This window comes from Alosa pseudoharengus, unplaced genomic scaffold (assembly GCF_046254945.1).
Source record: "Alosa pseudoharengus isolate Yale_2024_CS ecotype anadromous, Long Island Sound unplaced genomic scaffold, YU_APseudo_1.1 YU_APseudo_1.1_scf_13, whole genome shotgun sequence".
In the NCBI taxonomy this organism is placed as follows: domain Eukaryota; kingdom Metazoa; phylum Chordata; class Actinopteri; order Clupeiformes; family Clupeidae; genus Alosa; species Alosa pseudoharengus.
Window position 1 is genome coordinate 16778541 of NW_027468598.1, and position 144179 is coordinate 16922719.

The 144179-nt window shown below is 40.7% G+C and overlaps 9 protein-coding genes, 1 long non-coding RNA gene and 1 pseudogene across 11 annotated transcripts in view; 1 reads left to right on the plus strand and 10 right to left on the minus strand.

Annotated features, from left to right (window-relative positions):
* Positions 1 to 8002, minus strand: part of usp16 (ubiquitin specific peptidase 16) — a 16283-nt gene extending 8281 nt beyond the window's left edge. Inside the window, exons 1-15 of the mRNA XM_076282299.1 lie at positions 7796 to 8002; positions 7132 to 7220; positions 6860 to 7035; positions 5815 to 5918; positions 5602 to 5717; positions 5181 to 5401; positions 3879 to 3974; positions 3115 to 3245; positions 2836 to 2923; positions 2609 to 2690; positions 2276 to 2367; positions 2117 to 2170; positions 1849 to 2016; positions 439 to 1189; positions 1 to 81 (exon numbers count right to left, since the gene is read on the minus strand). The exon at positions 1 to 81 is cut by the window's left edge and continues 14 nt beyond it. Coding sequence (XP_076138414.1) covers positions 1 to 81; positions 439 to 1189; positions 1849 to 2016; positions 2117 to 2170; positions 2276 to 2367; positions 2609 to 2690; positions 2836 to 2923; positions 3115 to 3245; positions 3879 to 3974; positions 5181 to 5401; positions 5602 to 5717; positions 5815 to 5918; positions 6860 to 7035; positions 7132 to 7192 — 2221 coding nt within the window. The 5' untranslated portion in view covers positions 7193 to 7220; positions 7796 to 8002. The remainder of the gene's footprint in view (positions 82 to 438; positions 1190 to 1848; positions 2017 to 2116; positions 2171 to 2275; positions 2368 to 2608; positions 2691 to 2835; positions 2924 to 3114; positions 3246 to 3878; positions 3975 to 5180; positions 5402 to 5601; positions 5718 to 5814; positions 5919 to 6859; positions 7036 to 7131; positions 7221 to 7795) is intronic.
* A 167-nt stretch (positions 8003 to 8169) lies between these two features.
* On the plus strand, positions 8170 to 10086 carry rwdd2b (RWD domain containing 2B). The gene is made up of 4 exons (XM_076282300.1): positions 8170 to 8702; positions 8812 to 8879; positions 9013 to 9378; positions 9716 to 10086. Exons 1-4 carry the CDS (start codon positions 8499 to 8501, stop codon positions 9960 to 9962), a joined length of 885 nt encoding a protein of 294 aa, XP_076138415.1. The 5' UTR covers positions 8170 to 8498; the 3' UTR covers positions 9963 to 10086.
* A 12186-nt stretch (positions 10087 to 22272) lies between these two features.
* On the minus strand, positions 22273 to 55197 carry LOC143121737 (glutamate receptor ionotropic, kainate 1). 2 transcript variants are annotated; one of them, XM_076282302.1, is made up of 16 exons: positions 53792 to 55197; positions 40134 to 40301; positions 39180 to 39437; positions 37543 to 37724; positions 35828 to 35881; positions 34798 to 34971; positions 34312 to 34455; positions 29211 to 29318; positions 28952 to 28996; positions 27807 to 27920; positions 27508 to 27711; positions 26762 to 26985; positions 25782 to 25900; positions 25259 to 25476; positions 23914 to 24139; positions 22273 to 23380 (listed from the first exon to the last, which is right to left on the minus strand). In XM_076282302.1, exons 1-16 carry the CDS (start codon positions 53874 to 53876, stop codon positions 23091 to 23093), a joined length of 2613 nt encoding a protein of 870 aa, XP_076138417.1. In that variant the 5' UTR covers positions 53877 to 55197; the 3' UTR covers positions 22273 to 23090. The 2 variants fall into 2 exon arrangements, with proteins under 2 accessions (XP_076138417.1, XP_076138416.1); XM_076282301.1 differs by lacking the exon at positions 28952 to 28996.
* Positions 55198 to 55274: 77 nt separating this feature from the next.
* LOC143121739 (claudin-8-like) lies at positions 55275 to 57387 on the minus strand. The gene has a single exon (XM_076282303.1). It carries the CDS (start codon positions 57077 to 57079, stop codon positions 56021 to 56023), a length of 1059 nt encoding a protein of 352 aa, XP_076138418.1. The 5' UTR covers positions 57080 to 57387; the 3' UTR covers positions 55275 to 56020.
* Positions 57388 to 59936: 2549 nt separating this feature from the next.
* cldn8.1 (claudin 8.1) lies at positions 59937 to 62573 on the minus strand. Its single transcript, XM_076282304.1, has one exon. The coding sequence runs from the start codon at positions 62057 to 62059 to the stop codon at positions 61193 to 61195; it is 867 nt and encodes a 288-aa protein (XP_076138419.1). The 5' UTR covers positions 62060 to 62573; the 3' UTR covers positions 59937 to 61192.
* A 2660-nt stretch (positions 62574 to 65233) lies between these two features.
* On the minus strand, positions 65234 to 66904 carry cldn8.2 (claudin 8.2). Its single transcript, XM_076282306.1, has one exon. It carries the CDS (start codon positions 66792 to 66794, stop codon positions 65865 to 65867), a length of 930 nt encoding a protein of 309 aa, XP_076138421.1. The 5' UTR covers positions 66795 to 66904; the 3' UTR covers positions 65234 to 65864.
* Positions 66905 to 67029: 125 nt separating this feature from the next.
* On the minus strand, positions 67030 to 69456 carry LOC143121743 (claudin-4-like). The gene has a single exon (XM_076282308.1). The coding sequence runs from the start codon at positions 69092 to 69094 to the stop codon at positions 68414 to 68416; it is 681 nt and encodes a 226-aa protein (XP_076138423.1). The 5' UTR covers positions 69095 to 69456; the 3' UTR covers positions 67030 to 68413.
* A 7736-nt stretch (positions 69457 to 77192) lies between these two features.
* Positions 77193 to 97099, minus strand: LOC143121328 (uncharacterized; the record flags this gene model as incomplete). The annotated part of the gene is made up of 4 exons (XM_076281686.1): positions 77193 to 77817; positions 89811 to 90293; positions 96007 to 96018; positions 96886 to 97099. Coding segments are annotated over 4 exons (1191 nt in total), but the record flags the coding sequence as incomplete, so codon positions are not given.
* Positions 97100 to 98619: 1520 nt separating this feature from the next.
* Positions 98620 to 100628, minus strand: LOC143121742 (uncharacterized). The gene is made up of 2 exons (XM_076282307.1): positions 100519 to 100628; positions 98620 to 100166 (listed from the first exon to the last, which is right to left on the minus strand). The coding sequence occupies exon 2, from the start codon at positions 100147 to 100149 to the stop codon at positions 99244 to 99246; it is 906 nt and encodes a 301-aa protein (XP_076138422.1). The 5' UTR covers positions 100150 to 100166; positions 100519 to 100628; the 3' UTR covers positions 98620 to 99243.
* A 5330-nt stretch (positions 100629 to 105958) lies between these two features.
* LOC143121744 (uncharacterized) lies at positions 105959 to 114026 on the minus strand. The gene is made up of 2 exons (XR_012986533.1): positions 113935 to 114026; positions 105959 to 106553 (listed from the first exon to the last, which is right to left on the minus strand). It is a non-coding gene; the product is annotated as an uncharacterized LOC143121744 (long non-coding RNA).
* Positions 114027 to 137954: 23928 nt separating this feature from the next.
* LOC143121329 (uncharacterized) overlaps positions 137955 to 144179 on the minus strand; it is a 27887-nt pseudogene continuing 21662 nt past the window's right edge.

A 144179-nucleotide genomic window follows, 5' to 3' on the forward strand; every position in this document is an offset into this window, starting at 1 on the left:
TCAGGTGAAGAGTCAGCACAGGCGGCGGAGACGAGATGAGCATCTGCTTCAGCGCATCCCTGTACACACTCTTCTTGGAGCCTACGGAGCGCAACAGAACACCACATCTTACTGGCGCCCCCCCCAGGCTCACACATTAGGAACAGATCATCTCACAATGGCTTTCTATTATTGCTGATAACGCTATAGAGGTGCATGCTTATGGAAACATCAATACAAGGCCCGGGTACTTTCCCTAAGTGTTTAGAAAATAGCTAAAAAGAAAGCCTGTGGCGCTAACAATGGCAAAGTAATGGGTTTAGTTCCCAAGGGGAGATGAGCAGTGATAAAGTTCTTGCATTCAGTCTAGACTGTCAAAACAAAGTTATCGGCTGAGTCGTTACATTTCAGTCACGACTTTCTGAGAAACTTGAGTCATATCATTTTGACATCCTCTACCTTCTGTGGCCTTAGACCCAGACTGGCGTTTTGTGCAGGTGAGACACAGCAAGCTGTTACTCTGAGTGAGGTGCTCCACTTCGGTGAACTGGAAGAGGCAGGAGTCCACGGAGCACTCCTGCTTGTCTGGCGCCGCCCTGGTGGCTAAGGTGTGGAAGGCCTTCTCAGGGTCCTGGTTCACCACTGTGTACTCTGGGCTCTCATCATCGTGCCCATTCTCAGTGGCAGCCTCGCACGGCTCTGAAGTCCCATTTAGGGACAAGTGGTCCAGCTTTTCAGCCAAATTCTCTTCCTCCTGCTCCTCCTCGTCCTCGGCGGAAGGCACCTGTGTGGCATCCTTCACCACTTCCTCGTCTTTCTCCTTGGTCCTGCCATCATCAGTCTGCGATTTGGAACTCTGGTCCTCTGCCAGCGCCATGAATCGATTACTGACTGTGGACTCGTCTGCGGCCTCCTCCTCCTCCTCATCCTCCTCCTCCTCATCCTTCTCCTCTCCATCATGCTGCTGATGCTGCTGACCTTCATTACCCTTGGGAGACTCATCCATCTTCCCCTGTCCCTGCTCAGAGTGATCTACCTCTGACGGCTGCTCCGTGTCCATCTGGGTGTTCTCGTCCGTCTCGCCGCCCGCCTCAGGCTCGGTGGCCGCGCTCGGCGAGGCCGCCTCAGCATCACCGCCGCCCATCTCGTCCTCGTTCCCAATTGTGTCCAGTGAGACTTTCACTTCCTGTTTTGGCTGCCGCCTTTGGTTCTATAAATACACACATTTACCAGTAAAGCAGATTTGCCATTGTGATGGATTTGAGTAGACATGAATATATTCAAGCTAGCTTCAATCATGCAACAATGATTCCCAAGCAGTACACACATTCATAAAATATATACACCTATGCTGTTACGACTCATACACACAGTTGCGTGCGTTGCAGTGTTGGAGACGCATCCCGTTCACTTTACATGGGCTTACGTCATCTGTTGCCGAACTGAATTGTGGGTCCGTTGCGTCGCGTTGCTCCCGTCGCTCGCGTTGAGAAGTTCAGCTGTTGCTGCACTGACGGACGGCACCAGCCAATCAAATTACGAACAAGCGAACAACAGACGGCACCAGCCAATCAAATTCCCGTTATACCTTAAGTCATTTGCATAGCTACCACCGGGAACACCCACTGGCATGCGTTGACGGAACGCAACTGTGTGTATGAGCCGTAAGTTACCATGAATTGAAGTGTCTAGTAAATGTGTACAGCTACAGTGATCTGAATTTATGACAGGGCGACAAGTTAGATCTATCATGGAAGTGGAAGATGATGAAACGGACATTTTCAATCAAGTAGTTCACTTCGGTGTAAGTATTAACATATGAATTACTTTGAATGCTACATGATGAGGATGTGTTGTGCATAGGTTTACCTTATTTTGTTTCTTGGCCTGCTTCTTTGCCTTCTTCTGCTGGTACTTACTGCCCGCCCCCGTTGGCATATCTTCTTTCCCATTGGTCACCGGAGTAGGACTGTCCCATCCATCATCACTCACGCTGCTCCTCTGCACAACTTTCTTTTGATTCTTTTTCCTGTATGCCTAAGGGGAACAGCGCAATATTAATACCTTTATGCAGCTTAATGAGCATTTTAACTATGCATAATATCTACTGCTGAGAAAAGGCCATGGGTTACAATACCTCATCTGAAACAGGAAGTGACAAGTCAAGGAACATTTCTGTCACGACAGACACCTGGGGGAGAACAATAAGTACAGAGAGTGAGAACCTTCATGGCCTAATATCCTCTCTGTGGATATTCAGTGAGCGCTTCAAAATGCTGATTCTTTTACTACATACCGTCTTGCATTCTTTGCACATCACCGTGCTGGTCATCTCTCCCCCAAAGACCTGGTCAACAAAGTTTTTGAGTGTTCCATTTTTCTCATAGTCTGTAAACAAAGCATTGGACAATTAGGAAACAAACATAAATTAAATAGATGTACAATATAGTATCTTCAATTCTAGGGAGTTTTTCCTCGCCCCTGTTACCCATGGGCCTTCTTTTCTTTTCTCTGATTGTCTAACACTCTGTAAAGAGCCATGAGACATGTGTAATGTCGCTCTATAAGTAAAATTAAATTGAAATTGAAAATTGACAATACACACATATGACTTGTGAATGCTGCTTACTTTTCATCAATGTCTTGGATTCTTCTGAATCTGCATTCTTTCCTGAGCTTTTCAGAGCCTCCGATATTCCAGCTTTAAATCTCTGTGAACAAAGACAAATTCAAAAACTACTGCTGGAATCTTTAACCGCACCATTGGAACATTTCTGTGGTCCAAACCCTCCATTAAAAATCAGTCAATCCATTCCTCTTACATCTCAATTATCTAAACAGCGGCAGGTCTCTTACTTTGATTTCCTCAGCCCTCATCCCGTCCAGCAAATAGCGCAGAAGCTCCTGGCTGTCTTGCTGCTGGAAGCCTTTGAACCTGGCAGCCCTGGAGTAGTGATCAGGAGTATTGGTCAGTGGCCTTTACAGCACAGTTTAATTTCCTCCTCTGCTATAAGAATCCACAACGGTTCCTGTAACAGTTACTATCCAGCGTTGAGGAGAGAACCGAGGGTGTGTGTGTGTGTGTGTGGGCGGGGGGGGGGGGGAATCAATCCAATGTTGTTTAGTCAGACTTACTTTTTACACACTTGAGTGAACAGCTCCCTGGGAGTGACAACCCCTTTCTTGGTTTCCTGGATCTCGTTAAGCAGCTGCCACATGGAGAGGGTAAGGGATCCAGGCTGATCTAGCTGCACCTTAATAGGATCCTGAGGAGGAGGGGGGGGGGGGGGTAGTCAATTAATAAAATTGAACAGCAACTGAAGATGGAGTTCTTGGACCACTTTCCAAAAACTGTGTCTGATGGAAGGCAATTATCTAACTATTACATACAAACATAAAATAGGAAGAGACGAGTGTACTTTTAGAAAACATTTTGCCCTGTGAAACCATCCTATGAAATTCACTTTGTGTGTGTGTGTGTGTGTGTGTGTGTGTGTGTGTGTGTGTGTGTGTGTGTGTGTGTGTGTGTGTGTGTGGTTGCATTGCATTTTCATTTGCGGTTGCAAGTATTTTTTAGTGATTAGATTAAGTCACCTCATTACAAAAAGCTGAGGGTTAAATTGGCACCACTAGTATCTACCCAGATCTAACTAATCAATCCCCTTAAGGAGAGAGTCCTCAAAATAGCTTACAGGCTTAGCTAGATTTTAAATAACTTTTGGACATGATTTAATTTGAGAGATATCCTAAAATACAACATCTACTACATATGTTATCACATTTATCTGGATTATTTCAGCCCTTAAAAATAACATGAGTACCGGATGTATATCATAAAGTCAACATTCCATAACACTGATGAAAACTATCTAATGTAACACTGCTTCAAGTTTACTCACCAGTTCTGAGGAGACGCTAGGTGTCAAAGTGACGGTGATCTTCTCATGTGTAACATCACTGAGGACCTGCCTCAAAAACTGGGTCTGGGACAGGTTCTATAGGAAGAGAGGATTGGTTAGAAAAAATGAACATCCATTTGGAGTCATGGATTCATGACTCCAGTGTCCACATAAGATAAAAAAAAAAAAAAAACTTTAAGGACCTAATTCGAGGATGCAAACAAAGCATTAATATGCTGATACCACCTGCATGTATCCCTATAATCTACTGCATTATGTTGGCAAGTTAAAGGGATATTCCACCATTTGGGGAATTACGCTCATTTTCCACCTCCCCTCGAGTTAAACAATGTATTTTTACCAGATTGATTTCTCCAGTTCATCCAGCCGTTCTGCGATACCACTTTTAGCTCCAGCCTAGCAATCAGTAGATCATTGAATCGGATTAGACCATTAGAATCTATACTATACTCTCTATACTCTCATTCCGGTGTAAATCAAGAAACGTTGTGAACATACCATGGGTGCACGAGCACAATGATATCATGCAGCACCTGAAAGTAATCCCCGTAGGCTGTAACTTCCAGCAACAAGTTTGAGCTGTAGCAGTTTATTGCGCCGGAATAAGAGTATAGTTCTATGTCAAATCAGCCTAGAAAATCGCCAAGTTTCATTTTCCGTTAGTCTTATTACACTTTCTAACTTGAGAAGACACAAGTTTTAAATAGGAAAATTACCAGAAATCTTAGTCACTTTTAAGCGTGATGCTAGCAGGCGAGATGCTAATGGTCTAATCCGATTCAATGATCTATGCTAGGCTGGAGCTAAAAGTGGTATCGCCAGACTCACAGAACAGCTGGATGAACTGGAGAAAGGTAAAAATCAATTGTTTAACTCAAGGGGAGGTGGAAAATTCCCCAAAAGGTAGAACATCCCTTTAAATGCATAATTTGTTATTTCAGTGCTTCCTAGAGACACCCCAGTGACAGGTCAATTAATGCCTAATTATTACCTTGTAGAACCCCTTAACCTGTCTTAATAATGTGTAACAACACCGCAGATCACATTCAGGTTTCTAGTACATGCAAAGTACATGAAGTATCTGAACTTGAACCACAATCTAAAATGATAGATTTATTCACAGCTTACAGATTTCTTTAGCAGGTTGCGATGTTGTGTTGTGTGTGATACAGATTTTTCCCAAGTACAGAAATACTACAAAGTACACACAAATACTATCTGAGAACTGTACTGCTAGAGGACTAGGTTGTTTTCTCAAATAAAAGACTTCTCCGCGCTCACCTGTACAACAGCATTGAAGAAACAGGTGTTCCCAAGATTGCTTAGCCCCCTGACTAAAAGTGCACCACTGTTTTCCACTGCCTCAGTCTTCATTCCTTTTGGGCTGGTGTCTTTCTTAACGTTCCTCTTTTGTCTGCCTTTGTTCTCCTTCTCCTCCTTCTCTTCCTCCAAATCATTGCTTTCCTCTTCCTGCAAGTCATTATGGCTGATGCTGGGTTCTTCTAAAAGCGCCACAGAAAAACAAGGAATTACGGTCATTTCATTCCATCTTTTCTAGCAATTGCTAAAAGTAAGCATAATCATGACACATCTTACATAATTATGCCACAAGAAACCTGAACCCATGGTTAATGGTTAATTCACAGCAATGTGCTACAACTTTTATGACGTACGTGTTGTAATAAGGCATTACGGTACTCACTTGTTTTTGGCTTTTTACTGGCATAGTCTGATAGTGCAAGCTTTTTTATATTGGTCACCAACTGAGCCAGCTGTCCTGTGCTTGAATACTGAACATCATCATCACAGATGTAACACCTGAAAGATAGAGAACATTTCATGCATCCACTCGTACAGGAAGAATTCATGAGTGAGAGTGAGAGAGTGAGAGAGAGAGAGAGAGAGAGAGACTAACCATACACTCCAGTTGTCCAGATTCAGTACCAGACAATGAGGATCTGAACGTGGCTTCTCATAGTGCCTCACAGCATGTTGATCTTCTGAGTATCTCCCACAGCCCTTTCAAATAAGGAGCACTTTGTTTGCATTTTGCAGAGGAGACAGATCATGGCTCAAATTGCACATAATATGATGACAACATCTCAATGCACTTAGTCATGCACACAACTTACATCACATAAGCATACTTATCGATTCATACATACTTATCACAGTAGCCTAAAACGTATCTTCTATCTTTATCTATCTTATCTATCTATATTTTCCCTTTGTTTATTGATTGATTTATTTATTTATCTACATTAATATAAATACTGAACAGTCATTTAAGTCAGAGGACTAAGCATTTCACTACATGTTGTACTTTGTACAGGGTTCCACTCTAAGTCAAATGTAAAATTCTGTGACTTTTCCCAGCAAAAAACCTGAATTTCCATGACTTACTATATAATTAATTGTACAATACCGACCAATGATTTCAGAGCAGCCACACAGCGTTCAAGAATCAAGAATCATTGAATAAATACATTTTGGCTACTCAAAAAGCAGTAAAGCCAATAACCATATATACTCCAATTCTTTGTGGAAATATTTGAATTAATGTATTATTTTTGGCAAGTAAATTTTAAACTGCTACAACAAAATTCCCTGATATTCTATGACTGTCCCAAAAATGATAACATTCCCTGACTTTCCATGTCTAGAATGGACTTTCCAAAATTCTATGATATTCTAGAAATTCCATGACCTGTGGGAACCCTGTTTGTATATGTATGTGAAAAATTAAATAACTTCAACTTGAACTTGAAATGTTGTCAACCAGGGGTTTTAAACTTATTGTGACCCAGGGACCTCTGATTTGACTGGAAGGAAGTAGCCATATAGTTGCAAAAGCTTAAGTATTAGTTTTGTTTAAAAGATAATAACAATATTATAGTAGCATGGAATGAATCCCTAAAGAGAATAAAACTTAGGAACTGCTGCAACACAACTCTACTTACCCTGTGTCCACATTTCAGGCACATCCATATAACCTGTGGCTCTTGATTCATTTCATCCTCAGATTTTGTGTTGGGTCCCTCCTGACAGTCCTGACACAAGTTCCAATCGACATCTGGAGCAGTCTTCTTAAACAAGATGTGGTCTATTCCCTTGCGAATGTGGGAACAGGAAGGGCCTTGAAAGAGAGAGATTGAGAGACTCTTTAATGTTAGAGCAGATTGAATCATTCACCCATTCTTCATTCCTCCAGGGATTCAATTAGGCACTATACCTGTCAAGTCCACGCAGTTCTCCTCTTTGGAACTTCTGTCCTTCCCTTTCTTCTTACCCATCGCGAGTGGCAGAGGATTACGAGAAAATCTAGCATTGATTAATACAGACAATTGACAACAATTAGTGTCAGTGGATATGACCCCATTGGTTCACTCATTTCCACCTTTATGGCATCCTCTGTCAGATACACAAGTGCAAATGGGCAAATAGTTGAACGAATAGCTCCATTCAAGTTATCTAGAGCTGTCTCTAGCAGCCGATTGTATCGATACGAATCATCACTGAGAAAACAAGCTTTTATTGTTTAACACAATTGTACTTATTATCTTAGTAATGACTCATGTTTGTACTGTTAACTAAGATAGTAGATAAGCACACAAGCTATCTTAAATGAACAGATGTAGTCATTGATAGCTAGTGAATGCTAGGATGCATCTTAGGAAAAATGTCCACATAGCTTTACCAAATTGATGGTAAAATGCCCAATCTCTGTTTACATATAACATTAACATTACAAACCACCATATGTAGAGGAACTCTTTTTTTAAAGAAACAAGCCTTAACATAAAAACAGCTTGATAACATCAACATGGCTGCAGATAATTAGCAGGCTAGTTTTGTTTATGATAATGCATCGTCAACGTTCTTTCATTCAATGCTACCTGAAGTTAAAAGCGTAGATTTGAGTGATCTTTAAGCTGAACAAAAATCAAAGTGGCGCGTTGTCGACGCATCATCTTCATTCTAATGAAAAATTAGGTCCATAAAAACGCAATTTTATAATCTAAAGAATAACATGGTGTATAACGCAAGCGTTATTAAATGTCTACACATTTTTGAGGAAAACTGAGTTCGAAACGTGGAATCACCAGATGCTCTCCGGAACACAATTCACTTCCTTTTGCACCGGAACTGTTTTGCCTACGGATAAACTGTTTGGCAGATATCAATGCAAAGTGGATAGATCGACGTTATGTTATGAATTGCTGTTTTAAAAATGCCGATTGTTTATATATCACCACTTCCCGCTGCAGTTTGGAGTCATGCTTCACACCCGTTTTTAATGAACCAGAGCGTTGAAGTGTGTACAGTCAGAGAATGTCTGGTACAGTGTAGCCTACAGTAGCTTAGTGTAGCTTTCTGTTCAGTGCCAAAACAAAATGTGGCACGTTATTTAAGTTGGAAATTGAGCTATATTATTTACAGATCCGTAATTATCTGCGATGGTAACGATAATAGAACAGAAGTGAGCTGTCAACGCATGATACCGGTTAGCATTACAAGGCATGCAGTCGTGGCAAATCATTGTACTTTGAACACTTCGATGCATGTTGTATCTTCTTGAGAGAAGGGTACTCTGCAGACATGTCTTTAGAAGAAGCTGAGGCTCAGCTCGCTGAGCTTGAGCTCCTTTCAAGCATGTTCCCAAGTGAAGAGGAGTTTGTCGTCACTGACCAGCTGGCTTTTGCTGAGTTGAGAGACTACGTTGAGGGGGTCTCGAACACACTTCCACATTCTAGACCTGACTTTTTGATAAAACATAAAATGGACACTATCAACTTCAAAGAGGTTAATACCATAGCCATGTGTATGAATGTATTTTTTTTTTTCATAAAGGTGTCTTGGTCAATGTATTTGTTCTTGAAATTATAATCTAATGGTGGTATCTTTACCACAGGTGGACATCACAATCTCCTGCACATATGTGTCTGACTACCCAAAAGTCCTACCAGAGATTTCTGTCAGGTAGGTACAATTTTAATTAAACACAAAATGATACATATTTGGTTTTATTTTACAATAATATAAATTATTGGTGGTTATTGACATTTTTTGTCTTAATTGGTTCGTTCCAATGCATATTATTTTCATCTGACAGGTGTGCTCAACTCAGCAGAGCTCAGCAAGCCCAACTGCACAGCGACCTCATCTCGTACCTGCTGGAGAACTGCTCTGGGGAGGTTTGCTTGTTATCAGCATTCGAGTGGGTAAAAGATAATGCAGCTCAGTACATTGACAAGAGTGTGTCAGCGGTTGTCCCGAAGAAAGATACCTCGTCAGGTCCCACCCAGGAGGCTTTCACTCGGCTCTGGATCTACAGCCATCACATCTACAATAAGAGTAAAAGAAAGAACATTCTGGAATGGTCCAAGGAACTCAACCTCACTGGCTTCAGCATGCCTGGCAAGCCTGGGGTTGTTTGTGTGGAGGGGCTTAGGACCCCATGTGATGAGTTTTGGAGCAGGTATGAATAAAATAATATGCATTTTGATATGTTAAAAAGTATAAATAGGACAGTTTCAATCAGTTTATTGTGAAATTTAATTGTTAATCAACCTACAACCTATGTGAATTGTATTGTTAAAACACATAAAAAGCATGAAAGCAGTGAAAAGGATGTGATTGAGATCTATGGGAGAGCTTGGTCTAATGAGAAATGCCTTTAACTTGCACTTTAGCCTAAGCTATGGGTGGGGAAATAGAGAGCCCAAAGAAAAACTGTAATGCTTCTTTCCATTATGTTAAATCTTATTTGAAGTGCAGACTCAATATATCTTTCACATCACTCCTTATTTCCTCAGAGTAAAGTGTCTGACATGGAAGAGGATCATGATTCGCCATCGAGAGGATATTCCATTGGACAGCGAGGATGGCACCATAGATGAAAGAGTGGCCTCGCACCGCAAGTTCACTGGGTTCGACGAGGCTATTTTTGATCCCCATGGAAACCGAGGAAATCACATGGACCTTGGGCAGCTGTACCAGTTCCTCAGTGAGAAGGGTTGTGGGGAGATTTTCCAGTTGTACTTTGGGATTGAGGGGAAATAGCAGTGGTCCCACAGAGAAGATAAGAGACTCTATAATCCTCTGTGCCTTCAGAATGCAGCACTCTGCTGATGGATATTGTGCCCCGCAAAGGGAGACATGAAATAAAACACATTACACCCCACCACACAGACACACCTCCCAGCCCCGAGTGCTGTTTTTGTACCAAACAAACCAACACAATGTCACTGTGCCTTTTAAAAGGTTTTAAACAGCCGGTAGAATTAACCCTGATATCTGATGCATTACCGTGGTTGTGTTGGACTAAGGTTTATGTCTAGTGCAAAAGTAGAGGAGACACATATAGCAATCTATTGGCACTGGGTCTATGGTTGGTTTATATTATTATTCCACTTAAATACAGTTCAGCCATGGCATTGGATTGAAAATGTCATTGTAGATGACAGATTGCCGGCTGTTGCATATTGACACTTTGAGAGATATAGGGTTTGATATGACTGAGTACATTAAGCCTTATGTCACTCATGCACTTATGTCTTAGTAGAGTAGAGAGTTTACAAATTAAATATGGTCTCTCTAGATTACTGTGACATTGTAGTAACACTTCCAGTGACACTGCCCTGTCAAATCAGTTACTTCATAGCCATGAAAACAATGGGAATTATATACAGCGGGGAAAATAAGTATTGAACACGTCAACATTTTTTTCAGTAAGTATACTTCCAGTGAGGCTATTTGCATGACATTTTTACCAGACATTTGTATTAACTTAGGTAATCCACACATATAAAAAATCCAAACATTAATGTTCATAAGTAGAGTTATGAGTAAAAAAGTGGAATGGCACAGGGAAAAAGTATTGAACACGCTAAGAAAAAGCAGTACACAAAGGCAAGGAATGGCAAGTAACGAGCTGGAATCTATACATAGTTAGAGAGTAATTATCCCTCCTATCTGTGCAAATTAATGTAAGCTGGGTTAGTACATATTGATGAGCTATAAAAAGGTTTTTCATTACCAAGTTGTCACACAAGAAACATTTCATGATGGGTAAAAGCAAAGAGCTCTTCCAAGACCTTTGCAACATTATTGTTGCAAAACATATCAATGGAACTGGTTACAGATGCATTTCAAAACTTCAGAATCATCCAGTAAGCAGTATTGGAGCCATTATCTGCAAGTGGAAGGAACATCACTGCATCATCAATCGGCCATGCACAGGATCTCCTCACAAGATTTCTGACCAGGAAGTCAGAAGGATAGTCAGAAGTGTAGCCTAAGAGCCAAGGACCACTCCAGAAAGACTTGGAGGCAGCAGGTTCAGTTGTTACAGAGAAAATCATAGGTAATGCACTCCACCGCCATGGCCTCTATGCACGCTCACCCCACATGACTCTATTACTGAAGAAAAACATGTCGAAGCTCACTGAAAGTTTGCTACACAACATTTGGACAAGCCTATGAAATACTGAGAGAATGTATTCTGGTCAGGTGAGAGCACAATTTAACTCTTTGGATGTCATACTACACACCATATTTGGAGGAGAAATGGCACTGTGCATCACCCTAAAAATACCATACCAACAGTGAAGTTTGGAGGTGGAGGCATCACAGTGTGGGGCTGTTTTTCATCTCATGGTACTGGCAGACTTTATACAGTTGAAGAAATGATGAATGGAGACATTTTTTCTGGGAGAATCTTGCCATCCACCAGGACAATGAGGATGAGACATGGCTAGACCTTCCAGCAGGACAATGATCCAAATCATTCAGCAAAGAAAACTCTCAATTGGTTTCAGAGAAAGGAAATCAAGGCCCTGACTTAAATCCAATTGAACAGTTTTGGAAGTTACCTAAAGATCAGGATTTACAAGAGGGACCCCTGGAATCTTCAATATTAAAAGACTATCTGTTTAAAAGAATGGGCCAAAATCACACCTGAATACTGCGACTGATTAGTTTCGTCATACAGGAAATGCCTTGAAGCTCTCATTACAAATAAAGGGTTTTCCACAAAGTATTTAAGAAATTTCAGTAGGCGTGTTCAATACTTTTTTCTTGTGGCATTCCACTTTTTTACTCATAACTCTACTTAGGGACATTAATGTTTGGATTTTTTAATATGTGTGGATTACCTAAATTAATACTAATGTCTGTAGAAAATTTCATGAGAATAGCCTCACTGGAAGTATACTTACTGAAAAAAATGTTGACGTGTTCAATACTTATTTTCCCCGCTGTATTTTGACGAGTGTAGACCCATGAAATGTATCATCAGTACATAGGCACAGAATTCTGTCTCTTCTCTCTGTGTGTGAATGAAACAATGTCTAACAAAAGCAATGACTGGGTAGATTATCTTACTTTATGACAGATTCTGCACGTGATACTGGTTACAGATGCCTTTTTTGTTGCACACTAAATCTAGTCAAGCTTAATTGCTTTCTCTTAATATATATATATATATATATATATATATATATATAATATATGTATCACTATGACGTGCAGTAGTTGCTTTAGGTTTTTAGCTATATATCAACCTCTCTCGTACTATGTTACAAACCCTGCCATCTTACTCCTATCTACTCACTCATGATCAGTGATCAGTTGTCATGTCCTGGAAGGACCACAAGAGGGCAGTGATTTCCTAGGAATTTTCTTTCACATCACTGGATCAGCTCATTTACAAATTAGCAAAGAACTTCAGGGTCTTGGTGGCATGTTGGATGTTAAATGGATGTTCAAATAACTAAAGTTTGGAATTAGCATTCTGGCTGATGCATTGAAGAATCTAACCGTCCTTGAAAAATATGTTGAAGACAGAATTGTGAATTTGAATGCTGTTGGTAAATCAGGCACTGAGATATATATTTAGATCATATGCTATCATGAAGCTGCATATGCTTTAGTGGAGCTGTATAACAATTCTCCACAAATCTGTGATCAGGAAAATGCAAGGGGCATATACCTTTATATGGCTCTGGGCAGAGCCAGAGATACGGCTCTGGCAATGGGAGGGCTGTTGCTCCCTCTAGTGGCCATTGATATGTACAGTATGTGTGAATTGCACATAGAGTGTGCCAGTTATCATTTTCTGATACTTCCCTATTTTCAGTTGTAATGTCATTCTGAAATGTAATCTTGCCCTATAGAACCACTCTCTGAATGAGGGTAAAGGTCATCTACTCCAGTCCTATTTCAGATCTGGGTACAGAGAGCCAGGGTGAGAAGAGAGGTATAAGATATAATCTCGTTTAGATGGACCTCCAACATTATCACTCGACTTCTGTGTGCAGGCCAGTATCTGAGAATATCAGTGATAAGGCTGTTTATCGTCAGATATTTCTGATTTCATCTTAATGAATCCTCACTACTATATGCTGAGGAAGTTTACATTGGCTCCAAGGTTACATTACTCTGGAGCCAATACAAATACATTATATTTGTATAATACATACATATATATACAGTATATATAGTATATTATTATATTATACATGTGTATAATACATACATATATATACAGTGTATATACACATATACTGTATACAGTATATATAGTATATTATTATATTATAATACATTTTGTGTACAGAAGCAGTTCACAGGGAGAAAACAGTAATGGCCATAATAAAATGGGAATGAATGGGTATAAGTTGTCAGAGTTAGGCTGAATAATAAGCAACAATGTAATTAAAGTATTGAATGAAATTTTCTTGTGGTGATTTATTTCCAAATACCATGACTTGTCCTTGAAACTTTTGATGGGTTCACATTAGAATAAATATGCATGAAAATTCCTTTTGTTGCTTACCCCATGATAAATACACAATATAATTTAAGCATTACCATTACATTATATTTTAATTTAAGGAGATTGGCTAAAAACCAACCTGAACTTGTGAATTAATTATCGGATCTAAAAAAGCCGTGCTATTTCTCCCCAACAGTTTATGGGAATTATGTCATATGTTTGCAGCTCAAAATACTGAAGATAAGTAATAATTTTCAGCTGTGATTTTGCAGGGAGAAGCAGAACTGTGAGCGCATGTAATGATGAATTACTTATGGTCTTGTTTTGAAGTCCAAATTAATTAAATGGGCACTACTTTTACAGCACTGTGGTCAGTCTTGGCTGTTATAAATTTCCTTTCTAAACTGAACTTGACTCGACCTCACTTGTTGCGCAGTGTCTTTAAACAAGGAGAGAACTAGGTCTCTAAAGACCGTTGTGAAATTTAATTGTATGTATTTTCAATTTCATATTATAATTTACATTTTATTCTAATATATTTAGTTGGGGTGACTTTAGATATGGTCAAGAGTCTAAACAGACTGACAGCAGGAATAAACGTGGAAACATCCATATTAGACATGATTGACGTCTTCTCTCTGTGGTCTGTAATGGCTTTAGAGATTCCACCATCTCAGTAATCATTCTTTGAAGGAGCATTTCTTCCATCTCTGAGCAGTTTTCCACTCAAGCCCTCCCATTGTTGAGATAATGGCTCGAGTAGTGGTCAGGGTTTAGAGGGGTAAGTAAAAATAAAGCTCCTCAGCCGTGCTAAATATCAATCGCCGTCACAAGACTATCACTGACCTCATGTGATCTGCATGATGTGATCTGTGAAGATTCTCCACTTGAAGGCTGAAGGTCTTTAACATCTACTGTACACTACACTTCAGTTCCAAAAAATCCAGTGTCAGTAATAGGCCTATGGATCACATGATACAGTGCATCTTTCTGTATTGGTGTATACATGCTATTTGAGTAGATTTTGTCCCCCACCCATCACCAACCTCAAAGGGCACTGTTAATATGGACCTGTGCAAGACGCAAAACACACCCACATACATCCTCTCTCTTTCTCTCTCTCTCTCTCTGTCTGTCTGTCTGTCTCTCACACACATTCTCTCTGTCTCTCACACACACACACAGGATGAGAGGACTGATTTGAGGCCGAGGCAGCTGTGCAGCATGGCAAGGTCAAAGGCGCGTAATCCGCAGCCTCATTCATGCGAGATTAAAAACCTGCTCCCGAGTTTTGATTAAGAACCAGGGCTAGAAGATTAAAGACCAGCAAACAAAATGAAAGCAGTTTTAAGCCCAATCCCGGAATTCATCAAAATACCAAAACCTTAAACTGTCATTACAACGTGAGATTAATGCAAAGCCAACACACACACACAGACATAGACTCTCACACACACACTTCCACCCCCATCCTCACTACCCTGCAACCAGTAGTTTGTCTTCTAACTGTCCTTCTGGAGACTGGTCAGATTCTTTCAAACACCGAGACTGTTTCTGTCTCTCCTTTTCATCGTCTTTCCCATTTTTCACTGCATGCTTTGATGCCTGAAACTGCCTGCGGCATTTAAGGCATCCCTGTCTCTCTTTTTCTCAATCTGTTTTATGTCCTTGCGATTTTCTGTTTGTATGCAAATTTGTTTAAATTATCAATGCTGCCGTCAATGACAATCTATTTGGTCTAAAATAGCACTACAAGCAAGAGAAGAGAAGCCTGATTTGTGTTCTATGTGAGTGACCCATGGCAGTGGATCTGACCATCCATTCAACCATGCATCCATGCAGGCATTTTGGCAGCTAGAGAGCTTGCCAGTCAGACACCCAGCTGGACTTACTCCTCACAACCCTCCAGAATTTTATTTCAGTTTACCACTCTCTCTTGCCCTGGCTCAGCTGTCTTGCAATCAATTAGCAGAGCCATTCTATTTGGAGGAACAGAATTAATTGGGGGAAAAAAAGCTTTACAATAAATATAGAGTTGCCAACTTGCATTTAAGACTTTTAAGACACAAATAGACACATACATATGCATTGGAAAGCACTGCTGTGGTGACTAGGTTGAAAATGCGAACATAATGTTGTCTGGGCTCTCGAGTCTCCAACTGATCCATTTATGTTTTGTCGTGCAGGGCAGGGGGAAGAATTGCTTACTCATGATTTTACTGCCGTGACTCATAACTCACTAGTGCACATCACATTCCAATTATATTGGTTTATTTTTGTTATTTCACAAAACATTGAAAATGTCTTCTTTTAGACAGGTCATATGGAAAAGTCCACCATGCACAGTGACTACCCATGTATATTCATCCGCTGCTGAAGCATCCAAAAAATACACACTCGTAAAGTAATCTACGAGGACAGGAGATGTACCGTTAGCTTCGCCTGTCTGTGTCTTCCTGTTTTTCTCTGCACTATGAGACGGGTCAGCACCAGGACACAGGTGCACGGGGGAAACAGATGAGGATTAAGGCCTGAAGAGGAAGAGAAGCAGTCTGCAATGGAATGATTGCCTCCGTGATTTAGGACAGTTACATACCCCGGTTCTCCGATTCCTTTTTCGGAAAAATGACCTCATTCCAAGGTACAACAACATTCATCTCGGAAGGAGTAGTTAGCTAGGGAGCATCTGCTGTGATGCCTTTGTGCTGTGAGCCATTTATCATGGGCTGCTATCAATTTTTGGATGGATAAGAGTTTGCTCGAAGGTCCATTCCGTTTTTGTGTTTTCCACTTTTCTTTTTTCTTTTCAGCTTCTGCCTTTTCACTTTTCACCTTGAGGGAAGTTATGTATCAGAAAAGTACAAACACACACACACACACACACACACACACACACACACACACACACACACACACACACATATACACACAGAGACACAAAGACACACACACAGAGACACAAAGACACACACACACACACACACACACACACACACACACACACACACACACACACACACATATATACACTGAGACACAAAGACACACACACACACACACACACAGAGACACAAAGACACACACACACACACACACACACACACACACAGACTTGAACACTCACACATCAGTCTATCTATTTTAAACTGATGGTTATTATTATTATATCTCTCCAAACCCCTCCACCCCGCCTCTCTCTTCCTCTCTCCCTCCACTGATAAATGCTGTTATCTCACACTTCACGCATCCCTCTTGAGGGCAGAGAATGAGCCTCCCTCTGGGACGGCCCATCTTACTCTCGCCACGTTTGCCCTGCTACTCGGAGATAGCCAGAAGATGTGCCATCATTCCCACCCCTCCCGGCGCCGATTGTATCGCCGCCATCTTCAGCCCCGCCAAATCATAAGCTCTCGTGGGGGAGGAAGGAGGGACTCCATAGGGAGAAAACAACTGCTGTAGGAAAGCCGACAACACACTGGCTGACTGCATCAGACAGGCCAGAGGAAGCGTGGAATCAAACAGTGACTAGTGGGAGAGAGCGAGAGAAAGGAGGAAGTATTCAACTCTCTCTTCCTTTCTCTCTCTCTCTCTCTCCCTCTCTCTCTCTCTCCTTGTTTTCACTCTTTCATGGGCGTGCCTGAAGCCATAGTGAAAGTCAGTGCGAACTGTTAAGCTATCCGTCCAGATTACAGTCGGCACATCAGCATGCAGTTGATTATAGGGGCAATGCATAGAGAAGGGGGCTGGATCCCATTGACAGGATTAGGGGAAGTGCGCCATAATACCATAATCTCCCAGCGCAATAAGAGACAGAGAGAGAGAGAGGAGAGAGAGAGGGAGAGAGAGAGAAAGTGTATGTGAGAGAGAGAGAGAGAGAGGGAGGGAGAGAGATGGTGGCTGTACCGAGGCACAGTGAACAGGGACACAGGCACCACCAGACCGCCCGGAGTCTTGGCTCCGTGTCAGAGGAAATGCGGGCAGAGGAGGCTAAGGCAGACGGAGACGGAGAGCAAATCAGCCCACTGCCACACACACAAACACACACACACACACACACACACACACACACACTTACCTCCGCTGTCCATGGTCCTGAAGTCAGAGGAGTGCAGCTGGGAAACTCAAAGAAACACAATCAAAACAAATCTCATAGTGGGCATCAAAGATGACATTATATATAGATGTTTGAAGAGGAAAGACTCCACTTACTGATTTTAGTTCTTTGAAGACTTCAGTTGGGGGGAGGGGGGGGTGGGGGGCACTGCCCAATCCATAAATCAGAATACTGACACTTTTATTTGCATTTTAAATAGGGCTTTGATGGGGACAGGGGTAACGTTTGACAGTATAGATTGACAGCCTCATAATAATGAAATTAAAAAGCATACACTATTTATATATATACTATACTATTTTGGATTATTGTATAATCAAGCAATATGCCAGCGAGCGAGAGTGGGGTCGGTAAAGGATATACTCATGTTTGTGCTTCAGCCATAGGCACTATTCCAGAGGAAGTGAAGAAATCGCTTCCATTAGAAAATCCAGTCTAAAAATGGTAACTGCATGTAAATTATGAAAGATTCAATATAAACACTGTAGTTCTTATTACAGAGACGGCCAAGTGAGATGGTACATATTCACAGCTAATACTATACACTGGATGTAATGACCAATGGTTGAATGACCCTTGAATTTATCGTAATTTTCCATCTCAAGGCACCAGAAAAAGAGTTTTCTCCTCTTTAATTGCTGGTCATAATTAAAGTGAGCCATGTGGAACCCATTTTCTATCTGTGATTTATGGCAGATTAGGTCAATGCTGACAATATGGCTGGATTCAAAATGCTTTTTTAAACTGTGCTCTTTCTAGTAGCAATGGTGGCCATACAATTGTAGCAGATATTGCAGCTTAATGAAATAGTTTGTGCTACTCACTGTTGGATATTACATTTTCCAAAAAGAACATCTCTACTGTTGATAAGTTATGCATAAGCCACTGATACCTATTTTTATTTATGTTGGTAAACAACCATAATAGCTTAACCATGAAGAATATAGTCCAACTCAAAACTTCCTTTGAATCCTTAGTTCAGGGTAAACACAGTTTTCTAGATATGACATTTAATGACATGATTTAGTTCTCAGAGCAATGCTTCGGACTAAAAACTGGATGGCCTTGACTAGCTGAAATGATTTCTCATTTGTGCTTGTGTAACAGAACTGGTTTCTGAGATGTCTGCAATGTTGGGATGGCAGAGACAGTCCTCCGACTCATAAAAATAGCTTATTGGCAAGAGCCTACTCTCATGAACATGTCACAATAATTTCACACACAAATCAAATATTTGTCTACTAGTCAATAACTTTCTCTCTCTCTGGTATAAAAAATAATAAATAACCTCCATTTGTCCTTCAGTGGAAATGCTGATGCTTAGCCGTTGCTAAACAGATCGAAATCACCCTGGAACTTTGGGGGAAGCTTATGGCAGACACCTCTGATTAATGTGTTTGTGAAACAGGTGCTTCTGCCCAGTGAGAGTTCAGTCCTTGTGGCTCCATTCTCAACCGTTTATTTGACAGTACATCTTCATTTATTTAGCTAGCGCTCTTCACTAAAAACGGATCAGCACTGAAACAAGCCAATTGGCTTTATGACTTTGATTTTGTTTTTTTAGTTGATAAGGCTAGGTCTTCTTATACACATTTATCTGTAAACTAAACATTCATATATTGGGTCCTCAAATCACATCTACTAAATTGAACAGGACAACATGCATGGAGGAAACCAAACCTATTTTTTCCACAGGAAAAATGTGGTAACCGACATACACCAGGGGTAAGCCATAACCACTGCCTGATTTCATGTGTAATGCATAAGAATTACTACAGCAGACTATGACTTGTAGAAATATGTGCCATTTGTTTAAAATGACAGTTTAGCCGATTCTGTGGATCTTCTGTTACCTTGAAAGATCCCCCTCTTTCTCTCCCTGAGTACCCAGAAAAGCAAACCTGTCATAAATTGGGATAAACAGCCAGCTCTCCAGTCCTGTGTGACAACGCCTTGTTTATTCCTCCCTATTCCACTGGAGATTACTCTAAAACAGGCCAGCCACTGCTTAAGAACTACACAAGCAGGCTTATTTAGAAATAAGGCTCCCTCATGACCACACAGAAAAAAAAATAAGTGGGCAGTGTTTTTTTTTCTTTTCTTTTTCATCACATGCTGCTGAGCTGGGTACTGCCGGCTGTCTCTGGCTGCTTTTTTAAATTATTTTAGTGGTGTTATGGATCTGATCCATTTAGTGTGTGGGTGATATGTGAGATAATGAAGGCCACCTACATGAAGATTTCCTCTAAATTACCTTAATTTCTGATGTGTGGATGACCTACAAGTGACTTCAGAGGACATCATAGTATTCTGAGGACAAACATGTACATGCTATTTTATGCTTATTCTCCATTACAGACATTCTTCTGTCCATTTGCTGTCCTTAGCTGGTTTATTGGTTGTAATGGATAGTGAAAGATTTTGTAGATACATGGCTTCTGCACTTGGAGTGGATTGAAAAAAATTACAAATCTTTATTTATTTATTTATCAATGTCTACAGCAACATATTTCCATTTAAAGCAGAATGGAAGAAAAAATGAATTTCCAGATGTATATCTTTTGACGAATTGTCAAATAGCATAGAAAGAGAATGGATACAGAAAATATAACTTCAGCATCATGTCAGTGGAAGTCAAAACACACACACACACACACACACACACACACAGACACACACTCATTCATACAGAGAGAGAGAGAGAGAGAGAGAGAGAGAGAGACACAGAAAAGCACACGCTCACACACACAAGACATGTATAAACAATTCCTAATCTCAGGTATTCTCACTTTTGTATCATATCAAACAAACGGAGCCTCAGACTCTGGGTACCTGTGCTCTGACGGCTCAAGATCTATGCCACAGTTTCTTTCCTAAACACTCTCCGTGGGTGGCAAAACGGGAAGCTGGGAGCTCCATCTCCATCCTTGGTCTTTTTCTTTAACGGGCGCTTTTGACACTTGAGCACCGCACCAAGTTCCTCCATTATGGCTCTAAAAGAGGCACACTGCCAAAGAGACAGAATGGACTCAATGATGATCATGTCAAACAGCAACTGTCACCAGAAGTCACACTGGAATCCTGACACAATCTCACATACATACAGCCAACAACAGTAGTGAGTTTTGACTCCAACTGCATATATATATTTTGCATACACTGAGTAGGTTTCTCATGTACTAAGTGCAGATGGAAGGCACTATACCAGATAGGATAATATTTTATATCAATATTAGTCTTTTGACTTTGACTGAAAATAAAATGTATTTTCTTAAGAGAAATATTCACATTTACGCTGGTGCATTGTCTTAATTAGCTAAATCTTCACTGACTGGGAATGTTGATGTAGAATGGGCTAGGATTTTTTATTTACCTTCACTGTAAATAAACAAAAATCTCACTCTAATGGAAGTAGCACTATTTTTACAAACAGGAGTCAAGCCAATTACAAGGTAGCTACAGATTACCAACACTGTGGGAAGCATTGCTCCATCAGATCTGATATCGATTTGCATGTTATAATTTCTGTTTTGCCTTCATGGATCCAAGACCAGTCTCTCTTTGATGGGGTTTGTCCTTGGGCAGAAGCTCATAATTATATGGAAATTGTAAAACATGCAAAAGAACTGACAGAAACAGAGCACACATTAATTTCAAATGTCAGAGGTTTTACACCACATCTTAGCTCTGGGGATTTGTGTGTGTGTGTGTGTGTGTGTGTGTGTGTGTTGTCAGTTCTGAAAGCTTAACTACAAACCGTCAGTTTCAAATGCCTTTCTAATATTGTTCTACAATGATAACATTATTTGCTGGAGTGCTTCCCATAAGATCTTAGACATTTAATCAAAACAGTATGAATGGAGAGATCACTCCTTCTCTATTTTCGGTTCAGATGCAAAACTCAATGAAGAGGAAAAACAGGGAAGAATTACAATGTGTGATTGAGCTACTGAACTCCTTCACTGGTCCTGTGTTAATTAACAAACACTGAAGCAGTCATCTAATCACAGAGTGCGATTTAAAGAACTTTAGAGAACAAAGAAAAAGCTTATACGCCACTTCTGACAAATGCGCTGATTTTCTGATGCTGCAATAAATCTTCTGAAGTGGACCTGATACCATTCACTGGAGAGTTAACTGAAGCACACAATGTGCTTTTTCTAAAGAGCCATTGAACAGGCTGAAAGAAAATTAACTTGACTTTTTTAAAGATAAGAAGTAGAGAAGATATGTGCAGGGTAAAGGGATTATTCATCGTGCACTGATGCTGTCAGCGATACAACCAAAGCCTAAGGGTTAGTTGTCAAATAGTTCTATCCAATCAAAAAGTGTGTCCTACTGTCAATAGGATCCAGACAGGTGCTTCACGTCACTAATCCGTCCTTGAAAGAAACAAAAGGTTGAGCATGCAGAAAGAATGTGGCTATGACAAACTCATTCCAAAAAATGTATAAAAAAACAGAAAGAGAATCACGCAAAGGTTGGTAATGTTGTCACACAATTTAAGAGTCATTAAGCAACTGATACATAATGGAACTTCAACATGCATTTCATAACTTTCATATAACATAAAATCAGAAAATATGAACATTAACAATGGAAAATTGAATAAAACAAAACGATTCTCTGTCCATGAGTAACTGGCAGTGGATATTGAAAAGAATGTAAATCAAAAAAAATATCTGGAAATGAACTTATATGGAATATTCATACCTGGATATACAAACAATCATAAAATTATCATTCAATAATTGTTTCTTCTTGAAGTCCATGGAGAACATGTACATATATGCACCACAAGTTACCAATAAAATCTCAATTGATAATATTTTGAAGTTAAGAAGAGAATCCAGATGAATTCCATGTGAAATAGACAAAATAAAATGAAATAAAAATACATGAAAAGGCTAAAACAGTCAAGTCCAGTATGCCGTGTCTTAAAAAGTGAGATGTCTCACCATAAATAAGAAAAGAAAGGATAATATCTGTGTAAAGAGAAACATGTCTTCAAGTTTTCTTTCCACTCTAATCGCTACATCAAACATGGACTAATCTACAACATGGTGAACTCCTTGGTGGCAAGTCCAGGCACCAGTCACAACTCAAACCTCAAACCTCAAACCTCCAAAGCGTTTGTTGGATACACGGCCAGCTGATCTGCGTGGGCTGACATCCCAAACTAACGCTGGGCACAAGTTCCCTAACATGATCGTGAAATCGATCGTCGATCAACTGATCAATTCCGCGAGTCGCGTTGTGCACCACGGGGACTCGTGGGGGGGCCACGCCCACTCTCGGGTCAGTACTTGTTGTGCCACTCACACTGGCCAACACTCACCTCCTCCATGTCCAGGTTCTTGCGCGACTTGTAGATGAACTCGCCGATGGCCACGAACACGGAGAGCACGAGGCCCGCGGCCAGCACGATGAAGATGCCGCCGATGTTCTCTACGCCCAAAGCGCTGGCCTCCTTGCTGTCCTCCTCGGGGCAGCCGTTTCCACGCCACCACTTCTCCTTCATCATGTGCAGCTTCCCTTCCTCCTGCAGCTGCAGGATGGCGATGGTCACCTTGTCCCGGTACGGAGAGCCTGGAAGGGTCACAAGTTGAAAGACAAGAAGGAAAGAAAAAAAGAACGAAAGGGGGAAAAAAATAGTAAGAGTGTGTGTTATTATGATGTCATATCAGGCAACCTTGACAGGCAGACAGGTCAAACCGTCATGTTGCTGTCAGTACTCAATCATGTGGTTTTGATGAAGTTTATAAGGGAATACTGTCAAATACTCAAAGACATATTCAAAGATGTCTCCATTGATGCGACAAGAAACATGAAATGTTTCATAACAGGAGTGGCATCTATTATTTAGTAGAAATTTTACTTACTGAAGGAAATGCTTGACTGCTCTCTGTATGCTTTTTAATTTTTTCTACCAAAGGGACTGTTGGATAATGTAATGTAAAGATGTAATGTAATGATTGGAGACCATCATTGGATTGTTGGAGCAGCCATCACTGGCAACGTCATTTTGTGATTGTTATCCTTCACACACACACACACACACACACACACACACACACACACACAAACACACACACATTCATCTCTAAACCACAGCTTCTTACCAATGGGGGTCCCTACTCCGTAGCCCTTGGAGTCGATGAGACCTCCGATCTGTGTGAGGTTGCAGTTCCTCTGGCTGATGTACTCGATGCTGGTGGACTCCATGAGCAGCGCGTAGTCAGTGGTCAGCACTCTCTGGATGCCCTCGCGGTTGTTTTTCACCAGGGCCGTATTCTTCCGGCTACTCATGAACGCCCACATCTTCTCATACGTGGATATCTTCGATTTCTGCCCGGGGGGGATTAGGGGGGGAGGGGGACGGCAGACAGAGAGGGTGAGTATTAGGGAGAAATGAGGAGGTGTGAATGGACTGACACTGTGTGCACTACAAGGCACATGGTGGATGAGATGCATTGTCGGAACTGTCACACTTATGGCATAGCTTATGGCCCCATGTCCCATGAACAAATCCCCGTCTGCCCTCTCTCTCTCTCTCTCTCTCTCTCTCTCTCTCTAACACAAAAATACACAAACAAAAACACACACACATACAGAGAGATAGAGACACACACACACACACACACACACACAGACACACACACACACGCAGGCAGGCAAACACGAATGACAGCTGTGCGCAAATCTCCCCAAGCACTGATTCAATTTGTTCAGTACATTCAATATGGCTCCTGCTTGTCAAGATACACACAGAGTAATCAGCCTTCATGGTTTTCAAGGTGGAGGGACAAAAAATGAAACTCGTCCTATTTTCGTTTTGATGGGACGGTGACGGTGACACATCAAACAGGCAGATGTCTCTCCCGCCCCTCGCCAAATAAATGCCAGCTCCTTCACTAAACCGCATTATCTCCATATTCCTGTCCATCAGTGCGATGGGGACCTTGCAGTGGAGACGCACACAATTGATGCAAGGCTGTAATATCTTAAGATGAATGGCTGAAAATAATCCTTTGTGTAGGCTTGCTTGGCAATATATACGGCCCACACAGTGGAGAGATGGATACAATGAGAGACAGCAGAGTGTGTCTGTATGAGGAGGTGCTTGGATTTCCACACTGAAATAGCCATGAAATCAGGTATCTAGCTCTGCTTAAAAGATGGAAAAATTGGCTCGGAGTAGTGTGCACTCAGGCAAGGAATGTAATGCCTCTGATGTTCATGTTCAAAAGTAGTTGATGTGTTATTAACCAATTACATATCCTTACAGAATATATCTACAGTATGTTAAAACCCCTTCACTATCTATGTTGTACATTTCAATTAAATGTGTCCCCTCCATAATTATCTGCTTCATGTTAGTAGTCGTCGTCCATTGAAGGACAAAATGACTTAGTAGAGACATTATGACACTAGACCGGAAATAAAGGTCAGTCCAAAGACTCCCACCTTGAAGAATGTCATGGTCGAGCCATCTCTTACGGCACCATACTCGATTTTCGTCTGCTTGGCCAAGTCGTCGGCCGAGTCGATGGGCGAGTCCATCCTCTCCACCGTGAGGAAGGCAGCTAAGTTGGCAGTGTAGGAGGAGATAATGATCAGCGTGAAAAACCACCAGATTCCTCCAACGATCCTTGTGGAAAGAGCTTTGGGCATCAGCTCTGATCCTGTGACAATGGCATCAAAAGGAGATGGTCAGATACCACATGGACACAATTATGATGTAGTCCCAGATACAGTAAGGGAGATTCAGACTGGTTTGATTGCTTCACTCTCCCACAAGTCACATTATACTACATTCCTCAAGTTCATTTAACAGTAGGAGTTTTTTTTATTATTACTGTATTATGTTTGGCACATGATGGGCAGTACAGTAAAGTCTAGACAAACATTCAGTCAGTTTAAAAAGTGTGGGACATTTTTCAACGCCTTGAAATCAGAGGAAAACGACGTTGCATAAAGTCCAGGATACCTTGCTGCATCAGAGCTCCCACACCGAACCATACACTGTTGATTAGGGTGAAATTATTCTCCACCACATCTGAGTCAGGGTTGCATGGGTGAGGGTTGTACCACTCGTATGGGGTAAACCTGAAGCCAGAGAGGACACGTCATGACCACAGGAACAGTGTGAGTCTGAAGCTATCTATCTATCTATCTATCTATCTATCTATCTATCTATCTACTGTATCTGTCTATCTATCTATCTATCTATCTATCTATCTATCTATCTATCTACTGTATCTGTCTGTCTGTCTGACTGTCAAGATTTCTAGATTTCGATATATCTAGATCTAGATGTGATGTGATTTTTAGCAACTTATTCAAAGAATAAAATCTGTGTGTGTGTGTGTGTGTGTGTGTGTGTGTGTGTGTGTGTGTGTGTGTGTGTGTGTGTGTGTGTGTGTGTGCGCATGTGTTTGTGTTTGTGTGTATGTGTGTGAGTGCTCCACAGCAATAGCTTGTTGGCTGCCAAAGTGCTATTTGATTCTTCCCTCAGCAGCCTACAGCCTCATATGAGCATCACGGGCCGATCTGCCTGGGATTGTTTCTACCCTTAACTTCAGGGCTCTAATTTCTCCTCTCTGGCATCTAATTCAGCGGAGGAAACATCTTTCTCCAATCAGCACTCGCCTCCCTCTGGCTCTGTACCCTGCCAACAGCTGGTCCGGACATCCTCAAAGCGCTCAGAAACACGAGCCGAGATTAAATTAAATCTCAATCAACTTCCCAGACACTTTTATCTCTGTCAGGCTAAGAATAATTACACCACAATGAACACGTAATTTGCGTACACCTGTTCAGGTTCTGAAAACGTCAGAAACCACAAACAAACAAAATAGCAAAATCATTTTAAGCAGAGTGGGGGGAAAGAGATATTTAAGAAATCATGTGTTTTATGAAAAACAGCAACAACATCAAGAGACCAGGATGGACCTGGATAGTCCTTACCTTGCAATGACAAACAGCACACAGCTAACGCCCAGGCAGGCCAGCAGTACATACATCCAGATGTCGGGGGACAGGGGGTTGAGGAAGGAGAACACCCCCGGGTTGGTGCCATTGGGCTTGTGGTAGAGAATACTAATGCCCAGAGTCATGAAGGGTTTGGAGAAGTCGATGACTTTCTCCCGCACATAGGTGATCGTCAGAGGAGCGACAGCCAGGTCTGCCACCTAGGATAAGCCAGGACTTGGTTAATACAGTACAGTAATAGGTTTATTTAACCATTTAGTTATTATTCCAGCACAGGGATTATTACTGTAATTAGGCTAAAGATGAGCTGTACACATAGGCTTCAGAAGACTAATTACTCAGGAATACAAATTTCATTCTGGTTCAGTGAACTATTTGGAGTGTTACGGTGATGCCACAGTGGACGTTCTGTCTGAGATGAAGCCTGGAACCCTGGAGGGGTCATTGCAAGATAAGTTTTGGTAAATATTCAGAATATAGATCAGATATATCAGATATAAATCGTGCGCACGTTTTACTTCCTTTATGCTTATCATTGTTAATATTATTCAAAATATGAGATTAATTAATTAATTTTGTTTAATCGTTTGACAGCCCTACTCAGATCCAATCTATTTGAATTTCATCTGGCTTGCCACTCATTGGTAATGCCTCTAACCCAATCATAATGCAAAAGGAGCACTTCTAGACCACACAAGTCACATGGTTGTATCTCTACTCACGTGGTCTATGAGCTCTCTGACCATGCCGTTCCACTCCCCTTTGTCATTCTGCGCTCCGTACTTGCCATCGGACACTAGTTTCACCTCATATGAGAAACCCAGAATGTTGGACAACTCCTTCAACAGGTCCAGACAGTAGCCCTCAAAACGGTCATTTCCATACAACGGCTTGTCAGACTTCTTGTGCATCACATAGGGATTTTCCTGTGAAAGGCAATTTCATTGAATAATTTCATAGTTATATTCATCATGACATATCAGCATATCTTAGACATTTTTCTCCCATTATTAAATCTTACCAGAATTGTTGTGACTACGAGTGTCCGATTTGCCATTGAGTCTGTGACATTTGTTGACTTGTCTTTGTTGCTGTCAGTCAAATTAAGGCCTGTGTTGGAGTTCCATACGCCAATCTGTGAAGATGTCATCAAACAAAGTTACATAAATAACACAAACACTCTTTGACACTAATTAAATGAGCAATGGGTCTATTGTCATATTCAGTTATTTTGATAAATTGATATAATGAAACGCAATAAAGATTTAAACACAAAAGAAATAAGTGATAAAGGGATAACCAAACATGGAATTGTTCTGGGGATTAGGAAGAGAGAAATGATGCAATCTATTGTGTGCATAATGAATTTTTATTATAACACTACATCAAAGTGAAAGAAAACCTGAGAACATTCCAGAAAATAAATCAGGAAGCAGTTCCTTCCACTGTGAGAATTTGAAGTGATCACCAAACTACTTGTGTGAATACATTGAGCTCTTCTGCCAGGACAGCTTATTTTGTCAGTTACAGACATGATCTATGCTGTCCTTTATTTAACTCCCGTCACGATGTGCAGTGATGCTCACACAGAGGGGCTCCATAATGAACTCCACTTGCTCACTCACTCACTCACTCACTCACTCACATACACGCTCATATGCACGCACGCAGGAGAGATCCCTCTCAGTGACAGGCGACTGTGCAGGCACAGACAGCCAGCGAGGGAGGAGGACAGCGAAATGAACCCCAGTAATTGCCCATATGACACTGTCAGCGCGAGTGCCTTTCTCTGACAGGAAGAGGGAAGAGCGAAGAGTGTCATTTGCTACGGAACGTCACCTTTGCTTAGCCGTGGCCGTCATTACACCATCGCCTGAGTCGGGCGAGAGGGGGGGGGGGGGGGGTGATAGGCTTACACTGTTGTGCGACTGCTGATTAACATGGTAATAAACCTGTGTTTTATTAAGCGGCGGACGGCTACACCGAGGGCGACTGTTTGAGCCGTTACTCTCTGCTGATCTGCTGACTAAACGCTGATGCGATGTGGGAGTGAAGAGGCAGGGGCAGTCCAGGGGGACCGTTTGGTGGCAGGGAGGTGACATTCCTGGGCAATGGGGAGTAGGAAACACCAAACCACAGTGGGACCAGGGCCAATGTAATACAAACCTTCTTCCACACTTTATTTAGTCGGCTAGTGCCCTCTATAAACGTCTTTTAGGGAGAAAGAAAAACACATTTAAAAAAAAAAAGACATGCATTAAAACACTGTAAGACATGCATTAAAACACTGTAAGACATACATTAAAACACTGTAAGACATGCATTAAAACTGTATGCACCATGATATGGAAGCACACTAATCATGTCATCTGGAGTTGTGCTGATTTCTGATAAGAGGTAATAAACCGAGGGAAGCTGAGCTCACCTTCTCCATGCCATCCTCCTTCAGGCTGATGACGTCCAGGTCAAAATCCTTCCTCAACCCATCCGTCTTGTTTATTATGATTTGCCCCGTCAAGCCGCCCCATTGCACCTAGAGGGAGGGAGGGACAAATGAGAAGTCATTCCCTCCGTTTAGCTAAAGTTTGGTTTGGTAAACCTGCGTCACGTCACACTGATGCACATATGCATTCACATACACACAAAGACTGATGCTTCCTCACACACACACACACACACACACACACACACACACACACACACACAGACACACATAGACACACACAATTTCTCTATGAGAATCTCTGACAACTGAGAGAGAGAGAGAGAGAGAGAGAGAGAGAGAGACATAAAACTTTGCTCTGATGGAGATGGAGCCAACCACATCATAGGGACGCAGATCTAAAAGAGGTGTAGTTTATGAGCCCTGTTTGGCTTGGAGGTTCTATGGGCTGGAATGACGAGGCGCTCTTAAGAGCCAGCCAAACTCTATAACTCTGGCCAAGGGGCACTTCTGTCCATTTGACAGTCATAGAGTGTGCCTTTCAGAGAAAAGGGTCTATTTAAGGCACTTTAAAAACAGTGATTCTAATACTGCAAAAGGATACTCAGCATTTCGTACAAGCAGTGTGATGACAAATAGGCATAGTGATTTTTGGCCACTTAAGAGAAGAGGATTAATGATCATTAAGGATCAAGGTAAAACCTGAAAGAAAACCTGTAAATGGCAAAACTTTAGAGCAGACAGTCTCTCTTAAGTTTTTAATTCACTTAATTTAGTTTACTTGTGAATGTGAAATGTGAAAGTAGGACTTCAGGTAACAACAGCAGTGATATGTTGCCCTAATGTGCTGGGAAGAAATAACACGATCCTCCCATTAGTTTCAATCTTTTCCGTTAATGACCCCTTTAGTGAGGAGTAGTGAGTAGTGATATTGAACCTCAGGCTTTATGAAGAGCTGTTTCCTAAGACAAAAAAGAAAAAAGAAAAAAACACTTTCTTGCTGCAGGGGTAATTGAAGAAGCTTTCCTTTTAGGTATTCTAGGGTTCCATCAGTCTGAATTTTAAATCCCCCTTCAGGACATAATGAATAAAAAGGCTTTTACAAACATCAGTAATCTCTGCTTTAGCCAGAGGCGCTATGGATATGTGAGCAATCACTATGTAATGGCTCTGTGCTTTCAGCTTATTCACACCTAATACGCATATTAAAATGACACATCTGCAAAATTTTAAGGCATATAAAAGGCAATGGAAGCACTTCAGTAACTTCTCAATAGCCTTGTTGATATAGAATCAAATATGGGACATTGAAGAATACACTAAAGCTCTTCACACCTGGGAACGTTTTGCTCTCTCCCAGAGAAACACCCTCTAATTTTCTAGTATCTCCAATAGGAATGAACTTCGAGAGGCCTTCTTCAGATAAAGCCAAGGGGAAATGAAAGTGTTTGGCAGACCCTTAAGACCTCTGTCGGTGGAGGGTTTGATTACTATTCCAGATAGCGGCTGACTCCTTAAGGAGTCCGGCAGCTCAGAGCCACATCCGGACCACCCCTGAGCTTGATCGGGGCCAGGTCCGTCTATGACTCCCGTCGGGAGGGTGAGTGTTACAAAATCCAACCAACAATTTCAGTCAAATTGGATAACATAACATAAAAGGCTGATAACAAGTTTTGTGGAGAAATTCATTATATTTTAATGTTTTCCTTTGTTCCACTAAGTTCACGAACGTGATAGCAAATAGCAAAAATCCTGTTAAAGGAACCGTATGTAAGAAATGTATTTCAATTAATAATAAAATGGTCCTGATATGTCACTAGACATTAAGAAATAATGTTCATTTCAAATACTTATGTCACTGACAACAGTAGTCTGGCCAGGATATTGTCATTTAAAAAGTGAAGTTGCAGCCCTCAACTGATGTCCACCTATCTACTAATCACAAAGTCAGCAGTGTTTCGGCATCTGGGTTGGCAACCTCGAGTCGGGGTGGGGGGGGGGGATGTTTTTGTAATTAAAAGTGATTGCAGTACCAGTTTTGGCCACAATCTTACATATGGTTCCTTTAACAAACAGAAAAACCAAGGTGGTTACAAAAGGATGAAAAGGAAACACAAAGGCCTCACGCTTACTTGCTGGGTTGTTATCAGCTTGCCTGACTCCCGTGCCCGACGCACAGTTTGCAGAACAGGCAAATCAAGAAGTGAGTCTTCCGGGTCAACTAAATAACTACTCTCTACTGAACCTAAACTAAAAACGTGCAGAAAGTAACCACTAAGTAAAACAAAAATAGAAATATTAACAAAGTTAAAGTTAAGTAGTTGTTTTATTATGTTTTATTAATATTTAAGTTAGTAACAAAAAGAAGGTGCGAGTGTGTCAGCGCCTGTCTACACCGAGAAGCAAGAGAGAGACTCAATCTTCCACCTACAGGAAGCAACAGGAGACAGTGCAGGGTAGGAGCAAGGCAAACGGCAAAAACATTAGTGCAATCATAAAACAAAGGCAGCACTAACCCAGCACCATGTAACAATGAGTCAGTCGGTCAGTCAGTCATGGTGGTCAGCCCCATGCGAGGCCATGTGTGGGTGGTGGACGTGCACGGCCGCTGCTTTGATGAGGGATCACACGTGGCTCCGCTCCGGGACCGCTTGGCCTTTGCGGGAGATTTACTCATCATTACATTTCCCACGGCAAATCCCCACTCAATCCTATCCACCCCAACAGCCAAGCATCTGACGATGGAGGGGTCATCTCATGCGAGACACCGCGGGCGCAAATTATCCAGCATCTGCTTTAGGGGCTCGTACAAGACGCAACAACACCCAGCGGAGCCGTCAGCTCAGAGGACAACGAGACGACGCAGTTGCAAATGTTACCTTTCACTCCAGACACATCCCCGTAAATGTCACACTGATTACATTATAGTTCAATTGAGCGGTGTTCTGTGTATGTCTCTCACTGAAGGACCTCTTGCTCTTTAAATAATGAACAATGACATACATATTATCTGTTTTTTTTTTTTTTTAAAGGATGCTGTTAGCCACATTCTAAATATCAACACAGTGAAATACTAAGGACTGCCTTGCTCAACGCACTAAGATTAAACAAGAACAGTAACAGCAGAGAGTCTTAGGTTACTTGGTGTTTTAAGCCCCCAACGTCGTCTTCCAGGAAGCTGCATGGAAGGCACTAGGGTTAGGCAAGGGTTAGGGTTAAGGTAAGGGTTAGGTGCCTTGAAGTCGACGGTCGCAGTATTGCATTGAAGTCGATGGTGGGGGCTTAAAACACCATCCAGCAAGTCTTAGGAACAAAGAGCCGTCTCCGTTGATCTGAAAGCATCAATACTGCCATGTAATGAATACCGTGAGCTTTTCTGCTGCCTCAAACTTTACAAAATGTTCTGCGCTGTAGCAGAGACCCAAGAAAAGTCCCAGTGCTCTGATTCTGTCACTCACCCACACTTTGTTTACTTTTCTGTCTAATCTAGGGAGGACATCCCTACAACGTTACCTCCCACTGCTATATCTCTGAAGTGATTACAATATGGCTGTCTAATGCATTCCTTTTCTAGTGTCCTATCAACAAATCCTATTAGCACAATCCCCGCCACTGCTTTGCAATTGTTTGCTACTGTCACAGCTTTCAAACATTGCTTTGAAATTTACAACAGTAACTCACATGTTTCAGTATCACTGCACAACCATGGAAAGGTGACCATTTTCTCATTGCAATATGATTTTTTTGTTGTTGTCGTTTTTGTCATATGTACAGTACCTCCTAATCCACACTCTAGTACTAATGAAGCCATGATTATTCCTTCTCACAATGACTGTCAATTACTGTCTATCTCTGGTCTCTCTGTATGCTGGTCTAGCTTTTCATTTCAAAGGTCCACTTGCACTATTTGTGTGTAATTAGCTCTGTGCCACTAATTAAAGCATACAGAGTGAGTCACACACATCAGCAGCTTTTTAATAATTGAATGGAAGTAATTACATTGGCTAAAATCAGTCGCATGCCCCATGTTGATTTCCGATGTGTGTGTGAATGTCTTTGCATGTGTGTGTGTGTGTGTGTGTGTGTGTGTGTGTGTGTCTGTGTGTGTGTGTGTGTGTGTCTGTGTGTGTGTGTGTGTGTGTGTATGTGTGTGTGTGTGTGTGTGTGTGTTCCTTAAATTAACTTCCATCTTGTCATGTATCGTAGTAATGTAGTGTGCTCAGTGCTACAGTAAGTGCTTACAGTAGTAGTGTGAATCAATGATGACTGCTCAAACACAATCTTCATCTTCAGACCTCATAAGCATGCAGCCAGGATGTGTCTCTGACCTATGAGGTGATGACTGAGATATTGATTATCCAGTGAGGCTGTTCTAACTGTTCATACATTTATCAGATAACATTCTTCAGGTAATCAATAACTTGCTGGTGTCAAATGTAAAATGATCAAATTGAAAATTGCAACCTTGGCCAAGTGATCTTATGTGATGGATATACCAAACAATGTAGACCATAAATAGACACATGAATGAGAATTTGAATAGACATTTGTCATTTGACAAATGACTGTAATATTCACAGTTACAACATACTTCATACTTCAAGTCATGAAAGGTTTGAAAATTGCTTTCTCTAGCAGGTAAAGTAATAAACATTCTTGCTCACTGTGTCCCAAAACTACAGCAGAAGCTCGGGACAGAACTGACAGCAGAAATTAGGCACATGATTGACAGCAGAGGTTAGGCACATAACTGAGTGCTGAAGAAGGCAAACAAAATGCCACCCTACAAATTGCAGTGCATATTATTAGCCAGCGAAACAATGCAAACAGAAATGCCACGTTTGAATGGTGCAAGTCCTATTTGCATACACTGAAGCAAACAAACCAAACCTGATTATTATTTTCCCCACCAGCAGCACTTTAGTATAACATTTGCGCAAGATTTTCACTGCTTTAAGTCTGCATCTATAATCATCTTTCTCCACAAACTGAATCAGATGGAGAGAATAATTGTCATCTCTCTAAATATAACACAAATATTGACTCATAAATACGGTACAAACAATGGTGGCAAGTACTGCACCTCTTTGAACATGTTGATGAACCGTGAGCCGAAGCGCCAGGGCTTGTGCCGGTGGCACTGTAGGGAGCTGACCGTGATCTGAGAGGCTCGCTGGGACGCTGCCGCCACCATGTACACAGCATCGTACATCAGGGCTGCCTCCGTCTGCAAACACATTAACCCAGCTCAGTACAGTACTGGTTACTAATCATTGATTTAGGCCTACATGTACTGTATGCATACAGGTAAGTATGCATGCATGTATGTACTGTATATAGGTAGTATGTTTGTACATATGCATGTATATATGCATGTATGTATGCATGCATACAGTATACTGAATACACATAGGTTGTCTGTGAAGTCAAATCTCTATATTTTTGCTTTTTCATATCTCTATTTTCATATCTTCATATCTCTATATTTTTGCTTTTTCTGTTCTGATAGATATCTCTCTGTGACTCGGGTGTTCTCAGGTGGCCTGACCGAGTCCAAAAGACGCCTCACCGTCATCATGGCATCCAGCAGCCCTGTCTCGGGTTTGGGAGGAGCCTGCAGGCGCTCCATGGACCACTTGTCCACCACAGCGGCCACCTGAGGGCTGTCGATGTTGAGGAGCCGGAAGCCTGTCATGTTGACGCCACTGTAGCGGTACGGCTCCAAGTCCAGGGCAAAGAGGTCCTGGGAGGGACAGCCAGACACAGATGGCACAGAGGCAGAGACACAGATGTCAGAGGTACATATTGTACAATATCTACATACATACAGTACACACACACACACACACACACACACACACATATACATACAGTACATACGTACATACATACATACACACATACATACATACATACATACATACATACATACATTAATATCTAACATTAATATATATATCACACACACACACACACACACACACACACACACACACACACACACACACACACACACACACACACACATATATATACAGTACATACATACATACATACATACATTAATATCTAACATTAATATATATATATATCAAACACACACACACACACACACACACACACACACATATATATACATACAGTACATACATACATACATACATACATACATACATACATACATTAATATCTAACATTAATATATATATATCACACACACACACACACACACACACACACACACATATATACATACAGTACATACATACATACATACATACATACATACATTAATATCTAACATTAATATATATATCACACACACACACACACACACACACACACATACATACATACATACATACATACATACAGTACAATTCCTAAAACAAGTGCAAACCTCAGATATGAATTGTATCTTATACAGAAGACAAATTATGTTGGAGTTAAATATCCCCGAACACTTGTCACTGCTAAGATACAAATGGCTACATTTGGGTTTATTTAATATCAGGACTAAAGGTGTCCTCACAGTCACAGTCAAATGGCAATGACATTTTCAAAGGGCATTCCACCTGCTGGTAATCTATACCACCCACCAGAGAGGTGAAGAAGAAGTGGTAATACTCAGTCATCATTCCCATGGACAGCAGCTGTCAGAAAGAGAAAACATGCCAATGATTTCAGCCCCTCTCTTTCCACTTCCACCACCAACACAATACAGCCCTATACACATTTGACACCAGTAACATATTGCATTTTGTTGATAACAATATCACACTGATATGTGCTGCACCATACAAAATGGCAACATTAATATTTACAACAACAATACAGGCTTGTCAGAGTGACATAGGTGAGATAAGAAATTCCATTCAGTTCAGTTTTTATTTGTCATTGTTACAGGATAACGAAATGTTGTTAGAGCAAAAACAGACAGGCATATAGTTTTAAGTTGTTCACCCATTTGCCTTATATCAATTTACATCCCCATGAATCACGCATTACTTTGTACCTAATTTAACTCCCCATAAATACCCATAGAAAACCCCATAAAGTGCTATGTCCAGTAAAGTGCTTGGTGCAATAATTAATAAATCTAATAGAGGTAGGGTTGTTGGAGTGTTTTTACAGCAATGAAAAGTCCAGGTCACAGGTATTGGGGATGTATGAACAGAGACATTATGTCACAGAGGGATGTCCGATGGGGAGTGGGTGGGTAGACTGTCCATTTAGCAGCCTGACTGCATGGGGGTATAGACTGTTGGCGAGCCTGCTGGTTTTGGCCCTGATGGACCTATATCTTCTCCCAGAGGGCAGTGGTTGGAAGAGGTGGTGTGCTGGATGTAAATGGATTGCTCTAAGAATCGGCACTGCCACAACACCCTAGCAACTAATGGCAATGAGTCGGCACAAACAGCTGCATAAGAATGTAAGCTATGAGGCCCGTTTCAGACATATGCACATGTTGTAGGGGTGGCTGGCCCTAGGTGTCAACTGAACTGCAGTTTGTTCTGTGTTATCAGTATGAGAGGAAAGCTTGTCGCTGCCCTGCGGCACATCTTGGCCATGGCTTAGAGTCTTCCAACAGTGTGCCATTAGCCTTTCTAAACGTCCTGCTGTTTTCTCTGTTTGTGCGCTGTAATCTGCTGTGAGATCAAAGCGTAGGGAGTGTCTTTTCATTCACATGGGGCATTGGATTTTCTGCAGGAAATTACGTCTATTAATCCACACGCCCTCTACACGAAAACTGACCCTGCGGCTGAGACAATATAAAGTACACTTTGCTTAAGTACAGAGGGAAAACCATAGGTGTGGTGTGGATTGCATTCCCAGGGGGCCAATTACGTGATTACAGAAATATGACCATATGATTATTTGGTAAAGAAAATAACAACAATTATAGCAAATTCCCCCAAGTGGAATATAATGGTCTTTTAAATATTTAAAGAACCCGAAAGAACCCACTTTTTTAGGAAATATATTTAAAGTTTTTTTTTTTTCCTGTTGAGTAGTTACTCTTCTTTAAAGCTTTCCTGGAGAGATGAAAAGGTAGGCACCTTTGTGTGAACTTTCTGACTTTCTCACAGTTCTAGGACATGATCAAGCCTGGAGGCATTTTTTGTTCACTACAGATACCCACACAACTTAATTGAAAACACTTACTAAAACAGTTCCTGACAAATCGGTTTAACCTCCACTACAGTGCGAAGGACACACAGTGGAGTGGAAAAGGGGTGTGTGTGTCTGCGTTTGTGTGTGTGTGTGTGTGTGTGTGTGTGTGTGTGTGTGTGTGTGTGTGTGTGTGTGGTACCTGCTTGAGGACATATGCAGATGTTTGATAAGAGCAGTCGAAGATGACGTAAAACTCCTTCCCTTTCTTCATCTCCTTGAGTAGCGGCCTCGCGTCCTTATTTCCAGCTGGGAGCTGACGGATTTTGATCTTGATGCTGTATCTGGACGGGGCTTTGATCAACTCTTGCAGACGAATTAACCCTTGAGAGAGCAAATGAGGGACAATGCGTGTGGTTAGCGGGAGAGAAAAGAGCTGATCTTCTTTTCGATGACTCGAGTAAACGTGAGGTCGAAGATTTGAGATTACATGTGAATCACGTTGCTGCCCGCAAATTACAGTGGGCAGTGTGATTAGAGTGTTCTGGAGTGTAATTTTCAGTGTAGACGTCACTTGTGGAATATATGAGAAGACAGCACCAATACCACAAATACGGAGGCCATTTTCGTTCCATTTTCACAGAACATAATCACTGTGATTTTGATTGGTGATATTGTTTACCACGTTTTCCATACACAAAGAAATAATCATATTTGCATGAGCCAGTGTGAAAATGTGTTTATGTGGGAGTTAATGAAAATAAATATGGTGCACATGAATCAATGCTAAAGCTGTCAGATAGTGGAATAGTACATTTGTAGGAGAGAGATGGGAGCCTCATTAAATGTGTGATTCTGGTAGACCTTTGGTGTTGCAGCTCTGACCTCTTCCCTGCTGAGAAGGGGAAGTTAGCAGTCACCTAACGATGACAATTTGGTGAGAACTATTTTCTTGGAATTCTATCCAGAATAAACACTCCCTGCTTTCTATGACCCTATTTAATCAGCAATTATATTTCACTTGGCAAATATCAACTTATTATTATTGTTACTATTATTATTATTATCATTATCATTATTATCATTATTAAAAAAACAGAGATTACACGGCTGTTTATCAAATTATGGAGTGTCCCTAATTGAGCGCCATTCTTTCTCATTCATTTTTCCATCCACCAAGACAGTCTACCAAATGTTTAATAAATATGGGTTGTCCAGGAAAATCTCCTGTTTGCACACACGAGAGACACACATTTAAGGCATCCTGATTCTGCCCATCAGCCTGAGTTAAGCCCGCTCTCAGCACTGACATTTGGAGATCCTGGGAAAAGCCCCATAAGGGATCCTGCCATGCCAGGGCCAGAGCTATGATAAATTATGATGCTCAACCTGGGCCCGCTCCTGCTTGTCGATAAACAGCAAATCTGAAGCACACAACACATTTGCAAGATCGATGTGCTTGGCACACAAGCAATGATAAATGTGCCCTTTTATCAAAGCCAATAAAAACATGGAGCCAACACAGCGAGGGAGCACAGCGAGCTCCACATTCATCCTGTCCTCGCCGAAGACACCAAAGGCACAGCGCATCATCTCACAGGGAATAGATACTGCACTTTTGGATCGTACAGTTGATTTCAATGTGTTGTGCCACTCTAAGGACACTGTGAGCTGAACAGTAGATACAGCACAGATATGGTGTCACATTCATCCTTTACTGTAGTCTCCCTTAAGCAGTTTGGCAAACCGATCCCTACAGATACAGGCTACCATGCTGTGCTAGGCCTAGCCTATACTGACCATCTACATTCTACACATGGTTGTTTACATTCAACCCACCGGTTGCATCCTCATAGACAACGGTGACCTGCTTCCACTTGTAATACTGCACGATGTCCAGCACCGCCCGGCTGATGGAGGCGTAGTCGGGGTAGAGGTTGATGTAGAAGCTGTCCTTGTTGTCCACGGACGGGTGCTTCCAGCGGGTCTGGATGTGGGGCACCTCCAGTGCATTACAGATGGACTGGACGGCACTGACCGAGGAGCTGTGAGACGGGCCGAACACGGCTGCCACGCCCAGAGCCAGCTGATCACAGGCTGGAGGAGAGAGAGGAGAGAGGAGAGAAAGAGAAGAGAGGAGAGAAAGAGAGAAGAGAGGAGAGAACGGAAAGAGGACAGAGTGAAGAGAGGAAAGAGAAGAGAGAGGAGAGAGAGAGAAGAGAGGAAAGTGGAGAGGAGAGAAGAGAGAAGAGAAAGGAGAGAAGAGAGAGGAGAGAGGAGAGAGGAGAAGAGAGAGGAGAGAGGAGAAGTGATGGAGCAGATTTTAAGAGAGCGAAGGAGTGAACAAAAGGCAATCGACGGAGAACAATGAAAGGAGATAGAGAAAGAAAAAATCAGAGGATAGAGAGAATGCATAGAAGTAATAGAGGAGAAAGGATGAGTGGACAGAGATAGGAATGCAAAGCGTAAGGGACACCATGCTGACATCCCCCTGAGGGCAGCCCATTCTCAGTGCTTGAAAATGAGAAAATAACAATGAGATAAATAGCTGAGGCTTTCAGAAGGCTCTTCATTAAAGGAGAGTGTACAAGGCCAGGCACTTCATTAAGGATGGGAGAGAGCCTTAATTCAATTAGTCTCATTTCTAGATTACACTCACTCAGACACTTAAACAGACCTGATGTAGTGGGGACACAGAGGAGGCAGGTGTCTGTCTTAGAGTATGTTGATTTTGGACAATGTAATGGCATTAGTGAATCAGCAGGAAGGTGAAATAAGAAAACATAGTCTTACCTCTTCTAGAGGCCTCAAAGCTGTCAAACAGGTTTATTCTCTGGATGTCGTAGGTCAAAGTGGTGTTCGGCATTAAGGTCCTGTTTCTGTTTATGTTGGTCACAGCAAATTTGAAGGCCAGTTCTTCAACGCTTATAGGCTCATTCTCAAGGGTCTCAAATATACCCCCTGTGGGTAAAGAAACAAAATAGATATCCATATATGGAAGGGGGGGTGCACATTCATTTGATTGCCTCATTGGCCAACTGTCCTGAGATACTTGAGGTGCATCAAGTTGTTGTATATATACATTCATGTCTGAACATACTGTCATTTCATGGGTGTATTATGTGACCAAAAGGTACACACAATTTGCAACCCTCCTTCTCGAGCTATAACGCACATGCAGTGCATGTATCATAGAAAACAGACAATAGGAAGACAAACATAAACAATCCAGCCTGCCCAGCCTCACAGAGCTATTATGACATGCTGCCCGCTATAAACGACCAGATGCAGAGTGGATTTTGATATGGCTCTTCCCTTGTCTGCCTTGACCTCTAATCTATAATCCAGCCTGCTGTGAACAACAGTTGTCATTAACATACAGTATGGCCAACCACATGCGCCCTCCAAGCTGAACTGTAACACACACGGAGCACCAGCTACAGATGACTTGCTTCAGATGCATGAAGGAGGAATATTGCTATGAGGAATATCAGCACAGCTGTAATCTGGTTATTAGGACAAGGCCATAGGTCAAATATAATCTGTAAAACTGACCGCAGATGCCACAAGATAGCACATACACAGACTATAGGTTAGCGATGCAGAGTAGAGAAAAGTGTTGTTTTACTAAACTTCAGTGTTCACAGTAACTGAATGCCTATTGTTCAACAACATTACTACAGGAACTAGCTGTTGTATGTATGAGGTTAAGAATGAGAGGCACAACCAATGTTCATACAACTGGGCTTTACAAAACAAACAATTAAACTAAACAACAACTTCTAGTCAGCCACTGCAGAGTTGTGTAGCCACTATCCCAGTGTTGCACATGTATTTGTTGAAAAATCTCCAGCATTCGACACAGATGTCTAATTTTGCAAAGCTCCAATTACCAACGAGATTAACATGCAAAATTCCTCCAAAGCTGTATCATCCTGATACAAAACAGAATGTTGCCCACACAGTGCACAAAACACTCCCCTCCCCTCCCATCCCCTCCTCTCACACCAAACACCACATATGCACAGACAAAGACACAGACAAATACACACACCGGCATACACACACACACACACACACACACACACACACACACTCTCTCTCTCTCTCTCTCTCTCTCTCTCAAACACACACACACACACACACACACACACACACACACACACACACACACACACACACACACACGCACACACAAATTTGCACACAGACCCCACACACATCCAGCACCATCTTAAATTAAGCAAAACTATTTTTTTTTAAACAGCATCCCGAGCAGGACTAACAGTCCTGATAAGAACAAATAGTTCTTAGTTGTTTTCATCTATCATTTCCCAACGGTCCCCAGCTGCAGACCACAAAACCAAAATGAAATATAAAAAGAAAACAGCCATTTGTAATTTCCATTAGCACACACCGCACTCTCGTCCACTGCTTTCAGAGAACTATGCAATTACAGCATTATGAAGATAAACCTTATGATTTAAAGTTGGAGCGGATGCATGCCCTGATATTGGGGCTGATTAAGTCTGCTACTGGAGAACACAGTGAGACAGGACTATTACTTCCTCTCTATCCCAAGCCAGGTTTATTAAAGATTACTATCTATATCACTCTGATGCACTAATGCAAAACATTATGTTCAGATGAGAAATGATACTTTTTTATCCCTCCAGTAAAAAAAAAGTTTGAGCGCAGTTTTGATTAAGCTTAACTATCTGTAAGTATCTGAACAATGCATAATACATCAATGCATGAGCATGATGTAACACCTGCCAGCGAGCATTCAAAAATAATTATTTCAGTTAATTGGAAAGAATCACACACCAAACAGTCTCGTAGGCCTCATTTCAGGAACGCAAAGCACTGCAACAGGTTCAGTGCACAATAAGCAGAAGCATAACACCACTGTAGGAAATGACTCTGCCAAAATGGCTTTCTACCCTTCACATCAGACCTCCATTGTTTCTGTCACACCACCTCCAAGGGAGAGATGAGGTGAACACCACCATAATGCTTGTCAAAAAGCCATTTAGACCAACAGTACATCTTTCATTTGTAAGCACAAAATGCTTCACTGCGGGTCCGAGTATGCCAGGTTTGGGGATGTGTGTGTAAATCTCTCTCTCCCTCTCTCTCTCTGTGTGTGTGTGTGTGTGTGTGTGTGTGTGTGTGTGTGTGTGTGTGCGCGCGTGTGTGTGTGTGTGTGTGTGTGTGTGTGTGTGTGTGTGTGTGTGTGTGTGTGTGTGTGTGTGCATGTGTGTGTGTGTGTGTGTGAAAGTGTTTGTGTGAAAGTGTGTGTGTGGTGGGAAAATTGAATGAAATCCAACACTTAGGGGCCGTTTACATGACGCCAGTTTTTGTGAAACCGGTGAGGTTTTGTTAACGGTTACGCCTTGCGTGTACACGACGCCGGCAGTTTAGGAGACTGAAACCGATAGATTTTGAAACCGGCTTCCGAAGTGGGAATTTTTGAAACCGCCAGCTAACTTTCGCCGTGTAGATGCCTGTTTAATCTGATGGTTGCTGTTTCTGAAGAATACTACAGCATGGAGGTGCACAAACAAGTGTATCACTCCAGACCCAGAAGGGGGGATTCTGCCAGGTTTTCACATCGCTGTTAAAACAGAACCCTGACAAAACACCTGAATCACAGCCAAGGGAATACTGCACTGTCACCAATACTGTGCAGCATCGAATGTGTGTGTGTGTGTGTGTGTGTGTGTGTGTGTGTGTGTGTGTGTGTGTGTGTATGTGTGTGTGTGTGTGTCTGTGTGTCTGTGTGTCTGTGTGTGTGTGTGTGTGTGTGTGTGTGTGTGTGTGTGTGTGTGCTTCATTTACAAGGGACATATAATGCAGTTAGTTTTAGACAGCCAAAGGCTTGCTTCTTTGAATGGCTGCTTACACAAAATCACATCTATGCTCTGTGACATACATACAAACACATGCAACACTTTCCTTCAACTATACATTGTTTATAATAAAGGCCTTATATCATTATTACACTTGATAGATATATTATGATTAATAAGATTAAGATTATATACAAAGGTACAACCGTGTTACTGTAACATCAACAACACTGTCATTGTAATAGCAACTGAATGATGAATAAACATAACATAAATAAATTGATGTTTTGATTTGTGTTAGTAGTAGGGCTGTCAAAATAACTGATTAATTTCGATTAATTAATTTGAGAAAAAATAACTGATTAAAAAAATTAATGCAGATTAATCGATTCCGTATGACCTTTGACCCCGAGCCGTTCTAGTCAGTAAAAATTAGACTGTAAAATGAAGGAGAGAGAAGAAAACGTGCTGCCTGGATCATTGATTGGAACATTTACTTTTTAAAAACGGCCTGATGGTGTTCATAAAAAATAAAGTGTTGAAAATAAAGTCCTCTGCAATGTCTGCAGCAAGGAATTTGCATATCACCGGAGTTCATCAACTCTATAGTCGCACTACCCTGGAAATCCAGAGTTCTCGCGAGAGCACAATTTGAATTGTGCCCGCAAGATACTCTGGCCACGAGCAATGATCCAAATTTCTTCTACCTCTCGAGCGAGAGGGACCAATCAAATCGGTGTAGGCGGGACAAAGGCGAGCTGCACTGATGACGACGGTGCTGCGACGTCCGGAATCATCTAGAAAACATTGCAAGATAGCTACCGATGAACACCAGTTGTTTGAAACGGCTTTGGCCGCTACAATAAAGGATTTAGATTTGGCTTTTCAACTAAAAGAGGAGCAGATAATCGCCCTCAAATCGTTCATTTGCAAGAACTGGATACGTCACACCGTGAATTGTTGTGATTGGTCGTAGCGTTATCCAACTGCGTGCAGTGAGAGTTTCAAATGCATGCTTGGTGCCGCCCCTCGAATTGGGCCGTTTTCATTACTCGTGGCCAGACCCTTAATCTGAAAGATTCCAGGGTCTGGTTTACCAGGCTATAGTCGCACATCAATGCAAAGAAATAAGTGTTGACATTGAGGGGAGTGTTAATTTATTTTCTTTTTGTCCCCTAGGTTATATCTGTGGCCTGAAATGCCTTTTATGTGAACATTTATTATGGCAATTATTTGAACAGTGAAAATAATAATAAAAGAGTTTTTGAACTTTAATGTCACTAATGCTGATTATTCAATGATTCATTTGAATTTAAATATTTAAAATACTTTCACAGCAAAAAATATATATGTGATTAATTTAGATTAATTAATCACAGAGTATGTAATTAATTAGATTATTTTTTTAATCGATTGACAGCCCTAGTTAGTAGCCTTTGTCCCCATGACCACTTAACATAATTAATGCTGCCATGGCAACGTACTGTTACAATACTAAAATCAACATGACAACTACATGTAATGGGTGTACTAGCCTCTGTACACACACACACACACACACACACACACACACACACACACACACAGATTCACATTCACACATGCATGCACACCCACATATGCATTCACTAAAAAATTTGATTTTAGATTGTAAAATTAATATCTATAGAGGGATATCATTTTACAATCTAAAATCTAACCAGCTAAATGGTACTGTGGAAGCCAGCTTGTCTGTCCCTATTACAACTGGATCAATAGAAATGACTGTCAGCCCTGGTGTTACAAGCCTTCATCATACCAATCTGGGTTTTCATCAATTGTTTTTATCACTGTCGTACCTGGCTACCACTTTGACAGACATCTAGTTTAGTTTAGAGTGATGTGATATAGGCGTAGTATAACTTAATCAGCTGACAATGAATTAAAGCCACAAATCAAATCAGTGTCCCACCCTGTGTCTCTCTGGCTGTCCAATGTATGACATCTCTGAAACAATACCTCATAAAAGGCAGAAGGCTCCCCATCCCTTTACGAAAAAACAACAATCTTTGTATGGCCACTTGTGAAATTGTGATTGATTTTTAAAGGGGTCTGCGGAGTCAAAAGAAGGAGGGTAGCTGGCTCGCCTGGGCCTTTGGTTGTGAATGACCTTTTTCTTTTGGTCAGGCAGTGCCGAGGAGCACAGCCTCCTGCCTCAAACTGAGAGAGCCTTGTCTGTGCCATTCCTAATTACGACTAGCAAGCCTGACTGCGCTGCACGACTGCTCCAACCTGTTCAATTCTCTCTCTCTCCATTTAGGGAAATTATTAAATTCTCAAGGGAGGACTGAGAGAAGAGACAGACAGACAGACAGATATAAGGAGATAGAGAAAAAGACAGACAGAGAGAGAGAGAGCGGGAGAGAGAAAGAGTGAGAGCGAGAGCGAGAAAGTCATTTTCCTTTAAAAAGCCCAGGTAATGGCTTAACATTTCGACTGGCATGTTTGAATGTTTAAGTGTGTCAGCTTAAAGGCACTTGGAATGCAAAAAAATGAGAGGCAGTCAGGTAGAAATTCCTCATTCGGGTGTTAATTCACTCCATATTGTTCTTCTTCACACGCCTGAGGACAGCTCATTCCAGCCATTTCCTAAAAAAATAACCACCTGTCTCACCGATGATGATAATTGCAACAGTTCTTACCACATCTGCCAGTAACTGGCATGTTGTTACTGACATACACATTTTCAGACTTTATGTGAAGTTTATATTCAAATTTTAATATGATCATCAACTCATTCGAATGTCACTCAGCAACCGTAGGATGACATCACATCTACCCATCCTGGTGCCTTCACCAGAGCCCTGAAGACATCATGGGTCCACACAGTCCCAGTGGCTCTAGTTTAGGTGCTAATGTAAGTGGACTGTTGCTCAGTAGCCTTTTCGTTTTACTTTGTCCACACCCCCTTGATTGATTCACTTCTCATAAACACCTCTGAGTGTATTAAACAGCAGCCTATCATCCAAGAGGTCCGCAGTAAATCTGCATAGATTATTCACTTCTTTGGCAAGCCAGACGAAAAAGAGAGGTTAGCCTGGCATTAGTGCCTTGATGACAACAGCAATTCATTTAGGCACCCTGGGAATCAAAAGAAACCTGCAGCGCTTTGGTTCACCTCCATTCCTCTCTCCCAGTCACACACTCTCTCTCCCTCTATCTCTCTCTCTCTCTCTCTCTTTCTCTCTTGGGCACGCAAACGCACACACACACACACACACACACACACACACACACACACACACACACACACACACACACACACACATTATCCACCTCCATCGCTCTCTCCCTCTCTCTCCATCCCCCTCTGTGTGCTTATTAAAATATTCATGCGGAGAGGGAGCGTGTCCGGACGCCTCAACACCATTAATATCTGCTCTCTTTCTGCTGCTACCATTTTGGAGTTTAAATAAGTACGATTTCTCAGCGAGGCAGCAGGGAGGCCAATCGTGACAGAAGGGCGGACAGATGTAGGGGGGTTGTGTGGACACTTTGTGGCACCTTGCAAAGAGGGGTGGGGTGTGTGTGTGTGGGGGGGGGGCACACAACCAGAGGTGGCTAAATTTATGGCAGTCACCGTAACAGGTTTGCAGAATGTAGCTTCATTTAAAGTGCTCGATGGCATCCGTGTGGGAAAGACTGAACGGGGCGTTGATGCAGAAGTGCGGAAATAACTGTTTTCAACCACCCAGTCTCCGCTTGGACTGCTCAGCGATCTCTCAAAAAAGGAACGCTTTCCCCAAGAGTAGGCATTATTTGATCGAGCTGGACACAGTGAATGACTTTCTCTGCACATGAGCAGAGAAAAACACTGCAAAGCTGATGTGGACAAAATAATCCTGCGTGCTCTTCAGCTACCACGGGAGCAAGCAAATGCTCATTCAGTATTGTTATTGTACTCACACACACACTTTAGAATACTGTCCACCCTATCTATGCCACAGTTCCACAGTTAGACCTTTTTACACCCCTAAAGGCACTTCCCCTTTATCAAGTAAACAGAAACACATCAATTAAAACCAGCCTCATTCCTTCAACAATCAGCTTCCTTTTTATGACAAATAATTGATCTATCTATTCATTTATTGCTGCCACGCAAATACAGTATATTGACCTATCAATATACTGTATTTGCAATATAGCAATCATTATGTTGTGAAAGGGTAACAGTAAAACAAGACACATGTCACATGGCATCTGTGCTGTGGTAGATTAATCATGTCTGCTTTGCATGTCACTAACATTCCACTGGAGATAAACCAGCTGATGGGATGACATCACCCACATGCAGGAGAGAGACAGAAGGCATGCAGCTCTTCTCTTTAGACACGGTGGACATTAACTATTGAATGGGTGATGCAGAGGTCAGATAGGAGGTCATGATATCACAGTAAACAGTACACTATTAGCTGCTCCACTAGTCCTTACTGAAAACTTCTCATAAGAATCTATTTGCAGTCTGAAGGCATGACCCGTTACTGTGGGACAATGGAAGTCACCTATAAACAACTGTAATTCCACTTGACATTGTACAATGTCCTTTCTTTAAAGGAGAATTCCGGCCTATTATTCACATATAAGATATGATTGGCCCTAGTGTGTACCTCTGTAGTTGCCTGTCTGCTCTAGCTGTTGGCTGCAGCAACTCGAGCTAGATAGCACTTTTCACAGATTTTGGGTTTTTCCCATACCAACGAAAAAGAGAGATACAGATATCTATGTGAAAAATGAACGTAATTCTCCTTTAACATCATTTGATAGTTCTCTCTCTCTCTCACACACACACACACACACAAACACACACATACACACGATATGGACCTGCCCTGCTGTTTGCTTAGAGGTCTGCAGCTCCTCTAAGGCACTGGAGCATTGCCACTACAAATTAGTATGCTGATGGAAATATATTACCAGCACAGTCATGACTTCATAGACACACAGTGCAAAACCAACCACACACACACACACACACACACACACACACACACACACACACACACACACATTATTTCTCTCTCACTCTCTTTCACACACACACACACACACACACACACACACACACACACACATGCAAACACAAATGCTAATCAGCACCAGGTCCTTAACCTTCTCACCTTGCTCTAATTTCCAACATTAATGAGGCTTTTAGTTTGTCGTACTGTTCTTGTCTTTACCCTTCAACACAATTACTCTGTCAAGGGGCAACACAACTACTGGCAGAGTATGTGGAGAATAAGAACTGCACACCATGTAATTGGAGATGATAACACCTGATAAGTCAGCGCAGTGACAACAATGAATTGAGGAAGGTTCATAAAATATTATGCAGTAACCAGTACATTAACAATCAGCAAAACAGCAGCAGCAGTCTGTGTAGGCTAATGGTAATTGATTGGGAAAGAATGCATCCCTAAATGAATACTTGTGCTATAAATACTGTTATACTGTAATAACTTCGGAACTACCTTATTAACCTTCAAAGGACAGTCTAGATTCTTAATTTCTGTTGCGAGTAAACAGGGTACAGAGTTCAGACTGAAACAAAGCAATACTACGCTACTCCAACAATAAACTACCTTCAGACACTGAACAATTCAACCTGTTCATCGCCTCAGTTGCAGGACTGCACTCCTCCTGTGCTTACTCCAGACTCTTCAAACTTGAGAATACTCTCCAAAACTCTTTTGATTCTTCATCTTATATAGTAATATTACAGTAGTAATACATTATATCAAATACTACCACTAACAAATATGTATTTGGAATATACTGAGAGTTCACTGAGAAAATGTTGCTCTCAAAACACTTTTTTTTATTTAAGTAAATCTAATTATTCTAAGAGAATTTTGCTGATTGCTATGTGACATGCACATTGATCCAGCAACTCAATACTGCATTAACATGTCAAAGGGCAAAAATAAACCACTCTCAGACTCTCAAACCTCTCAGACTTGTAAGTACACACAATTAAGAACAGAAAAATAAACACACCATCTGAAAGGTTTTGCTCAGATGATGTGCCATTATATGTCCTTTAGAAGTTCCTCCTTTAACCCTTGTGTTATCCTCAAATCTTACCGACACTCTTTATCCTTGACCCCAGCTAAATAAACCCTCAGAAAATTATTATAATTAATATTGTTACCCAGTTTTTTTTGTGACAGGTACTTAACAAGAGTGTAATAACCACCATCAAAAGCCCTACAAAACAACCCCCCCCCCCCACACCCCTTTATGAGCCTTGGCAATATTGCCCATCCAGTGTCAGCAGCCCAAAGGCTTGCTGTTGCTTCCCCTTTTGACTTATGCAGTCCTGACAAAATGACTTATATGTAATATGTACTTGTGTATGTAATAATGATAATAACAATATGTTGTCATACTATTCAAATAATAATATCCATAATGTGTCAAATATTGATGTATCCTATGTTTCATACAGCTGGGGTCAAACTGACCCCAAGGAACATCAATGTACAAAATATTTGTACAGGACATTGAAAACAATGCTAACTCATGCTAACTCTGTTGTACCCTTCAATTGAGGAAAAGTCATGAAACATGAAGCAAAAAAAAAGTGAACCATATATTTTTAAAAAAATATAAGTGAACCATATATTTTATGATGTTAAACATTGCTTGGGGTCAAATTGACCCCAATGATAACATGAGGGATAAGCAATGATGAATGTTAGGAGAGTGAAGGCAAACACTAATCAAATCTGTAGGGATTTAACAACAAAGGGTTTATATGTCTTTGTTTTTGCTGTTGTTGTTTCTCCTGCTGTGTTTTCATTGAGACTGGGAAACGATTGTTCAATGCTTTGTCGATCATCCTTGAATATCCATTGACTGTCCTTCATTGTGTTCTATTCAGTGTAAGTTAAAATGTGTGTGTGTGTGTGTGTGTATTTGTGTATCTGTTTGTGTGTGTGTGTGTGTGTGTGTGTGTGTGTGTGTGTGTGTGTGTGTGTGTGTGTGTCAGTGACACATGAAATGTCTCCTCTCTGCTGGAGTGGGCTGCGCTATGAATCTGTGAGTTTATCTCAGTGAGTCTGTGTCGGGACCAGAGCAATGGAACATCTTTACAGCCAGTGAACACAATGACGTAGTTGTTTACCCTTGCCAATAGAAAAACACACACACACACCCTGGTCCAACTCTCACCATCCCACGCTCTCTCCTCATACCACACACAACCACACACACACACACACACACACACACACTGATATGGCGCCGGGCCAGCAGGGTGAATGAATGAGGGGGTTTAAATGAGACTGCTCAGCCCGTTTGATGTAGAACACTGAGCGCTCTCTGTGCCGCCTCACAAACGCGGGGAAGCCACCAGTGTCGTCTTATCTTCTCCACTCTCACTAGTTCAGTCTCCCAGCCAGGGGCGTTCTGCAAGATCAACATTTGGGTGGGCACAATTTGGGAAAGAATGGGGGGGGGGGCTAATAATGCTATTTATATATTGCCATACCCAAAGATTTTGAGTGAATCTCAGGGTGGGCACGCTTCAATAAGCATAAGGCCTTTGCTTCCAGCACATCACCAACAAATGCTGTATGATCACATCAATATGCTATGTGTACATCATGAGTTGATTCGAGTAGGGAGTAAACCCAAAGATTTTGAGTGAATCTCAGGGTGGGCACGCTTCAATAAGCATAAGGCCTTTGCTTCCAGCACATCACCAACAAATGCTGTATGATCACATCAATATGCTATGTGTACATCATGAGTTGATTCGAGTAGGGAGTAAACATTGGAAAATAGAGGGAAGTGGCATCTTCTTTCCAATTACGACCAGAATTATTGCATTGCATTAGTGGTTTAGCTATTTTGACAGAATCTTTTATCAAAGACTACAGTATATACAGTAAAGGTGAGCATTAGCATCCAATCCAAAACCCTGGCAGAGACCTTGGTGAGTATACAACGGAGCCACAGAATGATCACCACGATTCTATTCAAGGTTTCACCCAAGAAGCAGAAAAAACGAACCTGATAAGCAACATTCCACACCACTTTCCCAAAGTGTTTTTCTTTTCTTTTCTCTGCTCATGACCAGGGCAAAAAGAAACTTGCCCTATAAAGAAGATTACTGCTGGTTGTCCAAAGTCCTGGGGGTGGGGGAAGTGGTGGTGGTGGTGGGGGGTGGGCTGTGTAGGAGCGGGGGGAAGATTTACCACTAGTGAGTGGGGGCAGACTCTAGTCACAATCTGATGCTGGTGGTCCTGGGCCAAGAAAAACTGGGAGATGTTAATTGCTGCGCACACCATATGGGCCAGATTACAGGCTTGTGGCGAGGGGTCATGATGAGAATGACAAAGATTAGGTGGCCTCAGTGACAAAAAAGAGATGATTTCGAAAAAAAAGATTAGAGGCACAAAGGACAGATTGGCGTGTGTTAGTGCTAAAGCAATGGAGGGAGAATAGCACCCTTTGCCTCTAGGTGAGCGGGATGAGACTGTGTGTGTGTGTGTAAGGACAGTTCACAGGTAAAGATATACAAGGGGGTGACTTGTGTCTTCGCCTCCTGGGTCTGACCTGTATGAAAGACATTGACGATTTCTAAGAGAATCCGACTTGTCATGACATAAGTAATGACATAAACAATCCATTCAATCCCAGTAACCTAGTAACCCCACACAGGCAATATTCTACAGGTACCCGACAGTCTATCTTCTCACACGTGTTTGATAAGTGGCGAGCATGTTTCATGAAACCTCTTATCCAAGAGCCTTCAACCAGGGGCAAGACCCGTGGGACTAAGGTTACTACCTTTGACTGATGCAAACAAGCTTTATTTCACATAGCTCTAAACTGCTGGACCAAACCCAATCCTACACAACCACAGCCTGAAGTTGCAGCTCCCTTTTTCGCAACTCAATCTAATGACCAACTGAAACCGAAACACACAGCCATGTAATGGGCAATTGATTGCTGCTTTTGTTGGGTCTACTTTCAGATCATCAGATATATGGACTGCAATTTCAGCCTCCTGTCCTATCGAGCCCCCACCACAGCAATCAGTGATTAGGACCTACCAAATTGATTTACGTTTGCCACTACAACCAATACAACACCTGGGGGAACCTTAAACCAATCGAAGCAGAAAAAGTAAGGATCATGTGTGGCATCCTCTGAGATAGGATGAATGATAAAAAGGTTGATTCATTATTAAATTGATATGTCACCAGAAATTAAATGTCTACAGATAGCTTAGCTTTGGCGTCAGAATATGTGGACCTACATCAAATATGTCAGCAAACAGATGTTGATAGAAGTTTTTTCCCCCTAATGAACAGATGTCATTATTAATTAACAGAAAAGTATTTGCTATTTCAGAGTCCATCATGAATATTTGTCCAATTATGCGATGTACTATTGCCTGGATTTCCTAATAGAGTGAGAGTGGCTAAGATGAAAGCCCACACAGAAACTTCTCTCTTTCAGCACTGATAATTGCTTCTTTGCATGTACACCTTTCACTAGTTTTCAGAAAGCTGTCTCAAATTCTGGAAAACAAACAGGAAAACACAACAACATCACTGTTTCTCTGTGACAGCTATTATCAAAGAACCCTCATAAAAGTTGGAGGCTTGATGTCTGAGGAGATGTGTGGTGGACACAGAATATCATTTATTTTTGCTTCCTGGTTTTGCTATTTAATGTATCAGAATTCGAGAAACCCAAGAAACCTTGAGGCTATGAGTCATGTAAAGGTCAAATACTGGCTCAGAGTTCAAATTTAATTGGTGGAGATTTAATATGCTTAGCTCTACCTGACCTTAACTCTCAGTAGTGGACACGTTACTTTTAAAATAACCATGACCAATTAGCCACCAAAAATAGAATGGCACATAATGAATCATACTGAGTTAACCATGGTTAAACCTATGACATAAATCCGCACAATTACTTCCTAAGTCCCTTATACATACCAGATTTTTAAGAGGACACAAACTATAATAAACACAGTCTCTGGTCTACATTAATAAACATAGCCATACACCATACACCGTAATTGTTAAAACTGATGATTAACAACCATGAAAAACAACAACAGAATCGATGTCATAGAAACACTTACATGAGTCAAATTGACCTAGTGGCCCTTCATAGTACAATGCTAGTAGATGTCCTTTGGGATGGAGGAGAGTCTATTTAAATGTGCATAAGCCACACTTTGAACTGATGTTGCAAGGACAGCATTTGACCCCTTTCTCACAATACAGGGTAGCTTGCATGTCTCATGCAATTATCAAGTTTTTAAGTTTTTAGTTTTATATGTATTTCCACATACAGCACAGTGGAGAATCAAGCGTTTCATATGCACCTGGTAGTGAAAATCATCAGCTAGTTATAATAATGAGAAACTAGCCTATGTGAGATTTTTGCCATCATGGATAACTTCATAATTGACAATCCATATGACAACTAGTTAATTCTTCCCTTCCAATTTTCACGAATTCGTACATTTCCAGAGCAACTGCTAAAAGAGGTTGAAAACTAAAGCAGTATTGACGGTGCTATAAAAGCACTTACCGATTCTAAGGACTTGCTGCGAACTCAGACCAAACTCTGCCACCAAGTACAGCAGCGAAAATAACAGTCCCATCCTTTTCGCCATGGTACACGTTGAAGAATCGATTTTAACATTGATTCTTATAGTTTTAATTCATGCTGGCAATTTTACGATTCCTGTATCCGTCATGGATGAACAATTGGCATCGAACCGGTATCTTCTCCATTAAACAGTCCGTGACAATGATGCTTCTTAAGCTGTTAGTAATTGACCAAATCACAGAGGACATCCTTGTGATACCCTACTACACCAAACATCCGAAGAAGTCGAGCTGTCTCCATCTCAAGTTGTCCATTCGTACATCCATAATAAATTCCTCCTGGGGCAGACTCGAACTGAGCAGAAACTCAGGTCGGTGAACCTCGGGTAGACGAGCGCGTCCTTCTCCGTGCGCGTACTCAAACGAGGGCACGGGCAAGCCGTTGATCCGCAAACATGGATATGTTCGGAAGATTAACTTCAAATCTGGCAACAGTCGACCCCGACAACGTCTTTGCTTTGGTACACCGAGGAATGATTAAATCTTTGCTCTAGTCCTGATGGAAACGCAGATCTAATCTCCGCAACGGGCACTGACGCTCACTGAAAGATTAAACTACCTCCCCAACAGTTTTATTTACCACAGTCTGATAGAGAGATAACCAATTACTTTGCCCTCTTGCACTTTAACCCACATTACAATAAGGCCACCCACATTAGGAATCCATTTTGTTGGAGAAAAGTCCTTGGAAGATGCAGTAGAATACTTGTCCGACTCTGATTGCTTTTTTCAGATGTTTATCCTAGATCCATACTCGACTTCTTGGCGCATGTGCTCAGGCTTCTGAAATGCAGAACAACAATAGCTTCACAGCATCACCCCTGTTTATCTAATATGGATTCCACTGAAAACAAACAAACAAACAAAAATGGATCACCTTCTCTAGGTCCTCGGGGTCACGGATGGTGTATTTAGTGGCACTGGCAACGTTATTATTTGCAACGTTACTTTACGCTGGTGGAGTGATCCAGGAAATTATTAATGGATAAGAAAGATGTTTGTTTATATGGCTCACTGTGGATTTGCATGCATTATGAGAAAGATTATGATGAAGAGGCAGTTCTGTAGGCTACTGTGTGGTATTTCAAGTGAGAAGGCGAGTGAGGGTGGTTGTACAGTATTTAAAAAGTTAATTAGGTGCACATGCACAAGGATCAACAAAATCCAAATGTTTGCATGGATCTAGTCTAATTATTTTGATATTTTCACAATTCTGCTCTTCAGGTTGGACATGTAGACCACACAAGAACTGTACTATTAGTGTAGCAGACACACTCCAGGAGCCTCCAGGGCCCAGGGCTCTCTGTTTCCATCTCCTGGTGAAAACAAGTTCTTGCATATCTATTCTGTTTAAATATTAACACAAACAAGCAAAACTGATCATAGAAAATAAACAACAACACTTAGGAATGGCTTAGGTTTTACTCATTAATCATATCAAAGTGGATACATACTTATGTAATTACAATGTACATTCATATTGCCATTTAGTTTATCATAGTTGCTTTAAGATTTTGTTTGTAAAAGTGTTGGTCTGTCTTCATAACAGTAGTGGGGTTTCACAATGTTTATGCAAACAAACTGATCCTATCTGATGGGGGCATGTCTGTTTATATGGTCAACAATACACTGATTTAGACTGATATAAAAATGTTCAAGCTGGTAGTTTCTTACACCCCTTCTACCATTATTTTGTCAGTGGTGGCATTTATAAATGTGGATATAAAATAACTATACAAACTTAATTACATACACATAAGAGGACACTTGACTGTTACTACTGAGTGGTAATTCCTGGCACTAGATTTGGTCTGACCGTGGCATCCCAGACAGTAATAATTTAGTAGTGTGAACGCTGAACAGTGTAGTCTTGAATGCCTCCACAGTCTTGTCACTGACACACACACAGTACAATTAGAGCACAAAGAGTTCTGTCTCGCATACCCACCTTCATTAGCGGGCAATACTGTACTATCTCACATCTAATCATCACTGCATGCAAGTTGCTTTAAACTCAGGACAATATGATGCCTGTGGTTGTTTGACATGCCAACTGTTCTTCGGAGCTCGGGGTAAAGAACCTGTGAGCTTGCTTTTGTATTTCATGAACAAGTCAGTCATATAGAGTAAGATAATGTTCCACATGTCCTCAAATTCGCATCCCTGAGCTGGTTGTGGAGCTGGGGGCTTGCACCCTGGAGTAGTTGTATCCAATAAACACAGGGTTTTGCGGGGCAGGGTGGTAGCTAGAAGTGGAGTTGTATGAAGCGTATGGCGTCATCCCATGACTCGCTGTGTAAGGTGTGGATTGCTGGCTGTGGGAGAGAAATTCTATCGGGGTCGCCTGTCCCCCAACTACATGAGATGCATATGAGGATGGGTGCGATGCCATGATGCTTCCATTATACAACATGGGTGCTCCGGGGGGAATGAACTGCGGGTGGTACTGGGTGGGTTGAGGGTATCCTCCTTGAGGTGTGATAGCCATGCTGTGGACTGATGGATGTGGGTGGAGGAAGCTGGTCTGGTCTATCAGCAGTGGCTGGTGTCCGACCGAGCTGACCGTGCTGGACAGTGGGTGGAAGCGGGTGAGGGTGGGCTTGGCACCGGGATGGTACACGTCGAACGAGCCCTGCTCGGTTAAGGCGTGCCGGCGACACAGAAACGCCAGGCCCGAGGCGAACAGGACAGCGCCAGTCACCCAGCCGACGTAGAGCGCCTCCCCGAGCTCACGGCGCTGTGCGTCGTTCAGCAGCGGGTTGTAAAAATCGCGGATGATGACGTGGCCCGTCCAGGAGACGGGGATGAAGACGCAGACGGACGCCAGAAGCTGCATGCCGCCCGCCACCATCAGCAGGGTGCGCTTCAGCCGTGGCTGCTCTCGCAAGCAGGAGAAGCATTGCAGGCCTGCCAGGGCCAGCAGCAGACCCACGCCGGACAGCGCCAATGAGGCGCACATGAGGCCCCTGGCCGCCTGGAGGTCTGGCGGGAGGAACAGCAGGGAGTCGTACACCTTGCACTGCATGCGGATGTTGGCCTGCCGGTAGCAGTTCATCCACAGGCCCTCCCAGCGGGTCTCCATGACGATGATGTTCTCCTCGATGAAGGCCGTGACCTTCCACATGGGCATTCCGGTGACGGCGGCCGCCCCAAAGAGGCCGACCATGCCAAGGCACACGGCGATGAGCTCAGATGATCCTTGCACCATCCTTTTCGTCGTCACTCCTTACTTCAGCCTGTTTATCCCTTCTCCTTCACTCCTCTCTCCGTTTTTCACCCTCCTCTCTTCTCTTCCCCCTGTCCTCTATACTCAAGTACTGTATATCAGTATCCTCTCAAAACTAATTACCATTAAATGACTGAACCAAAAGCAGCACAAATGGCCCTGTGCTTAGCTCCAGAGCGGCCCTCAGATGGAGGTGTTGGAAGCAGTCCCAGAATAAGAGCATTAGTGCCACACTGACGCCCCGTTGTGAGCACCTCTACACCCAGCTCTCTCGCTCTCTCTCAGGTGAAATGTGAAGTCGTTTGTTCATGAGAATGAGAGTGGCACTATGGGTCTATTTTGGGAGAGCAGCCACAGGCAGCTGTGATTGGTCCAGAGGGATGGGGGTCAACCGGGTCTCTGCTGATGGTGTGTTTACTGTTCCTCGGGCCATGCTGGCTCAGGCCTCTCGGCTCCTGATTTCCAAAACATCACGTGTCTGGTACTAGCACTGTTTAATCACTGGAACAGTTTACAATTCACACAAATGCGGTAACAATATAGCAGCAGCATAAGGAGTCTGACGCCCGTCAGGTGACAGCAAAGTTTAGAGCCTTATTACTTTTAACAGGGCAAAGCCCACTGGTAGAGTCACACAGGCGTCAATGTCAAAATTTGGAAAATTGTTTTATCTCTCGAGCTTCAAATCCAATGATGTGAATGTCGTTGCCAGTGGGTGTTGGCCTTAAGAGTCTGAATTTGTGTGTGTTTGAACAATAAACACACACAAAGTCAACAGAGCAAAATAATTTCCCAGATGTAGCACTCTCTGTCACCACTAGGGAGAGGTAGAGACTGATATAAAAATGTTCAAGCTGGTAGTTTCTTACACCCCTTCTACCATTATTTTGTCAGTGGTGGCATTTGTAAATGTGGATATAAAATAACTATACAAACTTAATTACATACACATAAGAGGACACTTGACTGTAATTTAGTAGTGTGAACGCTGAACAGTGTAGTCTTGAATGCCTCCACAGTCTTGTCACTGACACACACACAGTACAATTAGAGCACAAAGAGTTCTGTCTCGCATACCCACCTTCATTAGCGGGCAATTAGGGCTGGGATAAACGATTATTTTTTAAACGATTAATCTAGCGATTATTTTTTCGATGCATCGATTAATCTAACGATTCATTTTTTCAGTCCGATTCGATTTCGATTCGATTCGATTATCGATTATCTCCCCATTAATTCACTATAATAGCAACTTATACATGTTTATTTACATATCTGAATGAAAAAACATGAATTTTTTAACATTGCAATATTTGTTTATTGCTCTTAAGATTCCAAAATAAGACTACGCCTATACAAGTGCAAAGTAATGCATTCTTAGTCAGAGGTAGCATTCAATAAAGTTCAGTAGTGTATGTCAATTAATTGAGTGCCTGTCATTTTAAGACGTTCGTGTGGGAATCCTTGTAATTAACATTAACACAGTTAAAAGGCTGCTGATGTGTGGATGCAATTCATAACGTAGTCAGTTCAAATAACGGTTCGTAGGGCCTATACTTCTCCTTTGGACAAGCACTCTTGGAAAACACTTTTCCATTTACATCGGGATTTTGCAAACATTCCAAGTCAATAAAATGAGCCCTGCATGATACAAGCAGCTGCAAGTAAGCATGCTAAACTTGACATCCAAACAGTATTCTAACGTTAGCTTTGAGATACTGCTTGATTGCATACTGTAACTTAACTTAGTTTAGTCTCCTCAATGTACTATGTTGTGATAAGATCTTAGCAGAGTTTAGAGTTTACTTTAACTTTTAATGCAGCAGTTTTGAACAAATTTGCACAGCATGGTCACGATGCTAAGCGGATTTAATAGCAATTTAGCCCACTGTTCTATGCAGTGCTTTTATGTGGCAACAACAATCGTGAATATTTTGTTAAATGCACATGGAGAGGAGCAGCGGGCTCGTTACGAGAGAGAGCGGGCGGGGCGAGGAAAGGCTACAACATAGAGCAATGTGTTCTATCAATGTGTGGTGGCCGGTTTTTAATTTCGTGGTGCCCAGCCACAGATTAGTCAACGTATGGACGTATGGAACGTATGGAAAACACTGAAGGTGTAAAATTAAAAATATTTAGCAACACAGCACACGTTATGCTTGACAAATCAACGCTCATATTTTGCGTCGACGTATTTTTTGCGTCGACGTCATCGATTACGTCGACGCGTTGTCCCAGCCCTACGGGCAATACTGTACTATCTCACATCTAATCATCACTGCATGCAAGTTGCTTTAAACTCAGGACAATAAGATGCCTGTGGTTGTTTGACATGCCAACTGTTCTTCGGAGCTCGGGGTAAAGCTGTGAGCTTGCTTTTGTATTTCAGGAACAAGTCAGTCATATAGAGTAAGATAATGTTCCACATGTCCTCAAATTCGCATCCCTGAGCAATATAGCAGCAGCATAAGGATCACTTATAAGGATCACTCTCTGTCACCACTAGGGAGAGGTAGAGTTCCTTAGCAAAGGCATTTTTCCTGATTGAATTGTTACATTTATTATGACAGTTCTGATGGAGGGTCATCATACTGAGATAACATTGTCTTTGAATTGCATCCAATCCAATATAAAATGTAAACAAGATAAACGCTGTCAGGGTTTGTTGATACTTCAAGAGTACAACTGACACCTGATTGTTTGTTATTGGCTAGCACACTTGTAAGATACAGTTTATTTCTGTTGAGAGGTGGAAAGTCAAACTTGTTGTTTCTCATCACAGCTAAATAGATAATGACATGATAATTAAGTGATAATTACAAAGTCATAAACAGCTTGATAAGTCAAATCATGTGTGAAACTTTATTTTACACCAAGTTATACATTAATCCACTGAGTTACAAACTTTTGGGAGTGTTAAACTATTTTTAAGTCAGTCTTCCTGCAGTGTCACTGATAGTAATCTTTAAACAAATAGCTATGTGAATGGAAGTGGCCTTCGCCTGTTTGATCGCTAAACTGTCACTAACTCAGATTTTATTCTTACATACACAACCTGTTATTTTGTTAGACCCTTAGTCAGCCTGTGTGCCTTTCTTTTTACCTAAATGGTCAAACTACTCATACCAATGCTTTTGTCCCTATTATGGCCAGTCCTTAGTTAAGTAACCACTGACTAGGATGTTGCCCCAGGCAAGCCCTGTTGTTGTAGTCACAGACCATAACATGCTGCGTTTCTACAAGGAAGTGCTAGATAAATGTCTCCTGCTGTAGACAACAACTCTTTTGAAGACATTAATTAATTGACACCCACGTCCCACATTATAAAACATATCAACTGAGGCAATACATCAACATTAAAAATGTGTAACACCCTCATTTACTTTGCTGTAGAACAGCACTCCACATGTAATCCAGGCTTGTCCTCAACAGATACTGAGGCCGTAAAACACACAGATCACCATGACACTCATGTAAACAACACTCAAGACAAAGAGAAGGAAAACAAAGACTTGCCATGTCACCACATTCTCCCCGCATGCTATGCTAACAAATATAATTTTTATTAAATCACTAACAAAATGTTGTTAATGTTTTTGAACAAAGTGTCAATTTGAATGTAAATGTTTTAATGCAAAGAATGTAAATAACTGAAACTGCAAGAAAGTATACTGTACTCTGTATATTCAATGCCATAACAAATATCAGTGGCTTTTTGCACACTTGTGAACAAAATGAAGGTCATCATTCAGGAATTTCTGTCAACTGTGTGCATTAAGAGGCAGTTGATTATCAACTTACCAAAAATAATGTTAGATTTTCTCTTGGAATTCTATACCTACCAATAATTGCTGATGTTTTTTTGTAAGCAGAGAATCAGGTTATGACACAATTCCCAATCCTTCTTTCATCATCTGTGTCTATAGTGTTGAAATGTAAAAGTAAATCATGTAGAATACAAAATCTCTTCCACAGTCATAAAAGTCATTACTTCCTTATTTAAGTTGAAATGTGGGACAAAGAACAGATCCAGTCCGGAGGCAGCTATGGCTCCATGCTCCAGGTCTGCTGAGGTCTGTGGCTGGTGCTGGACATCTACAGATAGGCCACTTTGCTGTGGATTGACGGGTGCCTGAAGGGCTGCAGGGACGGCTGCCTGGACGGCGGCATGGACTGGGGCAGGGACGGCGGCAGGGACTGCGGGATGGAATGCTGGAAGGAGGGCTGTCTGGAGGGCTGTACGGAGTACTGCACGGAGGGGTGCTGGGATGGGTAGCTGTACATGGTCTGGGGCCTGGCCACGGGTGCGGACAGCAGAGGCTGAGGCGTGTAGGACACGTAGGGCGTGTACGGGGCCTTGCGGTACGGCTTCCGTGGGTCGTCGTAGTCGTCGTCGCGGGGAATGCTGCAGCAGACGAACACGCAGCCGCCGGCGAACAGGAAGGCGGCGGACACCCAGCCGATGTAGAGCGCCTCGCCGAGCTCGCGGCGCTGCGCGTCGATCAGCAGCGGGTTGTAGAAGTCGCGGATGATGACGTGGCCCGTCCAGGAGACGGGGACGATGCAGCAGATGCACGCGCCGATCACCATGCAGCCGGCGATGATGAGCACCATGCGCTTGGCGCTGTCGTTGTCGCGGATGCAGCCTGTGCACTGCATGCCCACGATGCTGACCAGGAAGCCCAGGCCGCCCAGCGCCACCGCGCAGCACATCAGCCCTCGGGCCGCCTGGAGGTCCGGCGGCAGGGCCAGCAGCGAGTCGTACACCTTGCACTGCATGCGGATGTCCGCCTGCCGGAAGCAGTTCATCCACAAGCCCTCGTAGCGCGTCTCCATGACGATGATGTTCTCGCCAATAAAGGCCGTCACACGCCACTGCGGCATGCCCGTACTGGCCGCACAGCCGATGAGGCCGATGAGCGTCAGGCACAGGGCCGCCACCTCCAGCGCCGCGTTGGGCATCCTCTCACTCTGCTTCTCCTTTGGTCCTTCAGCTCCTCTATCTCCCTCTCTTACTCACAGTGTTCTCAACAGTCTGTCCTGGGAAAAGCTCAACAGCCCTGAGCTCTGTTGTCCTGCCTTTGGTGTGAGACTCAGAGACTAAACATCTACGCCAGGTCTTTCTTATTCTCCTCTCCTAGTTCCAGTGTGTACTCATCTGAATGTTGGAGGCAGGTGGTCCTTATTCCTCTCTTCTCTGTCTGGCTCTGGTTTGTTGATCCTTTGGGTGGTTGTTGGCCTGTGTGTGTGTATGGTCTATGTGGTGGCTGTTGGAAACTGCGCACTGTGTCTGAGGCAGTGAGGCAGCGACTTCCCTGTGGAGAGGTTTTGCATCCCTGTGGAGGGGTAGACTGACACATATACACCTGCTCCCGAAGCCTCCTCCTTTTTCCTTAGGCTCAGGCTCAGATCAGCAATGGGGAATAAATGGAAGGGGAGGGATCTGTGGTCTGTTGCTATGAAATTGAATCCCCTTGGACCTCTCTCATTCTCTCTCTCTCTCTGCCCTCTCTCTCTGTCTCTCACTCTCTTTCTCTGCCCACTCTTTGTAGACCAATCCTGGGAGCTGAGCTAAGCCACATCATTGTTTATTCAGAAGTCTCCATTTTCTCTCACACGTTACCTGTTGGGAGGGTCCACCACCACTGAAATGAAAGATAAAGCAAACAGAGAGAGAATATAGATGCCAGCACTGTTGAAGCAAAACAACCAATCCATGGGAGAACTGGTATGTTCACACTTTGGCCAGCATGTAAATGTAAATGTAAATCAGGTTTAGGCCAAGTATACTTGCATATACAAGGAATTTGGTCTCTGCATTTATCCCATCTGTGAATTAGTGAACACACAGAGCACACGGTGAACACACAGTGAAGTGAAGCACACAATAACCCGGAGCAGTGAGCTGCCTTGCTACAACGGCGCTTGGGGAGCAGTGAGGGTTAGGTGCCTTGCTCAAGGGCACTTCAGCCGTGGATGTGGGCATGGGAAAGCAGTGGTCAACCACTTCCCCCGGCCACATTTATCCTGGTCGGGGATCGAACCGGCAACCCTTCAGTTCCAAGCCCGAAGCCCTGACCAGTATAGGCCACGGCTGCCCGACTATGATTTCAAGGGTCTTAAACTAACTAAATGATCAAGGGGTCAAATGAAAGAATGTGATAAAAGAACCCACAGATTTACACTGGGATAAAAGAATACATGATTTTATTCCACTGCTTGGTTGAATGTCCCATTGTCCTACGTAATTTAGAACGACCATTAACCGTATGTTATCTGCACACCTATGAAGTAGATCCATTTTTTTGGCCGTATCACACTTGTATATTAATTCGCCGAACTCGTTGTGAAGTTTAAATGAACTGTCACGTTGCATCCGAGCTGTAAAATGCAGACGTTCAGAACATTGCAACATTGTAGCATATGACGGAGGTGGCTTTTAGCTAGATGGATGACAGCAGGCTAAGTAAAATAGCGATGTTTCAAAGCTAAAGTTCATCAGAATCTTGGGATACGCCCGCTTGACAACGGGAGAGATAGAACTAACGACTGGCCTTTGGCCTTAACCGGTGTTATCATTTCTGAGAAAAACCAACACAAAGTCTGATAGGTGGGTTTATTTGGATAACCTACGGTGATATCCATGTCCCATGTCAGTAAATATTTTCATGCAGGTAGTGTGTGGTATATGGACAGGATAATACCCAGAATATCTGTCTTTATGGTTAACAAACAATATTTTGCTAAATGTGTCAGTAATTGCATGAAGACAGAGCAAACATTTTTGGTGAAAGTAAACCAGTCTGCAACACATTGCACTATGTACAGGGCCTCCAAGAAATTTACCAATAGAACTGGCTACAGTAGTTGTCCAGCTCTGAACATCACGCAAGAAACTTTTTACCAATAATATTTCTAATGTTTTCACACTGGTGCATTCATAGTAGAGAGAGAGCACATGATGATGCCAATTCTTTGTATGTCTGGAACATGTGAAGAAATTGACAATAAAGCTGACTTTGACTTTGACTTTGACTTTGACTTTGATGGGCAGGGATACAAGGTGGAAAGGAGCAAAGAGGAAATAAGGACATATCCTGTTTAAATTAGCCATAGCTTAGTCTAGGGTGTAGTTGTTTTGGATTGAATACTGTTTACATGATCATATTGAACCATGGTAATCTGGCCGCACATAGGCCAAAGGGGCAAAATTAGAAGAAAGTAGAGCAAACATGTAAATTTTGCACGACCAAGTTTTAAAATTAAAAAAAGAAAACAAATTGGCCACAATATCTGGACTTATTTTTACTATAACAACGCATAGACTTTTGTTCATATCATCATAGTTATGGTTGTAATTTATTAATCTCTAATCAATGTCATTAGATATAATAATATGAAAAGGGGACGAACATGGCTATATAATACTATTAGACACTGATTTAAAAAGAGAACATATAAACAGCCATTCATCTCTACCTGTTGAGTCTATGGCTACAGCCTTGAGGTGCATGATAATAACTTAAGAACTAAGAAACAGGATTCTGGTGGTGTCCTTCTTCCTTTTCTAAAGGAATATACTACTCCAGCTATTATTAGTACTCAATGCATTAGAAAAAGGCCCATCGCCATGTTTGTAACAACACAGTTTTGTTTTATTGTGTATATCGAGGAATACAACACTCAGTTGATTCTTGGAATCTATTAAGAACTGAATTGTTTTGTCTTTGTCTTTATCTTTCTATTACTTCTGTGGTGTACTGCCCACATTTCTCACCAGTATAATACACACAAATGTGTTTCAAACCTTTGCACTTAGTAACTAAGCAGCTTGTAACATAATTAGCCTTTGTTATATGTATTATGCTTTGTCATACCATGAAATAATTTGTCACACCAAGCTATGTTTGTCATCTGCCCCAGTGTACATGGACAAACTTCCTGAAGCAGGTGTGACTACCGGTTGGGCCATTTCTTGTACCTTTCCAGTGACAATGCTCAAGCGATGGCCTTGTTTTCACCCACAGAGTATGACAACAAAATGGCCACAAACAGGTAAAACCGGTTCAGCCTGTGATTAGGTGAGGGGGTGCATCAGCCTCAGGTATGTCTCACATCATCACACTGCAACGCTCATGTTTTCAAGTCTGTTCATTTTATGTTGATTTGACATCCACTTGGACCAGTGCATTATATACAATGTAGTAATAAATGCAAAACGTACAATCCAAACTATATACAGTAAGACACAAAATAGGTCACAATTATCACACAGTGCATCAGGTCCTCATGGCGAAGGAGGGGTAGTCAGAGTAAACAAAGGTTTACTTCAGGAACTTTTAGCAGCCACTCAACATAACATAATTACTCCAAACACCGCCATGTCATAAATCACACACTCACACAGTTAATTGACTTAAAGAAAGCCTAAGTGACTATACGACCCTTCAGCAGACATTCTCAGCAACAGAATTACTAAGAAAGCCTAAGTGATGAAAAATACAGGAAACAACAAAGCTCAGATTAGGACAATGATTAGAAAATGTAACGCTGACTGTCTCACTGAGACATGTTAAATTACTAGACATGAAAAGCAAAACTGGAAAACTGGGTCTCTCAACCAAGTCCAATGCTTGTTTTTATGTCATTTCTTTGCTGCTTTTACTGCAGCCTGGCCTTATTGCATTGAAGCATAAGGAGCCACTGTCGCTCATCAGACACCCTGTTACAGTCACACTCCACACAGTCACAGTCTATCACGCTCCACTCAGGTGTACTGCACCGGAGTGTACACCATTGATCCGGGCGGAGGAGCGGCGTAGTTAGGCTGGGGAGCACCGTAGTTAGGCTGGTAGTATCCGGGCGGCTGGTAGGAGTATGGTTGGTAGGTGTACGGCTGGTAGTTGCCATACGCGGAGCCAGCCCTGTAGATCACCTGGCTGGGGTCCTCCTCTTCGTTGGAGCGGGGCGCGTGGCGGCACAGGAGAATGACGCCGGCCGAGAAGAGGAGCGCCGAGGTCACCCAGCCGATGTAGAGCGCCTCGCCGAGCTCGCGGCGCTGCGCGTCGATCAGCAGCGGGTTGTAGAAGTCCTGGATGATGACGTGGCCCGTCCAGGAGACGGGGATGATGGTGGTGATGCAGCCCATGAGGTACAGGCAGCCACCGGTCACCAGCACGATGTGCTTGGTGCGCGGACGCGAGTCCACCAGCTTGGTGCAGCGGAGGCCGACGGCTGACACGACGAAGGCGAACGTGGACAGCGCCACCGAGGCGCACATGAGGCCCCTGGCCGCCTGGAGGTCTGGCGGGAGGAACAGCAGGGAGTCGTACACCTTGCACTGCATGCGGATGTTGGCCTGCCGGTAGCAGTTCATCCACAGGCCCTCCCAGCGGGTCTCCATGACGATGATGTTCTCCTGGATGAAGGCGGTCACCTTCCACATGGGCAGGCCCGTGACGGCCGCCACGCCGATCAGGCCTATGAAGCCGATGACCAGCGCCACCACGTCGCAGCACAGCGCGTCCTGGCGCTTCTTCTTCTCCATCGCCAGCTGCTGCTCGTAGATCGTCTCGCCCTCCGCCTTGGCAGCCTTCTCATCGTACGCGCCCGTGTAGGCACTGCCTCCATATGACTTCCCATACGAGCGGTCCATGTAGGACTTGTCCACGTAGGACCCAGGGGCTGAGTAAGCCATGATGGCTGGGATTTATGGGGACAGACCAGCCAAGATCAGTGGGGAAGAGTGTCCAGTCTCTGCCGTCCTCTGATTGCCTCTCTCTCTCTCTACGTGTCTCTCTGCAGCTTGAGTCAAAATGAGCGCGGAGGAATGGGTCAAGGGTTTTTACACCCCAAGAAAATATGTTAATGATGCAATGCCATCAGACTGGTTTGGTTGCCTTCCACGCATCTGATTAACCCAAGACAGAGAAACTGGTGATACTGGCTCTCTTTAAAAAAAACAGAGGTAAAAACTGTTGTTGTCACTGGTGTGTCTTAGGGAATATCGGAAGCCAGATGTGTCTTCAAAGTTAATTAATCATCCTTATTGTAAAAGTTAACCTGTTCTTCATTGAATTGCATACATGTAAATTATAAACAATATACAAAATTGATACGGCAACATAATCCAGAATGGTTCTCAAGTAAGGGGAAGTAAAATATACTTCCAGTTTCCCATCAGTGAAAGAAACTGCCCTAAATACTTTCCCACATAGCAAACGCTCAAATTCAGCTTATACTGTTGTGCTCTTCTATCTCTATTCTATACCATTCAAATGACTGTTTCATGTGTACAAATTACAGTAAAGTTAACCTAAACTTGCAGCATCTTTTAACAGTAAACAAAATGCATCACATGAAACTCTTTAGTAATGACAGTTAAGTACAGTATCTGTTAATGGCGACCTATCAACACTGTTTTGTCTCTCATCTCCCCCACGTGCCAACACATGACACTGTGGGCCTGCTTCTCCTCTCATTCTTGCCTGGGTGAGAGCGGCTGGCATGTCTTTATCTGTCTGTCTCTAGTGTAAAAGGATCCTGGGCCAAGTGTAAATGAGAGACATCTGAGACACTCTGGGGGCTGAAAAAACAAGCAGGCCTTATCAGATAGCTGTGCTTCTATTATGTTATGTCATGCTGGCTGGAGTGATGCCACCTAGTTTGTGGTATGTTTGTGTGTGTGTGTGTGTGTGTGTGTGTGTGTGAAAGAGAGTTGAGGTCATAGGGATGTGTGGGGGTAGGAGATTATCTTTGCATGCCACAGACAGAAACAGATAACAGTTTCAGTTGCTGTATTTTCATCATACATTTTTTGTAGTGCAGAATGAAAAATATTTTCATTACATCTAATGAAAGAGAAAACATTTTACTACCAAACAAATTGATTATAACTGCATCCCATATCTGGCCAAGTGAAGTGCTAAATTGTTCTTTCTCTTCCTCTTACTAAGTCATTGCAGTGATTATAACAGTCATTTGTAACTTGCCACAAAATGACAGTGCCCTTTTATTGGTTAAAGTAAGTCTTTATGATCTATTACACGGTTCCACATGTAACATGTTTATTCAATAGCAATAAAAGACAATTCAATTCAGACATTTCTGTGTTGTTTTCAACAAATATTGTGTAACAACTAAAAAAAGGAAACAACACAAATTGTGTTGTCCCTATCTGGACACAGAGATGTGTTAAAAACAATGCAAGCTGTGTTGTTTTCAACAAGTTCGTTTTAAGAGTGTGTAAATGTTAGAACTTTAAAAATAAGAATAGTGATAGTTTACTATTTCTTCCATTCTGTCCCTCCTGACTGTTCAAACATATTGGCTCTCGCGGTAGAGGCTTGACGCTTGCCTCTCTGGTTTCACCACCACCTCATCCTCATCCTCCGTTGCCGGAGCGTGGGCGTACTCATTGTCCTCTTTCCTGCTGCGGGGGGCGTAGCGGGCGAGCAGCAGGGCGCCGGCCACCAGCAGCGTCGCGGCCGACACCCAGCCCACGTACAGCGCCTGTCCCAGCTCCCTCTTCTGCGACTCCAGCACCTGCTGGTCGTAGAAGTCCCGAATGATGGTGTGAGCGGTCCAGCTGACGGGCACGAGCGTAGCCAAGCAGGACAGCAGGTAGAGGCAGCCTCCCACGGCCAGTGTGATGTTTTTACCCCGCTGGTCGTCGCGGCAGCAGTTGGTGCAGCGCAGGGCGAAGGCGGAAACGAGCAGGGCGATGCAGGCGAGGACGAGGGCGGTGCACATGAGGCCGCGGGCCGCCTGGATGTCCGAATTGAGGATGAGCAGCGAGTCGTAGACCTTGCACTGCATCTGGATGTCGGCGTGCCGGTAGCACGCCATCCACAGGGCCTCCCACATCGTCTCCATGACGATGATGTTGGAGCCGATGAAGGCTGTGACCCGCCACATGGGCAGACCAGTGCTGGTGGCCACGCCGACCAGGCCGAGGATGCCGAACACCAAGGCCAGTATCTCCAGCTTGCCCCTCATGGTGGTCCAACACACTCCAGGGTGCACAAATAAATCTCAGATGATCTCAGACATCAGATTTGATGAGATGTGTAGACTCATGTATTCCCAATCATGCAGCCATTGATGAGATGTGTAGACTCATGTATTCCCAATCATGCAGCCATTCCCCAGAAAACAGTGGTGCGGCTGAAATGGCAAGACTTCTCTCAGCGGCTGAAACGGCAAGACTTCTCTCAGCTGCTTCACCTTACTGTCTTTAACTCACATCTGATGGTACAAGATAGATGGTACAGGTACAAGAGGAGTGGTTGCAATGCCACCATCGTATCTTTTTTCATCTATCAAGGCCTTTGACAGACAGAAAAACAGCTTCACCATTCCGACTACGGAAACTTCAACATGTGGTTTCGGTATGGCTCAGGGCACAATATCTCATACCATGAGCTTCACATAATCTGCCCATCTACCATATCTTCAGCGTGTAGTTTCAGCAATACATGTTGACTGACATGGTTTTTTTTTTGTGCCACTCATACTAGTATTATTCACCTTATTATTGTATGTGGATTTGCGCTCTGCATCCCAAAGCACCATGCCACTTCAACTTGACATCTGTCACTCTAGCCTTCTGGACTGTCATCCAGCTATGTCTTGAGTGGTGTGCCCTCTTTTTTATCTGCTGTATCAAATGTGATCCTGTGTGGGATACTGTATTATACATACAGAAATGAGAGACCAGCAAACACCAGCAAATATATCATCATCAACAACAACCAACCATTGCCATTTCCTCACAAATAAGTTAATCTGAAAAGAAATGTTGCTCTCCACACTAACATTACACATGCAGATACCTTAATTGCTGCAAGAATATATTAAACAAAACACTAGAGTGAATTAGGGCAGAGCGTATGTTCTAGTGTGTCCACTCCTCACTGACCCACAACGGAGCTTTGCCTTACTGCACCACTGCCTCAGCTGTCCTTCCCAGCTGTCCCCTCATCACTGGTCCAGTGTCACAGAGCGGCGACAATGACCGCTCCTGTAACATGTATTTACCACTACACCCACAAATCCACACTAATAATAATAATAATAATAATAATGATTATGTTACATATTAAACTGAAAGTTTATTTAGTAGAGCCAGAGGGCAAAAGGCAAGCGAGCAAAACATTCAGTAACTTGAATAATGATGAGTCTTCTTTATAGTCATTACGGTTGTCCTTATCTCATGATGTGAACTTTTAAAACTTTATTTTCAATGTATGCAGGTAGATCCTATTATAATTAAACCTCTCAGATATACATTATGCATGTCTCTTGTTATTTTATCTTTTTTTGTCAGCTTGTTTACAAGTTCCATTTTCCTTATACCTCTTGTTTAAGTCAACAGTAGGCATGTGGGCCACATAGTGCATAGTCACAGCAGGATATTCATAGCCAGGCTGCCAGAACTCTTCCTGTTCTTTGAATCTTTGTGCATTTGAATAATGGAAAATGTGAGGTCAGCTGATAGAACTACAACTAGCATTCCGGCCTGGGGTTTTACTGCCCTTCTGCCCAGGAAGAGAACAACCAGCAGACACAAACAGAAACCCAAAAACCTGTCGGACAGGTTGGGTGGATCTCTGTGTGGCTCCAATACTAGCACAACTTTGCTCTAAATGTCAGAGACAGAGTGTGTGCATGACAGAGTCATTTTATCTCATACGTGAGACTTCACCCTACAGCATGATTGTCAGTAATGCAGGGTGTTACCTCTGGGTTTTCTGTCTGTTTGCAAGTAGATAATACAACTTTGAAACATTGTAAGATGAAGGAGTACAGGGAGTAAAGCCAGACAACATATATTCAATCTGTCCATCTTCTGACAGAACAGGCCGCTCTCTGCAATATACTGCACTACTCCTGACCATCAGAGGTACTGCATATAAAAGAAAGACATGGAATGTACAAATGTGTCAGTCAAAATGTAATGTAATGTATCTTACTGTAAAGTCAAATTCACATCTGATTTGCAGATTAAAACGTGAAAACGCTCTCCAAAACAAAGGTGAAGGAGTTGACATCCATCACTCAGATGTACAGGGCAGTGACTTGCCTAATGCAGACCCCAGCGTTGCCCAGTGCAATATTTTAAAATATAAGTGCAAAAGGTGCATGGTTTTGCAAAATAGCTTTTGTATGTGCTTCACATTGATTAAATAAATGCTTCACATTGATTAAATAAATGATCCAAAGAACCAGAAGACTAATTCCAGATCATTTTCAATCATTTAAAAATAAATAGATAGATAGATAGATAAATATAAAAATAAAAATGTGCAGGTCTGGTATCACCCAGCGCAAACAACAGCAATACTGATCAAAATTCTTCCTCTGTCTGTCCAGTTTGTATACCTCAAAAACCTCTATTGATAATACATCTTGGTCATGGGCCGAGCCATACTATTTCCACCAATCAACAGTAGTTTCAGGAACATAGAGGCAATGAGTGTAATTTGATTGGCTGTTGGTTCAATTACCATTTCAGTGAACATATAACTAATAGGACCCTAATTAGGCCTATGGTGTCCTCCAGTGGTGTTGGCCACAGATGAGCTAGCTGAAGCCACTATGAACTAACTCTTATTCAGTGGCACCAATCCAGTGGTGCAGTTTTAATCGACAGAGACTTAACCTCATGCAACAGCAGAGATTACAAAGAATGACTGCTTCTGTAAATCACCAGTCACAATTTTCATACATTCACACCATATGGTGGGTTTCATACAAAGCACTTTCCTTATGCACTGGCCGCTGCTCTGCCAAATACTGTGTGATTTAAGAGAGACAATTGCCATTCTGGCACCAAAAGCTACATTCCTTCTCTGCAGTGCAGATATAGTCTTACTGGTTTATTTTGGGGAATAGTCTTAAGGGTAATTTCAGGTGAAATTAGAGGAAAGGAAAGGGGTGGCTGGAGAAGAAGACAGCACAAAGTCATCATGGTACTTTCAGAACTATGAGCAGCTATCATTTAGTCAGTCATTTTATCAGTTAATTATCATTTACTGTAGTGGGGCCAAGGGGACGAGGGCTGTTTAAGTACACTATTCAGAAAGACTTATATCAAGAAATCCTGCTAATGGGTCAATGTTGCTTTTTTTGTCACTTTAAACTTTCTTTCAAAGTTTCTGGGACACCAGATGCACTCACTGCACACCAGATGTATACGTATATTGCATATTTCATGTCCTTATACTTTCTTTTGTGGAGGTATTCGATTAATTAAAGGTTTACATTTTCAAAGTGTCTCATGTTTAATCCAGTTGAGGGTCGTTTAGCAGCTGAGTGTGTAGCACGTGCAGTATGTCAGCACTCTTCCTGTTCTCTGGGTACTGGTGCATTTGAATGGAGTGAAACATGATCTCATCATGCCTGGGATTCAACAAACTTTCTTCCCAGCAAGAAAACAGCCAATAGACAACAACCGAGACCTAAAAACCTGTCACACAAGTTGGGAGGGACGGACATCCGTCCTACCCGAGTTTCAAAAGTAAATATGTCTAGCACAGCTCCTCCCTCTGTGACCTAGAGGCACTGTCTGCAATTCTGATCCTACTTTGTTTTTACACTGAATGGCTCCTCACGGCCCTCTTGCCTCTTGTTCTGTGTCCACTCTCAAAACATCTCCAGTGGTCATATTCCCGCCTCTGTAAGTGGGAAGCAAGCAAAGCAGCACAGACCAAGTCATAGCCTACATGACTCAAGCCCAGCCAATCAGCATGCTGCTTTCAGTGCATGAAAGGGAGAGGTGTAGTTTGCATTCAAATATCAATGGTGTTGCAGCAGAATCACAGACTGAACCTTTAAACAACATGAGGTTGTATTTAAGATAGTATTTTTGAGTCATCCAAAGAGATACAACACCTACTGTATCAACACTTTATGATGAAAACTGTTATTCCAAAATTTTTTGGCTTTCTATGTGTTCTTCCTGGATGTCCAGGGGGTTCCAATAACTATTCAACAACCTTATTCTGCTAAAGGCAAAAGCAGACTCTGCTAACAGATGTTATTCTGTTATTCATTAATGTCTGTCCCCTTGGCTTCTGGACTGGAAAATGACTCACATTCAGGGACTAGGCTTTCCTCTGCAGAATACTTCAGCGCCATCTCCTGACCAATTAGATACAGAATGTAAAAGTAAGGACACATTTCTCTCACAAATTTGTCCAAAGCTATTTGAAATAGTTTCAAGGCAGATCATTTTCACTCTTCATTAATTAACTTGCAAGTCCAATGAAGCTGTGCCCTAATGCCTTGTGGTGTAAAACTAATGTTTTTTTTTTATTACCTTTAGTACAGTTGAAATACTTGAGTCACAACTGTCAAAACAAAAATTAATGTCTAGACAAGCACTTATTTAAACTTTCATTGCAATGTGGAATTGAACAACCCTCCATTGGGAACAGACTCAGAGGCCTGCCAGGTTATCACTGGATGTGCTGCCCCCTATTCTTAGGACCAGTGATATGATTCTATTAGGATCTCAAACGGTCTTGTTTTGGGCCACAGGGCAGCACTGAGCTGGGTACCAGGCTGTGTCACGCCTGTGGTCATGCCAGGTCTTCTGCACTCCACATTGATGCTGACTCTTGCTGAGTCAGAAAAGGACTTTTTAAGTGTCCCACACAGACACACACAGACACACTGATAAATACATTCACAGAGGCATGTACACACTCACACTCTCCAATGTTGAGACCAAACCTACGGTGCAATGCCCCCTTGATGTGAAGGACAGGGTTGTGGTGGCAGAAGAGGGAGCTGGTACAGGCGCTGTTTGTGGGCTGGGCGTCGCCAGGGCACCGCTGCTGCCCGCTACGCCACCCGCAGCAGGAAAGAGGACACTGAGTACGCCCACGCTCCGGAAACAGAGAATGAGGGCAAGGTTGTAGTGAAACCAGAGAGGCAAGTGTCAAGCCTTTTCCATGACAGCCAATTATGTTTGAACAGCCAGGAGGGACAGACCTGCAGAGATGGCAAAATATCACTATTCTTATTCTTAAAGTTGTAGCATTGTTGGATCATTTTGTACGCTTTTGACGCAAAAATACAGGAGCCAGTGATCCAAAAGAACAATAATTGTATTATCTTTGCAAAGAGAGAGAGTGATACAAAACAATGGTTCGTACCGAGACTTTGTCATGTTCAGCATGTCAGCTTCCTTATATATGTTGAGGTCACAGAATCAGGGTGTGACAGTTAACATAATGGCCTAAAGCGTAAACTCTCCTCCACTGGTAAGTAGCCTAATACATCATTACGTTTACACATCTTGATCCTCAGGTCAGGCAACACATTCCGAGATTGTGGAAATTAATTTATTTTTGTCCCCTCCGGTTGATTTTTTAGCTCTCAATTGTGAGACTCAGTTTGTTTGGATATTATAAAAGCAGAACTATAAACAGAACATAAGGTTCATGCTTGTAGACTAAGACACAATAATATACAGAACATGAAATTTATAACTAAAGCAGACAGAAGATTCATTTATGTGAACCAAAACAGTCATACATGTGAACAGCGGATTACATGTGAACAGAAGATTCATACATGTAAAAAAACACAGTATACCATAAGCATGCATGTGAATCTATACTAAACCAATATAAAACACATATATGTTATAATATATTTGAAAATATATAAATCAATAAAAATTTAAATCAATATAAAACACATATATGTAATCATATATTTTATTGCTATTGAATAAATGATACATGTGGATACAGGTAAAATATAATAAAGACTTACTTTAACCAATAAAAGGGCACTGTATGCATTTTGAAATTTGTGTCAAGTTACAAATTACTGTTATAATGACTGCAAGGACAGATTTGAAGTTCTCAGGGTGTCCGTTTGAGGGGAAATCAAATCACACTCTGCCAACACCACTCTCTTTGGCACCGTCATCCAGAGGTGGAAAAGACCATGGCAGTGAGCATATCAGATGTCAAAAGCAAAAGCAGCTAGTGAAGCACATACTCTACTGAAAGACTCTTAGCAGTCAAAGCATTTGCCCAGATGTTGGCTTGAAAGAAATGGCATCCATTAAGTTAAGCGCTGAACTAAGATTATGTTTACTTGACTAAGACTACAGTATGTTTAGTTCTTCTGATGTCTGGGTGAGCAGAGTTCTTCCTCCAACAATCTGTCTTACTTGACAAGCCGCCAAGACCAGAGAAAATAGACAAAACATGCTCTGAAGTCTGTCAACATGGTCTGATTAATACAACAAAGGTGACTTTAATCCACAACATTGACTTATTGATTTGTTTTTCCATTCACTTCTTGTAATTGATAAGACAACCAGTTTTTAGTTTTGCTTTTATTTTTCTTTAGTTGAGCCTCAGTGGTGGTGATGGATTTGAGAAGTAGGCCTACAAATAGCTTGCTGTAGCACTTTGACAGTAATACGTCTATTCACCTGCAGACTAAGACGATCTGGGGGAGTATTAGAGGCACCCTTACAGCTCAGTCTGAAGCTATGGTTTTAAATCAGGAGATTGATATATAATACAGTTGTATATTGGTGGTCAATATTCATTTTAAACCTGACCATTTTTTCTTATTTGCTTTAATGCTTCTGACAAATCTGATCACATTTTCAAAACAGGTAACACACAGGCCTAGTAGAAGCCAAAATGAAGCCATTTTGTTCGCTCTAACATGCACAAAACTTTTAATACATGCAACAAAAGCTTTTCTTCAAATTCCTTCAAATTTGGTAAAACTTGGTAAATGGTAAAAATGTGTCTCATTTGTTTCAGTAATGTTTTGAATGCATCTGTTTCCTGTCCTTGCACATTACATGGGAATAGCATACTACACACCAGAACACTAGACCATCTTGTCATTGTGTCTGTGCAGTTTGGACTAAAAGTAAAAATCTATCACCCCTTCAAATACTAAGGATATTTTTTAAAGGTCCAGGCACCCTCCCAACCATGGAAAAAAATAGCTTACTTCTTCAATCCTTTGGAGGAGTGGACAATTTAGGGAATTCCCAGAGCATGAACATTCCTGTTTCAGGAAAAATGAAACTGAGATGGGATGTTGTTGGGCTGTTTTTGAATATGGTTTGAATTGTTTCCATTTAAATCATGATTCATGCTATTCAAATGTGGTTGTAATGATAGCTCCTACAGGGAACACAAATCAATTTGAACCTATACTTGCTGTCTACATATACATGTCTGCGTTAGCATACTTGTACTTGAACCAGTGAACATTTAAATGGAAACTCCTCAAACTCACCCTAATTTTGGTGGTCAATAGTTGTTCTCGTGCTCCACTCTTGACTTTGACTGAGAGTTTGTTAAAGCAACACCAAAGCACTTTTCCTCTGTCGCACGCACGCTATTTATCCGGCACTGGCTTTGGAAATAACTACAGTATGTCCACAGACAAGGTAGAGTATGTTGCATGATTTTATGAAAGTATGGTATGATGTATGGCGACATCAGAAGCAAGTCAAATTTGTAGTTTCTTATATCTCATTCCATCGAAATACAGATCCGCTACCCAATCTGGCAAACTTGAATATATTATCTTGACTATAGTGCTGTTATAAAGGGTCTCAAAGCGAATGCAGAAGTGCCGTTCACCCTGTTACAAGTTGATGAACCACGTGAAACGATTTTGGAAACATTGTTTTAAGGTACAAAAAAACTCTTTGGTGACTAGAAGTTAAAAGGAGTGGTGTGGAATTTTGTAGGACTCTTTTGTTGAATGCAGCCACACAATACTTACGTGGACAACACAGATCATAGGCATATTCTGTATTAAATTTCGAGGATATTTATGAATGTTTTAAACGGAAATATCCACAAAGAAGCTTTAAAGAAAACAAAAAGTGCAATTTAGTTTCAATACATAGCTTCTGTAGCCTAAATCGAATCAAATTAACTAAATTGCACTTTAACTTTATGTAGTCAATGCGTTTGAAAACCGTTGTCTGTTATAGGCTTCCCGATAACAGCGATAGGTTGCTCAGCTTATAGGCAGGCTAACAACAGAACAATTCATTCAGTTTTCTGTACAACGGTAAACTCACATCTCTCAGAGATAGTCAACTCGTTCTATGTCATCGTTTTATTGTTACATTAAGAACATAAAAAAATGGCATTGACTAAATACATGCTTTCAAAATATAAATTCAAAGAATACAAAAGTATGCATTGTGTACAAATGTGAACTCATCTTTCAGCGATAGAAGCCTCTCGCAGCTCCATATGCACCCGACTTTGGGAGAATGACATTAAGGATCTCAATTCGATTGGGATCCCACACGCAGTCCTCCTCCAGACCACTCGGCACCATGCCACAGTTTGGAGGGCACCAGGCGGTATCGTACCCATAGTCATGCCAGGTGTGCTGCAGGGGGTGGCCTTGGTAGTTGATTGCTATCACTCTCCCGACAGCGACTTTTACCCTCAATACAACCCTCTCATGCTCAGGCAGATCCAGAGGGTACCTGCTGGCCTTCTGCAGATCCCGGCTGAGGTAGACCCCTGGCCCCAGCATGCCACCACGGGATCGCCTGATGCCTGTCTTCAAAATGCTGTCTGCAGCCTTTCTTGAAGTGCCATGGTACATCGTGTAGACTCTGTTATCAACTGGTGCAACAAAACTGTCCAGGCGAGGCTGACCTGGTGGAGGAAAGTCATTTTCTGCCCACATCTTGACTCAATCCCTATGGAAAAATGAATTCAAAAACACTGAAATTACAAATTTACAATACAAAATTTAAGACAACATGAACAAAGAATTAACAAAATGTTTAACAAGTTTTTAAAAAATCCATGACAGGGAATATGCCTTGAGTATTATGTAGGTCCCTTTATTTCAGCTAACTGCCCACGTTAAATAAAATTGTACCTTACTCATCAGTAAACTTGACTAAATTCATGCAATTTTGATTATAGCATGAGGAACTGAACATAATTTAAACTGAAAATGTAAACATGTTTTAATAGCAAAAGCCTTTTTTTTATATTTGTTCAATTGAACTGGTAGATTATATATTTTTTGCACTCTAAAGCAGTCTACATCATTTTACAGGTCTAACATTTCTTGATAATCTAAATAAGATATATTCACCTCTGAAGTGTTATAGAGATATTTGCTTTGGTTGAGTAAAAATGTATCCAAATGAATGTGTTCCCGTCAGAGAAAGATTTTGACAGCCCTACATGAAAACTTGCAGAGGCATTTTATTGGTTGTAGCTTGCAGCTACAGTAGGAGTGTCTTTCTGTGTCGTTTCGGTTTCATTTCATGGTGCAAATAAACCGTTATATCAAGGTTTTCTTTTTTTTTCTTATGTAAATTGAGATGATGGTTGATGGTTGGCTTCCTGTGTATGCAGTGTAGGAAACATTTGTGTGATTACGTGTTGAGTTTGTATAGTGTCAGTAAGACTTTTCAGTAGTAATCCTATTGTATTACAGTAATTTCAACAGATTTATAGATAAAATGAGTTTACATCAGCTTCACTATTTGCAATGCATTCAAATGTTATGTTCAAATGTGAGGTTATGTTACTCTCAGTTAGTCTTTAATTGAACAGGTCTCATTAAGATGACAAGTGACTTAATGGTATGGGTTAGCTTGGTTTCAAAGTGCCAGGGACACTGTTGGTGTGCTATTATGCTAGTGGCGTGCCTCATCCTAATATTCTGTATATTAAGTTGTTTTGACATATTGCTTGTCTGACAGTTCTTCACATTCCCAAAGTAGTATTTACTCCTTATGTCTGTGATCATATGAGACAATATTTTCCAGGGAGAGGGCTCCTAATTTGGTGACAGTTTTTATAGTTTTATATTGCCAATGCCCTTTTATTGTATTTACATTGCCCCTTGATGTAGAAAAAATGCCCTTATCTTTGGAAAAACTAAAATTCCTCAAAGATTAGGTGCTGTTTTCTAAATCAAAACTCCTTGGTAAACAAAACTGTCTTAACTCTGGAACATTTACTGTACTTGTTCTACGTAAGGGATAATGGACGACACTCCATTAGATTATGCACGTCGTGGCCACATTACAACCTCGAACGTGCGTTTATTTTCGGATAATTTAATGGAGTGTCTTCCATTATCCCTTTCTTAAAGCATTCCCTGATAATTCCAAAGGGTCTCTTTCATTTTGACTCACAGCTCCAGTTTGCCAAGACGTGTACAACTGATGTTAAAGAAAGACACAAACACCTGATAAAGTTGCAACTTGCACCTGATAAGGGCTAAAAGACAATGCCAAGGCCTACTTTCTGTGTAAATGGTGTGAAGGAAATATGTGGGCACTGGTCGCTATCAAGAATGATGCCTCAATCCACTTTAAATCTATATGTGAAATGATTTTGTCTCATCACTCTGGTAGCATGTGTTGTGTCGCATCATGCCTTGAACTAAATAGTTTAGAAAGTAGACAAAACCTTTCAGTCACTCATTTAACAACATTCAGGTAAAGTCACTACATATTTCTGTCAGCCAGTCAGTGAGTGTAAAGGTTAATCAGTTTTGATAGACAATGTTGTTGAACACAATGTTATAAATAATACCTAATAAGGACCGAAAGATAGGTGCTGTTTTCAGTGTGTGTGTGTGTGTGTGTGTGTGTCTATGATATATACATGAAATGGAGACACTTTGGTAGATTGTAATTTGTATCGGTCAAATCGACCACGGCTGAAGTGCCCTTGAGCAAGGCACCTAACCCCTCACTGCTCCCCGAGCGCCGCTGTTGATGCAGGCAGCTCACTGCGCCAGGATTAGTGTGTGCTTCACCTGTGTACACTGTGTGCTGTGTGTGTTTCACTAATTCACGGATTGGGATAAATGCAGAGACCAAATTTCCCTCACGGGATCAAAAGAGTATATATACTTACTTATACTTATTGTTGCTAGTCTTTCATTGGCCCAACATTTTATCATAGTGACCTGCTGTGGCCTAATGATGGCCCTTACAGATAGACTCATTGTCTTACACCTTAAGGCCTTAAAAGAGAATTCCAGCAATTTTTCACATAGATCTCTTTTTCTTGAACATGGGGTCCCATGGACATGGGGTCTCATGGACATGGGGGCTTACGAACATGCCCCCAGAGTGTAGTAGTGTAGCTTCCTGACTGCCTGGCACAGGCGTGCATAAATAGACACTAGGTGGTGCTAAAGCACTAGGAAGTTTGCCCTTTATCAACGAAAATGCCCTTTTGAAACTTTTTTTTTTTTTTTTTTTTTTTAAATTATTAATATTATTAAGATTATACTGAGGTCGGTTTTGAAATTATCTTTTGAAAACCTGAGCGATTAAAAACGACTAAAACAAAGCCCCGAAATGAGCCACCTCCTTGCGCACACCCGACCTATCTCTCTTCCTTTGTCACGTGAACTCGCGCGGTCGCGCGCAGGGCACGCCAGATGCGCAGCACCATAGCAGTTCAGTAAGCGTCTTCAAATAGCAGGCATGGTCGCTGACAGGCTGCTTCTCCCGTGCCCCATCAGCCAGGTAACATACAGATCAAGCAAAATCTTACAGTTTGCCCTCTAAGCCCAACATGTAATAATTTTGTTGTGCAGTAAAATGTCTCATTCAGCACCAAACAAGCATTTTTGCCGACTGGTCACCTGATAAACTATAGATAAAGCTAGATAAATTTTTACGCTTTAGCCCAAATCAATGACAGATAACGTGACGACCACATACAAATAATTTCGGTAGATTTTGCAAATGTATGTGTTAAGAAGAACGTTTTCTGTTGTATATGTTTTGTTAGGCAACATGTATTAACACATTCATTTGTGACAGAAGAAACGGGAAGTTCCCCATTACCTGTGAAAAATGCCCATCTGCATTCATGTAATGACAACAGTCAGTAGCCCACTATAACTCCTTCTCGTACTGTTTGGTCTCTTTATTGTCTTACAGATCAAGTAAAATCGTACAGTTTGCCCTCTAAGCCCAACGTGTAATCATTTTGTTGTGCATAAAATGTCTCATACAGCATCAAACAACTAAGCATTTTTAGCCGACTGGTCACCTGATAAAGTTTTACCCTGTAGCCCAAGTCAATGACAGATAACGTGAGGACGACCACATAGGCTACAAATAATTTCGGTAGAGTTTGCAATTGCAAATCTATGTGTTAAGACGAACGTTTTCTGTTGTATAGGTTTTGTTAGGCAACATAAATTAACACATTTTGGTCTCTTTATTGTCTTAATTGTATATTGATTTACTAATTACAGCACAAGTCAAATTTCATTCAACATGTGCGTGTAATTTATTTTTTTATAATTAAGTGTTCCACGTGCGCTAAAAAGTCCCCCCCCCCCCCCCCCCCTCCTGAGCACCTGCCCCCCAAAATGTCTTTGCACGCCACTGCCTGGTGTAGTCTAGCTGTTGGCTGCAGCAACTCGAGCTAGGTAGAACTGATTGTTTTTTTTTCTTCCGTTTTTTTCGTACCGACAGTATTCGGTGACCTTGATGGTGTGCAGAGTTCTTCCTCTCAATCTGTCTTTGTTGACAAGCTGCCAAGACCAGAGGAAATAGACAAAACATGCTCTGAAGTCTGTCAACATTGTCTGATTCATACAACAAAGATGATTTTAATCCACAAGATTGCCTTATTGATTCGTGTTTCCATTCAGTTCTTGTAAATGATAGCCTAGACAACCAGTTTTTATTATGACCGCCGCGCAGCGAAGCGGCGGTTATATAGGTTTAGTCCATGGAGGTATTATATATAACTGGAGAGAGTGACTAAGTCCCGCCCCCATTCATTTCAATGGCCCATGCTAGGCTAGCTACTTCAGCCAAAAAAGTTTGAAATTGACCGCAGCCATCTTTATGAAAATGGCGTTTCATGGGTGTTCGTTTCCGGGACCAGGTAGAATTAGCCTATTAGATTCCACGTTACAGACAGAGACAACGTAAGGTACAACGGTATGTCGTTGATGAAGATTGGACATTCCCTCAGAGGAAAATAAGTTGTTTGTGAACGCGCTTCACTTCACCTCGTTATAAGCGCAAATGTATTTCATTGGTTGGGATAACATTTTGGGAATGGTGGTAGAAGTTTGCCCTGTCTCTGATGTCCTAGGTTATTTAATGTGATGTTCATATGTGATAATAAACAATGAGAATCAATATTGACTCACTTTAGGCTACACAAATAATGATCCCTAAATGTTACAGTATATTTGGACAGGCTGTATACTATATTGCGCAATAAGTTATTCAACGAAAATGACTATAATTATGTAGACATGGGACGAAGAAACTTGTGGATAGCTGGGATTTTGCTGCACCCAGTGTGAATTTGCAGCTTGTTAAACCTAGGCTACATTTGCAGGCAGACGAAATGAGGGCAACGCAGGTTAAACTTACCGATAGAAGCGCACATCCCTCGGGTACTGTGGTTCGAGTAGGCAAAGTCTGCAATTGTTGGATATTTGCCTTTTGCCTCGACTGGCAGCCTGAACATTTAAATCAAATGCATAGCCTAATCATGTCAATGTTGCAAGAAAGCAAACTAAACTAGATGTACCGCAGAGCGGTACAAAATATGACCGCCGCCCAGTCCAGCACATTTTTTCCACAAAAAGAAATCATGCTGAAAGGCCTATATGATTCTAACTGTCTCACTAAATTGCATTATCCACACTCAATTCTCACTGGTATCTGCTAGACAACAAGTACCAAAACATGATTAGTTCATAGATTTCACATGTAAAATTAATTTTATACAACCCCACCTCCATCTTGCCTGTTCATAATTCTGAGAAATTCTTGATTGTTTGTGTTATGTTTATGTTATGTGTGTGGGTGTGTGTGTGTGTGAGTGTGTGTGTGTGTGTGGGTGTGTGTGTGTGTGTGTGCGTGCTTGTGTGTGTGCCTGCGTATGTGCCTGTGCATGTGTCATACGTATGATTACTGTGAATGTATGTGTGTGTGTGTGTGTATCTGTTTGTGCACATGTGTGCACATGAAATGGGTTAACATGACCCCTGGAGGCAAACATACGGAAAAAAATGGTCATCCTAGGCCCTACAGTTCTCAAGATATTCACAGAGAACTGTGTCTGCCCTACCCTCCTTTCGGGGGGTCCAGTCCAGCGGGGGGGCTACAGATCAAAACGAAAAATGACGGTTCCATGCTATCCATGTGGGGGTACATGCCCACCAAGTTTTGTGTACCCCGGTCTTTCAGTGTTCCGGGAATCCTTGTTGGTGTACGTCACTAAATGTACACATAAATTATTTTATTGTAAGGCCCCCCATGAACGAAAGTACACAAAACTGGCATGCATTCGGAGGGTGTCATAATGATCCTACACTTTTAATTTTGTGCAGTTTTGACCTTGTCAGCCAGAGATATTGTGATGAAAACACCAAATGTTTTGCTTTTTCATTTTTAACTAGGTGGCGCTATACATGAAATAAGTGGTAATGGGATGGGTTGACATGCCCCCTTAAGACCAACATACATAAAAAAGGTGGACCTCCTAGGCCCTACGGTTCTCGAGATATTCACAGAAAACTGTCTCCGGCCACCTACAGGCCAGTTGGTGTATAGTAACATAAAATAATTTATTGTGTGGCCCCCCATGAACGGAATTCCACAAAATTTGGCGTGCATACAGAGGGTGTCATAATGATCCTACACTTCCAATTTCGTGCAGTTTTGACTATGTTAGGTCACAGATACCTTCAATTACAACACCTCATTTTTACTTTTTTGTGTTTAACTAGGTGGCGCTATACATGAAATGAGTGGTTATGGAATGGGTTGACATGGCCCCTTGAGATCAACATACAAAAAAAAATGGTCCTCCTAAACCCTACGGTTTTCGAGATATTCACAGAAAACTGTGTCTGCCCTACCCTCCTTTCGGGGGGTCCAGTCCAGCGGGGGGGCTACAGATCAAAACGAAAAACGATGGTTCCATGCTATCCATGTGGGGTTACATGCCCACCAAGTTTCGTGTACCCCGGTCTTTCAGTGTCCCGGGACTCATTGACGGAAATTTGGGCATGCGAAAAAGAAAAAAAAAAAAAAAAAAATTCTGACTAAACCTATATGACCGCCGCGCAGCGAAGCGGCGGTCATAATAAGTCATTGACATTTGTTTAGTTGAAATCACTTGGGGAGACATGGTTACATGATCCAGACGTTGCGTTGTCATGGACTACAGAACTACATCCTTTGCGTTTTAAATTAGTTTTCATACACAACGCAATGAGCAGGCTAATAATTGGATATAGGTCATTGCTATGCATCTGCTAAAATGTATGGTCATGGTCAGTTACCTTGTCAACCCACATATACGGCAAATAATAGCCTAATATGACAACATTCACATTTTTCTTTTATTTACCACAAAGTCCGGTAATACAGCCTAAACCATGTAGGCATTAAGTCAAGTATCAGTAGCTTAATCCAAGTCGTTAGTTGTTTTATTTGTCGTCTTCCAGAAATGCAAACCAACATGGACGCGCAAGGACGCTCGTGCCGAACACTGAACTCGTGCATGAGCTGTCATCTACCAATCAGCATGTAAAAACTGGTGCCGGAAGTTGCAACCATGTAACGCCATGTTTTCAAAAATGTCGGCGGCCAAATGCCATGATAAGTGGCTGAAGCTAACCCTTCAAATCCTGACCCCCTGGTTTAGTCAGATTTTTTTTTTTTTTTTCTTTTTCGCATGCCCAAATTTCCGTCAATGATTCCCGGGACACTGAAAGACCGGGGTACACGAAACTTGGTGGGCATGTAACCCCACATGGATAGCATGGAACCATCGTTTTTCGTTTTGATCTGTAGCCCCCCCGCTGGACTGGACCCCCCGAAAGGAGGGTAGGGCAGACACAGTTTTCTGTGAATATCTCGAAAACCGTAGGGTTCAGGAGGACCATTTTTTTTGTATGTTGATCTCAAGAGGCCATGTCAACCCATTCCATAACCACTCATTTCATGTATAGCGCCACCTAGTTAAACACAAAAAAGTAAAAATGAGGTGTTGTAATCGCAGGTATCTGTGACCTAACATAGTCAAAACTGCATGATATTGGAAGTGTAGGATCATTATGACACCCTCTGAATGCACGCCAAGTTTCGTGGAATTCCGTTCATGGGGGGGCCACACAATAAATTAATTTATGTTATACACCAACTGGCCTGTAGGTGGCCGGAGACAGTTTTCTGTGAATATCTCGAGAACCGTAGGGCCTAGGAGGTCCACCTTTTTTATGTATGTTGGTCTTAAGGAGGCATGTCAACCCATCCCATTACCACTTATTTCATGTATAGCGCCACCTAGTTAAAAATTAAAAAGCAAAAAATTAGGTGTTTTCATCACAATATCTCTGGCTGACAAGGTCAAAACTGCACGAAATTAAAAGTGTAGGATCATTATGACACCCTCCGAATGCATGCCAAGTTTTGTGTACTTTCGTTCATGGGGGGCCTTACAATAAAATAATTTATGTGTACATTTAGTGACGTACACCAACAAGGATTCCCGGGACACTGAAAGACCGGGGTACACAAAACTTGGTGGGCATGTACCCCCACATGGATAGCATGGAACCGTCATTTTTCGTTTTGACCTGTAGCCCCCCCGCTGGACTGGACCCCCCAAAAGGAGGGTAGGGCAGACACAGTTCTCTGTGAATATCTTGAGAACTATAGGGCCTAAGATGACCATTTTTTTCCGTATGTTTGCCTCCAGGGGTCATGTTAGCCCATTTCATGTGCACACATGTGCACAAACAGATACACACACACACACACACACACACATACATTCACAGTAATCATACGTATGACACATACTCACACAGTAGACATATGTACGCTTGCATGCACAGGCACATACGCAGGCACACACACAAGCACGCACACACACACACACACACACACACACACACACACACATAACATAAACATAACACAAACAATCAAGAATTTCTCAGAATTATGAACAGGCAAGATGGAGGTGGGGTTGTATAAAATTAATTTTACATGTGAAATCTATGAACTAATAATGTTTTGGTACTTGTTGTCTAGCAGATACCAGTGAGAATTGAGTGTGGATAATGCAATTTAGTGAGACAGTTAGAATCATATAGGCCTTTCAGCGTGATTTCTTTTTGTGGAAAAAATGTGCTGGACTGGGCGGCGGTCATATTTTGTACCGCTCTGCGGTACATCTAGTTTTTATTTTTCTTTAGTTGAGCCTCAGTGGTGGTGGTGATGGATTTGAGAAATAGGCCTACAAATAGCTTGTTGTAGCACTTGGGCCAACATCCCATTCACACACACACACACACACACACACACACACACACACACACACAAACACATACACACACACACACACTATCGGTCTAGGTTTTTAGAAATCAGTTGAACAAAGTCTCAGCCAGTCAGTAGAGCTTACATCTCTCCTTATTGCATGTCAGAAATCCAATGATCACATCACCCATCTCATCCTGACATTGTACACAAGGATGTATCCCATAGCAACTAACATCAGTGACATTTACCCAAACTTTGACCTAACATACATGAAGGCTGACATGTTAGGCTGACACCAGACATAATTTCACTGCATTTCTTACTTCCAGTAACTATATGCATGTGACAATAAACTTTCTTGTACTGTTGTACTTGTACTGAAGGCGCCAACCCCCCTAGAGGAGATGGCAGCTCCATCTCAGGGCCCCTTCTATCTCAACAAAGCAGTGCTTAGGCCCAAACACCTTGAGGAGGAATGCCACTAATGCTAAACATCTCTCATCAACCCAATTTCTGCTCACTTGTACTCTTCTATAAATAACTTGCTCACAAACAGAACCAAAAGAACACATGAACACATGCCACACACTGGAACACTAGACCATCTTGTCATTGTGTCTGTGCAGTTAGCACTAAAAGTAAAAATGTATCACCCCTTCAAATACTTAGTGCCTGCATATTTCTGAAAGGTCCAGGCATCCTCCCAACCCCCCCAATCCTCCCAACCCGGGAATTCCCGGAGCATGAACTTTCCTGTTTCAGGGAAAATGAAACTAAGATGGGATGTTGTTGGGGTTTGAATATGGTTTGAATTGCTCTCATCATGATTCATGTCACTGTAATTCAAATTTGGCTGTAATGGGAATCAAATATATGTGAACTACCAACTGCTGTCTACTGCATAATATAGGCTAAATGTCTGTTGCATTACCTGAACCAGTGACAGGCCAACCATTTAAATGAAAACTCCTTAAACTCACTCTAACTTGGTGCCTAACAGTTGTTTTCACGCTTCACTTTCTTCCTCTTTCTTTCATCTCTCACCCTTAGGTTGCCAGGTCAAGTAGAATTGAATTTAAAGGAGCGGTGTGGAATTCAGTCCTTCGGTATAGGACTCAAGCTGTCTTGAATGCAATCACACAACACAATACAGGACCACAGATGATGGCATTTTCTATATGAACTATTTCGAGGGAATTTGTGATTTTTTAAACTGAAATATCCCCAAATAAGCTTTGAAGAAAACAAAAGGAGCAATTTAGTTTCATTTCATAACTTCTGTTAAGTAAATCATATCAAACTAAATTGCACTTTTTTCATGATAACTTTGTGTGCAAGTAGCCTACATTCGAAAAATGCTGAAAAATCGCTGCTAAGAGGTATTATATTTAGATTTTGTTTTATTTTGACAGCACAATAACTTTAAAAGACGAGCAGAAAAGCAAAAAAGGCATTTGACATAGATCATTCGGCATAGGTTGCTCACAAGTGGGGAAACCAACAGAAAAAACATTCCATTTTTTGTACAACAGTAAACTCACATCCCTGCAGTAATAGTCACCTGGTTCATCTCTATACCCTACACATGGCCCAGGCTTGGGTGAATGACATCAGTAGTGATGGAGACATGCTCTGGATCAGACAGTAGCCTACTCTTACAGACAGTGAGACCACTGGGCACAATATCACATGCTGAGGGGCACAATGTCTTTAACCTGTGACAGATACCTAGTACAGAACCTGTCTGAGCATCAGGTGCAGCGTTACAACCATTGTTTATTGTCAGCCATAAAGAGATAAAGAGTAGATGGACATATCACTGACTACCAGGCTTGGAATTTCACCATTCTGGGGGCAAGGCCACTTGGCCTTCAGTTGGGCATATTTGGTGGGGGGCACAAAGGCCACATGTCAGGGCACCAAGGCCAAAGTTAACTATACAGTAGTAGGCTATAAAAATGATCAAAGTTGTATTTAGCCTATTCACTGCAGTAGACCTACATCACTGTATGAAACATTACAAAAACATGAAACATGACATATTACATATAACTGTAAATCATCTGATCATCTTATAAAAACAGATATCTAGACTATATATAAAATGTATTTTATATTTGGCCTGCTATTAAAATTCATGTATTGAACAATTTAAATTTAAGCACAGCTCAGCTTTAAGAAACTCAAATAGCCTAGATGCATGCTTAGCATTTTGTGATCATAAAGGCTACTTTCACAAACTCTTAGTCAGCTGTCCTCGGATTTACCAATATCTAGGCGATATTTGTAACATTTATTTTGTATTTGGCCCGTTATGAAATCATGTGGAACAATTTAAACACATTGTAAAACTTAAAGCCCAAATTTGGAGACATCCATGCATGTCGAAATTTACTGCAAATTCAACTGGATTACTCTGGAACGGCTAACTATAGCCTACAGGAGACTGCTTTACACCTTTGTGTTCGGTAAGGTCTGCTGTTTATTGTGATATGTGGTTTGTCATGTGTTAAAAGAAGGGTTCGTGAAGTATTCCACCGAGATGAATGGGTAGGGAGATCATGGACGCAAAAGCTTCAGTAGAATGTATGATTAAATTGAATTATATTATTTACTTTTCTCGCGAACCGTTCAATACAGCAATTATCGGCTAACATCGTTTAAAAGCTGAGAAAAAGCTCTTTCATGTGATACTTGTGATGTCTGTGTGATGAATAGGCTACTTAGCGAGTAGTTCAACTGAGAAGAATAGGTGAATTTGGACGCACTTTCTTTCTTGCACTGCACTTTCTCCACTGCGTAAAAGACTAAATAAATTTGCGCTGTGAATGCTAAGATTATTTTGACAGGCCACAGGCTAAATAAAAATTGCTATTAGTAGGACACAAAGCAGAATATTGAAAGAAGGGGGCACCAAGGCCACCATGGCCTGTAAACCTATGATTTTCAAAGGGGCTTCACGGCCAACGCAAGGGGCTACGACGGCCATGGCTGTCGTGGCCGCCGTGAAATTCCTACCCTGCTGACTACTATTCTGTACAAATCAAACCAGAACTGATAAGCAGTTTTTGTTCATTAATGTTGTGATCTGTTGACACATACATTACGTTGACCCGAACAATTATATTCTAAGTTCCTGAAATATAGGCTACGTTTATAAATTAGGCATACATATAATGCTGTTGTGCAGTGGCAGAAAATGCTTGCTTTGTACAGTACTCATCGCTTAATTGTCACAATACCTACATGACATCTGTTTTTGAAGGAATTACATTTACTGAACACAAGCTTTAAAAAATATATTTATCTAATGCACTGAATCCTTATTTTCAAAGAAAATGTTTTCATGCATCCTGTACGATTGTGAACAAAATTTTCAGCGATAGAAGTTTCTTGCAGCTCCATAACCTCCACATGCACCCGGCTTTGGGTAAATGACATCAATGATCCCAATTCGATTTGGATCCCACACACAGTCCTCCTCTAGTTCACTCTTGACCATGCCACAGCCCGGAGGGCACCAGGCGGTATCGTACCCCTGGTCATGCCAGGTCTTCTGCAGGGGGTGTCCTTGGCAATCTATTTTTTTAACCCTGCCTACATTCACCCTTACTCTAAGGACGACTCTCTGTGACTCAGGCAGCTCCAGAGGATACCGGCTGGCCTTCTGCAGATCCCTGCTGAGGTAGACGCCGCGTCCAAGCATACCCCCACTGGACTGCCTGAAGCCTGTCTTCAAAATGCTGGCAGCTGCTTCTCTTGATATGCCATGGTACATGGTGTAAATTTTATTATCACCTGGTGCAACAAGACTCTCGAGACGTGGCTGACCTGGTGGAAGAAAGTCGTTGACCCCGAGCCGTTCTAGTCAGTAAAAATTAGATTGTAAAATGAAGGAGAGAGAAGAAAACGTGCTGCTTGAATCATTGATTGGAACATTTACTTTTAAAAAATGGCCTGATGGTGTTGATAATAAATAAAGTCCTCTGCAATGTCTGCAGCAAGGAATTTGCATATCACTGTCACCAACTCTATAGTCGCACATCAATGCAAAGAAATAAGTGTTGACATTGAGGGGAGTGTAATTTTCATTGTGTCCCCTAGGTTATATCTGTGGCCTGAAATGCCTTGTATGTAAAAAAAAAACTTCTTCCCGAAGCACATTTGAATTTATTTCCTCAGCATATTGGGTCATATCATAGATTATTATGGCAATTATTTGAACAGTGAAAATAATAATAAAAGAGTTTTTGAACTTTAATGTCAATAATGCTGATTATTTAATGATTCATTTGAATTTGAATATTTAAAATACTTTAACAGCAAAAATTATATATGCAATTAATTTAGATTAATTAATCACAGAGTATGTAATTAATTAGATAATTTTTTTTAATCGATTGACAGCCCTAATAATAATTATGACCACCACGCATCGAAGCGGCGGTCATATAGGTTTAGTCAGATTTTTTTTTTTTTTTTTTTTCGCATGTCTAAATTTCCGTCAAGGATTCCCGGGACACTGAAAGACCGGGGTACACGAAACTTGGTGGGCATGTAACCCCACATGGATAGCATGGAACCATCGTTTTTCGTTTTGATCTGTAGCCCCCCCCCCCCCCCCCCGCTGGACTGGACCCCCCGAAAGGAGGGTAGGGCAGACACAGTTTTCTATGAATATCTCGAGAACCGTAGGGTTTAGGAGGACCATTTTTTTGTATATTTATCTCAAGGGGCCATGTCAATCCATTCCATAACCACTCATTTCATGTAGAGCGTCACCTAGTTAAACACAAAAAAGTAAAAATTAGGTGTTGTAATCGCAGGTATCTGTGTCCTAACATAGTCAAAACTGCACGAAATTGGAAGTGTAGGATCATTATGACACCCTCTGAATGCACGCCAAGTTTCGTGGAATTCCGTTCATGGGGGGCCACACAATAAATTAATTTTCTGTGAATATCTCGAGAACCGTAGGGCTTAGGAGGTCCACCTTTTTTTGTATGTTGGTCCTAAGGGAGCATGTCAACCCATTCCATTACCACTTATTTCATGTATAGCGCCACCTAGCAAAAAATTAGGTGTTTTCATCACAATATCTCTGGCTGACATGGTCAAAACTGCACGAAATTGAAAGTGTAGGATCTTTATGACACCCTCCGAATGCATGCCAAGTTTTGTGAACTTTTGTTCATGGGGGGCCTTACAATAAAATAATTTATGTGTACATTTAGTGACCGTACACCAACAAGGATTCCCGGGACACTGAAAGACCGGGGTACACAAAACTTGGTGGGCATGTAACCCCAATTTTTTCGTTTTGATCTGTAGCCCCCCCCCCCATGAGATAACTAAGAGTTAACTTAGTTTAACATGATGTTATCTCTATTTAACATGATGTTTTGACATTGACATTGTAAACGTTATCTAAGGAGAGTGAAAAGCAGTTTGCAGTAAAGCTAACCAACGTCCTCTCTATCGCAGGAAAAAAATAGCGAGCAGCCTGATAACTAAATGATAACCGGGCCGGATGAAAGTGCTTGGCGGGCCGGATCCGGCCCGCGGGCCGCAGTTTGCCCACCCCTGGCCTAGGATGACCAATTGTTTCTGTATGTTTGCCTCCAGGGGTCATGTTAACCCATTCCATGTGCACACATGTGCATGAACAGATACACACGCACACACATACATTCACAGTAATCATACGTATGACACATACTCACACAGTAGACATATGTACGCGTTAGGGGTGTGAATCTCTCATGTAAAAGACGATACGATTCGCATCTAGATACATGGGCACGATTCGATACAAGAAAAGATACATGTTTATAAAAAACGATTCAGTACGATTCGATGCGATGCGATTCGATGCAATTCGATGCAGTTTAAGAATGGAAAGCATTCTGAAAGATTTTTTATAATTTGCTCAAGGTGCACATTCATATTATCAATTATCATGGTCATGGTTGTCAACAGTGTTGTGCCAGTTCACAGCTTTTCTGAACTAGTTCAAGTTCAGTTCATACATGCTCAAAGTGAACAGTTCACGTTCAAAGTTCACAATTTTAATTCTGAACTAGTTCAAAGTTCAGTTCATTTTACTTTTTTCGTGAGATATTCAAATAAATACTTTTTTTACACTACGAGCTAGAAATCACTATATGTTCTTTGAAGCTGCTCATTGTAGACATTTGCTCATGACACTGCAATTGTGGGTTTCTTACCAGGTGATGAAACTTGCAGCAGTACAGACAAGGTAGACCAGTCTCCGTGCCATCACTTCCCCTAGCCATTTTTTTTTTTAATTGCAGCGCTTTCTCTCACTCTCGTCATTGCTCTGTCTCTCTCTCTCTCTCGCTCCTCCAGCCCTCCGTGCTCTCGTCGTTGCCTGCTACGCGGCGTTGCTATGCCTACCCCGCTCTGCTGCAATTTATCACGGGTAACGTTGTGCGGAAGCCAGTATGCTATTCAACTATTCTCAGCCGGACACTACGTTGCCCGCAATGCATTGCGCGCACAGTGTCAAAACCATTTCTGTCTGGTGATACATGATTTAAGCGGCACCAGCGAGAATACAGGAGGGAGGAACTTTCTTTCGTTGCGTTTCAAAAGAGAAAACAGATGTCACTCAGTTTTCAATGGAAAACAAATTCCAACGTTCATTTACAGTGATGTCTGCCGTTCATGACACATAATGTGAACTTCACGTTCAAGTTCTTTATTAAAAAGTGTGTTGCGTTCAGTTCAACGTTCACGAAAAAATGAGCGTGTTCAATGAACGCGTTCTTTTGAACTCGTTCACGCACAACACTGGATGTCAATTAGGCAACAAAATGTGTGAATATGATTATCTAAACTGAGGTTTGTTTCATATACTGTATTGAAATGAAAAAAGAATAGTCTACATTTCAGTCAAGCACAGCAGCCAAATACAACATAAAAATACATTTTTATAGACTTTACAGATTTTATAGAGTTATATCTGATTGTTTTCATGGAGCTGTAGCCCTGTTGAGGTAAGACAATACCGAAATAAAATAAAACAGTGCTTAAGACACTCTTGGCCTTTTCTCATATAGGCCTAGCCTACCCTACAAGAATAAAATAGGCCTTCAAATCAAAAAACAATGAACTCTCTGGGCTAATTTTGTTCCAAAAGTAGACCTAATGCAGAAACCTAAAATGCCACAAGTCTGAGTGAATATGAACAAAATCATTGGCTAATAATTTATGCATCGTTTTAGCAGCAAGGGCCAAATTATTATTTAACATTAAGGAAATCCCTTCATCAAAGATAAGGCTACTCTACAGACTATCGTTGCTGTTTAGGAATGCTATAAGTGCTTAATTTCGCGCTGGATTTCGAAAAACAAAAGCCGACCGAGTGCAAGTTGTCACATGGTTAAGTTGCAATAGATGTATGGGTAATGAGGTCATTTGACAACTTTGGGCAATGAATGTAACCAAAAACGAACTGCATTACCCACAATTCCGTGCCACGTATAGTTTCAAAACCGGAAGTGGGATGAACGCGCTGCTTGGAACGTAAATGAGTCTGAGCGAGCAGAAAAGGTTGTGCACCGATTCATAACAAGTAAATCGATATAACGACCGGTTCATTTCAGTTTTTTTCCGATACGGGGCTTCACGTATCGATGTAGCCGTATCTTAAACGTTAAAAACGGATACCGATACCTATCGGTTAATCTTTACACCCCTAGTACGCGTGCATGCACATGCACAAACACACACACGCAGGCAAACACACAAGCACGCACACACACACACACACACACACACCCACACACATAAACATAAACGTGTACATGCACACATGCACACAATTCAAGAATTTCTCGGAATTATGAACAGGCAAGATGGGGGTGGGGTTGTATAAAAAGAATTTTACATGTGAAATCTATGAACTAATCATGTTTTGGTACTTGTTGTCTAGCAGATACCAGTGAGAATTGAGTGTGGATAATGCAATTTAGTGAGACAGTTAGAATCATATAGGCCTTTCAGCGTAATTTATTTTTGTGGAAAAAATGTGCTGGACTGGGCGGCGGTCATATTTTGTACCACTCTGCGGTACATCTAGTTTGATTAATTATTAACAGACATGGGTAGAGATTTCATAATGTATATGGCTATGAGGATAAGAACATTAGATGATGTAATGGTATGCTCGCTTAGATTGTTCTTCGACTCGACAAATGAATAGTATTGGGTATGGCTACGTCAGGCATGAAAAACAGTTTAATTAGCAGAAACTTACTTACAGCTACATTACCTTGTGTGTGACTATCTTTCTCTAGTTCCTCTTAGTATTTCAGCAAACTGCCCATGATACCCATGATTAAATTTCCCCTTACTCATTGGTAAACTGATGACTACATTAATCCTATTATGATTATAGCATAATATACTAAACATACAATGAAACTAAATATTTTGTAAATATGTTTTGACCAATATTTGTTCAATTCATCTGGCACACTTTAAAAGTACTGCAGTCTTCTGCAGTCTACATCATTTCAATTTCTTAGGTCTAAAATTTCTTGAGAATTTAAACAAAGATATATTCACCTTTGAACTAAAGATCTGAGTAAAAAAATGATCCAAATGAATGTGTTCTTGTGAGGAAACTCTTTGAACTACATACAAACTTGCAAAGGCCTTTTATTAGTTGTAGCAGGCAGACACAGTAGGAGTGTCTTCATGTGTCTTTTTAAGTTTCATTTCATGGTGCAAATAAACTGTTACAGGAAGGTTTTTTTTCCTTATGTAAATATTGGGAGGATGATTGTTGCCTGCAGGCAGTGCAAAGTGTGTTTACGTGTTGAGGGTGTGGTGTCAGTAAGACTTTTTATGATTTTAGATGTTGTCAATGTACCAGATTTATAGATAAAATGGGTTAAAATCAGCTTCATTATTTGCATTCATTTTTATTTATTCAATTAATGAGCTTATGTTACTCTCAGTAAGTCCTAAATTGAACAGGCCTCATCAAGATGACTTAATGGTATGGGTTAGCTTGGTTTCAAAGTGCCAGGACACTATTGGTTTTCTGACAGTTCCTCACATTCCTAAATTAGGGTTTACTTCTTCTTATATGTTATCATCTGAGAATATCATCTGGAATATTTTCCATGGAGAGGGCTCCTGAATTGGTGACAGTTTTTATATTTTTTACCAATGCCCTTTTCTTGTTTTTACAGTACCCATTGATGTGGAAAAAATGACATTATCTTTGGAAGAACTGTCAGAATTCCTCAAAGATTAGGTGCTGTTTTCTAAATCGAAACTAAACTTCCTGGTAAACAAAACTGTCTTAACTCTGGAACATATTGCTTGTTCTCATGCTCCAAAAAAACATTCCCTGAGAATTCCAAAGTTACTTTTCTCTTTCATTCTGACTCTCAGCTCCACTTTGAGCCAAGTTGTACTGATATGTTAAGGAAAGACACAAAAACCTGAGAGTCAACTGAACTAAATTGCACCTTTTACACACCTTTGTTTTTAGTTTGGGACACAACTACAGTCTATATTAGGACTTAAAATTAAGTTATACTTGGTAATTCACCTGAAAATGCAATATGCATAAAATAAACATCAATGTTTATTCCAAAAAATGACATAGCTGTATTACACAAAGAGAATGTAATCAGTGCAGCTGTAAACTTAGCTCTGACAAAATAGCAGAAGGCAATGACAATTCTACATCCCACTGAAACACACATTTTGGTGAGTAACAGTAATCAATGATGGTGACTTTAACAGTCCTTTTCTTTAAAGGTGTCTTCCAGGTCACTCTTGACTCCAAAGCAGTTACATTTACATTTTTTTTCACTATACGACCACTGGAGGGCACAGTTTGGAGGCCACACAGCTGTGCCCCAGTCATACTTAGGCCTATGCCATTTCACCCTGTCTACCTTCACTTATACTTTGAGGAAATTTTTTTCACTTTCAGAGAGATCTAAAGGTATGTATGTGTAATATGTATTTACATGTATGTGGATGATTATTTCAATAGAAAGCAAAGAAGTGGAATTGTGGTGGTAGTCTTTCCTGATGATTTATTCACACATTATTCTATTCACAAAGGAAAGGTGTACTTAACCCTGTTTACCTAGATTAACTGTAGGTCAAACTGTTGTAGTTACAATCTAATACAACCACAACTTGAGTTGCATTTAATTGACAATATATCAATGAAGAAGTAAATAGAGTTGCAACTTGAAATAGACACATATTATAATTCAACCTTTATGTCTTATGAAGCCTTTTTCATGAAGTAATGCATAACTTTTGGAGAGCAACCTTTCAAATTGATACCAATTCATAATATTATTTTCTGACATACTGTATGTCTTCAGAACAAATTACATTCACTGAATATGTGTATGTAATGTTGTTTGACTTGCTTATTGTATATTGGAAGAATTGCAATTCGTTGAACTCGCATCTCTCAGCGGTAGTAGCCTGTTGGTTCTCCATGGGGACACCTGAACCCGGCCTTGCTTGAATGGCATCACCGGTTGGCCTTCCTTGCTGAGGTAGACGCCGCGTCCAAGCATACCCCCACTGGACTGCCTGAAGCCTGTCTTCAAAATGCTGGCAGCTGCTTCTCTTGATGTGCCATGGTACATGGTGTAGAGATTGTATTATCACCAGGTTTCTGTGGCATGTTGATATTTTCCACATTGGGGCTTTCTGATTTTGATGGTCGATTGGTAGTCGATTTTTTTCACCTTGCCAACATTTACCGTCACCTTCAGGACGGTTCAAAGGTGCTCATGTACAGAATCGGCTAGGTGTACTGGGGCAGGATAAAGGTGTGCTCTATAGTGTACTTTAGTTTCATTTCAGGTTCCAGGATCATTTCCTTAGAAAATCTATAGAATGCTGATTAACGGGTTCTTGTGATTCACTTGAACATTTGCAACAGTTTGTTATCTCTATAGTCCACCATTGTGTTTGACTGGTTATCATACAGCTACTGGTGTTTTTATACAACATGACTGTGCAGGGGAGTGATATTAGTGAATGTAAAATAGGTGAATGTAACATAGGTGAAAGTAAAATAAAATAACTCCATAAGAAAGAAATGTTCTGTGAGTCCTACTTCTGTATAAGACAAGAGTTTATAACAGTAAAATTATGTTATAGAATTGATGCACATATCTGTTTCCAGTGTCATGGCCTCGCCTGGCTCCTCTGTATGTGTGCTGTGTCTGTCTCCTACAGGTGTGCTGAGCGCAGGTGTTTGGAGTCGTGCTAATCACTTCCTGGTCTGGGCCTTTAAAAGCACTTCAGAGGAGACCGGGTGGTCGACCGCCGCCGCTTCGTCTCTCCCACACCGTTTAAGATTTTTTTTTGCTTATTCACTACACCGCATTACACTTATTGCTTACACTTTTATTTTCCAAATCTAACTTCATTACTGACTTTACTTAACCCATTCTGTTAAATTCTATTCATTTAATAAATCTAATATATATATATCGCTATCCACGTGTAACCTTTCCCTAGTCCGTTGCTTGCTTTGAACCAGGCTTGTAACACCAGACATGTTTATTTACTTAATCTTTGATTTGTGGTTGTGGTGAGATTTTGGATCATTTGAGCATTTGTTTAAATGTGACTAGAGAACAATTTAAAGGTGAAAATCTATATTTGCTGGTGATGTTAACAACTCTTTGACATCTGAATATGCTGTAAGAATGGTCTTTCAATTGTCTTCAACCTGGCTTTCTTGGTCACTTCACAATGACTTTTCTATTATTCTTTATTGGACACCCCTGCTACATACCTGTAGTTCTTACATAATCTTGGTCAGACGGTCACTAAAAGACTAAAGATGTTGCTTCAAAGCCCCTCTAAAATGTTTCAGTAGCCAGCAGGAATTATATTGTTGAAATTGAAATTGTTGGGCCCTATGAAAGAATATAATATTGCACAATCCCCCCAAACCAAAACACTTCTGTTGCTGTAAGCACAGCCAACAATCCAAAGTGTGAGGGTTTGTCAAAGTTTTGACTAACAGTGAAATTCATAAAGTTGCAACTTGCTTTAATACTTGATAAAGATTAAAAACAGTAGGCCCAGTGTGTGGATTGCATGTAAGAAATATTTGCTTAACCTACTGGTTGATACAAGGAATGACACCTCAGTCCACACATATAAATCAATATCTGAAGTGATTTAGTCATTTTACTCTGATTGCATATGTATTTTGCCTTGAACTACAATAGTTTAGAAAGTAAACAAAACTATTTATTTATTCATTCATTCATTTAGCACCATTCAGGTAAACTCACTGTGTATTCTCGTCAGCTAGTCAGTCAGAGTAAAAGTCTATCAGATTTCATAGAAAACTCAGTGTTGAAATTACAGTATATGTTGTGAATTATACTGTATGTATATGTAGGAAATATTCTATACTTCACCTAGTCTTAGACCCTTACAGATAGCCTCTTTGAACACGGTCTTACACCTTACAGCTTTATGAATAATATAGCATCAGTGTTGGCACAGGATTATAGGATGCCTTTGGATGTGTGCATTACTGTATTTACCCTGTAGGATCTAGAAATAAAATGTATTGTATTTAATAACTTTGTATATCAAAGGGAGCAATTCTGTGAAAAGAACAACACTTTATCCAGATAATGATGAGAGTTTATAAAATGTATAACTTGTGTGAAACATGCTTTTATAAACACATTTACACCAATGTTATGAAATGTCATACTTCTCCATGTGCTTTTTTTTAGTGATGGAATCATGTTGCAGCTTCACATCCTCAAAGATTATCCAGCTGTGGCTGAATAATACGACGGATTTTAATTCTCTTGGGATCCCACACGCAGTCCTCTTCCAGGCCACTGCGGACCATACCACACTTTGGAGGACACCAGGCTGTGTCAAACCCCTTTTCATGCCAGGTCTTCTTCATGGGATGTTTTTGGTGGTCGATCTTTATCACCTTGCCAACATTTATGGTCACCTTCAGGACAGCCCTATCACCCACAGGCAGCTCCCGAGGATACCGGCTGGCTTTCTGCAGATCCCGGCTGAGGTAGACCCCACGCCCCAGCATTCCATCACTGGATGGCCTGAAGCCTTTTTCCTTAATGATGTCTGCAGCTTCTCTTGATGTGCCGTGGTACATGGTGTAGTATCTGCCGTCACCTGGTGCCTTGAGGCTCTCCAGTTTAGGCTCTGCTGATGTATCAAAATCATCTTCTGCCCACAATCTATTAGGCCGGGATGTTGGAGAAAATACATCAAGCACTTTGACTCGTTTGGGATCCCACACGCAGTCCTCCTCCTGACCACTGGGGACCATGCCACAGTTTGGAGGGCACCACGCCGTGTCGTACCCTTTGGCATGCCAGGTATACTGCAGGGGGTGGTGTTGGTAGGTGATTGCTATCACTTTCCCGACCTCAACCTTCACCCTCAGAATAACCCTTTCATGATCAGACAGTTTCAAAGGGTACTTGATGGCCTTCTCCAGATCCCGGCTAAGGTAGACCCCTGGCCCCAGCATGCCATCACTGGACTGCTTGAAGCCTGTCTTCAGAATGCTGGCTGCAGCCTCTCTTGATGTGCCGTGGTACATGATGTAGACGCCTCCATCAGCTGGTGTAGCACGGCTCTGGAGCCTTGACAGGTGGCCCTCTGGAAAATCATCTTCTTCCCACATCCTAGAGATCCTAGGAACTAATCAGACAAAATATGGAGACATGGGTTTTCATGCAACTGCATTGCGCAAATGTCATAACTTTGATTTATATTTATTCATCAATTATACATTATTATATATTATATTTCTATCAATTATTCTATTAGTAGTTGTCTCTTAACATTTGTTCAACTTTTACATGGATGTTCGACTGGCTCATGATAATTTGTCCAAACTTTCTTTTCAACCCTCATTGTTTTTATTTTTGTGATGACTCTCACTTGTCCACCATTAATACTCTATACATACAGTACATACATACATACAGTACATGCTAATAAATACAGTGCAACCTGTCCTTTAACATCATTAAGGTGAATAAATGCTTACCTTTTATGCTGTGTCAAAGTCTACTTTGTGGATGAATGAAACAGATCTTTATGAAAGAGACAGATGTGGTTATCGTACAGTTCAAACGTGCTTATATACAAAATAGGCTGGGTGTACCGGGGCAGGATAAAGGTGTGTCCTATGGTGTGCTTAAGTTTCATTTCAGGTTCCAGGATCATTAGAGGAAATGAGATCCACACACCAGATAGCTTACATAAGTCTGCGGAAGAGCCACAAGCTTGAAACTTCACACAATAAAAACACAATAAAAATAATTTTAAAAAGATTATGAATGGAAGCTATATGGTGTGCGGATCTCTTTTCCTCTTGTGATACTTTGGTGTGCGTGGCCTTATACACTTTAGGTTCCAGGATCATTTGCTTAGAGAGACTATGATAAAATGCTGATAATACGGTTATTGTGAGTTTCTTGTGTTTATGGTCCACCAGTTAGACTTAGAACACCATTTAGCTAGTTATCATACAGCTACTGGTGTTTTTATACAACATGGGCTGTGTGCAGGGGAGTGAATCCTACTTAAGTACAAGTGCTCATAGCAGTTAAAGGGTTTGATGCACACATCTGTTTCATCACATCTGGAATTATAAAGCAACACAAAGTGAAAACACTCAAGTAAAGTTTAAATACCTCAACATTACAGTGTTTGAATATACAGTATGTTATTATATTCCTGAGTCATGTTTTAGTTTCATTTCAGGGTCCAGGTCAGGACCATTTCCTTGAATATGATAACATGCTGATTATCTGGTTTTCGATGTCTACCTGAACACAGATCAAATGTTCTCGTCAGTATCGTCATCATGTATAGCCATAATGTTCACACCCCAGCTGTGATTACAATGAGTTTAACAAGTATTTTAATGGTTAAATAAATACTTAATAAACAAAGCTGCGATATTCAGATCCTGTCTGGGTCTCTGTGTTAGGTGTACAACAACCCAAGCTTTCATTTATCTTTCTTTATATATTAAGCTTGTCCAGTAGTGGCAGAATAACACCAATGACTAATTCTTCTGAGGGGGTACATGCAATTTCCCTCCATACTGCTCTTGACTGTACCACACCAGGGTTTATCGCAGCTGTATCATATCAGGAAATTTAGAGCTCTTCTCAGATAGACATTTCTGTATTGTAATTTGTAACATTCACTTATCATAATTGGTTTTAATTGTATCTCTAGTTTATTTCCTCAGTAGTTGGTATAAACTGCCTTCTGCTCTGACCAGCAATATGTGTTATTAGTATTTCATTGGCTCATAAAGTAGCGCTGTGACCTAATGATGGTCATTACAGATAGCCTCATTGTCTTAACAATAGAGGCCATAAAGCCTTAAGAATACAGTTATCAGTGCTGGCACAGGGTTGTAGAAGTTACTGAAAATGCATTGGACTATTATAGTATATACCCTGTAAAAATGGATTGTGTTTCAATCGAGCAATTCTGTAAAAAAATAAAGATCCAGATAATTCTGGATGAAAATGTATTACATGTTTATTATGTGAATAACATGCTTTTCAAAACATATTTACACCTATGTTATGGAATATCAAACTTCTCTGTGATGGAAGTATGTTGCAGCTTCACATCCCTACAACTCCCTACAACTGTGGCATAGAGGTGAAGATATTCTAATGAAATAAATTTCAGATTTTCTGAGTTACGGTCTTACCTATAACCAAAACCTTGTTGAGCTTCTGTGGCATAGAGGTGAAGATATTCTAATGAAATACATTAGGGAATCAGGAAATCTTTTAATTCCTAACAGATGAGCAAGTGGAAAATAAGTCACAAGAGGCCTTTAAAATAAATAAATTACTGTGGCTTGTAAATGGCTCTCACACTTCCCCCTGGTGTAGAAGAAATGGTATTACGTTAGATTAGATTTTTTTTGTTTTGTTTGGAGTGGACACCTCTGCTACATACCTGTAATTCTTACATAATCTTGGTCAGACAGTCACTAAAAGACCAAAGATGTTAGTTCAAAACCCCTCCAAAATATTTCAGTAGCAAGCAGAAGTGTAATGAGTAACCATATACCGATTTACGAAGATGATTAATTAACTCGAAAATGTTGCCTGGTGTCCCTTTAAAGGTGCTCTAAGCGATGCCACACGTTTTAAGGTTAAAACATTTTATGTCACTTACTGCAAACATCACCTAACCAACCGCTAGTTCTAGCTGTCTGTGTCCTGAATACACTGTCAAAAACGTGATCTCTGTGGACAGCCCAGGCTCCAAAAACGGCAACAAAAACAACCTCGGCAAACCTAGCCCATAAAAACATAACAAACTGTTGCATGTCATGCATGTTCATGCATGTCTCTTCACATTTGTTGTTTGGCTTTACCATTGAAGAGTGGATGTTCAACTGACTCATGCTCATTAGAAATGTCCTTTCAACTCTCATTGTTTGCGATGACTCACTTGCACAGCGTTAGTACTCTATTGTTACAAGCCTGGCGCAGAGCAAGGTAACAGAGAAGGGAAAGGCCACACGTGGAGTAGGGATATATATATATATATTAGATTTATTAAACAAATAGAACTTAACAGAGTTGGTTAAGTAAAGTCAGTAGTGATGTTGGATTTGGAAAATAAAAGTGTGAGCAATCAGTAGAATGCGGTGCAGTGAATAAGCAAAATCCAAAACGGTGCGGGAGAGACGGAGCGGCAGTGGTGGACCACCCTGTCACAACTGAAGCGCTTTTTAAAGGCCCAGACCACGAAGTGATTAGCGCGACTCTAAACACCTGTGCCCAGCTCACCTGTAGGAGAGAGAGAGACGCAACACAGACTATACATACATACATACATACTGTACATACATACATGCTAATAAATACAGTGCAACCTGTCCTCTAACAACGTTAAGGTGAATGAATGCTTACCTCTTATGCTGTGTCAAAGTCTACTTTATGGATGAATGAAACAGATCTTTACATAAGAGACAGATGTGGTTATCGTACAGTTCAAACGTGCTTTAAATCGGCTGGGTGTTTTGGGGCAGGTTATAGGTGTGTCCCTTGGTGTGTGCTCTAGTTTCATTTCAGGTTCCAGGATCATTTTCTTTGAAAGACCATGATAGAATAGATAGATACTTTATTGATCCCCAAGGGGAAATTCAGGGGGTCTCAGTAGCATACAGACATCACACACAACATGCACTTACAGCAGAAATGGTAAATATAAGTATAAGTATAAACATATAACCAAACTCCACTGTACAATAGAGACAGTAGGAGATAAGAAAAACGAACAAAACTAAATACTAAATATACTATATAAATTAAATGTCAAAAATCCAGTGTGCTTGAGGGTGATCAAGCATGAGACGCTTGTAGTGACAGGGCCTGTAGTTCTGTGTGCATAGTGAGGTGCTCAAGAGAGTGAGTGTCATGGTGAAGGTGCAAAAAGTAGTCCAACAGTAGTCCTGTAGTTCTGTGTTCAGGGTGCGATTTGTAGGGGGGGATGGTGAGGATTTCCCACCCTCTGGTTTCCCTTTCCCTACCTCTGCTAAATTATTTTTATCGTCGGGGGGGACAACATTTATCCCCCTCTGCCCCTCATATTGATTAATGCTACTTCATATAAGTAAAGCGCTGCAACGTGAGAACAGTCTAGTAGGCTAGCCTACATAATAATCTGACATCAGAAACGCACCGTCACCGTCAGCACTGATGCTGCTGACACAGTGGCTGCGTGATAACTTAATTTGGCCTTGATCGTGCAGGACATTTCAGAATGTCGAGTGTGTAATCCATCATAAATGGCTAGGTTCAATGGAAAAGTTAGCTGGACAAATGAAAGAAAACGAGAAGGATTCAGTGAAGCATAATAATGTTTTAGAACCTTCAAAATTAGAAAACTGATGCAACTGAGATGGAGGACAACTGCACGTAGAGTAGAACGTAGGCCTATTGTCCGAAGGAACTTACATTAAATGAGGAGATACTTGCTGAATGTCACAAAAAGTGTTACAGAAATCGCTTGGCATCGCTTATTCAATGGCTCTCTACCGAAACACCTGTAGTTTGCGGAGGACGAACGAGAAAGCACTCGTTTGATAAATCAGCCAGTAGTAGACAAATAACTTTTAGAAATAATCTGTAGGCTACTGCAAAAACGTATGTTGGTGGGTATTTAAACTATCTAGCGGGTGTTTTAACAGCTGCAAGAAACAGAAGCTTCATGGTCTTTATGTTCTTGTTCGTAAATTATTTTCATAAAACTTCAAGTTGCCCTATAACTTTACTCTCCAAACTCTTCACTGCACTGTAGGCAATTAACTGACAGTATGATAGGCTATTTATTTTCTGTAGGCTACAATAAACACATTTATTTTTTCAACTTTTGCAATATTACGCACTTGGCTACTGAACGCAAATCAGCAGGAGACGGAATGCACGTAGCCTACGCAGCGTGTAGCGCAATGTGTAGGCTATTTGGTTACCAACTGTTAGCCAATTCACTAACTTAAGACTTCAGTGCCATAATATACAACGTTTTTTACACAACAAATACAGAAAGGATGGAGGCAGCAAAAGTAGAGAAGTCATTTCAGATGGGGCAAGAACAAGGTGAATTTGTATGCTTGTCAAAACGTAGTCCTACCCTGCATTAGAGGAGCTGATCGTCACCAAGCACACTCGCTGTTTAAAGTCATACACCACAGTAAACTAAAACTAAAATGTTACAAAGGTGGCAAAAATAATATAGGCCTAGGGTATTATTAGCCATGACATTATACAGTCTATGGGTTCCCCGGAATGTTGGGGTAAAAGTAACGTGCATCATTGCTCTTTGCCAGAGTGTCTCGCAGAGACAATTCCATTGTGCTCTCGCAAGAACTCTGGATTTCCAGGGTAGGGTTTAATATAGTCAATTCAACACGTGAACTGTTTTGTTTATTGATTAGCAAAGACTGTGTAACCGATTGGCCGAAGTAAGTTATTAATGTTTGGGAAAATATCCTTTGGACAGACATCAAGAACCTCGATCAGTGAGGGACAGGAGTAACCAGCACTTACTTTCACTCTTAATTTGCTGTGCAAACAGTCAGATCAGACTCCAAAGGAGAGTCCATAATGCGCGCAAGCTGCGTTTTGACGGGTGCAATGTGAGGCTACTGTGCAAGACGGCGGGCCAGTCTTTCCAGACTTTCTGCCAACTCTCTTTCAAAAGACAGTAAGCTATTTAACTGCCGTGAGTGCATTGAGGACCTAATGGGTGTCTTCACAGAGTGAACAAACAAACACTCAACCATGCATGTAAGCCTAAATGAGTGTCCAAGGTAAACTATTAATAAGACACAAAAGGGCTTAGGGCGCTCAGGAGACTTCAGATAATTACTTGCTCAGGTGCTCTTCTGCGATGGGTGAAGTGAGAATCCAAAGAAAAAAGAATTTGCAGAGGCACTCTGAAGTTGAAAAAGTATAAAAAGCCTTTAATTCATCATGGCAAGAACTGGTTAAAAGCACATGGGCCTACGTGTTGCAGCCATATTGGCCTCCATCAGGGCATAGAAACAGGAAGTACAACAAAGCTTAAAATGGACACCCTTAGGTGTTCAGTGGGTGGAGCCTTCCCAAAATTAGCAAAATAATAACAAAGAGACATATCACTAGTGAGAAAGAGAGAGAGAGAGAAATAAATTTCAGTTGAGAAAGTAATAAAAGCACACAAATAAATGTCCATACTTCATAAAAAGGGGGGAAAGTCACATTCCTCATTAGGGCCAGGGAAAGAGGTTGCCTTAAGTTTACTGATCCAGAAAGTTTCTCTTTGGAGAAGGGTCCTTAGATGATCTCCACCTCTCACGGGTTTGGGGACAACCTCGATCACCATCACTTTGAGGGAGGAAGCAGAGGGATGACCTGCCTGCTGGTAATGGAGCACCATGGGTTAAGCAGGATTTCTTGTCCTTATGGCGTTCTTATGTTCTGCAACTCTGTCCTTCAGCCTTCTTTTCGTCCTGCCGATGTAGAAGCAGCCACACTCACTCGAGTCTATAGACTACAAAGGTAGTGTTACATATATACATTATATATCGGTCAGTGAGCATGCGCGAGTGAGTGAGCAGCATGTGATGTCGGGTGGCAAACTTGATTAAATATGGGAGAGTTATAAGTATTTTTTTCGCGGATTGAAGGTAGAATTCAATTAAGAAACTTTTTTGATTTTGAATGGGCCAAATTTAAGTTGGCGTCACGCTCCAGTGGCACACTTTGGATCCGATTGTTTGATCCGATTGTTTGATTGATGGCGTCTGACGCAACAAAGACGCCCGGAGTTTCAAACAAAATAAGATCTGAGCCCCCAAACAAACGACTTAACTCGGAATTAGACAGCAGTCCGGATAATTCTTTTTCACTTACGCCTGATATGGAGGGAATCTTGAGCGATATAAATGAGAAATTAAAGAAACTTGACAAGTTGGACTCAATGTCGGACGATATCAAAGAATTAAAAGAGACTGTGATTGCAAATGGGATATCACTGGAGCAGACACGCAATGATCTACAGTCTGTGAAAGAAAAGGTTAAGAAGGTGCAGAGGTCTGTCAGAGATGTTACCAGGGAAAACCTCAAGCTGAAGGAGAAAATGCTGGAGATGACCGCGCGGTCAATGCGAGACAACTTGATATTCAGCGGTATCCCCGAGAAGAAGGATGAGAATGTGAGAGATGTGCTCAAAGCCTTTTTTACCAACGAGCTGGGTATCAAGGAAGAGATTGTTCAACGGATTGCTTTCCCCAGAGTGCACAGACTCGGACCAGCAAGACCCAAGAAAAGTTCCTATTCGAATGCTGCGAAGGCGGAGGAGCAGGCCAAACCAAGAGCCATCATCGCCTGCTTCGAGCAGTACACGTACAGAGAGATGGTCTTCGGGCTGGGGCCAAAGCTTAAGGGGAAACACTTTGGCATTAACCAGCAGTACCCTGTGGAGATTGTGGACAGACGCAAAGCACTACTTCCCATATTTAAAGAAGAGAAAAAGGACAAAAAAGAAAAGGGCAGGGTAAGACTTGTTGCTGATAAACTCTATATCGACGGCGAATTATACAAAGACATAACAATCACACCATGGCTCTTTTTATTGGAACCGAATGATGATGATGATAACTTAGCCTAAATTAAGGTGAATCGAAATGAATTTGAATTGATCTCCCTGGGATAAGTTTTGTTATTGTTGCCACTGACTGACATGGCCTACTCTGTGGTCTTTTAATATGTCAATCTTACGGTATGTTCCTTTTAATTATTTTTTTTTTTTTTTTTTTTTCTGTTTTGTTTTCTGTTTGTTTGTGCATACATAACATTTCGTTTTCAGAATAAGGTCACTAAGAATAATAAAACTCTATTGGCAGGAAAGCTAATTAATGATTTAAAGCATTATGAGCCTTGAATCCCTGTGTATTGCCAGCTATAATTGTAATGGACTGGCTAATGACACGAAAAGAAGTGAAATATTTACTTGGTTAGCTGAAAAAAAGGATTTGGATATAATTTGTTTACAAGAATGTCATTCTACTCAGGATGTGGAAGAAAAATGGAGACGAGAATGGAAGGGGTCTATTTACTTTAATCATGGAGCAAGAAACCAAAAAGGAGTATTGATATTGTTTAGAGAGCATCTTGAAACTTGTGTGCATAAAATAGAACGTGATATGGATGGTCGTATAATTATTTTAGATGTTGAAATTGAAAGTAAACGTTTCTGTTTGGTCAATATTTATGCTCCAAATGATAATGATCCAACTTTTTTTGATACTGTTTATAATATGATTAGAAATTATGATATTCCTGTCATTCAAGCTGGGGACTATAATATTGCCCTCCAACCTTCTAAAGACAGGGCTGGAGAGGGCAGGGACTGTTATGGACAGAAAAGACATGCTCTTACATCTATGATGTCTGCAATGGATCTTTTTGATGTTTGGAGATTAAAAAATCCAGATTTAATTAGATATACTTGGCGGCGGAATGCTTCTGCAAGTAGAATAGACCTTTTCTTGATTTCTTTCTCTCTTATAGCAAAAGCTATTCAAGTAATAATTGCGGAAAGATTTAGATCTGATCATCATCTTATTATATTAAAATTTAAGTTTGCTGACACTGACAGGGGTAAAGGCTATTGGAAATTTAATCAATCATTGTTAGAAGATGTAAATTTCATTGTTAAAACAAAGCAATTTATCTCAGATTTTTTTCTTTTTAACACTGACTCAGCAAATCCACATATTGTATGGGATACATTCAAATGTGCTTTCCGAGGCCATGCTATAAAGTTCTCCTCATGGAAGTACAAACAAACCTGTAATAGAGAAAGAATTTTGTTAAATGAGGTGCAAAACATAAAAAATCGCTTGGATGCAAATAGATCTGATTGCATTGAACAAGATCTCCAAATATTAGACGATAAAGAAAAAGAATTAGAGAGATTCTATCAGAATAAAATCAAAGGAATTATATATAGAAGTAAAGCTAAATGGATGGAACAGGGTGAAAAATGTAATAAGTATTTTCTGCAACTTAAAAATAGAAATTATCCCAGAAAGAATATATCAAAAATTTTGAAAGATGATGGAACAAATGTTATTTCAACTAATGGCATTCTGAAAACATTGATGGAGTATTATAATGGGATTTTCAACGAAGAGGCACATCATTTATCTCATCTTTCACTGGCTGAGCATATGGAAATGTATCCCCACCCAGAACTTACTAATGCTCAACAAAAATTATGTGAAGGTCTTATTACTGAGGGAGAGTTATATGATGCCATTTGTTCCTTTCAAAATGGAAAAGCACCAGGTCTAGATGGAATACCAGTGGAGGTATACAAAATATTCTTTACTGAAATTAAAGTTCCTTTGCTGGCATGCTATAACTATTCTTTTGAGATTGGTTGTCAATCAAATACTCAGAAAGAAGGTTTAATTTCATTACTTTTGAAACATGATGCAGAGGGCCAGGAAAAAGACCCTGTGAAATTAAAAAACTGGAGACCTCTTACACTCTTATGTTGTGATGCACGTATTTTGGCCAAATGTTTAGCACTTAGACTAAAAAAAGTCATTCAGGACTTAATACATCCTGATCAAACTGGTTTTTTAAAAGGACGCTTTATAGGCGATAACATCAGACGCCTGCTTGAAATAATGGATTATTATGATAAAGAAAATTTGCCCGGCCTGATTTTCATAGCTGACTTTGAGAAGGCATTTGATACAATAAATTGGAATTTTATATATCAATGTCTAAATGTGTATAACTTTGGTGAGAGCTTTATTAAATGGACTCATGTGTTGTATCAAAATCCTTGTAGTAAAATAATTAACAATGGGCACATTTCTGATACAATTACCCTATCCAAAGGAGTGAGGCAAGGCTGCCCCCTTTCAGCATATCTATTTATTCTTTCAATTGAAATGCTGGCCATTAGAATAAGAAATAATACAACTATTAAAGGATTAGAAATAAATGGGTTAGAATCAAAGTCTTCCTTTTATGCCGATGATGCTTCATTTTTTATTAAACCCGATGTTCTGTCATTAAACTCTCTTATCGCAGAACTGGATTCCTTTGCTTTACTTTCGGGATTAAAACCAAATTACGACAAATGCTCTATTCTTAGAATTGGATCGCTGAAAAATTCAAATTATATTTCCTGTAAGGTGCCTATAAAATGTTCAGAAGGCCCTGTTAATCTTTTAGGGATATATATACCAGAAGATAAAAAGCTCCTTGTAAAGATAAATTTTGAGTTAAAATTTCAGAAAATGAATAAGATACTTCAGGCCTGGAGAGGTAAATATCTCTCAATATTTGGAAAGGTAACAGTAATTAATTCATTAATACTGTCACAATTTACATACTTATTGCAAGCCTTACCTTCACCTGATACAATGTTCATAAAAACATACGAAAAAGTAATTTTTAATTTCATCTGGAATGGTAAAACTGATAAAATAAAACGCAAATATGTGTACAATACACGTGACAATGGAGGTTTAGGACTAAAGAACCTTGCGACACTGGATATGGCCTTAAAAGGTGCTTGGATTCAACGATTATATAATAATCAACACTGGTTTTCATCTAAATTATTCATAGCTCAATGTGGCACATCAGTAGGTAAGTTATATCCATTTTTTCAGCTAGGCCAGGAATCAAAAGTAACCCTGAACCAAATTTTTCCTAATCTTTCCCCTTTTTTCAGAAACTCTTTGTCTATGTGGTTTTGCTTTCAGTTCTCTATGCCAAATAATACATTAGAGATTAAACAACAGATATTGTGGCTTAATTCTAATATCTGCATAGACAAAAAACCTGTATATTGGCAGTCATTTTTAGATAATAATGTACTTTTTGTAAATGACATATTGAATAGTAAAGGACAATTTCTTAGTTATGAATCCTTTGTGTCAATATATGGAGACTTTTGTCCAAAACTACAGTATTTCCAGTTGTTATCAGCAATCCCTTCAGCTTGGAAAATAGCACTACTTGATTCAAATGCAAACCTAGGTGTCTGCCGTCCGGCTATTAACAATTATAAATGGTTGGGGCATAAAAAAGTAAATTTTGACATGTACAGCTTCTTTTTATTTTTTAAAAATACTGCAATTTCTCCATATTATTTTCAAGACTACTGGGAAAGTATTTTTGATACTCCACTTCCTTGGTTAGATGTCTTTAAGAATCTGTACAAATCATCCTGTTCAACATATGTATGGGCCTTTCAAGTTAAAATTTTCTACAAGATTCTACCAACAAAGAAAATGTTAAAGATTTGGAGAATAAATGAAGACAATATGTGTAGATACTGTGGTGAAGAAGAGGAAGACACCATGCATTTGTTTTGGTATTGTCCAGATGTCATGCTTTTCTGGCACAAGGTGGCAGCTTGGCTGTCTGAGCAAGGACTTGACTTACCAATAACAACAATCAATATAATTTGGGGTTTGCAGGAAGAACAAAATATGCTGTTAAACATTATTGTGCTCCTTGGAAAAAAATTTATTTTAAAAAAAGAAAAATGTATTACATTGGAACCATTCATCATGTTTCTAAAACACCATTATTTAATGACTAAGAACATGATAAAAAATAAAAGAAAACCACAATTAGATGATTGGAGAAAATTAGCTATCACGAAAAAATGGGATAAAGATCAATAATTTTGTTTTTATTATTTATTTTTATTCTGATAGTTATCGATAAGAATCTATCTGTTGCCACAATGTGTCATACTCTTTATGCTATTTTTCTGTTCATGTCATGGAGTTAATTTACAGCTTAAATATGAACATGACTGGGTTATATAGTTAAAATATGTATGCTTATTTGTTTTGTTTGTGTATGATTTTGGTTAATGTTGTTTGTTTGTTTGTTTGTTTTCATTACCGTTGTTTACTTGTCTGTCCTCTATGTTGTAAACACCAATAAAAAAAAAAAAAAAAAAAAAAAAAAAAAAAAAAAAAAAAAAAAAAGGTAGTGTTACAGTTGGCAAAGGCATTAACAGTAAAGCTTGTACTGGAAAACACATCCACAAAAGTATCGGTCTTTACTACATTACCGCAATAATTGCAGTTCTTACATCTGTGATTCCCTTTCAGTTTACGTAGCCAATGTTTTTTCTTTTCAACTGTAAGGTGACTTTTTACTAATTTATCTCTTAATGTGGGTGCTCGTCTAAAACAAAATGAGGGAGGATCACGGAATATCTCTTTTTTTAATGAGGGGTCTGGCCCAATTGCTCTTTATTATGTTTTTAATTTTCAAAGCTGCCTTGCTGTATCTGGTGGAAAAGTAAACTTGATGATTCCTCTTGGGTTTCCGTCTTTTAATGAGTAGGTCACTCCTATTACATTGGTTGGCCCTCCTTTGGGCCTGTTGAACAACCACTGTCTTGTACCCCCTTTCCTCAAAACGTTTAGTCATTTCCACAGATTTAGAGTGAAAGTCATCTTGTGTGTCACAGATCCTCTTGAGACGAAGGAACTGTCCATAGGGAATGTTATTTATCAGATGTGGTGAATGAAAGCTGTCAGCTCTCAGGACAGTGTTGCGATCTGTGCTTTTTCTGAAGAGAGATGAGTGCCAATCTTCATTTACCTCTTTACTAATTAATAAATCCAAAAATGAGATTTCTCTTTGGCTGTATTCTAATATAATTCGTATGTTAGGATTAATAGAGTTTACAGATTTTTGAAACTCCCAAAGGCTGGGTTCAGTACCCAGCCTTCTGGAAAAAAACATAATCAATGATTGTAAGAGATATTCCGTGATCCTCCCTCATTTTGTTTTAGACGAGCACCCACATTAAGAGATAAATTAGTGAAGAGTCACCTTACAGTTGAAAAGGAAAAAACATTGGCTACGTAAACTGAAAGGGAATCACAGATGTGAGAAATGCAACCATTGCGGTAATGTAGTAAAAACCTCTACTTTTGTGGATGTGTTTTCCAGTACAAGCTTTACTGTTAATGCCTTTGCCACTTACATTTCTATTGTCTGACACTTCAAACTGCTGTAAGTGCATCAAGAAAGGTCCCGCCTTAGACCATGTTAATGGCCAATCGTAGACTAGGATTTGGGGGTGGCACCTGGGGTGGCCAATCGAATCTCTCGAATCTCGAATGTCTAGAATCGCCACTGACCCATACCCCTTAGCCTTTATTTGGTTTACACAATGGTCGCCGTGTGAATAAGGCTAATACCTGTCTATGGCTAATACCAATAGACTATACATGCATGAAAGGCTCTCTCTGTGCACTGGTTTGTTCCCGGTGGAGCCAGGTGTGTTTGAACTGTCTACACGGACTACGGAATCAGCATGTTACAATGTAGAAGGATTTATGCAAATTAAACTTGTAATTATTGGGCAAACAATATATTCAGTGTTAGAGTGAAGATGTAAGGAGCAGAATATAACAGAGGATGCCATTACAGCACAGTTAACACTTCACCGGAAATACATGATTGTATAAGAAAAGCCGTGCACCTATCTATTAATATTATTTGCTGACATAGGCTACTGTGTGCCTTGAGCACAAATTACATTCATTGAATATGTGTATGTAAAGAAGTTTATTAAAAGTAATGACTTGCTTATTGTATATTGGAAGAATTGAAATTCATAAAGAATTGTGTATAACAGTGAACTAGTAGTAGCCTGCTCCTCCACACGTGGGGACACATCCCATCGTTGGGTAAATGGCATCCATAATGGTGATGCGACTGGGATTCCACACGCAGTCCTCCTCCATACCACTCTGGACCATGCCACAGCCCGGAGGGCACCAGGCGGTATTGTACCCATGGTCATGCCAGGTCGTCTGCAGGGGGTGTCCTTGGTAATCTATTCTTTTAACCCTGCCTACATTCACCTTTACTCTGAGGACGACTCTCTGTGACTCAGGCAGATCCAGAGGATACCGGCTGGCCTTCTGCAGATCCCTGCTGAGGTAGACGCCACGTCCCAGCATACCCCCACTGGACTGATTGAAGCCTTTCCTCATAATAGCAGCTGCATTCTGCTTTGATGTGCCATGGTACATGATGTAAACTTTATTATTACTTGGTGCTCTACAACTGTCAAGGCGAAGCTGACCTGGTAGAAGAATGCAACTTTCTGCCCACATCCACATCATCTTGACACAAGCCCTAAGGATAAAAAACAGAATTTATTTAGACAATTAAAGATATTGATGTAAAATTACAAAATTTCAGTCAAAATTAAATATGTTCATATAAACAAAACATTTAACAAGTTGTTAAAAAGGCTTTGACATGGAATATGCCTTGTAGGCCTCCTATCCTTGTGAGCCATGCAAAATGTGTCTTTCAACACATGTATTAAAGTATTAAAGAATGAAAAGCAATACATTGATTTATTACTTAATTTTTATCATTTAATTAATGTGCAACTTGGACATGGAGATTTCATAATTTACGTGTATGGCTATGAGGATAAGAACGTTATATGATTTAATGTTAAGTTCCCTTAGATTGCTCTTCGATTGGGCAAATGTACACCATGAAAAACAGTTTCATCTACAGAAGGGAAGGTTACCTACACCACCTATCTTTCTCTAGTTCCTCTTAGTATTTCAGCCAACTGCCCACGATATACCAATGAAAATATATTCTCTCTCTCATTGTAAACTGATGACTAAATTCATCCATTTTGAATATAGCATAATGAACTGAACATAACATAACAAAAGTGAAATTGTGTAAACATATTTTGACAAAACCCCTTTATATTTGTTCAATTGAACTGGTAGATTATATATTTTTTCACTTTTAAAGGTACTTCTGCTGTCCATTATTATTTCACTATCATAGGTGTAAAATTTCTTGAAAATATAAATAAAGACATATTCACCTCTGAAGTGGTCTAAAGATCTTTGCTTTGATTGAGTAAAAAATAGATCCAAATGTGTTCTTGTCAGAGAGCGCTTTTAACGATATGAAAACTTGCAGAGGCCTTTTATTGGTTGTAGGAGGCGTATGCAGTAGAAGTGTCTGTGTTTGTCGTTTTGGTTTCGTTTCATGGTGCAAATAAACCGATTATTTTCCTTAAGCAAATTTGGGGAAGATGGTTGGCTTCCCGTGTAGGCAGTGTAGGAAACGTGTGCTTACGTGTTGAGGGTGTGGTGTAAGTAAGACTTTTTAGGAAAGGACCTTAGTTGTAATCCTATTGTATTCGTTTGAACAGATTTATAGATAAAATGGATAAAAAATCAGCTTCACATTTGCATTAATTTAAATCTATTCAATTAATGAGCTTATGTTACTCTCAGGCCTCATCAAGATGACTTAATGGTATGGGTTAGCTTGGTTTCAAAGTGCCAGGGACACTGTTGGTGTGCTATTATGCTGGTGGTGTGCCTCATCCTAATATTAAAGTTGTTTGAACATATTGCTTCTCTGACAGTTCTTCACACTCCCAAACTGTGTTTAGTTCTTCTTATATCTATCATCTGAGAATTATTATCTGGAATATTTTCCAGCGGGATCCTGATTTGATGACAGTTTTTATACTATTTTTACCAATGACCTTTTCTTGTTTTTACATTACCTCTTGATGTAGATTATCTTTGGAAGAACTGTCAGAATTCCTCTAAGATTAGGTGCTGTTTTCTAAATCATAACTCTTAACTCTGGAACATATTGCTTGTTCTCATGCTCCAGCCTTGACTTTAAAACATTCACTGAGAATTCCAAAGTTTCTTTAAAACATTCCCTCAGAATTAAGAAGTTTATTTTCTCTTTCATTCTGACTCTCGGCTCCACTTTGCCATGCCGAGTCATTTAGAAATTGAGCACAGCGTTAGTTCTGGCAGGCCAAGGAGTCAAGCCAAGCTGTCAGCTAACAGCTCAGCTGGTTAATCAGCTGGCCGATCAGCTGGTTGATCAGCTGCCCTATCAGCTGAGAGTACCCTTAGCTCGTCATTAGATGAGAGGCGATTAGGCCCTACTTTTAAGCTGCTCTAACATGGCTGGGCTTGCCATTCCCTTTGCAAGCCACTCTGCTACCCACCTCCACCCCCAACTCCACCTGATTGGTTATTGTCTTATTCAATGTTGTTGTCATTGATGCTTGCTCTGTTCTGTATTCCTTATGGGGGGATCTACCTTGCTGCTCTCCCTGCCTTAGGCTCAAGAGAATCAACTGAACTAAATCAACTGAACTAAATTACACCTTTTACACTGTACATAACCTTTGTTTTTAATCAAGGCTGCTTGGGAAACAATTACAGTCTATTAGGACCTAAAACTAGATGTACCACAGAGCGGTACAAAATATGACCGCCGCCCAGTCCAGCACATTTTTTCCACAAAAATAAATCACGCTGAAAGGCCTATATGATTCTAACTGTCTCACTAAATTGCATTATCCACACTCAATTCTCACTGATATCTGCTAGACAACAAGTACCAAAACATGATTAGTTCATAGATTTCACATGTAAAATTCACTTTATACAACCCCACCTCCATCTTGCCTGTTCATAATTCTGAGAAATTCTTGAATTGTGTGCATGTCTGCATGTACATGTTTATGTTGTGTGTGTGTGTGTGTGTGTGTGTGTGTGTGTGTGTGTGTGTGTGTGTGCGTGCTTGTGTGTGTGCCTGCGTATGTGCCTGTGCATGCAAGCGTACATATGTCTACTGTGTGAGTATGTGTCATACGCATGATTACTGTGAATGTATGTGTGTGTGTGTGTATCTGTTTGTGCACATGTGTGCACATGAAATGTGTTAACACAGGGATGGGCAAACTACGGCCCACGGGCCGGATCCGGCCCGCCAAGCACTTTCATCCGGCCCGCCGAGCATTTCATTTAGGCTAGTTATCAGGCTGCTCGCTATTTTTTTCCTGCGATAGACGTTGGTTAGCTTTACTGCAAACTGCTTTTCACTCTCCTTAGATAACGTTTACAATGTCAATGTCAAAACATCATGTTAAATAGAGATAACATCATGTTAAACTAAGTTAACTCTTAGTTATCTCCTTTGCAGCAGATCTAACGTGAACATATGCAATCCATTTAATTGGGAACGCGCCTGCACTCACGAGAGGGAGAGAGAGCCGCAGGTTCCAGCTGGCTTGTGATTGTTGATAATTGATATCTCCTCCTTATAAGAAAGTTTTAAAAGGAAATCATGAAGGCAACAGTAGTTCCCACTACTGACCATTTAAAAACTGTGAGAGGGTCCAGCCATAGGTACAGCACTAGCCATAGTGGAGCAGGCAGAAGATCATTGAGAAATAAACGTGAATTAAAGCGACTGTCTTAAAGCGATAGTGTACAATTTATACATTTGTTAAACAGCATAAAATTAGCAGTATTTTTAAAACAAATTAGCAGTATTTTAAAACAAATACTTTTCATACTAAATTATAGGCTATAAAAAATGTTTTTTTTAGGCGTGTGTCGTGGGGGGGGGGGGGGGGGGTTGTGTGGCCCGCCGGCCAATTTTCAAAACCCAATGTGGCCCTTGAGTATGGAATGGGTTGACATGGCCCCTTGAGATCAACATACAAAAAAAAATGGTCCTCCTAAACCCTACGGTTCTCGAGATATTCACAGAAAACTGTGTCTGCCCTACCCTCCTTTTGGGGGGTCCAGTCCAGCTACAGATCAAAACGAAAACAGGAGGTTCCATGCTATCCATGGTGGGGTTACATGCCCACCAAGTTTCGTGTACCCCGGTTTTTCAGTGTCCCGGGAATCATTGACAGAAATTTGGGCATGCGAAAAAAAAAAAAAAAAAAATTCTGACTAAACCTATATGACCGCTGCTTCGCTGCGCGGCGGTCATAATTAGGTTAGTTCTGACAAAATAGCAGAAGGCAATGACAATTATACATCCCACTGAAACACACATGTTGAGTGAGTGAGTAACATTAATCAATGACGGTGACCTTAACAGTCATCTACTTTAGAGGTGTCTTCCAGGTCACTCTTGACTCCAAATCAGTTACTGTACATTTACAGTTTTTCACTTATGACCACTGGAGGGCACAGTTTGGAGGCCACACAGTAACACAGCTGTGCCCCAGTGATAGTTAGCCCTATGCCATTTCACCCTGTCTACCTTCACTTATACTATGAAGACATATCTTTCACTGTCAGAGAGACCTAAAGGTATGTATGTATATTTTCTGACATACTGTATGTCTTCAGAACAAATTACATTCAGTAAATATGTGTATGTAAAGATGTTTATTAAAAGTAGTGACTTGATTTTTGTATATAGGAAAAAATGAAATTCATACAAAATTGTGTATGCAGAATTGTGTACAACAGTGAACTCTCACATCTCTCAGCCGTAGTAGCCTGTTGGTTCTACATACGTGGGGACACTTGAACCCAGCTTTGGTTGAATGGCATCAATAACGATGATGTGTTTAGCTAGTTTAACTTTAAGTCAGACTGCTGTAGTTACCCACTACCCCATCTAATATAGCCACAACCAGGGATGGGCACAAATACATCAAAATGTATTTCCAAATAAAATACCAAATACCCACCTTAAAAATGTATCAAAATAAACTACAAAATACAGCAGCCAAAAAATGTATCAAAATAAATTGTATTTTTGTATTTTCAAAATACGACAAAATACTTTTCTCTAAAAGCCTTTTTTGTCTATCCCTGGCACCTCACCTCACTTTTATTAGTTATTTTTCCAAAATTGCCATATAATAAAGAGCATCCTTCAAGCCTTTTGGATAACTGAAACAATATGATCATGGGGGAAAATAGTGCAAGGACATAGTGGTCATATTGTTTAATTGACTAGCACACAGCGTTAAATAAAATAGTTGCATAGGCTACAATACAAGCACATAACATGCTATATGTGCTATAACAGACTCACCACTATCAGGCCTAGCCTACAGCTGAGTGCAAAATCTCATCATCACTGTGTCTTTCCATTCTTTTTGAAATGTTCTTGTAAGATCCTGCTCAAAAGCCAATTGCACATAGGGCCTTCTGATAATATTGCAACATTGAAAGTAGGCTATGTGCAGTGGCGTAACAAGTCAATGGTGGGCCCAGGTGCGAGAGCGCTACGCGGGCCTCATATCGACGAACATTGGCCCAGGATGAATTAGCTCTGATACATGCAATACACATTAAGGGTGACTTCAATTGTTTATGCAAAGGGCCTGAGGCACCGAAGTAGTTTAGTAGTTACATTTTACAATTTCAAATAAGAAACACACGACTACATATCCATTACATGTGAAAACATTAAAAAATAATTGTATTAACAGCCTGCAGGCCAGGGTAATCTAATATTACTGCATTAACATCAACTCGCATGGAATTATGGGAACACTCAATGCGCCTCTTCAACCCTCTGCTGAAACTGCAAGCGTAAATTGCTTGCTTATAAACTCGCACTGCGCAGAAACAAAACTTAATGTAACCTACCGTATTTAACCGTCCAGAAACCAAATAAAATCATTCATATGCATACAATCCCCAATATGCGTGAATTAGGCCATTAGAAGAAAGCTATCTTACGAGCATTTCGTTGTGCAAAATCGTCAACGATGTTCCCAATATTTAATGCTCTGGCTCTCGTATTTTCAATGGACAGGATAGCTAACCCACGGAGCCTCTCCTGCCCCATGCTGCTCCTTAGGTATAGGTCTTAATAAATTTGAGTTTGGAAAAAGATCGCTTAGCTGTTGCCACAGTCACAGGCATTGTCAGAAACAACATGAGTACACACTTCCCCGAATGTGGATGTTACACTGTCATAATCTACCACCAGCATTTTGGCAAGTTGAAAAATAGATGACTTCTGTGAAATCTCTGCTTTAAAGCAAGACCTGAATGAGAGGAGTTGTGTTGGGAATGTCGGTGCAATCACCTGCGAGTTGAAGGGTCATAGGACGTAAAGACTCAAACACATGACAAGTTTCCGCATACTTGCAAATCTTTGGGAGAGCTGACTGATTATGATGTCCAGAGTTGCAATAAATACCTGCACTTTGAAGTATCTCTCTGCATCGGTTAAGCACTCATCTTCCGATAGATCGTCAAAGTGATGCTTCACTCTCCGTGCTCTAACATTCTAAAGTTCTAAAAAAAAAAGGAGGCAGGGCGGGGGTAGCGACGGGCCCCGGGAGGTCACAGGCCCTGGTGCGACTGCACTTGCTGCACCTACTATAGTTACGCCACTGGCTATGTGATCGCTCAAAATGTTCTTTAAAGTACACATTTACGATTGGATGAATTCCATGGACCCGATTTTCACCTCAACAAAGAAACCAATCAAAGAACGGAGGGGGGACAGCAAGACGATGATGCAGGGGCGTGCAGAGACCTTTGAAGGGGCAGGGGCTCAAATTTTAAAAAAAGGGCACATGGAACAACATTTTCAGAAAACGTGTTAACTTTATTTAAAACTTAATTTTGATTACAAACCAATAGAGAATACATAGGCTACATGCAAATTATATCAAAATAGCTAGAAAAGATACACACAATTTGAATGGTGTAAACTGGAACTTAAGTTTTACATTCCCTAGCCTATAAAGCTTTAACCATCTGAACCTGAGCTGGACATTTTATTTTTTATTTTTTGCATTTAAATTCTAGCATTATGCTATTTCAATGATGATGGTGGGACAGGCTATTATATGGTTTAGCAATTTGCAAAGTAGTCTAATGTACTGATAAACATTTTATAAATTTACATATTTATTCATTATGTATCAAGAAGAATGGGTGTAAATAGCAGACAGAGCTGTAACACATTTTCCTCATTTCTCTCCTTGGTTCTGAAAATTCAATAAGAGTGCATGTACTGTAAGCCTACTGTAGCCAGGGCACAGACAGATAGGTCTTTTCAGTTTTCATTATAGGCTATTGTCTACACAGAGATCATAGGCTATAAGGCTACATCTTATTGATTAAATTGAAAGCTAATTTTAATAGCCTAGAAATCTAGACGCACCCTAGCGGCAGCAAATATGTTATTGCCTAGTCTGGCTTGTCAGGCTATAATTTTAATGTTTATCACAGTGAACTACCACCATTAGCAAGCTGGTGTCTTGCAGATTCACGTGCTGTGCGTGTGGCCACTGAGTGAAATGACGCTTAATGTAGCCTACTGTAAACAGAGAACGACGTGTGGAGTTGGGTTAGTTAAACAACTACAGTAGCCTTATGACGATTTAGAAATGGTTTGCCTACTCTGTTTTATGAACTAGGTCTACTAACCTAAGATACTATAACATAGTAACCTAAACAGAATATGTTATGAACGTTCAGCCTTAGATTTTCGAAGCTGCCAGGTTATTGAAATGGATGGACCATGACATGGTTAAAACGGGTTTGATAGCCTACTTCATTAAACATGAAACAACTTTAAACATTTTATTCTCTATCTCTAAGCTGAATACTATTGCATGTTCAGATAGGCTAACTGCCAAGTGACCTTACCGTGCTCCCAAACGTCTCCTGCAGCACTGTGCCTGCGTGCACCTTCTAAGAGTTCACTGAATGTATTGAACAGAACAGAAAATTGTTATTTTTGTACTCAATTTTTGTTCACAAACTATTAATGAGACATTTTAGCGAATATTCACGTTGGAACTAGCGGAAGTATTACACATTTTAAAAAGTAAAAAACGGGTCTTGTCAAAAGGGCACTTGGACATCAAAGGGGCAAAAGGGCAGGTGCTAGAGCCCCTGTAGCCCCCCTTCTCTGCACGTGCCTGCGATGATGACACACTGAAGCGGTTATGAGCTACAAACAGACGCATTTGATAGACATTCGTAGCACCCAATAAATGGCTCTGAGCATTAAACCACATCTCAAATACGAGAAAATGAATGTGTAGTTCCCAGACCCAAACTCAATGAGATGAGATCTGGCGTTAGCCAGGCTATGTGGCTAGGCAGAGGCACCAAATGTGATGGAAAGTTTAAGAGCGAACAGGACACTCGGCATGGCTTTTAGTATCTGCTCTGACAGTTCACTTTTATTGACTGTTAGTCTACTGTTTGAGTTTAGAGATGTACTGTTTTACAGCAACAGGAATGCCGACCACAACTGTTGCACTTCCCAGCCAGTTGGCGTAATAGATTGCCCACTATAAATCAGTGTCAATAATTCAAAGACAAACAATCCAAATGGATGACTTATTTAGAAATTTAAGCTAGGTAGCATTTCATCACAGATGAATAATTTTGTATACACCTGAAACTGGTGTGTGCACAACCTCAATCAATGTAAATTAAAAAAAGTAAAAATAAAAAATCAGGTTGTCACATTAATACCATCCAATCAGTTAAGCCAATTAGAAGCCAATTATTATGACATTATCAATAATTTCTTATTTAAAATGTGCAAAATTGTAAATGTCCTTGTTTGAGGTAATATTTCACAGGTCAGAGAACATAGACAAATTTATAGTCAGTCCAGCAAAGTAAAATAAACTCTCTACTGAAGCAGAGGGGCTTGACCATGCAAAGGTACCACAGACAGAGACAGAGATTTTGTGCTTTATAGATAGTTAGATAGATGTCATCACAGTGTTTCACAGAAAGTATTTTACAGTATTTTAAAAATACAAAAATACACAACACTGAAGTATGTTGATACAAAATACAAAGGCATTTTCATTATCTCAATAAAATACAAATTACAAAATAGTATTTTGTATTTGAAATACGTATTTTAAATACATGTATTAGAAATACTGCCCATCCCTGGCCACAACTAGTAGTAGCCTGAAGATGCATCTCCATACGTGGAGACACCTGAACCCAGATTTGGGTGAATGGCATCAATAATGGTGATCCGACTGGGATCCCACACGCAGTCCTCCTCCAGACCACTCGGCACCATGCCACAGTTTGGAGGACACCAGGCGGTATCGTACCCCTCGTCATGCCAGGTCTTCTGCAGGGGGTGGCCTTGGTAGTTGATTGCTATCACTTTCCCAACATCAACCTTCACCCTCAATACAACCCTCTCATGCTCAGGCAATTTCAGAGGGTACCTGCTGGCCTTCTCCAGATCCCGGCTGAGGTAAACCCCTGGCCCCAGCATGAGCTTGCCTGTAGTGGATGGCCTGAAGCCTGTCTTCAGAATGCTGGCTGCAGCCATTCTTGATGTGCCGTGGTACATGGTGTAGATGCCTCCATTAGCTGGTGTAGCACGGCCCTGCAGCCTTGTCAGGTGGCACTCTGGAAAATCATCTTCTTGCCACATCCTTGACATCCTAGGAATTTATCAGACAAAATATAGAGGCATGGGTTTTCATGCAACTGCATTGCGCAAATACATTTTATTTATATTTATTCGATTTCTATTGATTATTCTAGTTGTCTCTTAAAGCAACACCAAAGGGTTTTTGTACCTTAAAATAATGTTTCCAAATTCGCTTCGCGACCCTCTCGGCTAACGCATGCAAGTTTGCCAGATTGGGTAGCGGATCTGTAGTTCGATGGAAACTACAACTTTGACTTGCTTAAGTTGCTTCTGATGTCGCAAAACATCACACTTTCATAAAATTATGCAACATACTCTACCTTCTCTGTGGACATCGTTATTTGCAAAGCCAGTGCTGGATAAACAAATAGCATGCGTGCGACAGAGGAAAAGTGCTTTGGTGTTGCTTTACCATTTTGTTCAACTTTTCATGGATGTTCAACTGGCTCCTGATCATTTGTTCGAACTTTCCTTTCAACCCTCATTGTTTTCATTTTTGCGATAACTCACTTACACACCATTAATACTCTATACATACATACATACATAGGCCTACATGAATACATACATACATACATACATACATACATACATACATGAATGAATGCTTACGTCTTATGCTGTGTCAAAGTCTACTTTGTGTGAAACAGATCTTTACAAAATAGACAGATGTGGTTATCGTACAGTTCAAACGTGCTTATATACAAAATCGGCTGGGTGTACCGCGGCAGGATAAAGGTGTGTCCTATGGTGTGCTTAAGTTTCATTTCAGGTTCCAGGACCATTAGAGGAAATTAAATCCACACACCTGCTTACGTAAGTCTGCGGAAGCCACAAGCTCGAAACGTCACACAATAAAATATTTTTAAAAAAATAGATTATGAATGGAAGCTATCTAATCTGCTAATATATTTCCCTCTTGTGTTACTTTTGTGTGGGTGGTCTTATGCTTCTACTTTAGGTTCCAGGATCATTTGCTTAGAGAGACTATTATAAAATGCTGATAATAAGGTTCTTGTGAGTTTCCTATGTTTATTGTCCACCAGTTAGACTTAGAACACCATTTAGCTGGTTATCATACAGCTACTGGTGTTTTTATACACCATGGACTGTGTGCAGGGGAGTGATATCAGTGGATGTAAAATAGGTGAATGTAAAATAACTATAAGGGAATGTTCTGTGAATCCTACTTAAGTACAAGTGCTCATAGCAGTTAAAGGGTTTGATGGATACAGCTATTTCATCACATCTGGAATTATTAAGTAACATAAAGTGAAAACACTCAAGTAAAGTTTAAATACCTCAACATTACAGTGTTTGAATATACAGTATGTTCTTATGTTCCTGAGTCATGTTTTAGTTTCATTTCAGGGTCCAGGTCAGGACCATTTCCTTGAATATGATAACATGCTGATTATCTGGTTTTTGATGTCTACCTGAACACAGATCAAATGTTCTTGTCAGTATCGTCATCATGTATAGCCATAATGTTCACACCCCAGTTGTGATTACATGAGTTTAACAATCATTTTAATGGTTAAATAAATACTTTTATTTAAAACAAAGCGGCGATATTCAGATCCTGTCTGGGTCTCTCTGTGTTAGATGTACAACAATGCAGGCTTTCATTTATATTGCTGATCTTGATGATGTACAAAAAGCCAGTCATTTTCCTGATGTTAAAGGTTATCATGTGTTTTATTTGTCTGAAACATTTTGATGCACGAATGCTGTGTGATTTTTCCTTTACATATGTGTCACACATTTCAAACAAATAAACTCCACGATATCCAGCACTAAACTTGTGTGCCATCAGTGAGGGGCCTTTAATGGGCTACTACTTGTATGTGTGTTTCCATCAGTGGTGATAGCCTGTTGAAGCTTCACATAAGTTCGTCCAGCAGTGGCAGAAACACTAACTAATTCTTCTGAGCGTCTACATGCAATTTCCTTCCATACTGTGTGTCATTAGTGTTTCACTGGCTCATAAAGTAGTACTATGACCTAAATAAAGCCTTAAGAATGCAGCTATCAGTGCTGGCACAGGATTGTAGAAGTTACTGAAGATGCATTTGACTGTTATAGTATATTTATTCTGTAGAAATGAAACAAATGTATTGTGTTTCAATATTTTTGTATATATATTGACCAATTCGGTAAAAAAAATCCAGATAATTCAGGATGAAAATGTATTACATGTTTATTATGTGTATAACATGCTTTTCAAAACATATTTACACCTACGTTATGGAATATCAAACTTCTCTGACAACTGTTCCAAGAGACCTTTAACATATGCATAATATACTGTAAATTACAGTGGCTTGTAAATGGCTCTCACTCTGGCCCCTGGTGTGGAAGAAATGGTATTACGTTTGTAAGAACAGTCAGAATTTCTTCACACTGACTTTTCTGGTCACTTCTCAATTTTTGTTTGGACACCCCTGCTACATCCTGTAATTCTTACATAATCTTGGTCAGACAGTCAACTAAAAGACCAAAGATGTTAGTTCAAAGCCCCTCCAAAATATTTCACTATAGCAAGCAGGAGTGACGCTCAAATTTTTGGGCCTAAGAAAGAATATAATATTGCACAAATTCCCCCAAACTCAAACACTTATACTGCTGTAAGCACAGCCACAAATCCAAAGTGTGAGGGTTTGTCACAGTTTTGCTAAATAGTGAAATTCATAAAATTTGCAACTTGCAATCACACCTGAGAAAGGCTAAAAGATTATGCCAAGGCCTATTTTCTGTGTGAATTGTGTGAAGGAAATATTTGTGCACATGTCGCTATTAAGAATGACGCCTCAGTCCACTCCTTTAAATCTATATGTGAAGTTATTTAGTCATCACTCTGATAGCATGTGCACTGTCGTATGCCTTGAACTACAGTAACTAGTTTAGAAAGTAGACCAAACCATTCAGTCACTCATTTAGCAACATTCAGGTAAAATCACTGCATAATTTTGTCAGCCAGTCAGTGAGTGTAAAGGCTAATCAGTTTTGTTTTTTTATTTTTATAATACCTGATAAGGACCAAAAGGTTAGGTGCTGTTTTCATTGTGTGTGTGTGTGTGTGTGTGTGTGTGTGTGTGTGTGTGTGTGTGTGTGCGTGTGTGTGTGTTCATTTAGTGGAAATGGAGACACTTTAGTAGATTGTAATTTGTAAAGGTCATATATATATATTACATGTATTAAATGAATAGAATTTAACAGAGTTAGTTAAGTAAAGTCAGTAGTGGTGTTGGATTTGGAAAATAAAAGTGTGAGCAATCAGTAGAATGCGGTGTAGAGAATAAGCAAAATCCAAAACGGTGCGGGAGAGACGGAGCAGCAGTGGTGGACCACCCTGTCACAACTGAAGCGCTTTTTAAAGGCCCAGACCACGAAATGATTAGCGCGACTCTAAACACCTGTGCCCAGCTCACCTGTAGGAGAGAGAGAGACGCAACACAGACTATACATACATACATACTGTACATACATACATCTAATAAATACAGTGCAACCTGTTCTCTAACAACGCTAAGGTGAATGAATGCTTACCTCTTATGCTGTGTCAAAGTCTACTTTATGGATGAATAAAACAGATCTTTACATAAGAGACAGATGTGGTTATCATGCTTTGAATCGGCTAGGTGTTTTTGGGGCAGGTTATAGGTGTGTCCCTTGGTGTGCTGTGGTTTCATTTCAGGTTCCAGGATCATTTTCTTAGAAAGACAATGATAGAATGCTGATTATCAAATTCTTGTGATTCACTTGAACATTGACAACAGTTTGTTTTATCTTTATTGACTACCAGAGCTGTGTAAACCTTTATATGGCTCTGTTGTCTACCACTGTGTCAGACTTATAACGCCATTTACCTGGTTATTATACAGCTACTGGTGTTTTTATACAACATGATCTGTGTGCAGGGGAGTGATATCAGTGAAAGTGAAAAAGGAAAATGTAAAATAACTCTATAAGGAGGAAATGTTCTATGAATCCTATTAGAGAACAGCTTAAAGGGGGAAATGTATATTTGCTGGTGCTGTTAACAACTCTTTGACATCTATGTGACTGTTACTGTGTGTTGCATTACAAAAATTGTAATATTGAAAATACTCAAGTAAATGTAGCCTGCAGCAGGAGCTGTTTGTTGATTTGGGGAGGGGGGCTTTTACTTTGACAGAGTGATTGACGGGACGAATAAAGTCTCGTGTCCGTGGCAAAGTATCGTTTGATCTCGTTTGTCGTTCATTAACAAAAGGCAACACCTGTGCTTTTGCCGAGTCGTCGCTGGTAGAATACTTGTCCTCAGTTCAGCAACGAAGCATAGCATCTCGTTGAGGACGACTACTACTGTGGTGGTTTAGAGCTTTCATACAGGTATGCTATTTATGTTTGAGCAGACATAGAAATGTATTGTAGCTGTGGTAGTCAAGTGTTTTTAACCTAACGAATGCTTTTAGACTGGGCGCATAGTAACTTTGATGGACAATATGCCAAACAAACACTGGAAGTTCCGTACCCTTGCTGTGTCTATTATTAGGTATGACCTCCCGTTTTGTTCTAAATGCACTAACATCAGTTCAGTCGTAACAACTGCTATTTTTTAACAACTGTTCCAGTGCGAGCTGCATCCACACGGAGGTTGGACTGCTTTACGCAGGGGTTCGGGAGTTTATGTCAACAGCGTTGCCATGACGGAGCAGGTACAAACATTTGAAGTTTACACCTACTGCATTCATAGCGCATGGTTGTAGTTTACTAACTATGGTTGTATCTGTTTTAGGAGCGACTGTGTTGGTAGTGATAATGTTTTGTCTTGGTTTATTTTCGTTCTGTTTGTTTCTTTTACTGAGTGCCACACTGATGTTGTCCATACTGGTGTTTGAAGGCCTATGTTTGGCCCGTTGCAAGGGATTGCGCTGTAGCCTACGTTGAAACTAAACCTTGAAATCATAGATAAGTACCATACTACCATAAGTATTTCCATACGGGAGACTGTTACTCCGGGGCATAGTGTCTATGCTTCCGGCTGTATTAGTTCATAGAGTTACTGACGGCTGTTTAGTGCATTCACACGGTATTTCCATACGGGAGACTGTTACTCCGGGGGCATAGGGTCTATATGCTCCCGGCGGTATTAGTTCATAGATTTACTAACGGGTTTACCCATTGACTTGGCGCATCCATACTGGAAACTGGTACTCCGAGTCATAGGGTTCTATGACTCGTTGTATAGGTTGAATTAGATTTGCTATAACTCTGTACTTAGTACACTTACACTGTGAACATTTAGCAGACTCTTAAAGTATCTGTGATACCCTCAGACCTAAGCTTTAGGTACTACATTAATCCCCAGAAGGTAATAATCTTAAACAGGGCTCTTCACCCCTAAGTGTTTGCCGTGGTCACCAGTGTTGGGCAAGTTACTTCAAAATCGTAATGTACTATGCATTACTTATTACTGTCATTTCAAAGTAATTTGTTACATTATAGGTAACACTTTCTATGAAGGTTGTATTTATAACGCCCTATGAATGCATTCATAATGTTTTATAAGGTGTCTATAAAGCATTGTAATGCTCATTAATTACCATCTATATGTATTCACAAGTCGTCATAACCAACTTCATGATTCATTATGACAGCTAATTATGAATGATTATAATTTTAATCTGAATAATGCATCATAAATATGTCAAGATCTGCCTACTACTTGTCAGTTTTATGATGCATCATAACTACTTTGCTTTGCTAAATGTGTATAGTGATGCATAAAGAGTTTTGACTTCTAGTCCTATATATCTATAGCTATAAGTATATGTAATAAAGTTATAATAGTTTATACATCTCCGTACAGCACACAATTATAAACAGCTATGCAATATCATAAGTGTTATTTGTCAGCTCTAAGTAAAGTGACAAGAATATGACCCTATTATTAACATATACTGTATAAGTTCACTGAGTAATTAAAGGGTGCAATAAACTAAGTTCCGAGTCTAGCATCTTCACCCCATATGCACAATATTATAAATTACTATGTTAATGTCATAGGTGTTATTTGTCAGCTTTAGGTAAAGTAGAGCAAATCAGGTGTTGTTATAAATAGATATAAGGTTATGAACAAATATGAGGCACAATGAAATGAGAAATTCAGACTCTCATTTCATTGTAGGATAATAGGGTCATATTCTTGTCACTTTACTTAGAGCTGACAAATAACACTTATGATATTGCATAGCTGTTTATAATTGTGTGCTATAGGGAGATGTATAAATTATTATAACTTTATTACATATACTTATAGCTATAGATATATAGGACTACAGTAGAAGTCAAAACTTTATGCATCGCTATACGCATTTAGCAAAGCAAAGTATAGTTATGATGCATCATAAAACTGACAAGTGAGTAGGCAAATCTTGACAAATGTATGATGCATTATTCAGATTAAAATTATAATCATTCATAATGATAGCAATAAAATGTATGGTTAAAATGGATAATAATTTAACTTCAAGACTACTTTTAGTTAGCCATGTAACCCATCTTGGTTTTAAACAAAGACACTATCCCCTCCCCCAATGGAATGCTAATGTGCTGGTTTAAGGCCTATCACTTACACAAGACAAAGGATGCTTCCTTGATATAATGTATCCATGTATCATGAAATGTAAATGTATTCATGTCTGGTATCATTTTGATAGTCTCATTACAAGGATTGTAATGATGTGATTGTGAGAATGTTTGGAACATTCTATAAGTGATATTTCTGATATATAAGATATCTCTCCTCATGCTATTCTGACAAGAATTCATAGGTGTGAAGTGGGGTGAGTAGGTGTGTCTGATACCAACTGTAGAACCAATCAAGTGGGCTTGTTCTTGGCGCCACTTTGTTCTTTGTTTAAACCATTTAAAAGTAACTAAACTGCAATGTTTGTGAGATCAGATTTTCTAGACTTGGACTAAGGATGTAGAGCGGAAGAGAGTAGTTGGCTTCAGGCCAACCTAGGCCTGGCCTGGGCTAGGCCTACATAGACCTTTTTTTGTACTCTCTCTGCTTGTAACAGAATAAACCTGATTCCTGAGTTTTTCCTGAAGTTCGCCAGTCTAAGATTAATATTAAGTAATTATTCACCTACAATTACTTTCATGGAGGTTCCAACCGCAGAGATAATATACTTTTGTCGCTGATTCTAAGACGCCGCAGTTTGTTTTTTTTTTCTTTTTCTCATCGCTCTGGTGACAGCTCCCAAGTTAAGGACGCTTTTTATCTGCATTTCTTCTTTGGTGATGAACGAAGGTGGATCTGTAAATCCGGGCGGTTCCTACTAACCACAGTTTGGAATGGGCGGTAAGATATCGGAAAAGGCATTCTGAGTGAGTAGACATTTTGGCAAAACCGTAACTTAATAGTGGACACAAAATTGTGCTTCCCCGATTTTGGCAATATTTTGGCAAAACCGTAATTTAATAGTGGACATAAATTTGTGCTTCCCCGATTTTGGCAAAACGTCGCACAAGACGAATTAATCCATATTTTGTAAAGCGTCTATATATGTGTTGGATTGAAGTCCAATGGTGCCTCTTTATTGGATATAAGGAGTAAATAGATTAGCGAGTGTGCTAGGCAGCTCAGTATTAAACACGGTGGTTCGTGTGCAATCTATTTTTCGCGGGTTTTAGGGACATCATGTCCTAACAAGCTACGTAGCTTATGCCCCTTTGTGTTTACAGAACATTTTATTCCTTCACTACCAAAACAGAATATTAGACAGAACTTGGTGCTGCCCTTTTTGTTTTTATCACCAAGAGCGTATGAGCGGCTAGAATCCAAGCTAACACTAGTCTTGTTTTGTTTTTGAGTAGATGTGGTGTTTTGTTTTAGGCTACATCTACACTCAGATGATGAATCCAGGATTTTTGTCGTAATCTTTTTCAAGTGTGCAAACAGCATAAGCTCAAACAGCATAACCTCAAGAGAGCATGGTTAGGCCTCTTTTAAGTACGCCTGAGCTAACTAGCTGCCGCTAGGGGCGTCTAGATGTCTTTGTGAGCTAATATGAGCTAACTGAAAAGGCTTGACTAAACTTCTTTTGTTCTTTTAAGCAGGAAATTCTTCCTGCAGCCCGTTTAAAGTTGTCCTCCAGCTCCATGGAGCTGTGTGTGTCTGTGTGTCCAGTATGAATGAATGCGCGTGTGGGCCGGCCCTGTGTGTGTGAAATTTGTTTATTTCATTATATGTGTTTGTTTCCATTTTTTGTTTCAAGTCCTTCTTTGTTTTCTTGGGTCAAAAGTTTTCCCACCTTTTGCTATCTTATCTCACTGCCTTTGTTCTAGCAGCACTGTATTCTATAACCAACCCCCCAGCTTCTCCCCCATGGACACAAAAGGAACTTCACTGGGGAGATATGAACCTAAGAGGAGTGATAATGGGAAACCATTGTTGATTTCAACCATTTTCTTTCTTTCATTTGAGGGACATCTTTTGGGTTTAACAAGTTAAGACATATTTTTTTTTTTTTTTTTTGCTTGTATGCCAATGGGAAATGTTTGCTACATGTTTACGCCTTGTTTGATGTGGGCAAATGTTCAATTGAATGGATTCATACCCACAACTTGAGTTTCTTTCTGTTTGAAATTACCTTTTATTTGTTTTTAGTTTGTATTTTTTTGTTATAGTTAAGAAACTATAAAAAGGGGGAGATAGATGGTATTGACTTGAAATACCATCTAAGTTTATTGGTTTTATTGCTCAAATGGTCATTTTTTAAATGCCTACTGTTTTGTTTTACTGACCCTCACTTCTAATGCAAAATCTCTTTAAAAGACATGTAGGGGTACCCTACCCACGTGAGTCTGTGGATTATTTTTCTTTTAAACATCTAAACTTAACCAAAGTTTATTTATTTTCTTTATATTGGCCTTTTGCCAATAGATGCAAATGTGTAGTCTCTGTTTGGAGATAAATAGCCCTGCTATGTTAGAAGACCCATGCTGTAGGTGTGACTGTCTCCAATTGAGAAACTGAATACATTAGCATACTGTTGTTGACTTGTGAATCTGCATTCACGAGACACTGTTTGACTCTGTTTACACTCATGCTAATGTCTCTCAAAGTTGTTGTGAATCCACTCTCCAGAATCTCTTTCATGCCAAAAGGGACAAAGGGAGGTGTGACATGCCTTTGTCTTCGACTACCACTAAGCAAACATATCAGAAGATCGATCCTTTCAAGATGGCGAATGGCTCCACCAACCAGGCTCAGCTACCACGCCAGAGCAGCAGCCGTGGAGACCAGGCCATGCCACTGGACGAGCTTGATGGACCAGACAACTCTGCCCTGGGCTCAGGTACAGCCAGCAGCAGCGGTCGGGGCTAGGCCATGTCATGAGACGAAACTGGACGAGGCTCAGGAACCACAGGTCCAACGGAACCTGTGGCAGAACCAACTGCCATGACTCTGGAAGCAACAAAACCGGACTGACTGAAAGCAACGAAAGGGGGTGCCGAAAGCAGCCTCGCACTCCGCATCATCAAAGACACTCATGGCCCATTGTTCATGGACTGTTTGGACTGACACAAGGGTGCACGCCGAACGCGGCCTGCATGCACACCCTTTGCACTCGCATACACTTACACTGAAACAATGCAGACACATTCAAGTTTCATAAGAGGACCCTTCTTCAACGGAAGAGAAACGCAAGAAAGGATGTATGCTGAACGCTGCTTTCCTTGCTCACGCACACACTTACATTGATTATGGACTGATTATGGACTTTATAAAAAAAAAAAATTGTAAAATTGTTCAAGAAGGCTCATGTTATGGAATCTTATTTTGAACTTCAAGTCATTCAGACTTGAAAAGGGGGAATTGATAGCAATAAAATGTATGGTTAAAATGGATAATAATTTAACTTCAAGACTACTTTTAGTTAGCCATGTAACCCATCTTGGTTTTAAACAAAGACACTATCCCCTCCCCCAATGGAATGCTAATGTGCTGGTTTAAGGCCTATCACTTACACAAGACAAAGGATGCTTCCTTGATATAATGTATCCATGTATCATGAAATGTAAATGTATTCATGTCTGGTATCATTTTGATAGTCTCATTACAAGGATTGTAATGATGTGATTGTGAGAATGTTTGGAACATTCTATAAGTGATATTTCTGATATATAAGATATCTCTCCTCATGCTATTCTGACAAGAATTCATAGGTGTGAAGTGGGGTGAGTAGGTGTGTCTGATACCAACTGTAGAACCAATCAAGTGGGCTTGTTCTTGGCGCCACTTTGTTCTTTGTTTAAACCATTTAAAAGTAACTAAACTGCAATGTTTGTGAGATCAGATTTTCTAGACTTGGACTAAGGATGTAGAGCGGAAGAGAGTAGTTGGCTTCAGGCCAACCTAGGCCTGGCCTGGGCTAGGCCTACATAGACCTTTTTTTGTACTCTCTCTGCTTGTAACAGAATAAACCTGATTCCTGAGTTTTTCCTGAAGTTCGCCAGTCTAAGATTAATATTAAGTAATTATTCACCTACAATTACTTTCAATAATTAGCTGTCATAATGCATCATGAAGTTGGTTATGACGACTTGTGAATACATATAGATGGTAATAATGAGCATTATAATGCTTTAGACACCTTATAAAACATTATGAATGCATTCATAGGGCGTAATAAATACAACCTTCATAGAAAGTGTTACCGAACAATCATAGTCAGAATTTTGTTAAAAACCGACAAAAGGTCAAAGTCTGGTAAATTGTGATATAAATACTGTAACTTTAAGGCCTAGGCCTACTCATTAAAATCAATAGAGAGCCTACTATATTGTAAATCAAAACTTAAAGGAACCGTATGTAAGATTGTGGCCAAAACGGTGCCCTAAGTGAGTGGCTTTGAGTGAGTGACATTTAAATGATAACTCAGACACCTAAAGTAAAATAAAAGGCCCATTATTTACAGACCATTACTGTGTATTTTTAAACATTAATTTCTGAAGAAATGCTGTTTTACTTATAAATGGTGCACTGTCACTTTAAGAGCATTGATCTTTACGTTGTCATAATGCCCTTTTGCCAGCTCTTGTTTACAAGCCTTATTTGTTTGTTACATTGATAGCACAATATTAACAATAATATGCACAATGTTAAGTTGTTTTAAGCTACCTTCATTGCTTTGGAAATGGAAGTATGCAATGACATGTTGCTTCACATTTCGTTTTGCGAATACAAGTGAATTATGAGCCTGGTATCCACCTAGCTATCTGAATGGAATGCGTTTCAGTCGACTCAGCATATCATGTGCTTCATGTAGCCTAAATGCTTGGAAAACGAATGATTGAAGACCCACCAATTCTAGTACTACGTGGTGATTGAGAGAACCCAAAAGGTGTCAAACTTGCATGTAACATCGTATTAGTGCATTTTGACATTGTAAACGTTATTGATGAAGAGTGAAACGCAGTTTGCAGTAAAGCTACTATTCATTGGTTACATTTGGGTGCCCAACGCAAAGTGCGTGATGCGCGTGGTGGGAGCGGTGGCACTGCCAGGCTACACAATCTTTTTCTGCATTTCTATCCCTTTATTCTCTTCAATTTAAGTTCACAGCCCAAAGCTGACATGCACAACAGCATAGTTTGTGTTTTATCAAGAATCAAAAAGATTAGCATGGCACTACTTTAGATGTTTCATTAATTTACTTGTGCTATTTTGCGAGCTGAGATCTTTATAGCCTTGTCTCTGACAAGCTGAAAATAATGAGCGTAGGCTTATGTCCATCCCGCAAATAGAGTCCGCCTGCGAGTCTGCTGCAGCCACAGTCATATTCAACCAGTATCAGGAGATAACGTTCTTCTATTTTGCGCGGATTTTTTCTCCTCTGTTGTTCTCGCTTGGTGTTTGCGAATATGTATCAAAACAAAAGAAGCGCTTAATTTTGCGTTAAACTGCATTGTAACGCGCGTTACTGAAGTTTGTACCGAGTAAATATTACCCAATTTTTTTTTTGTAATGCCTTACATTACCGCGTTACCGCAAACAGCAATATATTACAGTAATTACATTACTTTTGTAACGCGTTACTCCCAACACTGGTGGTCACCCTTGTTTGCTCAGCTTGTAGTGCACCTTACCTTGGCTCAGGCCATTTTGCTATGCTGTAAATCATACAATTCCCTTTCTTTTGTTTTCTTTCGTGTCCTGTGTGCCACTATTTATTGTGAGGAGACCCCGTCCTGGTTGATCTTTGTGGAGGTTCTGTAAACTTGAAGCCTATGTTGAGTGCCCTACCAAATTGTCATCATTGCTTTTTTTAAAAAGACTTATATGTATACAGAACTTTTAGAATATTGAATTAATAAATTGTGAATGTTTTTATTAGTCTTGTTCTAGAGACTGCTGGTGACACTTGACGATTTGGAAAATAAATATAATTTTGTATCACTCAACTCGTTTCCTGCGTGCTTTGGTAATTCTTAGCTGTAGGTCACATAAAGTTTAAATACCTCAACATTATGTGCTTGAATAAATGCACTTATTCATTCTCCAACACTGATCATGTGGAGAAGGAGTACCGAGTTTGACCGGCTTCAGCGCCTGCAGCCAAAAGGCTAACAGTGGAAGTACTTAGGGCAGGCTGCCAAACGTATCCAAAAGGAAAAAAAAATAACTGATCATGCTCAGGAGTGTCTAGAAGTGTCTTCATGTGTCATTTCAGTTTTGTTTCAAAATAAACCAGTTATTATGGCCGCCGCGCAGCGAAGCGGCGGTCATATAGGTTTAGTCAGATTTTTTTTTTGTTCCCGCATGTCCAAATTTCCGTCAAGGATTCCCGGGACACTGTAAGACCGGGGTACACGAAACTTGGTGGGCATGTAACCTCACATGGATAGCATGGAACCATCGTTTTTCGTTTTGATCTGTAGCCCCCCTGCTGGACTGGACCTCCCCGAAAGGAGGGTAGGGCAGACACAGTTTTCTGTGAATATCTTGAGAACCGTAGGGCCTAGGATGACCAATTTTTTGTGTATGTTTGCCTCCAGGGGTCATGTAAACCCATTCCATATGCACACATGTGCATAAACAGATAGACACGCACACACATACATTCACAGTAATCCTACGTATGACACATACTCACACAGTAGACATATATACGCATGCATGCACATGCACACACACAGGCACATAAACAGGCAAACACACAAGCACATGCGCACACACACACACACACCCACCCACCCACCCACACACACATAAACATCAACATATACACGCGCACATGCACACAATTCAAGAATTTCTCAGAATTATGAACAGGCAAGATGGGGGTGGGGTTGTATAAAATGTATTTTACATGTGAAATCTATGAACTAATCATGTTTTGGTACTTGTTGTCTAGCAGATACCAGTGAGAATTGAGTGTGCATAATGTAATTCAGTGAGACAGTTAGAATCATATATGCCTTTCAGCGTAATTTTTTTTTTTTTTTGGAAAACGTGCTGGACTGGGCGGTGGTCAAATTTTGTACCGCTCTGCGGTACATCTAGTTTTGCTTACGCTAATTTGGGGAGGATGGTTGGCTTCCTTTGTCCTATATGTGTTTATGTGTTGAGGGTGTGGTTTCAGTAAGACTTTTTGAACAGACCTCATCAAGATGACAAGTGACTTAATGGTATGGGTTAGCCTGGTTTTAAAGTGTCAGGAACACTTTTGTGTTCTATGCTAGTGGTGTTTTGACATATTTGCTTGTCTGACAGTTTTTCACATTCCCAAACTACTGTAGTATTTACTCCTCCTTATATCTGTGATCATCTGAGGCCATATTTTGCATGGAGAGGGAATATTTTTATTATAATAGTTGTATTAATCTCCTTTTCTTGTTTTTCCACTACCCCTTGATGTGGAAAAAAAAAATCTTTACTGAAAAAGTCAGACTGCTGTAGTTACCCACTGCACTATCTAATATAACCACAACTTGAGATGCATTTAATTGACAATATGTCAAACATGCAGGAGCAAACAGATTCAACCTTTGTGTCTTACGAAGCCTTTTTCATGAAGTAATGCATAACTTGTTGACAGCAACTTTTCAAATTGATTCGCCTTTGATAAATTGATAAACCAGAACGAGGCTACACAGTACACAAATCATAGGATTGTTGTGTTCCATGGATTCGCCAGTAGGTGGCAAAAACGCATTAATGATATAGTCAGTGTACCCATACCCCTTAGCCTCCTTTTGGTTTACACAATGGTCGCCGCGTGAATAAGGATAATACCTGTCTATGGCTAATACCCATAGACTATACATGCATGAAAGGATCTCTGTGCACTGGTTTGTTTCCGGTGGAGCCAGTTGGGTTTGAACTGTTTACACGGACTTGGTTGGGTACGGAATCAGCATGTTACAATATAGAAGGATTTATGCAAATTAAACTTCTTATTAATGGGCAAACAAGATATTCAGTGTTGGAGTGAAGATGTAAGGAGCAGAATATAACAGAGGATGCCATTACAGCACTGTTAGCACTTCACCGGAAATACATGAGTGTATAGGAAAAGCCTTTTCTATATAATATTATTTTCTGACATAGGCTACTGTATACCCTGAGCACAAATTACATTCACTGAATATGTGTATGTAAATAAGTTTATTAAAAGTAATGACTTGCTTATTGTATATTGGAAGAATTGAAATTCATACAGAATTGTGTATAACAATGAACTCTCAGCGGTAGTAGCCTGAAGATGCTCCTCCACACGTGCCGACACCTGATCCCAGCTTTGGGTGAATGGCATCCATAATGGTGATGCGACTGGGATCCCACACGCAGTCCTCCTCCAGACCACTTGGCACCATGCCACAGCCCGGAGGGCACCAGGCGGTATCATACCCCTCGTCATGCCAGGTCTTCTGCAGGGGGTGTCCTTGGTGATCTATTTTTTTAACCTTGCCTACATTCACCCTTACTCTGAGGACGACTCTCTGTGACTCAGGCAGCTCCAGAGGATACCGGCTGGCCTTCTGCAGATCCCTGCTGAGGTAGACTCCACGTCCCAGCATACCCCCACTGGACTGCCTGAAGCCTGTGTTCTTAATAGCAACTGCAGCCTGCCATGATGTGCCATGGTACATGGTGTAAACTTTATTATCACCTGGTGCAACAAAACTGTCGAGGCGAGGCTGACCTGATGGAGGAAAGTCATTTTCTGCCCACATCTCGACTCAAGCCCTATGGATAAAAAACTGAATTTATTTAAACAATTAAAGATATTGATATAAAATGACAAAATTTTAGTCGAAATGAAATATGTTCATATAAACAAAACATTTAACAAGTTGTTAAAAAGGCTTTGACATGGAATATGCCTTGTAGGCCTCCTATCCTTGTGAGCCATGCAAAATGTGTCTTTCAACACATGTATTAAAGTATTAAAGAATGAAAAGCAATACATTGATTTATTACTTAATTTTTATCATTTAATTAATGTGCAACTTCGACATGGGTATAGATTTCATAATTTACGTGTATGGCTATGAGGATAAGAACGTTATATGATTTAATGTTAAGTTCCCTTAGATTGCTCTTCGATTGGGCAAATGTACACCATGAAAAACAGTTTCATCTACAGAAGGGAAGGTTACCTACGCCACCTATCTTTCTCTAGTTCCTCTTAGTATTTCAGCCAACTGCCCACGATATACCAATGAAAATATATTCACTCTCATTGTAAACTGATGACTAAATTCATCCATTTTGAATATAGCATAATGAACTGAACATAACATAACAAAAGTGAAATTGTGTAAACATATTTTGACAAAACCCCTTTATATTTGTTCAATTAAACTGGTAGATTATATATTTTTTCACTTTTAAAGGTACTTCTGCTGTCCATTATTATTTCACTATCATAGGTGTAAAATTTCTTGAAAATATAAATAAAGACATATTCACCTCTGAAGTGGTCTAAAGATCTTTGCTTTGATTGAGTAAAAAATAGATCCAAATGTGTTCTTGTCAGAGAGCGCTTTTAACGATATGAAAATTTGCAGAGGCCTTTTATTGGTTGTAGGAGGCGTATGCAGTAGAAGTGTCTGTGTTTGTCGTTTTGGTTTCGTTTCATGGTACAAATAAACCGGTTATTTTCCTTAAGCAAATTTGGGGAAGGTGGTTGGCTTCCTGTGTAGGCAGTGTAGGAAACGTTTGTGTGCTTAAGTGTTGAGGGTGTGGTGTAAGTAAGACTTTTTAGGAGAGGACCTTAGTTGTAATCCTATTGTATTCGTTTGAACAGATTTATAGATAAAATGGATAAAAAATCAGCTTCACATTTGCATTAATTTGAATCTATTCAATTAATGAGCTTATGTTACTCTCAGGCCTCATCAAGATGACTTAATGGTATGGGTTAGCTTGGCCTCATCCTAATATTAAAGTTGTTTGAACATATTGCTTCTATGACAGTTCTTCACACTCCCAAACTAGTGTTTAGTTCTTCTTATATGTGTTATCATCTGAGAATTATTATCTGGAATATTTTCCATGGAGCGGGCTCCTGATTTGATGACAGTTTTTATACTTTTTTTTACCAATGACCTTTTCTTGTTTTTACATTACCTCTTGATGTAGAAAAATGACATTATCTTTGGAAGAACTGTCAGAATTCCTCTAAGATTAGATGCTGTTTTCTAAATTAAAACTCTTAACTCTGGAACATATTGCTTGTTCTAATGCTCCACCCTTGACTTTAAAACATTCCCTGAGAATTCCAAAGTTTCTTTAAAACATTCCCTCAGAATTTGCCATGCCGAGTCATGTAGAACAGATGTTAAAGAAAGGCACAAAAACCTAAGAGTCAACTGAACTAAATTACAACTTTTACATTGTACATAACCTGTTTTTAATCAAGGCCTTTTGGGAACAATTACAGTCTATTAGGACCTACATTTAGGTTAGCTCTGACAAAATAGCAGAAGGCAATGACAATTCTAAATCCCACTGAAACTCACATTTTAGTGAGTAACATTAATCAATGATGGTGATTTTAAAAGTCCTACTCCTCTTCAGAGGTGTCTTCCAGGTCACTCTTGACACCAAAGCAGTTACTATACATTTACAGTTTTTCACTTACGACCACAGGAGGGCACAGTTTGGAGGACGCACAGCAGTAATAGTAGGCCTATGCCATTTCACCCTGCCTACCTTCACTTATACTTTGAGGATATCTTTCACTTTCAGAGAGACCTAAAGGTATGTATGTATGTATCTATACATATGTAATGTATATGGATGCTTATTTCAATACAAAGCAAAGAAGTGGAATTGTGGTGGTGCATGCTTTCCTGATGCTTTAGTCAGACATGATTCTATTCACAAAGGAAAGGTGTACTTAACCCTGTTTACCTAGTTTAACTGTAAATCAAACTGTTGTAGTTACTATCAAATAGCTGAACATAACAAAACCAAGGACATGATTGTAACCTTCTCACCCAAACAGAGACAGTTGGCTGAGGCAGTCACCACTATCATCCAGCAGGAACCAGTGGAGATAGTGGAGGTATACAAATACCTGGGAACAGCCTTCGACGACCTGCTAAGGTTTTCTTCTAACACAGAGGAAATTCTTAAAAAGTGCCATCAGAGACAGTACGTACTCAGGAAGCTGAAGTCATTTGGGATTAACAAAGACATTCACACCACATTCTACTATGCTTTCATTGAAAATGTAATAACTTTCTCTTTCACTAGCTGGTTCCACTCCATCACCCTGCAAAACAGAAACCGCCTGCTGAATGTGGTTAAGGTCTGCTCAAAAATCATTGAGCAGCCCGTCCGAACTCTCACTGCCCTATGTGATCAACAGACTGTAGCACTGAATTTCCTGAGTTTGAGTGGCTCCCCTCAGGACGCAGACTCCGCTGTCCGCTTTGCCGGACACAGAGGAGAAAGGCAACCTTCATCCCGAGGGCTGTCCAGCTTGTGAATGATAACCGACTCACATGATTGTAATAGCCTCTATATGCACTTTTTCTTAATTGAAGCACTAAGGAAGCACTTTAAGAACTTTTAACATTTTTATAACTACTACTTTGTGATGAATGATGATATGTGGTGTGTATTGTGTGATAGTCCAGTGTGCCTGTGAAATGTGTATTAGTTGATCGTATAGTATGCGTGCTGGTTATGTTGTTGATTGTGTCCCTTGTCCCTTGAATATTGAATATTGAATAAGCTACTGTAATGCCTTTTAAATTGCCCTTTGAGGACAAATAAAGTGCTTTGAATTGAATTGAATTGGTCCATATCATGTCTTAGAGTTGTCCCAGAGCTATTCATATATATTAATGAAGAGATATTCACCTTCTAAGGGGTCTATGAAGATCTTTGCTGTGGTTCAAATGGTCCCAAATGCAAAAATTCTCATCAGAGTGGACTCTCAACTGAATGAGAACATGCAGATGGCTTTTATTGGTTGTAGCGGGCAGAAACACAAGGTGTCTCTATTAAACCTGGTCCAGTTTACGGCAATGGGGCAGTTGTGGGCCTACTGGTTAGGGCTTCGGGCTTGAAACCTGGTTCGATCCCCGACCAGTAGAATATTGTGGTCAGGGGAAGTGGTTGAGCACTGCTCTCCAATGCCCACATCCACAGCTGAATTGCCCTTGAGCAAGGCACCTAACCCCTCACTGTTCCCCGAGCGCCACTGTAGCAGGCAGCTCACTGCTCCGGGTTAGTGTGTGCTTCACCTCACTGTGTGCTCTGTGTGTTTCACTAATTCAGGGATGGGATAAATTCAGAGACCAAATTTCCCTCAAGGGATCAAAAGAGTTGTGTTGGTAAGGAGGGAGTTGTTTGAGGAGGACTTTTATCTATTTCCAAAGTTAAGCAGTAACATTGCAGTATGTTTGTATCAATCACATTAAATGATTTTGCGATGCCACAGAAATAAGTCAGTAATAATGCTTGACTTCTACTTATATTGTCCACTATATTTCATAAAAGTCTAAAAATGGCCATAGCGCTTCTGTGGATGGGATATATTCATATTGCTGAATGTTTGGAGTGATAGACTGGCTATTTGCCATATTGCCCATCTGACAGTTCCTCACTGTTCCAACACTAGAGTTTATTAACTTGTGTCTGTGGCATGATATTTTCCACATTGGGGCCTTCTGATTTTGATAGTCGATTGGCAGTCGATCTTTATCACCTTGCCGACATTTACCGTCGCCTTTAGGACAGTTCAAAGGTGCTCATGTACAAAATCGGCTAGGTGTACTGGGGCAGGATAAAGGTGTGCCCTATAGTGTGCTTTGGTTTCATTTCAGGTTCCAGGATCGTTTCCTTAGAAAACCTATAGAATGCTGATTATCAGGTTCTTGTGATTCACTTGAACATTTACAACAGTTTGTTATTTTAGTAGTCCACCATTGTGTTTGACTGGTTATCATACAGCTACATGATCTGTGTGCAGGGGAGTGATATCAGTAAATGTAAAATAGGTGAATGTAAAATAACTCCGTTAGAAGGAAATGTTCTGTGAATCCTACTGAAGTACAAGTGCTTATAGCAGTTATAGGGTTTGATGCACACATATGTTTCATCACATCTGGAATTATAAAGTAACTTAAAGTGAAAAAACTCAAGTAAAGTTTAAAAACCTCAACATTACCGTGCTTGAATATACAGTATGTTCTTATTTTTCTCTACCATTAGTCCTGAGTCATGTTTTAGTTTCATATCAGGGTCCAGGTTATACAACTTCCTTGAATATGATAACATGCTGATTATCTGGTTTTTGATGTCTACCTGAACAAAGATCAAATGTTCTTGTCAGTATCATCATCATGCAATGCCATAATGTTCACACCACAGTTTGATTACACTAACTTTAACAAGCATTTATGGTTAAATAAATAAACAAAGCTACAATATTCAGATCCTGTCTGGGTGTCTATGTGTTAGGTGTACAACAACCCAGGCTTTTATTTAGGCCTATCTTTCTTTATTTGTCATTTATCTAATTGCTGATCTTATATGATGTAGGGCAAAAAGCCAGTCATTTCCCTGCATGTTTTCTGTTGATGTTAAAGGTTATCATGTGTTTTATTCGTCTGAAACATTTTGATTCACAAATGCTGTGTGATTTTTCCTTAACATATGTGTCACATATATATCAAACCCTCACACCCTTTGAAATGCGACATTGGGACAGCCCTAAGCCCTTAAGAATTACGCAAGAACACGCAGCAAAGTCTGTGAGTCTGTGGGTCCGGAGCCATGAAGCCTTTGGAATAAGTATACGTATTTAAGTATATATACTTTTTTGATCCCGTGAGGGAAATTTGGTCTCTGCATTTAACCCAATCGTGAATTAGTGAAACACAAACAGCACACAGTGAACACACAGTGAGGTGAAGCACACACTAATCCCGGCGCAGTGAGCTGCCTGCTACAATGGCGGCGCTCGGGGAGCAGTGAGGGGTTAGGTGCCTTGCTCAAGGGCACTTCAGCCGCGGCCCACTGGTCGGGGCTCAAACCGGCAACCATCCGGTTACAAGTCCAGAGTGCTAACCAGTGGGCCACGGCTGCCCCAAATACAGAATACAGCTATCAGTGCCGGTGTTCCAGTTTAGATGGTGAGCAGTTTAACTGGTGATATTTGCATAAAATCAGTGAATATTCAACAAGACCCTGCCTACTTCTTAATCTGCTCTGCCTCTGATAGTGCAGGTTTATATTAGGCTACATTTTCACGAAGTGTTTGCAAGTGAGACAATATAACGGATATCGCTGAAAACATCACCAGTGTATGTCTAATACATGTCCGTTTAAGCATTATCCACAAATATGACGCAT

What these genes read in the sequence shown, in the direction of transcription:
- rwdd2b (XM_076282300.1), top strand. Translation starts at nt 8,499, where the DNA reads ATGTCTTTAGAAGAAGCTGAGGCTCAGCTCGCTGAGCTTGAGCTCCTT. An exon ending in ACACTATCAACTTCAAAGAG is followed by an intron (nt 8,703 to 8,811) that starts GTTAATACCATA and finishes TCTTTACCACAG; the next exon opens with GTGGACATCACAATCTCCTG. An exon ending in TGTGATGAGTTTTGGAGCAG is followed by an intron (nt 9,379 to 9,715) that starts GTATGAATAAAA and finishes TTATTTCCTCAG; the next exon opens with AGTAAAGTGTCTGACATGGA.
- LOC143121737 (XM_076282302.1), bottom strand. Translation starts at nt 53,876, where the DNA reads ATGGCGAAAAGGATGGGACTGTTATTTTCGCTGCTGTACTTGGTGGCA. An exon ending in CTTTGAGGCCTCTAGAAGAG is followed by an intron (nt 39,438 to 40,133) that starts GTAAGACTATGT and finishes TCTCTCCTCCAG; the next exon opens with CCTGTGATCAGCTGGCTCTG. An exon ending in TCGTAGTCACAACAATTCTG is followed by an intron (nt 27,712 to 27,806) that starts GTAAGATTTAAT and finishes TGCCTTTCACAG; the next exon opens with GAAAATCCCTATGTGATGCA.
- LOC143121739 (XM_076282303.1), bottom strand. Translation starts at nt 57,079, where the DNA reads ATGGTGCAAGGATCATCTGAGCTCATCGCCGTGTGCCTTGGCATGGTC.
- cldn8.1 (XM_076282304.1), bottom strand. Translation starts at nt 62,059, where the DNA reads ATGCCCAACGCGGCGCTGGAGGTGGCGGCCCTGTGCCTGACGCTCATC.
- cldn8.2 (XM_076282306.1), bottom strand. Translation starts at nt 66,794, where the DNA reads ATGGCTTACTCAGCCCCTGGGTCCTACGTGGACAAGTCCTACATGGAC.
- LOC143121743 (XM_076282308.1), bottom strand. Translation starts at nt 69,094, where the DNA reads ATGAGGGGCAAGCTGGAGATACTGGCCTTGGTGTTCGGCATCCTCGGC.
- LOC143121742 (XM_076282307.1), bottom strand. Translation starts at nt 100,149, where the DNA reads ATGTGGGAAGAAGATGATTTTCCAGAGGGCCACCTGTCAAGGCTCCAG.